The 144,179-nt window shown below is 37.5% G+C and overlaps 1 non-coding gene across 1 annotated transcript; it reads right to left on the bottom strand.

Moving 5' to 3' along the window:
- Positions 1-70,594: 70,594 nt before the first annotated feature.
- On the bottom strand, positions 70,595-70,701 carry LOC131621163 (small nucleolar RNA R71). The gene has a single exon (XR_009289491.1). It is a non-coding gene; the product is annotated as a small nucleolar RNA R71 (small nucleolar RNA).
- Positions 70,702-144,179: the final 73,478 nt, after the last annotated feature.

The raw sequence follows: 144,179 nt of genomic DNA, 5'->3' as shown, positions 1-144,179 counted from the left end.
GATTTGAAGTAGATGTTTAGGGCTTTCCAAATTATGCTCAACCTTCTCCAAATTCATTTTGAGCTAGGAGTTATGCTTGTTCAAAGTTGGTCTCATAAGGTGAAATTATAGGTCATGTACAAATTGGAACTTTGCAATTTTGTGCAATTAGCTTCACTAAGTGATGCTACACGACCTCTAATACATCTGCAAGCATGCCATACATCAATTTCCATCATTGCATAAGGATTGAAGAAGATTCCCAAAAACAAAGGCATGTGATTATGTAATGATTGCATTTTTGAATTTATGGCAAATGGTGAATCATCAAGGAATCTTGCTCTAAGCCAATTAGAACTCTCCTCTGCATCAAAAATGTTCCCTAAGATCATACAAGATCAATGGTTGGGGAAGCTAGCCCGAAAATGCATCATTGCATTAGGGATATTTTCAAAATTTCTTCATGGCTAAGAAACCAAACTCACTTCACTAAGCAAGCTTGCTATGTTCAATTGCTCTGAACCATTTGCCTATAAATAGAGGGGTCTTTCTCATTCAAAAACACACCAAAGCAACAGAGTTCTTGCTTTCTCTCTTCTTTCTTCATACTTAAGGTTTTCAAAGGTTCTTTGGCAAGAAGACTCGGATTCTTCAAACCAGAGCTCTTCCTTTGGAATTAAGTATTCAAACACCTTAGGGGAGTCATTTAGAGGTGATCCAAACCTCTGAAACACTTCTGTACGTGGGGAATCATCATCTTCACCTCTCACTTGGAGCTGTTGCAGTTGGGGTCGAGCAAGAGGTTCTGGGCACTTTCAGTCCAAGTTAAGCATCTCAACACCTTCCAGGAGGATCACTGAAGCTATCTGGATCGTTGCAACAACTCTGCAACACACTTTGATCAGAGCCAAATCTTCATTTTTCAGGTAAGTTTCAAAAGCTTCAAACTCTATGATTCACGCATGATAAATTTAAAATGAAGTTACCAGTTGGTTTCTGCACCTTCATAGATCATTAGCCCTCAATCAATTTCATCAAATCATGCATATATAGTATTTCATGTTTAATTTCAGTTTTAGGGTTCTTAGTGTTCATGCTTGTGAATTTTATGTTACACTTAGAATAAATGAAATTAAAGGACACCATCATGATCCTCGTCCAAAAACGAGCAAAATCCATCTTTACATCTTTGAATTTAGTTGAGAATTGAGGGAGATAGGATTTCCAGAAATTGAAATCATGAGGTTGAAGATGAAGTTGCTTTTCGCGCGTTTTTTTGAATTCTCAGAAGCAAGTTTAAAATATAATCAATTGGAAGCGTGTTTTGAACGACTAAAACGTTCAGCTCACTTGGTTACAAGCGCCTCTCACTTTCTCATGCCTTAGGTTTGGGGTTCGATCCCCCCCTCAGACCTTTTGTTTTTATTTTTCATTTTAAAGCGCGTGTTTTATATATAACCAATTGGAATCCCTCTTTAGTCACACTGAGCGTGTAGCTCAGCTGGCTTTGTTTTGTGTGGTGACCATGGGAGCGTGGGTTCAAGCCTTGGTGAGGCTTTGTACATACTTCTTCAAAGGCCTCCACTCCATCCAGGTTAGGCTTTACAAGCTTTCAATTTACAGTCTTTGTTTAAATTACTGTCAAATATAAACTGTGCATATATTTGTTTAGAACTACATCTGAGTGTAAACCTTAGGACAGTTAAACTATATATATATATATATATATATTATAGGAATATGGCCTAGGATTGAGAATGTCTTCCCGGTGAAGGCTCTTTCCTAATTAGAGATCTGTAGTTCAAAACCCCCAAGATGAATTATTCCCGGTGAAACATCTTGGCAAAAACCTTAGAATCCAAAAAAATAGGACACATCCACCCAAAGAGGAATTATTCCCGGTGAAACCTCTTACCCATTTGCTCAGAGCCAAAATAAGTTCAAAACTACATAGCTTTCTCTTGTGCTATAACAAGGACCCTCGATGACCATCGATTAGCCTCCTCTTGGGCTTTGTACAAGGACCCACAGGCTTCTTAAAAGCATTTCCAGCTTCCTCTTGAGCTTGTATACAAGGACCCATCAGGTTTCTTATAAACATAGGAACAGGTCTTTAGTCACCTTTTAACCTACCCTGGTGAGTTTCTTCCAATTTAAACCAGACTTTAAACAGGCTAAGTTTGTCTCAATTTTACATTGAGTACACCTTTTGGAATGAGAGACATGGACAGTCTCTGTCACCCTTATCTTCATCAATTTTCCTTAGTAGAGTCTAGGATCCATGTTTGCTTATCCTCAGCAAGAGTCAGCCTTCATCTTGGGCTTTAAACAAGAAGTCTCCACTAGATAATCTTTCTGCCAATCATTTTAACAAAACCCCTGGAAAGGGTTAGCCTCGAAAATCACTTCTTCAAAAACCAAAGATTCATTTCTCTTAGGAGATAATTTCCCCAAAAGAGTCAAAAACCCCTGGAAAGGGTTAGCCTCCAAAGTCAATTAATAAAAACCTGTTTAAAAGAATAAAATCCCTGGAAAGGGTTAGCTTCCAAAAATCATTCTTTTCAAAAGATAAATTCTCCAGCTGAGTCAAAATCCCTGGAAAGGGTTAGCTTCCAAAAAAAAATCAGTCTTTTAATAAATAAATCCTTCAGTGGGGTCAAAATCCAACAAAAATAGTTAGCCTCAACCTTGGGCTTCATACAAGGCACCAAAACAATAAAACTCCCTTGTTAATAGTCAGCCTCAACCTTGGGCATTGTACAAGGCAGATAATAGAGTCTCCCCAGTGAGTCCTTCATCATTCAGTTAGACACAACCTTGGGCTTTGTACAAGGCAGATAGACCATACTTCATGTGTCAAAGATTCCTAACATCTAGGATCTTTTCCCTATTAGAGTCATTCATACTCAGTCAGCCACAACCTTGGGCTTTGTACATGGCAGAAAAATAATATTTTTTCTAGCTAGAGTCAGCCTCAATTCTGGGCTTTGTACAGAATACAAAGATTCCTTGTAATTAACCCCTAGTGGAGTCATCTCCCAGAGTCAATAAATAATACATTAATCAAAAAGCCTCAAGCTTGGGCCTCATACAAGCCAGTTAAAAATCAAATCTTTTATACAGTAGATAGACATAGCTTATCTCTATAGAGAGATCTTTCCTCTATCTCACCACATTCAATCAAACAAACATTACATTTCATTTTAATTTTAATCAAGTCTCCCATTTAGGATTTTGAAAGGCATGAGCTGGCAGTAAAACCCAGACATGTGGTAACTTTCCCTAATTTGGATGAGCATCTTTCTTTCATTTAAGAGGCATTTGACTGGTATACTTGCACATACACAAGTAAGTGTCGCGGGCGAAAAATCGTTTTGTTCCTCTTTTTTGTGGGATGAGACACCTGATGCCTTCTTTGGGCTCGAGTGCTCAAAAAAAATGATTTTTCTTTGTTTCGACCAAACTTTTTATTATTTCCAAAGGAGGAAAAGGAAAAAAGTTGCAATAACCTAAAAGTGGGGGGAGAGATCTTGGGTAAGAGGGTTGGTTATACGAAGGGAAGGTATTAGCACCCAACGTATCTATAGTACTCTATAGGTTTCTTTATTGTTTTTCATTCCATGTTACGGTGGAGGTTCTGTTGTGAAATAGGTGGGACCTAAGGTGTTTGTTTGATTATGCTCGCAAAGATCATCGCGGTCCTCTGCATACATATCCCTTAGAGGGAATCAGAGCATCTGTAGCTCGGGGTCTACGGGTGCTAAGGTTTGAGTGGTTTTTTTGTTTTGTTTTGCTCGCCAAGGATACGACCTTGTGCCTACGTATTCTCAAAGGGATGTTGAGAAAGTCAGAGCAATCGTAGTTCCCACTTATGCTAGTGGAAGCAAAGGATAAGAGACAAATGTCATCTAAATGTTCGATGTATCTAATCTATATCATCACATACATCTGTTTGTTTTTGTTTGAAAATCTTTTCATTATAAGCCCTGGGCCATGCCACTTATGGCGCTTAGAATGATAAAGATGTTTTTGTTTGTTTAACCAGCCTTGTGGCAAAAACTTTCAATGAAGTCAGCCTTGTGACAAAAAGTTTTGATTAATCAGCCAGCCTTGTGGCAAAAGTTTCAATGAAGTCAGCCTTGTGACAAAAACTTTGATTAATCATCCAGTACGGTGGTAAAACAGTTTGATTGATTAGCCAGCCTTGTGGCAAAAAAGAGTTGAATTTGATTGATTGATTGTTTGTGATGATATAGAAGAGATACTCCTATCATAGAGATGATAAATGTCTAATCTCCTAGGGTATTTGATTTGGATATTGGGGGATGCTTATAAGAAGCCCGTGGGTCCTTGTACGAAGCCCAAGAGGAGGCTATCCGAGGGTCCTTGCATTGTAAGCCCAAGAGGAGGCTATGGGAGGGACAATCCAGGGTCCTTGCATTGTAAGCCCAAGAGGAGGCTATGGGAGGGTCACTCGTTTGTACAAAGCCCAAGGGGAGGCATGGTATAGTTGGTTTGAGCTCTTAGAGCGATTTCACCGGGAAACCATACTCTATGTCCTAACCTAAACTAGGGAGATTCTTTGCACGAAGCCCAATAGGAGGCTATGGGGAACCTAGTGTTGTACTAAGTTGAACAAGCACACATATCACACATATGAACAAACATGAACAAGTATGAACAAACATGAACAAACATGAACAGGTTATGAACAATTATATATATATGACAGAGTGTGTGTATATAATGGAGTTTATGAAGGAAATATACCTGTAAGCATGATCCATTTGCATACACGGGGCTCGGGACTCATACTCGGGGAAAGGCCCGTTGAGTTTATTCAAAGCTATGTAAACAAGTTTTTACAAGGGGCTTGGGACTTATACCTACATGGAGGCCCATGGTATATTTTTGGGAAGATTTAAAGAAACCTTCATTTTTGATTTGTTATTCAAGGTTAAAAAGTCAAACTGATCGAGGTATGTACAAAAAGGTGTATGTACAAAAAAGTGTATGTACAAAAAGGCGTACAATGAAATACCTAATTTCATGTACTAGAATGGGTATGTACAAAAGGGGCTCGGGACTTATACCTACATGGAGGCCCATGGTATATTTGAAAAGCTTTGAAATTGTTTTGTTAACAGACGCGTCGTTTGAAAAACGGTTTGAAAGTTTGTTTTGAAAGAAAGTTTATTTATTTTGAATAAAAAGACTGTGTAAAAAGAAAAAGGAGTGGGTCTTATACTCTCTAATATTCGAGAGGCCCCACATCGTTTTGAAAATCAATTGATCAATTAAAAAGATTTAATCAATAGTTTCAAAAAGAAATGGTTTATTGTTTCGAAAAGAATGATCGTTTGTTTTAAAACAATTTGAATTTGACAAAAGTCAACTTAATTAAGTTAAAATCACATTTTAATGCTTAATTAAGACCTAAGTGATTAGGGTTTGATCACAAAAATATTTACAAGTGATTAGGTTTGAAAATTAAATGAAAAAACAATATTTAAAGTATTTAAAAACACTTAAAAATGTATCATTTTAAACCTAATTAAAAGCACATTAAATAAATCTTTTTTGATGATTTTTTTTGGTATTCATAAAATATGTATATTATACAAAGAGTATGCAAAAAATGAAGTGAAAATAATGAATTTTGATTGGTTAAATTAATTGGTGAAGTTGTTAAAGAAAATGAAAGAAAATAGTGTCAAAAAAATGTTTTGGTCCTACCAGGGTTTGAACCCACGCCCTCTCTCTCACAACTCAAAATACTTGCCAACTGAGCTGCGCGCGCAGCTTGTTATTTACACGCTTCCATTTAATTATATTTGAAAACAAACATTTGAATTTTTCAAAACAAAAACGCGCCAAGAACACACCTTCAACTGATTTTTGAAAATCTTTGAAACTGGATTATTTTGATCAAGTAGATAGTCTATCTTGCTCGGTTTTGGACGAGGAACACAATGGTATCATTTAATTGTATTTATTTTCACTCTAAGATCATTGGTTTTCTGATGAACACGAAGAACCCTAATCTTATAAATCAATCTGAAATTGTGTATAATTGATGAATTGTGAAATTGATTGAGGGCTATTGATCAGTGATAGTGCAGAAACAAGATAGCAACTCAATTTTTCATTTATGATGCATGTATGTATGAGTTTGAAGTTCATAGCACTTACCTTAAAAAACGGCCAAGCTGGGATTCGAATTCTGCAATAGAGGTGTTACAGAAGTTGTTTGATGATCTGGATAGCTTCAATGGACCATATGGAAGGTGTCTGGATGCTTGGAATGGATTGAAAACATCTGGATCAGTTGGTGGAACCCGATCTGCAGTTGCTTCAAGTATGAATCGAGCTTGGTGATTCTGAAGTTTTTGATTGATGATGAGTGTTGGGATAGTTCATATGTGATATATATGTGGTGTTGGAAGTGTTAGTTTGGACAGATATAGCTTGGTATGGATTTTGGCATGATAAGGTTCAATATATGCAAATATGGAAGTGAGGTAGTGATTTTGAGTTTTGAGGTGTTTTTGGGTGTATGAGTGATTCAAACACATCCCATATGGTGTTTATGGTTTGCTAGAATCATCATTTTGGCCATAGCTTCAAGGATTTGGAGGTTGACATTTCTACCTCTTTGAAACTTAAGAAACTTGCATTCTAAGAAAGAAGAGAGAAAACCTATAATTGTGAGGTTTTGGTGTGTTTTGAAGAGTGATTTGCACCTCTATTTATAGGCCAAGAGTTCTGAACTCAGACCTTTGCAAGTTGATCAAGAATTGATGATTTGGCTTAAGAGATAAAAAGGAATCTTTTACATTTAATGCAAAATGGTTAAAGTGACCAAACCATGGTTAAAACTCAAGCTTCTTATCCTCTTCCATTCTGATCTCAAATCAGAAAAATATCTCCAATTATTGCCTCTATGTGTCATCAATTGGATCATTTGGCAAATTGGCTCATAACTTAGTGAAAATGGCATGAAATTTCAAGTGAAAAGTTCACTAATGTCAAAATTCAAAACCATAGCTACACTTCAAATTTTTTCATGCTCTTGGACATTTTGGAAAGCTCATATTAAACACTTCAAAACCCTAGTTGAAAGTTTCTTCAAGATCCTTAAGGAAGTGGGTGAAAAAGATCCATGAACTTTGAAGAAAGTGAGATTTTAAGTGCATTTTTCAAAAGATGCCAACTTTGAAGCTCCATTTCTCTTAAATGGTGGATCTTTTGGAAAAAAATTATATGTGTCAAAGTTGTTCATTGGATCAAAATCTACAACTTTCATGTTGGAAGTTTTTTTCAGTTTGTAGGTGAAATTTTGAGTTATTCCCTTCCAAAGATTGGAAAAAACCATGAAAAACACTTAGAAATTTTTCTAAGTATGAAAAGTCAAACTTTTGACTTTTTGATTCTTAATTGATTTTCTTGATTTTTCTTGATCAAATGACTTCATATATCACATATTGATGATTTAAAACTTCAAAAGTCATGGTTGACCAAAATTCCCCAAAAGTCAATGGTGATCTTGTACAGTTGACTTTTTCTGACGAATCGCGTTTCTGGAGATTTCAAGTGAACCAAGATATCCTCCTCAAAGTAATGGTATGAATGGATAATATTGAGGCATTAGAGGATATTGAACCATAGTTTGAGTTGTGGCCCCATGTCCTGATTAAAAAGTCAGTTGTTCAGATGAATTAGGTCAAAAACCCTAATTGTCGACCAGATGCAATTGATGACTGTAGATCTTGAATTGAGATGTAATTTCCATTGGATGTTGTCATAGGGATCATTTGAAGATGATTGAAACCTTTGATTGACTTCCTGGGGATTTTTAGGGTTTCCCAAATGTGATCCCTGATTTCAGTCCCTGATAGTTCAAAACCCTGATCTGAGGATTTGTCTGATCAATCTTTGTGTAGGAGATGTCTTGAGCCAATGGATTAGGTCAAAATGATGCACTTGGGGTCTTGAGGTCATGTCCCAAGTCATTAGGTCAAATTCTGAGCAAAAGTCAGGAGTGTGCTGCCTTCAGTCAAAACCCTAATTCAGTCGATTCAAAGCTGTTGAGTTTGTTGAAGTGGAATCTCTGAGGACCAAATGTTGATTATTGATGAAGATAGTTCTTTTGAGATGAAGGGAGAACAAAACCCTAATTGGTTGTTACTTGTACTGATGAGTGATTTCTTGATTAAACCCTGCTGAGCACAAGTAGCAAACACAAGCTATGCAATTTGTTAGAGATGCAAATGATGCATATGCAGATGATATGAGGTGGAATCTTAGGTCAAAAATTAGGGTATGACAGTAAGGTCCCCCTCTTGAATGAAATGAATTCAGTTATTCTGTCACTCTTTTAATGTTTGTGGTGGAATAGTAGAAATACCTCTCTATAAAGATGACTTCATGTCTCTTTACTGTAAACAGAGATTTAATTCAAGCTTCAACCTTGAGCTTCAAGAAAGGCACCCAAAAATAATTAATAATTAATTAGTTCCCCGAACTACATTAAGCTCTGACTTCCATTAGGGATATGTAGGCATGAGGTTCACAAGGAATCTCAGCGAGCTAATAAAATACCAAAAATAGTCAGTCAGTCTGTCTGTCTTTCTTTTATTCAATTTAATTCCTTCTCCCAATACAAAGGAGAAACTTTCCCAATAATCATTAGCAGCACAAACACATTTAGACACAGAGAAGGTTCCTGTAGAGTACTACAGATATGTAGGGTGCTTAAACTCTTCCCTATGTATAACCGACCTCCCAGACTCCAGAATTTCTAGTCTAGGTGAATCCCCACACTTAGCAAACTCCTAGGGTTTAGTTGAGATCTTTTTTTCCCTTTCCTACTTGTAGGACGATAAGAAAGTTCGTGTGATATCGTAGGAAGAACTGAAACAAAATTCATCCCACCACGGGCGCGTTCTCCTTCCAAATTTCGCGTGAAGGGTCTAGCGTGCCGTCCTCCCAAGTGAAACGGGGAGGTAAAAAAAAACGACACCACAGAAAAATGGCGACTCTGCTGGGGATATAAGTGTTAAAAACCTTGGTTTTTCATCCAAACCAATGGTTGACCTATTGCTGGTCCAGCCCCAATGAGGAATTAGGGATGCCAAATTCCCCCTCAAACAAGAGAGGTCCTGCCTAACCTCTGTGTCATTTCATGTGTTTGCTGCATTTATATTTGTTTATCTTGTTTATTCTGTATCGGGAAAGGGCTTGATTCCCCCTTGTGGTGAGAAATCCTATACCCGGATTTGAGTGCAACATAAGATAGGATGGAGGATGTCTTCCCGGTGAAGACCCTCAAATCTTGGTTCACAATTCTACTCTTGGGATTTGCCTGGCTGGTTGTGATTAACTGCGCCAATGCATTCCGAGACTGATTTGTGCTAGGAGGACCTAGAAACACATTAACCCCACTTAAAGCCTTTTTTAGGACGTAGAGCGGTGATTACGAAAGTAATTGTCACGCATATACTACACTCAGAGAAAACTCTTTTATAGATACCAGTCAACGTATCTTTAAGGTTGAGCAAAAACTCTGAGACCCCTAGAACCCGTTCTACAGGTACAAAAATCCTTATCCTTAGTTTACCATTGGGGCGAGGTTTGCGTTTTGACTTCATGACCACTATACCCTTCTACGCCATGTTTGTTTAAAAACTCTTGTGTGTGCATTCATGCATTCATGCATCATTCATCATAATAATTAAAACCAAAAAGAGTCTTTTTCGAGTCGTTTTTCAAGGAAACTAAATAACGAACGTCTTGATCTTTATAGAAAGAGAGAAACGGAGAAAGGACTTAAGGATCTATACCATGGATTATGGGAGAAAGAGGGCTAGGAAATACACCTTCAAGATTCCCCAGGTCGAGGAACTGGGAAAGCTCGGAAAACTGGTGGTCAACCCCCAGGCTTTCAAGGAGAAGTATGGAAAACTTCTGCCTTTGCTCAATACCAACATTGTGGATGGGATCCTTCCCACCTTGATACAATTTTACGATCCAACGTATCACTGCTTCACCTTTCCAGATTATCAGCTCATGCCTACGTTGGAGGAGTACTCTCGTCTGATTTGAATACCCGTGTACAAGCAAGATCCGTACTCCGGTTTGGAAAAGAATCCTGACGACATTATCATTGTTGCAACTACTCCTTTGAACATAGTCGACATCAGAACTCATATGGTGAGTAGAGGAGGAATTCAAGGATTGCCCTCCAAATTCCTGTTTGATCAAGCTCGGTACTTCGTCAGCATCCAAGATATGAGCGCTTTTGAGGAAGTCTTGGCTTTGCTTATCTACGGATTGTTTTTTTCCCCTAACATTAACGATTTCGTCGACATCAACGCAATTAAGATCTTCTTAAATGGAAATCCAGTTCCAACCTTGCTTGCGGATGCTTATCACTCTGTGCATTCAAGAAACCTGCAGCGAGGAGGATTAATCACATGCTGCGTACCATTGTTATACGAATGGTTCGTTTCGCACCTACCAAAGTCTAGTACTTTCTGGAATATGAGGGATGGCCTTTACTGGTCACAGAAAATCATGTCCCTCACTCATACGGACATTGAATGGTGTAGTCCTGACAACGACGAAACCAAGATCATCTTCAGTTGCGGAAGTTTTCCCAACATACCCCTTATTGGAACTAAGGGAGGAATCAGTTACAATCCAGCTTTAGCCCGTCGTCAATACGGCTATCCCATGAAAAATATACCAAGTAACATCCAATTGGAGGGTCTGTTCTTCAAGAACATCGACGATCATGGCAACATGCTAAAAAAGGAAATTGTCCAAGCCTGGCGTCTTGTTCACAGCAAAGGGAGAAGATTGTTAGGAAAACATCTTTGCATCTCCCTGGATCCTTACCTTCAATGGGTACGCGTCAGAGCATTCAAGCTCAGGATGCCATATCAACATCAAGAACCTATTCCCCTAAGGGAACCAATATACCTTTTCTCCACCAATGTTGAAAAACTACAAGCGGCATTAAACAAGGTATGCCAAGAAAGGAATGCTTGGAGGAACAAGTATCGAATCGTCAACACGGAAAATGTTGAGATTCAAAACATCCTAAGAAGGAAGGATGGGTTACTTGAAGTACTCGATCGACAAGTGACACAAACGTCACTTTCTAATCATATCCCTCCTGCTTCCTGGATCATCGATCAGCTCACGTCAGAAAACGCTCAGCTCAAGAAACATAAGAAGATGTTAGAACGTGAAGTCGGCTCTTCGTCAAAGTTTTAGAGTCCTTTCTCTCAGTTTCTCTGTATTTCTTTTTCAAAGTGTGTAAAAAATGGCGTTTTCGCTTAATTAATAAAAGTTTGATGTTTCATAACGTAATTATGGTGTTTCCTTGAAAAATATTAACTTAATTGCATATCATACATCGCTTTAGTCGTACGCACTGACACGAGAATTGTCGCGGATCTAATAGTCACTTTCCTTTCTCCAGAAAGAGAGGAGGAGAAGGAGGTGAACCAAGACTTTCAAGCTGTCTCATCCATACAACACTCGTTCAAGTCGCAAGAAAAGAATGGAAGACTTTGAGCAAGAGAATGGAGAACTCAGAGAAGAGATTAATACTCTCAAGGGTACTATTGAAAGGCTCAATAGCATGGTAGAAGCCCTGGTAGTTGCACAGAATCGACCAACGCCAGAAGAACCACAAAGGACTGTGGTTTCCGAGATTGTTTCTACTCCTATTCCTCAGTATGCCATGCCACCCAACCGACCTTGGGGCATGCCGTATAACTTTATTCCAGAAGGGTACATACCCCCAGTTTCTGAAGTTCCAAGAGCTACAATGGAGATGCAACCACCGGAGGGTTACAAACCTCTGGAAATTGAAGTTCCAAGAGCAACGGCAATGGGTTTCACACAACAGAATGCTGAGATTCCAAAATCTGCTGTCATGGCTTCTCCACAGCCCATTATGCATACTTTTCCTCCTCAGGGCGGACAAGTATATCATCACGCTCCCAGTGAGGACGCTGGCGTGTATGAAAGATTGGACGAGTTCCAGGAACAGTTTCTGCAAATGCAGAAGGAACTCAAGACTCTTCGAGGACAAGATCTATTTGGAAAGAATGCCGCAGACCTCTGTCTGGTTCCAAATGTTAAGATTCCTCACAAATTCAAAGTACCAGATTTCGAGAAGTACAAAGGGAATTCATGCCCACAAAGTCACCTCGTAATGTACGCTCGAAGAATGTCAACTCAGACTGATAATCAACAATTACTCATTCATTATTTTCAAGACAGCCTGACAGGTGATGCACTCAAATGGTACATGAACTTAGACAGTTCAGAGATTCGTACTTTTCGAGACCTCGGAGAGGCCTTCGTCAAACAGTATAAGTACAATCTGGATATGGCTCCCGACAGAGATCAACCCCGGGCCATGACTCAAAAGGATAGGGAAAGCTTCAAGGAATACGCTCAAAGATGGCGTGAAGTTGCTGCACAAATTTGTCCAATACTTGAAGAGAAAGAAATGACAAAAATCTATCTCAAAACTTTGAGTCCATTTTACTACGGACGAATGGTTGCAAGTGCACCAAGTGACTTTACCGAGATGGTAAACATGGGTGTACGTTTAGAAGAAGCAGTTCGAGAAGGACGCTTGAACAAAGAACCAGAATCTTCTATTGGTCCAAGAAAGTATGGAAGTTCTTTCCAGAAGAAAAAGGATCAAGATGTCAGCAATGTCTTGCACAAAACAAAGAAGAAATTTCAACCTCAAGTTGCAGCAATAACTCCGATTGTTAACTCAGCGCCAGCTTATCAACCTCAGGTTTCACAACAACCATTTCAACAAAGGTTGCAGCAACCTCAGCAACAGGTTCGACCTCCAAATTTCAACAACAATCGGATTCCAAGGTATCCTGCCTTTGACCCAGTACCAATGCCGTATGCGGAATTGTTTCCAACATTACTGGAAAAAGGACTTATTCAGACAAGGAGTCCTCCAAATCCTACAAACAGTTCCTCACCATGGTATAAGGCTGACCAATCTTGTCCCTATCATCAGGGGGCACCATGTCACAATATTGAGAACTGTTTCCCTTTCAAGATTGACGTCCAACGATTAGTGAAGAGCGGAATGCTATCCTTCAAAGATACTAGTCGAAACGTCCAAGCAAATCCTTTGCCGCAGCATAAAGAAGCTTCAGTAAATCTGATAGATCAACACCCTAACGTCATTCAAATCTACGACATTCGTCAGATAGGGGAAAATCTTGTCAAGATGCACGCTAAACAAGCTGGGTACGGCCATGTACCACCTCACAACTACTTCACATGCGATATTTGTCCAAAGGATAATCAAGGATGTGCCGTAGTTCAAGCTGCATTACAAGAACAAATGGACTTAGGATGGATTCAACATATCCGAGTCAGAACTGAACATGACATCAACATGGTTCAAGGATGTCCAGGAGAATACAAAATCTACAAAGTTGAAGACCTTGAAGGATCGGTAGTCAGGTTCCACAAAACTTTAAATGGACTTGCCTACTTTGGAACAGATTTCCACGCTTACAGTAGATGCAAAATCTGTCGAAGAAATTCACGAGGATGTTTGCGTGTTCGCAACGACATTCAAAAGCTGATGGATGACAATACCATTACTGTTCTTGCCAACAGAGAAGATGATGAAGTCTTTACCGTATCTCCTCAAATTAATCAAGATGAACCTATGCAAGTGAAGTATGATAGCAGGAAGACAGCAGTTGCACCGTTAGTCATCTACTTACCAGGTCCTGTACCGTATGAGTCCAGCAAGGCTATACCATACAAGTACAATGCTACATTCATTGAAAATGGTAAGGAAATACCATTACCGTCTGTTGTCAACATTGCTGATATTAGTCGAGTCACCAGAAGTGGACGAGTCTTCAACAGAACAACATAAAATGTGGAGAAATCTTCGGAGGAAGTACCACATAGGCAAGACAATCATCCGACCAATGTTGTTCAAGCGAAAGAAAATGATGAGATCTTGAAGTTAATCCAGAGGAGTGAATACAACATTGTAGATCAATTACTACATACTCCGTCTAGGATTTCTGTCCTTTCCCTGCTATTGAGTTCTGAAGCTCATAGGGAAGCTCTACAGAAAGTTTTGGAACAAGCTTTTGTAGAACCTAGCGTCACAATAAACCAATTTAACAACATCGTTGCCAACATCTCCGCCGGAACTAACCTAAGTTTCTGTAACAAAGATCTTCCTGAAGAAGGAGTAGACCACAATCTTCCACTTCACATCTCAGTTGGATGCATGGGTGATGTGCTCACAGGAGTCCTAATAGACAATGGATCCTCTCTCAACGTCATGCCTAAATAAACATTGTCAAGATTATCTTTCGAAGATTACCCTCTAAGAAAAAGTCATGTCATCGTCAAAGCATTTGATGGATCAAGAAAGTCAGTTTTCGGAGAAGTGGATCTTCCCATAACTATTGGACCTCAGACGTTCAAAATCACTTTCCAGGTCATGGACATTCCGGCACAATACAGTTGTTTGCTAGGTCGCCCATGGATTCATGAGGCTGGGGCAATTACTTCAACACTTCATCAGAAACTAAAGTTCATAAGAAATGACAAATTGATAATCGTATGTGGAGAACGAGCTCTGATCGTCAGCAACCTGTCATCATTCTCCGACATAGAACCAAAAGAAGTTGTTGGAACTAAATTCCAAGCATTTTCCTTGGACAAAGGAAAGGAGAAAGCAGCGTCTATTTCTTCCTATAGAGATGCAATCCAAGTTGTAAAGGATGGCACTACCAGTGGTTGGGGGCACATTAATATTCCTACCAACAACAAGAACAGAACAGGAGTTAGATTCTTTCCAACATCATCAAAGACTATTCCAGGAATTGAGGTAGTTCTTCCAATTCAAGAAACTTTCCGCAGCGGAGGTTTTCTTCAACCTGTTCAACAAATAGTCAATACCATCGGTACGGAAAACACCGATGAAGAGGAATGGCTATCCTATCTTAACAAAGCAGGATACATAGCCCTATCAGAGTCTGAATCACCTTGCTGTTATCCGACTAAGGGATCTGAAAGTAAGACTCAACCAAGCAATGACGAAGTTACAAATAGCTTCACCACCAGAAGTCATGGTTCATCAGAAGAAGTTCCTCCTATCCCCGAAGAAACCTGGGATACATTAGGAGAACCAAGCGGAAAATTCGACTACATGGTGAAATACTCCGCTCCTGAAAGTTCAAGAATCTCTCTTGAAGATATTGTTCCAACTGGATGGAACAGTGATTTTGAGTACCTCTCTCAGCCAAAAGAGATGTATAACCCTTGCTATTCATCATCATCGACTGGTGAAATCATCATTGAGGATTATATCCCCAAGTCACCTTCCGAGGCTACGCTCACACCGACATACTCCACTTGGAAATGGGTATGCTCACACCGCTTGGAAATGGGTATGCTCACACCGCTCAGTCTGCTGAAGTAGAAGAAGATCGTCTGAGTGTTGCAAAGACAGTGGTTGGTAAACCAAGACCTACCACAGGCCAGCTTAAGCCTAAGGTTCCAGATTACCTAGTGCACAATGGGGTTCGCCACTATTGGACAGCTGTTGAAGTTACAACTGTTGTTCGCACTCCTAAGTAGGAACTTTCACCGTTATTTTGTCCTCTCACCATAGCCCAGGGTGAAGAGATGTTTCATAGGGCTTTGCATTTTACTATTTCTTAGGAAAATGTCCCTCTTTGCTTCGCCCAAAGCAAAAGAGTTTTGTTTTATAGGGTCTTTGTTTCAAGAAATGACTGTCAATAAATAAAAATGTCATTTTGTTCCGTCGTTAGTTTTTCCTTTTCTTTTTTCGGAAATTGGTAATCCTGAAAAACACCCTTAAAAAAAAAACATCAAAAATTCCATTAACTGCATACACCGAGTCTTCCCTCGTTGTCTAAATAAAATTTATCACACATATGCAGATTAATCATAAAATACCCCGTTGAAACGTGCGACCGTATGACTTCTCCAAGCTTTGAGTTTCCTGTATTCGAGGCAGAGGAAGAAGAAGACGAAGAAATATCAAAGGAAATTTCACGATTACTTCAACAAAAGGAAGAGGCCATTCAGCCATACAATGAGCCTCTAGAGATCATTAACCTTGGTTCCGATGGAAACAGAAAAGAGGTTAAGATTGGAGCTTCGCTCAGTTCAGAGATCAGAGAGAGTTTGATACAACTGCTCAAAGAATTCTCAGATGTCTTCGCTTGGTCTTATCAAGATATGCCAGGGTTGGATACCAGTATAGTGGAGCATCACTTGCCATTAAAAGCAGAATGCCCTCCGGTCAAGCAAAAATTAAGAAGAACTCATCCGGAGATGGCCGTGAAAATCAAAGAGGAAGTTCAAAAGCAGATCAACGCAGGTTTCCTCGTCACTTCAGAATACCCTCAGTGGTTAGCTAACATTGTTCCCGTTCCTAAGAAAGACGGAAAAGTCCGCATGTGCGTCGACTACAGAGATTTGAACAAAGCTAGCCCTAAGGATGATTTTCCTTTACCACATATTGATATGTTGGTAGACAGTACAGCAAAATCCAAAGTTTTCTCGTTCATGGACGGATTTTCAGGATACAACCAAATCAAACTGAAGACATGGAGAAAACAGCTTTCATCACCCCCTGGGGCACGTTCTGCTATCGCGTTATGCCTTTTGGACTAAAGAACACAGGGGAAACTTATCAAAGAGCCATGACTACACTGTTCCACGACATGATGCATAAAGAAGTGGAAGTCTATGTGGACGACATGATTGCCAAATCAGAAAATGAAGAAGATCACATACAAAATCTGACAAAGTTTCAACGCTTACGGAAGTTTCAGCTTCGCCTGAACCCCAACAACTGCACCTTTGGTGTCTACTCAGGAAAACTCCTTGGTTTCATTGTCAGCAAACGAGGAATTGAAGTAGATCCAGACAAAGTCAAGGCAATTCAAGAAATGCCTTCACCCAGAACCGAGAAACAAGTTAGAGGATTTCTTGGACGTCTGAATTACATCTCGAGATTCATATATCTCATGACTACAACTTGCGCTCCTAATTTCAATCTTCTACGGAAAAATCAAAGTTGCGTCTGGACAGACGATTGTCAGAAAGCGTTCGACAGCATTAAAGAATATCTGCTCGAACCACCCATTTTGTCTCCTCCAGTGGAAGGAAGACCTTTGATAATGTACTTAACCGTCTTAGAAGATTCCATGGGTTGTGTCCTTGGACAGCAAGACGAGACGAGAAGAAAAGAGCATGCCATTTGTAGCAACCTGCCCTAAAAATTTGAAGGTTTTAGAGTCGCCACCTATTCTGAAGGGCGAATAGGAAACCCTACGCAGTTTAGAGATCGGGGTAAGTTATTATATTCAGGTCGAGGGAAGGTGTTAGGCACCCTCAACCCTTTCCTATTGGCTTTGAATCTAAGGCAAAGGTTTATGGCTAAAATATTAGGATTTAATGACTAAAGAATTGAATAGGGGAAAAATTGAGATTTTAAGGAGGGGGACTCGCCTTGTTGCCAAGTGCCTACGTACCTCCTTATGGAGGATCAGAGTCTACGTAGTTCGGGCACAGGATTGTATGCCTTAGAGTTTGATATGAAGGTGTTTGAAATTGATTAAAGGCTTTTTGAGTGGCCTATTCGCAGTTTTGAATTAGGATAAAAATCCGTAGTTTGATTTGAAGTGTTTTGGATGTTTTAAGTTTTGGGCGTACAACCCTGATTTGATATGGCACCGTTAGATGCGGTGACCAATAGATTTGGTCAGTATAGCTAACGGATTAAGGGGCATTGCTGGTTACTCAGATCGATAGATTGATCGTCGCGGGCAGCAAATTCAATGTGTTTTGATATGTAATTTTATCTCTCGTCTAATGCGACTAATAGATTTAGTCGGGTCGAGGAGAGAATTAATTGAGGATTAATTAAATTATTTTGTTGCTTTATTCAGATATTTGATCAGTACGACATAGAGAGTCGACTAATTCGAAGGCGGGATGAAATAGATATTCATCCGCCATTTATCCGTTAAAGGAGAAATTAAAACTAATAAAAAATTAGAGTTTGTAAATTAGATTCATGTATGTAATTTTATTATTTTTTCAATATTTTATACATAAAAAAATGTGTTAAACTTAAATCTAACCTAACCTAAAAACTAACGTGGCTACAAGAGACTAAAAAACTATACTAACCTAAATAACAAGAGTTTTTTCTTTTATATTATTGCTTAAGAGACTATTAACTAATTCATAATGATTAGTAATATCTAATTCTAACCAAAACTAAATAATGGTAAAAACAAATACATAATAATATTAGACTCAACTTAAGACAAAATTAAATAAATGAAAAAAAAAACGTGGCCATGAGTGCCAGCTTTCTTCCTCTCACGGTACCAATTAACAACAGGCTAATCTACTTCATCCCAATCTCAAAAATAACCCTTTCTTCAAAAATAAAGAAACAATATAATACCTCGATCAAACATGCTTACAAGTTCACACAAAAATGGTAAAAGGAAAATCAGATTTACCCTCGAAAGCCGACGGTGATGAGGTCAGATGCGATGCTGTTTGTGGATCGGCGGTGTGGTTGCTTGGCTGTTCACGGTCGGAGAAGGAGCGTTGGGTTCACCGGGTTCTCGTGGCGGAAGCGTGCATCGCGGCGGTCGTGCTGGTTCAGATCGGAAGCACGAGAAGCCTGTGTTCGCGGTGGTCTTCGGAGGTGTGTCGGTAAAGCTGTGTCGCAGCTGTTGTGCTTCGAGGATGGTCCGTGCGGTTACGGAAACGGCGTGGATTCGTTGTTATCCGCGTCGGCATTGGTGGAGGGTGTGGCCGGTAGCGGTGGAGTGATTGCCATTGATGGTGAGCGATTGATGTTGTCCGGTGCTGCGGCGGTTATTGAATGGTTGTGGTGGCGTTGATGGCTTCAATTCGTCGCCGGCGGTGATGTTGCCTTCATGCTGCGTGATGGTCTTCTTCCACCGCTTTTTCTGCATAAACAAAAGAATAGCACTATATACAGTATTGTGTTAATGAGTTTCAACCAATGTTTCTTTAAAATCATAAATATTGTCAATTTGGGTTGTTGTTGAATTTGATTTTCTTCTTTTTTTTCAGACTGCTGGCTTGCGATTTCGTTCCTTCTACTTATTTTCTCTAATTCACAACAACCACCGAAAATTTTACACAGGTCATGTTATACGGTGAATGGAATTGTGGTTATAGTTTGACTAGAGATTTGACCCTAAAAACAAATAAAAGATTTATGTACACAATAACAACCAAATAAAACGTTAGTGTATGAACATTTTGTGAGAGGGATCAAGATTAGCAAATTGTTCTCTGCAAGTTTTGTACCGTAAACAGGTGGTAAGGGTTAGTAGTTAGTGGATATCTACGTGGGAGAAGGGTTTTGTTAGTGCAAATTGGCCTCCTCAAAATAGGGTTGTTAGTTGTGTATTTATAATAAAAATTAGGGTAAGGAATGGGCTTGGATCTATTATATTTTCCCTATTTTACATCTAATAAAACTATAAATCTAATAAATTTACAAATAAATACAACTAGAACTAATATTAATATAAAACTTAAAAAATAAAAATATAAGGAACCATATTTTTTTGTGATTTTTCTTTAAATAAATAAATAAATGAAAAAGAGGTTAGAAACAAACATTATAAAAAAAGAAAAGTTAGAAGTGGGGTTCGAACCCGGGACCTCTCGATCGCATACTCTTATCCTCAAATTCTTAACGACTGCACCATATAAATTATTCGAAAAGATGACATCGACAATTATAAGAGGGCAAATTTTGGGGTATGACAGCTGCCCCTATTCAATCTTCTTAAACCTGAAGAATCAGATAGGCACGTCTGCCTATCGCGATCTAAAGGTAGAAGATGATTGGACACTGAGAATGCCCCGAAATTTGCATTTGTTGGGAAGAAGCTCTATGGGAGATGGGCTTACAGATGCCACCCAGAGTAAATACCCCTCTTCTGTAGGATGTGAACCAGATGCTTTTGGGGAGGAACCGGGTGCTTTGATTGTAGCATAGCCTAAAAAGGCAACCTGAATATTATGCAATGGTATGATGCATGCGATGTATGATGCAGTAAGCTTCTCAAAATAAATGAGAGCGATGTTTGTATATGCGTAATGTATGAATGAGGTTAGTTAGTTGAAATGATGCATGATTGTTAGTTACGTTAATCGAAGTATGTTAGTAATTCTGAAAAGAAAGATAAAACCTTTGATTGTTATTGATGATGTTTTGGAGAAGATCACTGCCGAGGGACTAACGTGATAAACCCAATTGAGAAACTTTTGTAAACCCCTTTGTAAACTCCTTTGTTGTGAAATTCTTTGTGAAACTCCGTTTGCTTGGAAAAGCTCCTAGAAAGGATGGAATACGTCTTAAAGAAGACTGCCCGGAAAGGCTCCTGAAAAGGAATAGCGAGGACCTTCTGTTGGTTGTGTAATTGGCTTGCTATGGTCAGCAAGCTTCCGCAGTTTGTGAACCCCCCACTTACTATAGTTCTAGTAAGTTTCCGTAGTTTGTGAACCCCCACTTACTATAGTTCTAGTAAGTTTCCGCAGTTTGTGGACCCCAATAGGATTGCTTGCTATAATTCTAGCAAGTTCACCTGCACCGACAGGGTTATCTGCGAATATCATCACAGAATTTACCTGTGTCACCAATAGGGTTATTCGCGAGTGTTATCGCGAAATTTACCTATGTCACCAGGTTTATCTGCGAGTGTTATCGCAGAATTTACCTGTACCACCAATAGGGTTATTCGCGAGTGTTATCGCGAAATTTACCTATGTCACCAGGGTTATCTGCGAGTGTTATCGCAGAATTTACCTGTACCACCAATAGGGTTATCCGCGAGTGTTATCGCGAAATTTACCTATGTAGAATTTTGTAAATGCGTATGCATCATGCTTATGCGTTATGCACATGCCCCTGTTGTTTGTATAATGCGTATGTGTGAATGCTTACGCATGCATATGTTGTATGATTTGAATTTTGATGTAACGGTCAGACGAGGACTGACTACCAGACGGGAACTGGACTTTGTAATGGTTTGGATTGCCAATAAAAATTGGGCTTTTGTGATATGTATATGCTAATGCTAATGCGTATGCATGTATGCTAATGCTGATGCAATCTCATGGTTTTATCTCCTCAAACCCTTTGAACTTGTTTATTCCATGCTTGCACTTATACCCTGACTATGCTTATGCTGGCTTTGTAATGTTTATGTATGCTTATGCATATGCGTATGCTTGGTTGACATAATGAGTGGAACGAAGTAATGTCTTCTGTAAGATTACCTGAAAAGGTCTTTTTGGAATGGAAGTGAATGTTTGTCTTAAAGAAGACTATCTGAAATGATTTATCGACATGGTAGCAATTTGTCTTAGAGAAGACCACCTGTAAAGGCTCTTAGCGTAGATAGAAATTTGTCTTAAAGAAGATCACTTGAAAAAGTTCTTAGCAAGGGATGAAGAATGTCTTTAAAGATGACTACCTGAAAAGGTTGAAAAATGTCTTAAAGAAGACTACCTGAAGAGGTTCTTGAGAGGGATGACGAATTGTTTTTTTTTTGAAAGGGACTACCTGAAAAGGTGCTTAGGACAAGAATGTCTCGAAGAAGGCTACCTGAAAAGGTGCTTAGAAAAGTAATGTCTTAAAGAAGACTACCTCAAAAGGTACTTAGAAAAAGAATGTCTTGAAGAAGACTACCTCAAAAGGTACTTAGAAAAGGGAACGTCTTGAAAAAGACTACCTGAAAAGGAACTTTAGAAAGAGGGATGTCTTAAAGAAGACTACCTGAAAAGGTACTTAGAAGAAGAATGTCCTGAAGAAGACTACCTGAAAAAGTTACTTAGAAAAAGAATGTCCTGAAGAAGACTACCTCAAAAGGTACTTAGAAAAGGGAACGTCTTGAAAAAGACTTCCTGAAAAGGAACTTTAGAAAAAGGGATATCTTGAAGAAGATTACCTGAAAAGGTACTTAGAAAAAAGGGAATGCCTTGAAAAAGACTACCTGAAAAGGAACTTTAGAAAAAGGAATGTCTTAAAGAAGACTACCTCAAAAGGTACTTAGAAAAGGAATGTCTTGGAAAAGACTACCTGAAGAGGTTCTTAGAAAAAGAAATGTCTTGAAGAAGACTACCTGAAAAGGTTCTTGGAAATGACGATGACTGTCTTAGAGAAGACTACCTAGAAAGGTTTTTAGAAAAGAATGTCTTGAAAAAGACTACCTGAAGAGATTCCAGAAAAGGATGACAATTCGTCTTGAATAAGACTGCTTGAGGAAACTCCTAGAAAGGATCGTGAGATTTGTCTTAAAGAAGACTACGTAAAAAGTTACGGTGTAATGTATCAACCAATGTATGTAATGCATGATTTGTATGTATTTGTATGATGCTCCAATGGTAGGTTATTAATAACCAAAGCGTATATAGTTCGCTAGAGTTGCAGGTTTGTTTGATAAGATGGGGTGTGATGCTAGCGCGATTCCCCGATACTGTTTTTGAACTTTGATGATCGTAGTTAGGAGAAATATTTATTTGATGTTGTAAAGTGTGAGAACGCCTTTATGTTGTGCGCCTTGCCCCAGTTTGGGCTTTTGAATTACTCCACGCCTTTAACCTTTTGAGGTTCTCCACACCTTTAACCTTTTGAGGTTCCCCACACCTTAAACCTTTTGAATTGTTTGCCTTATGGATTCGATATCCAATTCCCCAATGTTTAGTGGAAAAGATGCCTATGATCTCCAAGTCATGAGAGGAGTGCCCCGGGAAATAACCTTGTCATATTCTTTGACGTTTAGATTGAAGGGTATGCCCTTGATCTCCAGGGTATGGAGGACTATCCATAGTGTTCTATCCTTTAAAGTTTCTCCCATGTTTGACATGCCCCTGATTGAGATTGTTTCGAGATATGCCCCAAGTCGATTGAACCTTAGGAAGAATGCCCCTAGTTAATAGGATGTTTGATTGCATGCCCCTGTGATCCTTGAAATTTTTGCCCCTGTTTAGGAGAACCCCCTAGATGTGGTTATCCCTATTCCAGAGTCTTTATTAGGAAGGATCACCTTTGATTAACCCATTTTGAGATCTCCTCGATGCTAAGTGTATACTCGCAGATGACGTTGTACCTTTTGAGAAGTAACTCCAATGTGATGCGTATGCAAGTTTTGAAATCGAAGTCCGTTATGAATTAGGACAGGATGATTATAAGTGAATGCTTGAAGAAGCGTAGTGATTAGAAGTAGTTTTAACAAACTTTTAGGAGTCAGTATAACAAATCCTGCTTAATATGCTTTCATGGTTAACCTTGCCTCAATTAGGACTTTTGAATGTTGTAACTTGGCCTGGTTCACAGTTTTAAGAAACAATGGATATAAGGCTCAAAGTTTATTTACCCCACCCCTTTCTCCTTGACGTTCTCCAAATCCTAAAAGTTCGCTTAATCCAATGGATGTGCTTTGTTTGCAAGAGAATCATTTTAGCTTTGATGTTGAGCAGAAGCCTTAGTAGAGATCCAAGCATTGATGAAAATATTGTAAAGATCCAAGCATTGATGTGAAGCTTCGATGAATTAGCAGTCACAGGATTATCCTTTGCATTTCACCTTTGTTTTGTTTTTATCCCTTATTTTTGCATGAACCAATTCCTTTGAGTTTGATCCATCGGGATGCCCTAAATTTTGCCTAAGTCATTTTTGTTTTCTTTTATGAAATTTTCCGTTTTGACTTAGCGGGCGCTTTTCTCCTTTTTCTTTTGAATTCTCCTTTTGAGATTGATCCTTGGATATTGAATGTTGTGACTGCTATGTTGATTTTTATTTGCAAGCTTCGCCTTTGATACTTCCTCGATCTTGAATGATGTAATGAGGAAGAAGACTGTTATCTCCATTACTTCCTCATTCTTAGATGAATGCGAGGAAGAAGATGTGCTCGAACCTTTGCTTTGCTTGATCCTTATGCTTGAACCCTTGTATGGATTGACTGATTCTCTTGACAACCAAAATACACCATTGAATTAATTGAAGTCTACCCTGCCCCTGGTTAAAATCAAGGTTTATTTGAAAAGTAGAAACAAACTCCAACTCCTGGCTCGAGGGGGGTAACGAGGGATTAACATCCTTATATCTCCACTGTTTAGGAATTGAAGCAATGCCTGTACATCCTCGGCTCGGTCTTACCTTGAAAGCATATGTTTAGCTGGACTTAGTCATTTGTATTCGTCATTCTCCCTCAAGTTTGTTAATAATTCTAAAAATAGAAGTGTGCGACTAGAAAGTCGTAGTAGTGAGCGAATGAATCGACTCCAAAACCTGCATGGTCATCCCATTAGAATTGTTAATTCGAAGGTACAACTTTTATCTTGAGTGGCACTTAACGATCGTAGAGGTTGAAATTTTGAGCATGATAGACACCTATTGACCCTAGGGATAATCACCTTTGTAGATCCATCGACTTGGTTTTACTCCTTAGTTAATGAACTTGTAGAAGTGAGGGTAATCTCGGATTCTCCTTGGACATGTCAAACCTGTTGGGAATGAATCGTTAGCGGTGGGTTTTTGTCGTATCGGAACTTCATTAGTTTCCTTCGACTGAACCTCTTTTGCTTTTCTTAAGGATAGTATCACCTATGACCCTTTTTCCCTTTGGTGTGGGGTTGACATACGTCGCATTCCCTCCATCGTAGTCATGCATCTTTGTTCATGGTATTGCCCCAGTTGGACTGATCCTTGCCCCCAGGTTATCATTGAGCGTCCTTGAAAGTTTGATATGTTCTAAGATGAACCCCTTTATGACTAGATACATCTTGAGTGTATCTATGAGGGAACTTCTTTGTTGAACTAATCCTTGCTCGATGACAACCCGTTACGCAAAGGCATGGACATGCGGCTGGCGTGGTGAAAAACATCCCCTTTTTTTTTAGCTCCTTCCCAATGATTTATCCTCCTTTCTCCATAGTCTACGATCCCTTTTCTTTCTTCGGGAGTTTCGGGAAACCGGCTAGCACAGGAAGCGTGGATGCGGGCAAAGATGCAAATGTAAATGTATGAATGCATGGAAATGCAAATGCATGGGTATGCGGGACTCCTTGTATTGTAACTCCGTATATGCAATGCAGACGTGTAACATATAATCCTAGGGATAACTTTAGAGGTGACATTAGACCCTAGCGAAATCCTTGCGAGATAGATGTTATGACATGCCAATGGAAACCCTTTAGATCAGGGAGTATGTAGAAGGTGGCGGTTGGTGACCATTCAAGATAGTCACCAAGTCTCATGGCCATTGAGAGGCCAATCAACGTGTACCAATGAAGTTGCCCTTGGTAGGAAGGTTCTCTGTGCGGAACACAACCTATATAAGGACGATATCGGATGAAGTGAAATCCCTACAGGCTAGGGATGACAGATGTATAGATGGGGATCCAAACCCTACAAGTTAGAGGGTGCGCGGAAATAAGCATGGAGTGACCGTTCAGGACAGTCACTAGATCTCATAGCCATCGAGAGGCCAATCGAACGCATGCTAATGAAGTTGTCCTTCGGGGAGGGACGCGTCATATGGATGTAAAAGAAAATCCCTATAGGCTAGGGAGCACATAGGAGCAAGCACGGGGTGACCGTTCAAGACAGTCACTAGATCGTATGGCCATCGAGAGGCCAATTGATGTATGCTAACAAAGATGTCCTTCGTATGAAGGATGCGGTTTTAGAATTAGAATCCCTATAGGCTAGGGAATGCGTAGATGTAGGCACGAGGTGACCGTTCAAGATAGTCACTAGATCGCATGGCCATCGAGAGGCCAATTGACGTGCTTAAATGTAGATGCCCCTCGTGGGAAGGACATGGTCTTAGCAATAGAGTCCCTGCAGGCCAGGGAACGTGTAGGAGTACCTGCAAAAAACTTAAAATACAAGGCATTCGCAGTATATAAATTGCACATATATAATAAGCACGTAAGCACATAGGCCCTAGGTTCATAGGTTCGACGTAACGGCTTAGGGTGCCTACCCTTCCCATTGGTATGTTCTAGAAGGTCTCATGGGGTTGTTCGTAGCCGCCGAGACTTTTTGTCTCTTTGGATTTTAGAACAACTCATTTTATCCATGAGGTTCGAATTTTAGTGGTATGTTCCCAGAGAGATCAGCCAAATACCAAGTCCAGCTCTCAACAAGGTCGAGCCTCGTATCAGACTTTTCCGGATATTCAACCCACTCTGAGTGGAATTATAATAAGACTCGTAGGCGATGTAATTCCCCTCTGGTCATTATTATAATTCCCACGCTTAGGCTTAACAGCATTTTATATAAACCAAAAAGATGCAGTAAAATAACAAATATTCAGATAAACAAATATTCAATTAAATTACTGTAAATAAATAAAATGACTGTAAATAAATGCAATTGTGAATAAATAAATAAATAAATAAAAATTTAAATATTTATAAAACCCTAAACCCTAGAATGGCGAGTAAGCCAAACCCTAAAAAAATTCGCCAAAACCTAAAAAAGTTTGCCAAAACCTAAACCCTGCCAAAACCTAGGAGCATAATAATTCACCTATAGTGTATTTCCCCAGCAGAGTCGCCAGCTGTAGCAACCTGCCCTAAAAATTTGAAGGTTTTAGAGTCGCCACCTATTCTGAAGGGCGAATAGGAAACCCTACGCAGTTTAGAGATCGGGGTAAGTTATTATATTCAGGTCGAGGGAAGGTGTTAGGCACCCTCAACCCTTTCCTATTGGCTTTGAATCTAAGGCAAAGGTTTATGGCTAAAATATTAGGATTTAATGACTAAAGAATTGAATAGGGGAAAAATTGAGATTTTAAGGAGGGGGACTCGCCTTGTTGCCAAGTGCCTACGTACCTCCTTATGGAGGATCAGAGTCTACGTAGTTCGGGCACAGGATTGTATGCCTTAGAGTTTGATATGAAGGTGTTTGAAATTGATTAAAGGCTTTTTGAGTGGCCTATTCGCAGTTTTGAATTAGGATAAAAATCCGTAGTTTGATTTGAAGTGTTTTGGATGTTTTAAGTTTTGGGCGTACAACCCTGATTTGATATGGCACCGTTAGATGCGGTGACCAATAGATTTGGTCAGTATAGCTAACGGATTAAGGGGCATTGCTGGTTACTCAGATCGATAGATTGATCGTCGCGGGCAGCAAATTCAATGTGTTTTGATATGTAATTTTATCTCTCGTCTAATGCGACTAATAGATTTAGTCGGGTCGAGGAGAGAATTAATTGAGGATTAATTAAATTATTTTGTTGCTTTATTCAGATATTTGATCAGTACGACATAGAGAGTCGACTAATTCGAAGGCGGGATGAAATAGATATTCATCCGCCATTTATCCGTTAAAGGAGAAATTAAAACTAATAAAAAATTAGAGTTTGTAAATTAGATTCATGTATGTAATTTTATTATTTTTTCAATATTTTATACATAAAAAAATGTGTTAAACTTAAATCTAACCTAACCTAAAAACTAACGTGGCTACAAGAGACTAAAAAACTATACTAACCTAAATAACAAGAGTTTTTTCTTTTATATTATTGCTTAAGAGACTATTAACTAATTCATAATGATTAGTAATATCTAATTCTAACCAAAACTAAATAATGGTAAAAACAAATACATAATAATATTAGACTCAACTTAAGACAAAATTAAATAAATGAAAAAAAAAACGTGGCCATGAGTGCCAGCTTTCTTCCTCTCACGGTACCAATTAACAACAGGCTAATCTACTTCATCCCAATCTCAAAAATAACCCTTTCTTCAAAAATAAAGAAACAATATAATACCTCGATCAAACATGCTTACAAGTTCACACAAAAATGGTAAAAGGAAAATCAGATTTACCCTCGAAAGCCGACGGTGATGAGGTCAGATGCGATGCTGTTTGTGGATCGGCGGTGTGGTTGCTTGGCTGTTCACGGTCGGAGAAGGAGCGTTGGGTTCACCGGGTTCTCGTGGCGGAAGCGTGCATCGCGGCGGTCGTGCTGGTTCAGATCGGAAGCACGAGAAGCCTGTGTTCGCGGTGGTCTTCGGAGGTGTGTCGGTAAAGCTGTGTCGCAGCTGTTGTGCTTCGAGGATGGTCCGTGCGGTTACGGAAACGGCGTGGATTCGTTGTTATCCGCGTCGGCATTGGTGGAGGGTGTGGCCGGTAGCGGTGGAGTGATTGCCATTGATGGTGAGCGATTGATGTTGTCCGGTGCTGCGGCGGTTATTGAATGGTTGTTGTGGCGTTGATGGCTTCAATTCGTCGCCGGCGGTGATGTTGCCTTCATGCTGCGTGATGGTCTTCTTCCACCGCTTTTTCTGCATAAACAAAAGAATAGCACTATATACAGTATTGTGTTAATGAGTTTCAACCAATGTTTCTTTAAAATCATAAATATTGTCAATTTGGGTTGTTGTTGAATTTGATTTTCTTCTTTTTTTTCAGACTGCTGGCTTGCGATTTCGTTCCTTCTACTTATTTTCTCTAATTCACAACAACCACCGAAAATTTTACACAGGTCATGTTATACGGTGAATGGAATTGTGGTTATAGTTTGACTAGAGATTTGACCCTAAAAACAAATAAAAGATTTATGTACACAATAACAACCAAATAAAACGTTAGTGTATGAACATTTTGTGAGAGGGATCAAGATTAGCAAATTGTTCTCTGCAAGTTTTGTACCGTAAACAGGTGGTAAGGGTTAGTAGTTAGTGGATATCTACGTGGGAGAAGGGTTTTGTTAGTGCAAATTGGCCTCCTCAAAATAGGGTTGTTAGTTGTGTATTTATAATAAAAATTAGGGTAAGGAATGGGCTTGGATCTATTATATTTTCCCTATTTTACATCTAATAAAACTATAAATCTAATAAATTTACAAATAAATACAACTAGAACTAATATTAATATAAAACTTAAAAAATAAAAATATAAGGAACCATATTTTTTTGTGATTTTTCTTTAAATAAATAAATAAATGAAAAAGAGGTTAGAAACAAACATTATAAAAAAAGAAAAGTTAGAAGTGGGGTTCGAACCCGGGACCTCTCGATCGCATACTCTTATCCTCAAATTCTTACCGACTGCACCATATAAATTATTCGAAAAGATGACATCGACAATTATAAGAGGGCAAATTTTGGGGTATGACACCATTTACTACCTAAGCAAGAAATTCACTGACTGTGAATCCCGCTACTCCATGCTCGAGAAGACGTGTTGTGCTTTGGCCTGGGCTGCCAAGCGTCTCCGCCAGTACATGATTCGACATACTACTTGTTTGATCTCTCATATGGATCCAATCAAGTACATCTTTGAGAAGCCTGCCTTAACTGGGAGAATTGCCCGTTGGCAGATGTTGCTATCAGAATATGACATTGAGTATCACGCACAGAAAGCCGTGAAAGGAAGCATTCTAGCTGAGCACCTGGCTCACCATCCATTCAATGGTCATGAATCAACCAGTTTCGACTTTCCGGACGAGGACGTCATGTACCTCAAGATGAAAGATTACGACGAGCCACTACCAGACGAAGGACCTGAGATAGGATCCCAGTGGGGCTTAATCTTTGACGGAGCTGTCAACGCTTATGGACGAGGAATTGGGGCAATCATTGTTACACCTCAGGGTACCCATATTCCATTTACTGCCGGATTAACTTTCAAGTGCACGAACAATGAGGCCGAATATGAAGCTTGCATCATGGGTCTCGAAAGAAGCCGTGGATCTAAGAATTAAACACTTGGATGTATACGGGGATTCTGCTTTGGTCATCAATCAAATCAAAGGAGAATGGGAAACACGCCAACCAGGGCTAATTCCTTACAAAGACTACGCGAGGAGATTGTTACCATTCTTCGACAGGGTAGATTTTCATCACATTCCTCGTGAAGAAAATAACTTGGCTGATGCATTAGCCACACTCTCTTCCATGATTAGGATAAATCATTGGAATGACATTCCTCAGATCGATGTTATGCGCCTGGATAGGCCCGCTCATGTTTTCACAGTAGAAGCAATCATCGACGACAAACCGTGGTATCACGACATCAAGAACTTTCTTCAAAAGCAAGAATACCCTCTTGGGGCGGAAAAGAAAGATAGAAAGACTTTGAGAAAGTTAACTTGTAGATTCTTCCTGAATGAAGATGTTCTGTACAAGAGAAACTTCGACATGGTTCTGCTCAGATGCGTTGACAGAAAAGAAGCAGAAGTACTCATGAGAGAAATACATGAAGGTTCCTTTGGTACTCACACCAATGGACATACCATGACAAGGAAAATACTGAGAGCAGGATATTATTGGCTGACGATGGAGTCAGATTGCTACCAGTACGCAAAGAGGTGTCACAAATGTTAGATCTACGCCGATAGAATTCATGTGCCACCATCTCTTCTCAACATACTCTCTTCCCCTTGGCCTTTCTCCATGTGGGGAATCGACATGATTGGAATGATCGAGCCAAAAGCGTCCAACGGACATCGCTTCATCTTGGTAGCTATAGACTATTTCACCAAATGGGTTGAAGCAGCTTCATATGCAAACGTTACAAGACAAGTTGTCGTCAGGTTTATCAAGAATCACATCATCTGTCGCTACGGCATTCCTAGAAAGATAATCACTGACAATGGGTCAAATTTGAATAACAAAATGATGAAGGAACTTTGTGAAGAATTCAAGATTGAGCATCACAACTCATCTCCTTACAGACCAAAGATGAATGGAGCTGTAGAAGCAACTAACAAAAACATCAAGAAAATCGTTCAAAAGATGGTCATCACTTACAAAGATTGGCATGAAATGCTCCCGTATGCTCTTCATGGTTACTGTACATCAGTACGTACTTCGACTGGAGCAACTCCTTTCTCCCTTGTATATGGCATGGAAGCAGTCCTACCCATAGAGGTTGAGATCCCATCAATGAGAGTCTTGATGGAGGCGAAATTAACAGAGGCCGAGTGGTGTCAAAGCAGATTCGATGAATTGAACTTGATCGAAGAAAAGCGCATGACAGCTTTATGCCACGGTCAGCTATATCAACAAAGAATGAAGAAAGCTTTCGACAAAAAGGTTCGACCTAGCACAATCAAAGAAGGCGACCTTGTACTAAAAAAGATTCAATCTTTTCTCACAGATTCGAGGGGAAAATGGACTCCCAATTATGACGGCCCCTACGTGGTCAAGAGAGCTTTCTCAGGAGGAGCCTTAATACTCACGACTATGGATGGAGAAGAATTAACCCGTCCTGTAAACGTCGACCCAGTCAAGAAATACTTCGCCTAAATAATTAAAAGAACAGCTCGCTAAGTTGAAAACTCGCAAAGAGCGACTTAGGCAAAAAAGAGCGTCTTGGTGAATCGAAAACCCGAAAGGGCGATTCAGGCAAAAGTTAGAGACATAAAAAATAAATAATCAATCCCGGTAGACTTAAAACCCGAGAGGGGTAGTTTACGCAAAAGTTAGGGATATATGGCAAGTAACTGTGTTCAGGACAAACTTGATCATTCAAAAATCCATAGCAGAGTATTCATCAGCAGTAGGTCATCTTCTACGAAGCACGAATACAGCGCAACTCGGAGTGGAAGGGAAAGATAACGGTCGTCACGTTTCACCGTAGCCCTTTTCCCGAAAAATTACCAATTTCCAACTTTGTAAATACTCCATGGAATCAAGCATTTGGCTGATTACCATTTCGTAAATAATAATTTGAGCCTTGTGCCTTTCTTTGCAATCGAGTCTTATTCAGTTTCTTGAAATGCATTTTAAGTTTAAACAGTTATTTTCTTGAAACAAATGTTTTCATAAAATAAAATGAATTTACTTGCAAAAATAAAGGTGAAATTTTCTTTCTAAGGTTTACAAACAATAGGAAGAATGCAAACAGCTACTCCGAGAACGGTTGAGACTCTGGGAACCAAGATTTCCCCATGAGGTCGCTTTGCGAACATCTTCCGATGACGGATCTTTACTTCAATTCATATTACTCACTTCGGACAGCGGACAACTGATAACCAGGTATCCCCAACAGAGTTCGAACTACAAGAAGAAGACATCTTCTGATCAACAAGATTCGATTCGTATCATAGGATTTTACATCCGCGACAATTCTATTCACATTCACTTTGCATTTCATAATCATCGTAATATTCATGCATTTTGTCTCACACCATATTTGCGTAATTAGCATAGTCGAGCCAGGTTTTGATAGTGTTAATACCCAAATTACTTGGGCATATACTCAAGATTCCCCTGCAAAGTTGTGAAAGGGTTTTCTTCTTCATGAAGAAGGTTCATATACCCAAATTCCCCATGCAAGTCAACAAATGGTAGTCTCCCCCAAAGAGATAGTTTGTTCACTTTTGGAATTCCCCAATTGAGAATCTCCTGCAGAGCGACGCTCGACAATCTTCTTCAAATAAGATAGTTTGTTTCACATTTTGAATACCTCAGAAGTTTGGTATTTCCCCAGCGGATCGACAAAAGATCCCCAACGGAGTCAGTGAATGGTAGTCTTCGTCCAGAAGATAGTTCAGATTCCTCAGCATAAGTAGATGAATGGTAGTCTTCTTCCCGAAGACAGTTCATCCACTTTCGAGCAAAGTCATTAGCCCCTCAAAAGAGCGCGGGACCATATGACAATCCTTCAAAAACGTCAAGTTGAAAGGAGGGATGGTGAAGTTTCTTTATTTACCGTCAAATGGTATCTTACCTCCAAGTGCTGGTAAGAAGTTTGATGAGGAAACAAACCTTTGAAGTTTCTTTATTACCATCAAATGGTATCTTACCTCCAAGTGCTGGTAAGAAGTTTGATGAGGAAACAAACCTTTGAAGTTTCTTTATTTACCGTCAAATGGTATCTTACCTCCAAGTGCTGGTAAGAAGTTTGATGAGGAAACAAACCTTTGAAGTTTCTTTATTACCATCAAATGGTATCTCATCTCCAAGTGCTGATGAGAAGTTTGATGAGGAAACAAATCTTTGGAGAATTTCTCTTTATCTGAGATATTGTCTAAAATCACAACTTAGACCAGTTTCGAGATGCAGACATCCGAAACAAGGGGAGGTTGCTTGCCTTTTTCTAAGTGTCAACACTTAATTAAAGAAGATGGATTGCGCATCCTACATTGCCATCCATTCACCAGAATCCACATGATGTATTCCTACAGGAGTTTTTCTCCTCATCCCCCGCTAAGTGCGATAACGGGATCAGTTCATGTAAAGATTTTATCAATTACAACATCTCAGGAGCGCCCAAAATTCGGGCATTCTTTGATATTTAAGTCTCTTTCACGCAGGAGAGATCGAGATATCAATCTCTCTCCCTCCGGATAAAAGAAACTTAAATAGGGGCATCTGTCATACCCTAATTTTTGACCCCCCTGAGATGACATATCTTCAGGATTTTCATCAGGTCAAAGCAAGTACCCAGAGCAGTCACTTCTTCATCTGGCATTTAATCAAGGATGTTCAAAGACAAGAAAACTCAGGCAAAGGATCAATCAATAGAAGGATTGGTCTCTAACACAATCATAGGACTCAAAAGCTTCACTTTTATATTCACCTATGATTGATTAGACACTCAGTCATCTGAGTACAGGTTTACTCAAGTCACCAGACTAGGGTTTTTGAGCCTATCAAGGACTGAAATCAGGGATCACCTTTGGGAAACCCTAAAAAGCTCTAGGACATCTATTAAATACTTCAATCATCTTCAAATGATCCATACAATAAAATCCACTGGACATCACACCTCAATTCAAGATCCACAGTCACCAATTTCATCTGGTCAACAATTAGGGTTTTTAACCTAATTCATCTGGATAGTTGACTTTTAATCAGGGCATGGATCCAAAACTCAAGACATGATTCAAGAACCTCTACTACCTCAATATAACCCATTTACATCACTCATTTGAGGAGAAGATCTTAATTCCACACAAAAGTCCAAATTCTCACTTTATTTGGAAAAAGTCACCTGTATGGGATCACCTTTGACTTTTAAGATTTTTGGTCAAACCATGACTTTCAAAGATCAATATCATCAATATATGGATATTAAAGTCATTTGACCAAAGAAATTCAAGAAGAATCATCAAGGAGCGAAAAGTCGGGAATTAGGGTTTTTGAGGGCATTGTGGGAACTCAAAATTTCACCTACACAACTCAAAAAACTTCCAACATGAAAGTTGTAGATCTTGCAAAATAAAACAACATCTTACATAGGAACTTTTTTCAAAAGATCAACCATTTAAGAGATTTGGAATTTTCAAGCTTTAGGTTATAAAAACTTAGAAATTTTTCTAAGTGTTTTTAACCTAGTTTTCATCCAACTTTGGGCTCATTTTTCACAATTTTCCCAAATGATTCTGAAGAAACCCCAAACTAATGATTTGAAGTAGATGTTTAGGGATTTCCAAATTGTACTCAACCTTCTCCAAATTCATTTTGAGCTAGGAGTTATGCTTGTTCAAAGTTGGCCTCATAAGGTGAAATTATAGGTCATGTACAAATTGGAACTTTGCAATTTTGTGCAATTAGCTTCACTAAGTGATGCTACACGACCTCTAATACATCTGCAAGCATGCCATACATCAATTTCCATCATTGCATAAGGATTGAAGAAGATTCCCAAAAACAAAGGCATGTGATTATGTAATGATTGCATTTTTGAATTTATGGCAAATGGTGAATCATCAAGGAATCTTGCTCTAAGCCAATTAAAACTCTCCTCTGCATCAGAAATGTTCCCTAAGATCATACAAGATCAATGGTTGGGGAAGCTAGCCCGAAAATGCATCATTGCATTTGGGATATTTTCAAAATTTCTTCATGGCTAAGAAACCAAACTCACTTCACTAAGCAAGCTTGCTATGTTCAATTGCTCTGAACCATTTGCCTATAAATAGAGGGGTCTTTCTCATTCAAAAACACACCAAAGCAACCAAGTTCTTGCTTTCTCTCTTCTTTCTTCATACTTAAGGTTTTCAAAGGTTCTTTGGCAAGAAGACTCGGATTCTTCAAACCAGAGCTCTTCCTTTGGAATTAAGTATTCAAACACCTTAGGGGAGTCATTTAGAGGTGATCCAAACCTCTGAAACACTTCTGTACATGGGGAATCATCATCTTCACCTCTCACTTGGAGCTGTTGCAGTTGGGGTCGAGCAAGAGGTTCTGGGCACTTTTAGTCCAAGTTAAGCATCTCAACACCTTCCAAGAGGATCACTGAAGCTATCTGGATCGTTGCAACAACTCTACAACACACTTTGATCAGAGCCAAATCTTCATTTTTCAGGTAAGTTTCAAAAGCTTCAAATTCTATGATTCACGCATGATAAATTTAAAATGAAGTTAGCAGTTGGTTTCTGCACCTTCATAGATCATTAGCCCTCAATCAATTGCATCAAATCATGCATATATAGTATTTCATGTTTAATTTCAGTTTTAGGGTTCTTAGTGTTCATGCTTGCGAATTTTATGTTACACTTAGAATAAATGAAATTAAAGGACACCATCATGATCCTCGTCCAAAAACGAGCAAAATCCATCTTTACATCTTTGAATTTAGTTGAGAATTGAGGGAGATAGGATTTCCAGAAATTGAAATCATGAGGTTGAAGATGAAGTTGCTTTGCGCGCGTTTTTTTGAATTCTCAGAAGCAAGTTTAAAATATAATCAATTGGAAGCGTGTTTTGAACGACTAAAACGTTCAGCTCACTTGGTTACAAGCGCCTCTCACTTTCTCATGCCTTAGGTCTGGGGTTCGATCCCCCCCTCAGACCTTTTGTTTTTATTTTTCATTTTAACGCGCGTGTTTTATATATAACCAATTGGAATCCCTCTTTAGTCACACTGAGCGTGTAGCTCAGTTGGCTTTGTTTTGTGTGGTGACCATGGGAGCGTGGGTTCAAGCCTTGGTAGTGACAAAATAATATTTTTTATCACTTTTTCCATTTGATTTCTTTACAACTTTAAACAATTATTTAACCTATCAAATTAATTCATTTTAATTTCATTTTTTACACACTTGTCATTTAATATATCTATTTTGTGAATAATCAAAAAAATCATAAAAATATTATTTATTTCATATATTCTTATTAGGTTTAAAATAGTATGTTTTAAGTGTTTTCTTAAATACTTTGAAAATATATTTTTTCATTTTGTTTTAACCTAATTACTTTGTTAATAATTTTATGATAAAACCCTAATTATTTAGGTCTTAATTAGGTATAGATTTCATCTTTGCCTTAATTAAGTTGACTTTTGTCTATGCTCAAAACTGTTTTCAGTCTCCAATTAAACGGATGATTAAGGTTTTCAAACAACAAAACCTTATATCATTTCAATCATTTTCAACTGTTTCTCATAAACAGTAAATCATTTTTTAAGTGGGCCTCTAATAGAGTGTAAGTCCCAACTCCTTTTTCTTTTCTTAGTTTGTTTTCAAAAACTGTATTTACAAAATCTTCTTTCTGTTTTCAAAATATTCTTCTGGTATTTGAAGGGCATTATTCCCGGTGAAACTCTTCAGATACCTATGTGACCTATGTCCATCTTCACTTCTTCTGTTTTCAAAAACCATTAACTGTTTATCATATATATATTCAACTGTTATCCATCAACTGTTGGTGAGGCTTTGTACATACTTCTTCAAAGGCCTCCACTCCATCCAGGTTAGGCTTTACAAGCTTTCAATTTACAGTCTTTGTTTAAATTACTGTCAAATATAAACTGTGCATATATTTGTTTAGAACTACGTCTGAGTGTAAACCTTAGGACAGTTAAACTATATATATATTATAGGAATATGGCCTAGGATTGAGAATGTCTTCCCGGTGAAGGCTCTTTCCTAATTAGAGATCTGTAGTTCAAAACCCCCAAGATGAATTATTCCCGGTGAAACATCTTGGCAAAAACCTTAGAATCCAAAAAAATAGGACACATCCACCCAAAGAGGAATTATTCCAGGTGAAACCTCTTACCCATTTGCTTAGAGCCAAAATAAGTTCAAAACTACATAGCTTTCTGTTGTGCTATAACAAGGACCCTCGATTAGCCTCCTCTTGGGCTTTGTACAAGGACCCACAGGCTTCTTAAAAGCATTTCCAGCTTCCTCTTGAGCTTGTATACAAGGACCCATCAGGTTTCTTATAAACATAGGAACAGGTCTTTAGTCACCTTTTAACCTACCCTGGTGAGTTTCTTCCAATTTAAACCAGACTTTAAACAAGCTAAGTTTGTCTCAATTTTACATTGAGTACACCTTTTGGAATGAGAGACATGGACAGTCTCTGTCACCCTTATCTTCATCAATTTTCCTTAGCAGAGTCTAGGATCCATGTTTGCTTATCCTCAGCAAGAGTCAGCCTTCATCTTGGGCTTTAAACAAGAAGTCTCCACTAGATAATCTTTCTGCCAATCATTTTAACAAAACCCCTGGAAAGGGTTAGCCTCGAAAATCACTTCTTCAAAAACCAAAGATTCATTTCTCTTAGGAGATAATTTCCCCAAAAGAGTCAAAAACCCCTGGAAAGGGTTAGCCTCCAAAGTCAATTAATAAAAACCTGTTTAAAAGAATAAAATCCCTGGAAAGGGTTAGCTTCCAAAAATCATTCTTTTCAAAAGATAAATTCTCCAGCTGAGTCAAAATCCCTGGAAAGGGTTAGCTTCCAAAAAAAAATCAGTCTTTTAATAAATAAATCCTTCAGTGGGGTCAAAATCCAACAAAAATAGTTAGCCTCAACCTTGGGCTTCATACAAGGCACCAAAACAATAAAACTCCCTTGTTAATAGTCAGCCTCAACCTTGGGCATTGTACAAGGCAGATAATAGAGTCTCCCCAGTGAGTCCTTCATCATTCAGTTAGCCACAACCTTGGGCTTTGTACAAGGCAGATAGACCATACTTCATGTGTCAAAGATTCCTACCATCTAGGATCTTTTCCCTATTAGAGTCATTCATACTCAGTCAGCCACAACCTTGGGCTTTGTACAAGGCAGAAAAATAATATTTTTTCTAGCTAGAGTCAGCCTCAATTCTGGGCTTTGTACATAATACAAAGATTCCTTGTAATTAACCCCCAGTGGAGTCATCTCCAAGAGTCAATAAATAATACATTAATCAAAAAGCCTCAAGCTTGGGCCTCATACAAGCCAGTTAAAAATCAAATATTTTATACAGTAGATAGACATAGCTTATCTCTATAAGATCTTTCCTCTATCTCACCACATTCAAACAAACAAACATTACATTTCATTTTAATTTTAATCAAGTCTCCCATTTAGGATTTTGAAAGGCATGAGTCAGCAGTAAAACCCAGACATGTGGTAACTTTCCCTAATTTGGATGAGCATCTTTCTTTCATTTAAGAGGCATTTGACTGGTATACTTGCACATACACAAGTAAGGTCCCCCTCTTGAATGAAATGAATTCAGTTATTCTGTCACTCTTTTAATGTTTGTGGTGGAATAGTAGAAATACCTCTCTATAAAGATGACTTCATGTCTCTTTACTGTAAACAGAGATTTAATTCAAGCTTCAACCTTGAGCTTCAATCAAGGCACCCAAAAATAATTAATAATTAATTAGTTCCCCAAACAACATTAAGCTCTGACTTCCATTAGGGATATGTAGGCATGAGGTTCACAAGGAATCTCAGCGAGCTAATAAAATACCAAAAATAGTCAGTCAGTCAGTCTGTCTTTCTTTTATTCAATTTAATTCCTTCTCCTAATACAAAGGAGAAACTTTCCCAATAATCATTAGCAGCACAAACACATTTAGACACAGAGAAGGTTCCTGTAGAGTACTACAGATATGTAGGGTGCTTAAACTCTTCCCTATGTATAACCGACCTCCCGGACTCCAGAATTTCTAGTCTAGGTGAATCCCCACACTTAGCAAACTCCTAGGGTTTAGTTGAGATCTTTTTTTCCCTTTCCTACTTGTAGGACGATAAGAAAGTTCGTGTGATATCGTAGGAAGAACTGAAACAAAATTCATCCCACCACGGCGCATTCTCCTTCCAAATTTCGCGTGAAGGGTCTAGCGTGCCGTCCTCCCAAGTGAAACGGGGAGGTAAAAAAAACGACACCACATATACCAAGAGATAAGATTTCTTCCCAGAAACTAACAGCTTTCAGAAGTACTTTTTCTTTCAACTCTATCTCCAACGTAATCAGCATCATAATAACCTACTAAGTTGAATTCTTTAGATCTTCTGTAAGACAAACCAACGTTAGTAGTACCTTTCAGATACCTAAGAGTTCTCTTAACAACAGTAAAGTGAGATTCTCTAGGCTCTGAATTGAATCTAGCACACAAACATAAGAGAGTTGGGTCTACTTTTCCTCTTGTGAAACCATTATCTAGAAGGAAAGAACTTAGTCTTTCATACCAAGCTCTGGGAGCTTGCTTCAGACTATATAAGGATTTCTTAAGTTTAAAAACATGTTCTAGAGACTTAGAGTCTTCAAAACCAGGAGGTTTGTGAACATAAACTTCTTCCTCTATATAACCATTTAAAAAAGCACTCTTAACATCCATATGATACAGAGTGATGTTATTCTGAGTGGCAAAAGAAATTAATAATCTAATAGACTCTAACCTGACAACTGGTGCAAAAGTTTCATTATAATCAATACCTTTTTGTTGACTATAACCTTGAGCAACCAATCTGGCCTTGTTTCTAACTACTTCACCTTTTTCATTTAGCTTGTTTCTGAACACCCACTTTGTTCCAATAATGTTAAATCCTTTAGGTCTTGGAACTAAATCCCACACATCATTTCTTGTAAACAGATTTAACTCTTCTTGCATTGCAATAATCCAATCAGTATCTTCCAGAGCTTCATCAACAGAAGTTGGCTCAATTAAATACACTAATCCAAATAGAGATTCTGCATTGTTCTTTAGAAATGATCTTGTACTGATGGAATCATCTTTCTTTCCAATAATGACATCCTTTAGATGAGCTGAGATGATTCTTGGGGATCTTCTGACTGTTGGTTCTTCAGATATTCTGAGATTCTCTAAAGAAGCAGCAACTTGATCTTCTGAATCATCCTTTCCTCTGGGTTCTTCATGATCTGGATTAGAAGTGTCTATATCTTTAAAATTCTCATTCTGCTTTGGCTTTTTAATGCCAAGCTTATCATCAAATCTGACATGAATTGATTCCTCAACTATCAGAGTTTCAGTATTGTATACTCTGTAGCCCTTAGAGCGTTCAGAATATCCAAGAAGAAAACACTTCTGAGCTTTGGAATCAAACTTATTCAGATGATCCTTAGTATTCAGAATATAACAAATACCTCCAAAATGATGGAAATATGAAATGTTGGGTTTTCTGTTATTCCACAATTCATAAGGAGTCTTATTTAGAATCGGTCTTATGGAGATTCTATTCTGAATATAACATGCTGTGTTAATTGCTTCTGCCCAGAAATGCTTAACCATATTAGTCTCATTGATCATGGTTCTGGCCATTTCTTGGAGAGTCCTATTCTTTCGTTCTACAACTCCATTTTGTTGTGGAGTTCTAGGACAAGAGAAATCATGGGAAATACCATTTTCTTTGAATTAAATTTCAAAGAATCTGTTCTCAAATTCACCACCATGATCACTTCTGACTTTTATGATTTTACATTCCTTTTCAGGTTGATCTGTTTGCTGAAGTCAAAGAACACAAAATGTGACTCATCCTTGTGTTTTAATAACTTTACCCATGTCCATCTGCTGTAATCATCTACAATGACCAATCTATATTTCTTGCCTCTGATTGATGCTGTTTTGATTGGACCAAACAGATCAATATGCAGAAGTTCTAAATGCCTTGAAGAAGAAACAACATTTTTAGACTTAAAAGAATATTTTGAAAACTTCCCTTTCTGACATGCTTCACAAAGCGCATCTGATTTATATTTTAGATTAGGGAGTCCTCTGACCAGATTGAGTTTGTCAATCTGAGAAATTTTTCTCATGCTAACATGACCCAATCTTCTGTGCCAAACCCACTGTTCTTCATTAACAGAAAGAAGGCAAGTAACCCGCTGGTTTTTAAGATCTGAAAGATCAATCTTATAAATTTTGTTCTTTCTTTTGCATGTAAATAGGATTGAGCCATCCTTTTGACTAACAGCTCTACAAGACTTTTGATTAAAGATTATGTCATAACCATTTTCACTTAATTGACTTATGGACAATAAGTTATGATCTAATCCATCTACTAGCAGAACATTAGTTATAGAGGGAGAGTTACCAATACCAATGGTTCCAGAGCCTATGATCTCGCCCTTCTGGTTCCCTCTAAACTTTACGTCTCCTCCATTTTTAACTTCTAGACTTTTGAATATAAACCTTTTCCCTGTCATGTGTCGTGAGGATCCAGAGTCCAGGTACCATGACATGTTTGTCTTTTGTGCTGTTAAGGAGATCTGCAACATGGATAATTTTATCCTTAGGTACCCACATTCTTTTGGGTCCTTTGAGGTTAGTTTTTCTCATGTTCTGATTGAACTGAGATTTAGCATGGGGAGTATCAGAATGAACAACATGATATTTCATAGTGTGCGTGACATGGAAATTCTTAGGATGTGATGTGTATTTAATATCATGTGAATGACCATACTGGAATTGTTTATACAGAGGTTTATATTCAATAACCATCTTGTAAATAGGTTCCAGTTTATATGGGATATATCCCTCATATCCTATACCTATTCTCTTGTTTCCACTAACTCCATATATCATAGACGCCATCTGGCTTCTACCTATACTTCTAGATAGGAATTTTCTGAAACTCAAGTCATATTCTTTAAGAATATTGTTTGTGGTTGGAATAGAAGCATCTGGACCAGAAGATGTTTGTAGACTTTCAACATCTTTTGTTAGTTTTAAAACTTTTTCTTTAAGTCCAGAGTTTTCTATCTCAAGTTTCTTAGTTTCAGATGCAAAGGTCTTTTTGAGACTTTTGTATTTAATACTAAGTTTACTTTTGATTTCCAGAAGTTCTGAGAGACTAGAAACAAGCTCTTCTCTAGATAGTTCAGAAAATACCTCTTCAGAGTCTGAGTCAGAGACAGATTCTTCTTCACCATCTACAGTTTCCATGAATGCTATATTTGCTTGCTCATCTTCAGAGTCTGACTCTTGATCAGAGGAATCTGATTCATCCCAAGTGGCCATCATACCTTTCTTCTTCTTAAATATTTTCTTGGGCTTTTCTCTCTGAAGCCTAGGACATTCATTCTTGAAGTGTCCTGGTTCTTTGCATTCATAACAGACTATGCCTTTCTTACCAGATCTTCTGGGTCCGGAAGATTCTCCCTTTTCAGGTTTCTGGAAGCTCTTCTCTGGTTACTTTTCCAGAGTTGACTTACTCTTCTAGAAATAAGAGATAACTCATCTTCTTCTTCAGACTCTGAGTCATCAGATCTTTCTTCTTTTGCCTGAAAAGTGTTAGTACAGCTTTTATTATTAGACTTTAAATCTATAGATTTACCTTTCTTCTGAGGTTCATTTGCGTCCAGCTCAATTTCATGACTCCTCAAAGCACTTATAAGCTCTTCAAGAGAAACTTCATTCAGATTCTTGGCTATCTTGAAATCTGTAACCATTGGTCCCCATCTTCTGGGTAAACTTCTAATTATCTTCTTGACATGACCAGCTTTAGTATAACCTTTGTCAGAACTCTCAGTCCAGCTGTCAGAGTCTGGAATCTAGAAAACATTGCTTCAATATTTTCAACATTGCTTTGGTCTCCTTGACTTGAGCATTCCCTTCATGAGTCATTTTCAAAGATAAAAAAAATATCGTGAGTTGTTTCCCTGTTAGTTATCTTCTCATACTCAGCATGAGATATAGCATTTAACAATATGGTTCTTGCTTTATGATGATTTTTGAAATCTTTCTTTTGAGCATTAGCTTGTCTACCAATTTTGACTCCACTAGTTTCTGGATGTTTGTAACCATCCAACACCGAGTCCCATAGGTCACCATCTTGACATAGAAAGTAGCTCTCTAGCCTATCTTTCCAATATTCAAAATTTTCACCATCAAAGACCGGTGGTCTGTTGTATCCATTGAAACTGTTACTACCATTGTTGTTTTGTTCATTAGGAGGTGGCCATACTTCCAACGTTCCTTTTGTCAGACACACAGACTAGAATTTCTAGCTTTTCATCATTTGCTTTTGTACTGGATTCATACTTTGCAAGTCTCTTTGAATATCCGAGTTTCCAGCGTTTGGTGCAGTGTTAGAACTTCAGCGCTTCAGCCTTTGGAAGTTCTTCAGAGCGTGATACCTTTAGAGCTTCAGAACTAGCTTCTGCTTGTTAAGATCTAATATGGCCATCCAGAACATTTGGGTCAGAGCATTTGAAGGATGAAATGTTGCATACTCTTTTATACTTTTCCTGAAATGGAAAACATAATCTATTAGAGTACCACATTGTCTTATACAAAATTCATATCACATGTTATCATCAAAACTAGAAAATATGATCAGAACATTTCATGTTCTAACAACTCTCTTTGGATCATGGAGAAAAAAGTGCTTAAAGTTAAGAAAAAACTAGGTGAAAACACTTAGAATTTTTCTATGTTTTTTAGACATAAAGCTTCTTAATCCAAAATCTCTCAAAATAATCACTTTTAGCCAAAAGTTGCATTGTGATAAGTTGTTTGTTTTGTCAATATTTACAACTTTCATGTTTGGATATTTTTGAGTTTGTAGGCAAAATTTGAAGTTCCCAAAATTAGGTCAAAATTCACTTAAAACCCTAATTTTGACTTTTGTTGACTTTTTGGTTCTTGATGAATTCTTTGAATTTTCTTTGATAAAATATCTTCAATATCCATATGATGATGATTTGGATCCTTAAAAGTCCATGGTTGACCCATTTCCTTAAAAGTCAAAGGTTGACTTGCACAGTTGACTTTTTCCAAATGAACTGCAATTTTGTGATTTCCAAATGAATCAAGCTCTTCTCTTCAAATGAATGATATGAATGGACTATAATGTTGATTTGGATGCCTTTGAATCATGGTTTGATTCTTGGAACCATGTCCTGATTAAAAGTCAACCCTCTAGTGGAATTAAGTCAAAAACCCTAATTGGAGCCTCTGGTGAATTTGAAGTTGATTGATCTTGTATTGAGCCATCGTTGGACTTTGATATTTGATTAGAGAATCCTTAGAATCATAGAATAATGTTAAATTCCCTTTTGGGCCCAAAACCCTAATTTGCTCCTAATAAGACAAGCAACAAACAACAATTTTTTTTGTACTTTTGTTAACAAATGATAAATGCACGATGATTATAATGATAATGATGATCATAATATTTGAAATATGGTGGGATCTCAGTGGTCAAAAATTGGGGTACAATAGTAGTTTAGTTTGGTTATGTCTGCTCTGTCATATTGTATCAGTGGTTTCTAGTTTTTATGTTGTTTGATTGTGTCTGAATTGTGTTCTCTTCAATGAATGAATTAAAATTTTTGTTTAGAAGTAATTCAAAAACGCTCCTATTTCTAACAAATATAAGCATTTAAAATGTTTAGAAGCCATAAATCCTTCTGAAGAAATAATGGTTATCCTTCGTGTCCTCTATACTTTCTTCTGACACTAGCATTAACTCCTCTGCTATGTTTTTTTTAGTATATCTCTTGCGTGATACGCTCCTTGAGTTACGTTATTTTCTCAGTTAGTCACATCCTTTTCTTATTTAGTCACATCCTCTTCTCGTTATGTGTTACTCTTGTTTCTCTGTGTCATAATGTTTGTTCACACTCTTTACTATTAAATAATCAAAAACAGACATAGGTATAAGAAAGAAACTTAATACTCTGGAAGGACAATAAAAATCATGATAATATTTGTCTATGAAAATAATTATTATTTGAAAGACCTTCTGAAGAATAATAAATCCGGATTATAATTCTGACATTATCTCAGAAGTTCTAAACCTTCTGAAGGGATAATATTTGTGACAAAAGCATGTTAGTTTTCCTAACCTTAGCAACATCGATTCTGAGCAATGAAATCGTTCAATAATAGGTAAAACCTAAATCTCTAATATCCCTTGTCATTGAAGAAAATATATTAATTGGTCAACCTCTTGTCTATCACTTGATGCTTGTGAGAAATCTTTCTTTGATCCTTCTGCACGATCTTTTGCATTCCTAATCATTATAGTGTTCTGATACTTTTATTACATATGTCTCAGAAATGACAACAGAGACTTTTCATCACCCCTATCTAATGTGACATTAATGATGATGATAATCTCGAGCCAGATTTTCTAGTATCTTATTGTTCTTAATAATTACTCTTTTTCTTTAAAAACTTGTTTGTTCACAATTGAGTCTTTTCTTCATGGAAAATACATAAAATTCTGCATCCATGGATATCACGAACTCTTATTGCTAATCGGGTTCTGAAAGTTATGAACAACGTTTGTGTCTAAATTTTAGAATCAAACTCAGAGAAAATGTTTTGACAATCAGACTCTAAAAAGATGTTATCCATAATCAGACGCTAACTCCTTCAAATATCTCGTTTAACCATCAGGCTCTGAATTCAATATCCAGGTTTTGAAAGACTTCATTCAGGCTCCGAGTTTTCAATAATGGAAATCAGGCTCTGGAAATGATATTGGAAATCAGGTTGTATTTATTAAGACTCTAATGAAAGTCATGAGTTTGTGTCTTTTTAGCATGTTGAGATTATCTTACGAATTGATCGAAAATTGTGGCTTTGATTTGGATGACTTTGTTAATATGTGAAATTGAGTAATTGTGCCGATGTGCCGAAACATGATGATAATTATAATAATCTTGATGATATGTGAATTGTATATTTGTGACGATTTTGTTAATACACGAAGTTGTATATTTGTTGCGATATGCCGAAGCATGAGGGTATATATATATATATATATATATATATATATATATATATATATATATGTAATGACTTGTTTATATGGGAAGTTGTATAATTGCGATGATTTGTCGAAACATGACGTTGTTTTGTGATGATTTGTAATACATGATGTTGTATATATTTGTGATTATGATTTTGTGACTAAGTGAAGATGAAATATTATGGTGACGTGAATTACCTCGTATAGATGGTAATTGATTGTGATATAGGCTTATGCCTCGTGACGATAGGTAATTGTGATGAGTATGTTGTATTGTCTTGTTTGTCGAGTCACATTTCATATGCATACTCTGTGACGGCCTGGATTGGCAAATTAGTGACGAAGGCTTATGCCTTGTGCCTCTGAATTGGGCAATTGGTGACGGGGGCTGAAGCTCCGATTGGTACCACATGCATATACATGAGTCATGTCCCATGTGTCTTATGTGGTTCATATTTGTGACTAATGATTGTATTTTTGTGACTTATTAAATGATGAAATTATGTGAAGATGTGAATTTGTGATTTAATGAATAGAGTGATGATATTAATACTTGTGAATGCGATTAACCGAATATGCCTAATTTCTGATATATAATAAAGATGCATATGTGTTGACTTGTTGATGATGCTTATATGATGACCTGTCGAATATGTTTATATGTTGATATCATGACTATTCATTGATGATGTTCTTTGTGTTGTTTAAGTTGATGTTGTGTGAGGCGATGATTCATTTATATTCTTTACTTAATATATGATTTATCATGATCCTATTTATATAGTTTGATATCTCACCCTTGCTGCTGATGTTTCCCCTACCATGGGAAATGGGCAGGTACTCAAGTATAGCTTTGGAAATTGTCGCTTCATCGAGTCCTGTTGGTGTGTCGCTCTGATACGTAGCACTCGGGGGGTTGTTTACATTGTTGTTCTATGTTGTTAATGCTTTAGTTGTTGTTATTATAACCGTTGAATCTAAGTTGAATAATATGAAGTACTTGTTATACTTCCAAGTTGTTTGAGTTGAATAAAGATGATAGTTGACTGTTATTCGAATGCTATGTATCATTGTTAAATGCCATACAAGTTGAAGTTTTAAGTTGATATGTCATACTCCAATGTGTTGTTTGAAAATTTTAAATACTCTGATATTTTATGCATTATAATTTTCGGGTAGAATTTGGGGTGTTACATAAGTGGTATCAGAGCAGGTCGGTCTTGTCCGGCCAATGTTGTCTAATTGTTGTCTATCCCTTGGTACGCGACGAGTGTGTGAACACTGTCGGTACTTGTTTGTTTTGGTTTTAGGAATTGGTTTGATGTTAAGTGGGGGAGAAGCCTTACTTCTTGAAGAGGTTCTGTTGTAAGAGATAGCCTGGTATGCTGTCGATAAGCGACGATGCAAGTGTTGTTGAGAGTTTTGGATGTTAACCGGATTCGAAGACGACGTGAAGTTAAGAATGATTTTGGGAAGCAGAATTTAGATAGTTGCGATGTTCAGCACGTTTGAGGACTGTGAAGTTGTCGGTGCGAATAAGCTTTGTGTGAGATGCTGATGATTGAAAAGTGATAGAGTAATGAAGTTGCAGTGGGCTTTATGTTGGACTCACATAAGTAACTGTCGGATGTGGTCGATGCTTGGAGTTATGAATCGTGAGTTCGAGTTGGAAACTCGAGGACGCGCGTAACTTGTAAAAAGAATTGTTGTCTCCATGATATCAAGACTGGAATTTCGATGAAAGAATGCATCTCTCGAGTTATAAGGAGTTATGCTAGAGGTTGTTTGGGATGTGTTTGAGTCGAAGAAAAGTGAGTTTCAGAGTGGGATCTTCGTAAATGAGTCGCAGGAAATTCAGAATCATTGTGAAACTTTAAAAATTCATAACTTGAGTTCCAGATATCCGATTTGAGCTTCGTTTGAAGCGTCGGAAAGATAATGAGATGAATTGTGAAGTACGAGTATAGAAGTAATTTTGGAGATGGAAAGACGTTTGGCGATTGTGTGATGTTAAGTGACTACGAAGCAGATTTTGTAATATGCTTGGACGTTGGTGTCTCATCGACAAGATAAAAAGTAGGAAGTTGTGGGTATTGTAAAAATCCAAGGTGAATCATTGGATTATGACGTGTTAATGGATTTGAGTGAAAATTCGGAGATGACGCTATTACGAAGTAACGATGGTTTATACTCCACTATGGTTGTCGAATACTAATTGACAAATTGGGGAACTGATCACCCTCAATCCATTGTTAATGGTAGATGACAATTGTACTGAATGTTATAGATCTGTCTTGCTATCTTAATAGTAGAGAAAGAGTATTGATGTTACGTCGCGAAGGTAGTCGCTCACCAGTTTGTGTAACTTGATGAGAGGAGTGGTTGAGTAAGAGTTTGACTAAATGAACAATTCGGAGTAGTGAGTATTGTACTAGCGAATGTCGCAAGGCAAAGATTTGGAAGTAACAGTGAAACAACGATGTGAAAATGAGTACTAAGGAAAGTTTGCGTTGGATTGAAAATTTGTGAACCATACAGTTGACGGAGTTTTAACAAGGCAGTGACTTAAAGAAGAATTATCAGAGTTGCGCAGCGGAAGCATTGCGTTGCACTGCTATTATACGACTTGTAAGAAGTGAATGACGGTATATCAGAAGACTGTGAAGTGGAGTTATCTTGATGTTTGGATTGATAGACTGTTGGAATGAGTGCGATGGGCCAGGATGCTGCATTGGGTCGTATATTATTGGGAATCTGGTAAGAATAGTAATGTGTTTGTGTTCTTGTGGAATCGTTGTTGCGCAGAAGAAGTAGTGATTGAAGTGTTACCAAACGCGATTTGGATATTAGAGAATTGGATATGAGACTTGGTTGCAGTGATGTTGTCAAGTAGATTTTCGAGGACGAAAATATTCTAAGTGGGGGAGAGTTGTAACGCCCGGAAATTCAATTATTTGCTTAATCTAGACGTTCGGAGTGTTTAGTGAAGTTTTCGTATTTTGAGATGATTTAGTCGGTATTAGTTCGGGATAGCGGATCGATATTTAATCAAGAGTTTTGATATTTTCAGTATTAGAAATATTATTGGAATAATATTTGAAGTTTTGGGAATTTTCTGAGTAATTAAGATTAGACCGGAAATATGATATATTGGTTGAATTTGGATTGTCGGTGTTATTTTTAAGAAGCGTGTTTGAATTTATTAAGTTAAAAGTCGGATTTTAGTCGGACGGTCGAAGAATAATATTAAGAATAATATTATTTACAAGTTGGAATTATTATATCGACGGAATATTATTAAAAGTGATATATTGGTTATTTAGATTAATTATCTTATTGGGCCTAAAATTGGTTGTGAAGAGGAAGTGTTAGTTAAGCCCAATTGAATAATAAAATTAGGGTTTTAGAGATATGAAGTGTAGAGTTGTCATTTTGGAGAAAACAAGAATAGAAGAGAAAGAGGCAAGTTTTGGAGAAGATGAACAAAGCTTGAAGATTTCCATCTATGGTGCCCAATCCGAAGTGTGAATCGGAGATCCATTGAGTTGCTTCAATTGATAAGGTAAGGGGGGATTCTTTCTACCTAAATGGGAATATGATGAATTTTATGTGGGTTTAGGGTGTAGATTGATCATTGTGTTGTGTTAATTTTGTTTCTATTACAATTTTCAATTTGAAGTGGCTGGCGTGGTTATTCATTCTTAAGCTTTTATTTTCCTACTGCTAATTGTACTCACACCCACTGTAAAGAGAAAAGTAAGCAAAATGAGTTTTTAAAAATTGTAGTCTGCTACACGAAAGTTTGTTGGTGTAGTTAAACTTGTGTGTGGCACTTGCATAGCCACCCATTTGATAACACGTTCAGACCAATACATAAATTCAGTCCACATTTTTATGTTTGGCTTGCTGTTGGATATGTTATAGTATTCTATTACTCATGATATATATAAATAATAGTAATATAAAAGAATTATATAAAGGTTACTAGGGTGGAAATGAAAAATTAAGAATTGAACATAGTGGAAATAGTAGAAATTATACTGTATTGTGTAATGTATCACTAACACAGCGGAAGCGCTAGCTTGTTTCCAATCCGCATGTTCTGAGATTGATATTTAGATGGGTCTCTCTTAGTCTATGTGTTCATTGCTTATTGTTTAGTCACTTTATAGTCACTTTATAGTATTCTATTAATTTTAAATATATATATATATATAAAATAGTTATGTAATATATATATATATAGGAGACATGATTAATTTTGAAATGAAAATAGAATTGAAATATAATAGTTGAATTGAAATTTATATAGTGTGATATTAATTGGTTGATTAAATTAATAGTTGAATAAATTTCACTAAGTCTATTTAATTGGAAGATATTTAGACTTGGATAAATTATTCGGTTTATCGGTAAATTACGGTATCTTGAGAATTTGATCGTAATCGTTATTTGATTGAATATTTATGTTGAGAATAATATATTACTATGCCAATGATGTTGTCTTGATAAATAATATTATGTCTAATGGAATTAGTTGATAAATGGAAGTTGATTCAGTTTACTTGATAAATTAGCATGTTGAGATTATCTTACGAATTGATCGAAAATTGTGGCTTTGATTTGGATGACTTTGTTAATATGTGAAATTGAGTAATTGTGCCGATGTGCCGAAACATGATGATAATTATAATAATCTTGATGATATGTGAATTGTATATTTGTGACGATTTTGTTAATACACGAAGTTGTATATTTGTTGCGATATGCCGAAGCATGAGGGTATATATATATATATATATATATATATATATATATATATATATATATATATATATATATATATATATATATATGTATATATATATATATATATATATATATATATATATATATATATGTAATGACTTGTTTATATGGGAAGTTGTATAATTGCGATGATTTGTCGAAACATGACGTTGTTTTGTGATGATTTGTAATACATGATGTTGTATATATTTGTGATTATGATTTTGTGACTAAGTGAAGATGAAATATTATGGTGACGTGAATTACCTCGTATAGATGGTAATTGATTGTGATATAGGCTTATGCCTCGTGACGATAGGTAATTGTGATGAGTATGTTGTATTGTCTTGTTTGTCGAGTCACATTTCATATGCATACTCTGTGACGGCCTGGATTGGCAAATTAGTGACGAAGGCTTATGCCTTGTGCCTCTGAATTGGGCAATTGGTGACGGGGGCTGAAGCTCCGATTGGTACCACATGCATATACATGAGTCATGTCCCATGTGTCTTATGTGGTTCATATTTGTGACTAATGATTGTATTTTTGTGACTTATTAAATGATGAAATTATGTGAAGATGTGAATTTGTGATTTAATGAATAGAGTGATGATATTAATACTTGTGAATGCGATTAACCGAATATGCCTAATTTCTGATATATAATAAAGATGCATATGTGTTGACTTGTTGATGATGCTTATATGATGACCTGTCGAATATGTTTATATGTTGATATCATGACTATTCATTGATGATGTTCTTTGTGCTGTTTAAGTTGATGTTGTGTGAGGCGATGATTCATTTATATTCTTTACTTAATATATGATTTATCATGATCCTATTTATATAGTTTGATATCTCACCCTTGCTGCTGATGTTTCCCCTACCATGGGAAATGGGCAGGTACTCAAGTATAGCTTTGGAAATTGTCGCTTCATCGAGTCCTGTTGGTGTGTCGCTCTGATACGTAGCACTCGGGGGGTTGTTTACATTGTTGTTCTATGTTGTTAATGCTTTAGTTGTTGTTATTATAACCGTTGAATCTAAGTTGAATAATATGAAGTACTTGTTATACTTCCAAGTTGTTTGAGTTGAATAAAGATGATAGTTGACTGTTATTCGAATGCTATGTATCATTGTTAAATGCCATACAAGTTGAAGTTTTAAGTTGATATGTCATACTCCAATGTGTTGTTTGAAAATTTTAAATACTCTGATATTTTATGCATTATAATTTTCGGGTAGAATTTGGGGTGTTACATAAGTGGTATCAGAGCAGGTCGGTCTTGTCCGGCCAATGTTGTCTAATTGTTGTCTATCCCTTGGTACGCGACGAGTGTGTGAACACTGTCGGTACTTGTTTGTTTTGGTTTTAGGAATTGGTTTGATGTTAAGTGGGGGAGAAGCCTTACTTCTTGAAGAGGTTCTGTTGTAAGAGATAGCCTGGTATGCTGTCGATAAGCGACGATGCAAGTGTTGTTGAGAGTTTTGGATGTTAACCGGATTCGAAGACGACGTGAAGTTAAGAATGATTTTGGGAAGCAGAATTTAGATAGTTGCGATGTTCAGCACGTTTGAGGACTGTGAAGTTGTCGGTGCGAATAAGCTTTGTGTGAGATGCTGATGATTGAAAAGTGATAGAGTAATGAAGTTGCAGTGGGCTTTATGTTGGACTCACATAAGTAACTGTCGGATGTGGTCGATGCTTGGAGTTATGAATCGTGAGTTCGAGTTGGAAACTCGAGGACGCGCGTAACTTGTAAAAAGAATTGTTGTCTCCATGATATCAAGACTGGAATTTCGATGAAAGAATGCATCTCTCGAGTTATAAGGAGTTATGCTAGAGGTTGTTTGGGATGTGTTTGAGTCGAAGAAAAGTGAGTTTCAGAGTGGGATCTTCGTAAATGAGTCGCAGGAAATTCAGAATCATTGTGAAACTTTAAAAATTCATAACTTGAGTTCCAGATATCCGATTTGAGCTTCGTTTGAAGCGTCGGAAAGATAATGAGATGAATTGTGAAGTACGAGTATAGAAGTAATTTTGGAGATGGAAAGACGTTTGGCGATTGTGTGATGTTAAGTGACTACGAAGCAGATTTTGTAATATGCTTGGACGTTGGTGTCTCATCGACAAGATAAAAAGTAGGAAGTTGTGGGTATTGTAAAAATCCAAGGTGAATCATTGGATTATGACGTGTTAATGGATTTGAGTGAAAATTCGGAGATGACGCTATTACGAAGTAACGATGGTTTATACTCCACTATGGTTGTCGAATACTAATTGACAAATTGGGGAACTGATCACCCTCAATCCATTGTTAATGGTAGATGACAATTGTACTGAATGTTATAGATCTGTCTTGCTATCTTAATAGTAGAGAAAGAGTATTGATGTTACGTCGCGAAGGTAGTCGCTCACCAGTTTGTGTAACTTGATGAGAGGAGTGGTTGAGTAAGAGTTTGACTAAATGAACAATTCGGAGTAGTGAGTATTGTACTAGCGAATGTCGCAAGGCAAAGATTTGGAAGTAACAGTGAAACAACGATGTGAAAATGAGTACTAAGGAAAGTTTGCGTTGGATTGAAAATTTGTGAACCATACAGTTGACGGAGTTTTAACAAGGCAGTGACTTAAAGAAGAATTATCAGAGTTGCGCAGCGGAAGCATTGCGTTGCACTGCTGTTATACGACTTGTAAGAAGTGAATGACGGTATATCAGAAGACTGTGAAGTGGAGTTATCTTGATGTTTGGATTGATAGACTGTTGGAATGAGTGCGATGGGCCAGGATGCTGCATTGGGTCGTATATTATTGGGAATCTGGTAAGAATAGTAATGTGTTTGTGTTCTTGTGGAATCGTTGTTGCGCAGAAGAAGTAGTGATTGAAGTGTTACCAAACGCGATTTGGATATTAGAGAATTGGATATGAGACTTGGTTGCAGTGATGTTGTCAAGTAGATTTTCGAGGACGAAAATATTCTAAGTGGGGGAGAGTTGTAACGCCCGGAAATTCAATTATTTGCTTAATCTAGACGTTCGGAGTGTTTAGTGAAGTTTTCGTATTTTGAGATGATTTAGTCGGTATTAGTTCGGGATAGCGGATCGATATTTAATCAAGAGTTTTGATATTTTCAGTATTAGAAATATTATTGGAATAATATTTGAAGTTTTGGGAATTTTCTGAGTAATTAAGATTAGACCGGAAATATGATATATTGGTTGAATTTGGATTGTCGGTGTTATTTTTAAGAAGCGTGTTTGAATTTATTAAGTTAAAAGTCGGATTTTAGTCGGACGGTCGAAGAATAATATTAAGAATAATATTATTTACAAGTTGGAATTATTATATCGACGGAATATTATTAAAAGTGATATATTGGTTATTTAGATTAATTATCTTATTGGGCCTAAAATTGGTTGTGAAGAGGAAGTGTTAGTTAAGCCCAATTGAATAATAAAATTAGGGTTTTAGAGATATGAAGTGTAGAGTTGTCATTTTGGAGAAAACAAGAATAGAAGAGAAAGAGGCAAGTTTTGGAGAAGATGAACAAAGCTTGAAGATTTCCATCTATGGTGCCCAATCCGAAGTGTGAATCGGAGATCCATTGAGTTGCTTCAATTGATAAGGTAAGGGGGGATTCTTTCTACCTAAATGGGAATATGATGAATTTTATGTGGGTTTAGGGTGTAGATTGATCATTGTGTTGTGTTAATTTTGTTTCTATTACAATTTTCAATTTGAAGTGGCTGGCGTGGTTATTCATTCTTAAGCTTTTATTTTCCTACTGCTAATTGTACTCACACCCACTGTAAAGAGAAAAGTAAGCAAAATGAGTTTTTAAAAATTGTAGTCTGCTACACGAAAGTTTGTTGGTGTAGTTAAACTTGTGTGTGGCACTTGCATAGCCACCCATTTGATAACACGTTCAGACCAATACATAAATTCAGTCCACATTTTTATGTTTGGCTTGCTGTTGGATATGTTATAGTATTCTATTACTCATGATATATATAAATAATAGTAATATAAAAGAATTATATAAAGGTTACTAGGGTGGAAATGAAAAATTAAGAATTGAACATAGTGGAAATAGTAGAAATTATACTGTATTGTGTAATGTATCACTAACACAGCGGAAGCGCTAGCTTGTTTCCAATCCGCATGTTCTGAGATTGATATTTAGATGGGTCTCTCTTAGTCTATGTGTTCATTGCTTATTGTTTAGTCACTTTATAGTCACTTTATAGTATTCTATTAATTTTAAATATATATATATATATAAAATAGTTATGTAATATATATATATATAGGAGACATGATTAATTTTGAAATGAAAATAGAATTGAAATATAATAGTTGAATTGAAATTTATATAGTGTGATATTAATTGGTTGATTAAATTAATAGTTGAATAAATTTCACTAAGTCTATTTAATTGGAAGATATTTAGACTTGGATAAATTATTCGGTTTATCGGTAAATTACGGTATCTTGAGAATTTGATCGTAATCGTTATTTGATTGAATATTTATGTTGAGAATAATATATTACTATGCCAATGATGTTGTCTTGATAAATAATATTATGTCTAATGGAATTAGTTGATAAATGGAAGTTGATTCAGTTTACTTGATAAATTAGCATGTTGAGATTATCTTACGAATTGATCGAAAATTGTGGCTTTGATTTGGATGACTTTGTTAATATGTGAAATTGAGTAATTGTGCCGATGTGCCGAAACATGATGATAATTATAATAATCTTGATGATATGTGAATTGTATATTTGTGACGATTTTGTTAATACACGAAGTTGTATATTTGTTGCGATATGCCGAAGCATGAGGGTATATATATATATATATATATATATATATATATATATATATATATATATATATATATATATATATGTAATGACTTGTTTATATGGGAAGTTGTATAATTGCGATGATTTGTCGAAACATGACGTTGTTTTGTGATGATTTGTAATACATGATGTTGTATATATTTGTGATTATGATTTTGTGACTAAGTGAAGATGAAATATTATGGTGACGTGAATTACCTCGTATAGATGGTAATTGATTGTGATATAGGCTTATGCCTCGTGACGATAGGTAATTGTGATGAGTATGTTGTATTGTCTTGTTTGTCGAGTCACATTTCATATGCATACTCTGTGACGGCCTGGATTGGCAAATTAGTGACGAAGGCTTATGCCTTGTGCCTCTGAATTGGGCAATTGGTGACGGGGGCTGAAGCTCCGATTGGTACCACATGCATATACATGAGTCATGTCCCATGTGTCTTATGTGGTTCATATTTGTGACTAATGATTGTATTTTTGTGACTTATTAAATGATGAAATTATGTGAAGATGTGAATTTGTGATTTAATGAATAGAGTGATGATATTAATACTTGTGAATGCGATTAACCGAATATGCCTAATTTCTGATATATAATAAAGATGCATATGTGTTGACTTGTTGATGATGCTTATATGATGACCTGTCGAATATGTTTATATGTTGATATCATGACTATTCATTGATGATGTTCTTTGTGCTGTTTAAGTTGATGTTGTGTGAGGCGATGATTCATTTATATTCTTTACTTAATATATGATTTATCATGATCCTATTTATATAGTTTGATATCTCACCCTTGCTGCTGATGTTTCCCCTACCATGGGAAATGGGCAGGTACTCAAGTATAGCTTTGGAAATTGTCGCTTCATCGAGTCCTGTTGGTGTGTCGCTCTGATACGTAGCACTCGGGGGGTTGTTTACATTGTTGTTCTATGTTGTTAATGCTTTAGTTGTTGTTATTATAACCGTTGAATCTAAGTTGAATAATATGAAGTACTTGTTATACTTCCAAGTTGTTTGAGTTGAATAAAGATGATAGTTGACTGTTATTCGAATGCTATGTATCATTGTTAAATGCCATACAAGTTGAAGTTTTAAGTTGATATGTCATACTCCAATGTGTTGTTTGAAAATTTTAAATACTCTGATATTTTATGCATTATAATTTTCGGGTAGAATTTGGGGTGTTACACTTAAAGTTAAGAAAAAACTAGGTGAAAACACTTAGAATTTTTCTATGTTTTTTAGACATAAAGCTTCTTAATCCAAAATCTCTTAAAATAATCACTTTTAGCCAAAAGTTGCATTGTGATAAGTTGTTTGTTTTGTCAATATTTACAACTTTCATGTTTGGATATTTTTGAGTTTGTAGGCAAAATTTGAAGTTCCCAAAATTAGGTCAAAATTCACTTAAAACCCTAATTTTGACTTTTGTTGACTTTTTGGTTCTTGATGAATTCTTTGAATTTTCTTTGATAAAATATCTTCAATATCCATATGATGATGATTTGGATCCTTAAAAGTCCATGGTTGACCCATTTCCTTAAAAGTCAAAGGTTGACTTGCACAGTTGACTTTTTCCAAATGAACTGCAATTTTGTGATTTCCAAATGAATCAAGCTCTTCTCTTCAAATGAATGATATGAATGGACTATAATGTTGATTTGGATGCCTTTGAATCATGGTTTGATTCTTGGAACCATGTCCTGATTAAAAGTCAACCCTCTAGTGGAATTAAGTCAAAAACCCTAATTGGAGCCTCTGGTGAATTTGAAGTTGATTGATCTTGTATTGAGCCATCGTTGGACTTTGATATTTGATTAGAGAATCCTTAGAATCATAGAATAATGTTAAATTCCCTTTTGGGCCCAAAACCCTAATTTGCTCCTAATAAGACAAGCAACAAACAACAATTTTTTTTGTACTTTTGTTAACAAATGATAAATGCACGATGATTATAATGATAATGATGATCATAATATTTGAAATATGGTGGGATCTCAGTGGTCAAAAATTGGGGTACAATAGTAGTTTAGTTTGGTTATGTCTGCTCTGTCATATTGTATCAGTGGTTTCTAGTTTTTATGTTGTTTGATTGTGTCTGAATTGTGTTCTCTTCAATGAATGAATTAAAATTTTTGTTTAGAAGTAATTCAAAAACGCTCCTATTTCTAACAAATATAAGCATTTAAAATGTTTAGAAGCCATAAATCCTTCTGAAGAAATAATGGTTATCCTTCGTGTCCTCTATACTTTCTTCTGACACTAGCATTAACTCCTCTGCTATGTTTTTTTTAGTATATCTCTTGCGTGATACGCTCCTTGAGTTACGTTATTTTCTCAGTTAGTCACATCCTTTTCTTATTTAGTCACATCCTCTTCTCGTTATGTGTTACTCTTGTTTCTCTGTGTCATAATGTTTGTTCACACTCTTTACTATTAAATAATCAAAAACAGACATAGGTATAAGAAAGAAACTTAATACTCTGGAAGGACAATAAAAATCATGATAATATTTGTCTATGAAAATAATTATTATTTGAAAGACCTTCTGAAGAATAATAAATCCGGATTATAATTCTGACATTATCTCAGAAGTTCTAAACCTTCTGAAGGGATAATATTTGTGACAAAAGCATGTTAGTTTTCCTAACCTTAGCAACATCGATTCTGAGCAATGAAATCGTTCAATAATAGGTAAAACCTAAATCTCTAATATCCCTTGTCATTGAAGAAAATATATTAATTGGTCAACCTCTTGTCTATCACTTGATGCTTGTGAGAAATCTTTCTTTGATCCTTCTGCACGATCTTTTGCATTCCTAATCATTATAGTGTTCTGATACTTTTATTACATATGTCTCAGAAATGACAACAGAGACTTTTCATCACCCCTATCTAATGTGACATTAATGATGATGATAATCTCGAGCCAGATTTTCTAGTATCTTATTGTTCTTAATAATTACTCTTTTTCTTTAAAAACTTGTTTGTTCACAATTGAGTCTTTTCTTCATGGAAAATACATAAAATTCTGCATCCATGGATATCACGAACTCTTATTGCTAATCGGGTTCTGAAAGTTATGAACAACGTTTGTGTCTAAATTTTAGAATCAAACTCAGAGAAAATGTTTTGACAATCAGACTCTAAAAAGATGTTATCCATAATCAGACGCTAACTCCTTCAAATATCTCGTTTAACCATCAGGCTCTGAATTCAATATCCAGGTTTTGAAAGACTTCATTCAGGCTCCGAGTTTTCAATAATGGAAATCAGGCTCTGGAAATGATATTGGAAATCAGGTTGTATTTATTAAGACTCTAATGAAAGTCATGAGTTTGTGTCTTTTTAGAATATCATGTTTCTGATTCTTCTTTAACTATCAATTTTTATATTCTTTTTTATATTATTTTTTATTATAACAAAAAGGGGGAGAAGAGATAATGATTTTGATATACCTGATTCTCAAATAAACACCTAATTCTCAAATAAATCATTACTTACGTTCTAACATACCTGAAAAGGTTTAGAATATGTTTGTTGATAATTAGTGCAGGTACCTGTCATACCCAAATTTTGACCCCCCTAATATATCACATCATATAGCATCTCACATGTTTCATCAACTCAAGGCAGTTTACCTAGAGCAGTCACTTGTTCACCAAGTCCTCAGAGTATGGTTTCAAGCCAAGAAATTTAGTCAAAGGATCAATCAATGACTGAATTCGTCCTCAGCATATCATGGAGATAAAGATGATTCATTCATCCCCACATGATCTCAAGTCCTAAGGCATTAAGCCTCAAGCTACGAAATTAGTGTTTTGGATTCATTAGGGACGGCAGTTAAGATTTTCATCTGAAAGGGGCTTCATGGTTCAAAAACATGATTCAAAAAGCTCAAGTATCTTCATATGATTCTCCTCATTAAAGTCTAAATCAAGGTGTGCTTCAATTTAATATCAACAATGTCCAAATTCATCTGGACCCCAATTAGAGTTTTTGAACTAATTCACCTAGAAGGTTGACCTTTAGTCAAGACATGATTCCATGGCTCAAATCATGGTTCAACAATATCCAATGCATCATTATAATCCACTCACATCATTCATTTGATTGTAGGAGTTTGATTCATTAGATACTTAGAAGATTTCAATTCATTTGGAAAAAGTCAACTATTAAAGATCACCTTTGACATTTGGGAAATTTGGTCTACTATGGACTTTTAAGGATCAAAATCATGAATATATGGTTATTAGAGTCATTTGACCAAAAAAAATCAAAAAAATTAATAAAGAAATAAAAAAGTCAACATTTTAGGGTTTTGACTTTTTAATGAAGAATTACATATTCTTCATTCAAACTTTGAAAAGTTATAACTTCTTCATCGCTTGGCCAAATTTTTTCTTCCAATGCTCATTTTGAAGAGAAAATCAAGATCTACAACTTTTCCATGGTGAACATTTTCTCAAAAAGTGAATGATTTTTATGTTAGAAGCTTGTGAACATTTTTCCATCACTTTAAAAAAATTTCTAAGTCTTTTTTATCAACTTTTTCACCAACTTCCAAGCCATTTTTCACTTTCATCCAAGATGAATTCATTAAATCCATAAACAAGAGAATTTAAGTACATCCTCCAAGATTTCCAAGAAGTCCTAAATCATCATTTGATTTTACTTGAGCAAGAAGTTATGAATTTTCAAAGAAGGCTCCATAAAACTAGTTTCAAGCTTAACTATTCTTGCTCTTCACCAATTTTTCACAAGTTCTACATTCAATTAGCACATGTTTAGGCATTGTCATCAACCAAGAGCAAGTGGATCATTTTGGAATCATTTCACAAGAATATCAAAGTACCATTTTTTTCACTTATCATGTGAAAAAGTAATCATTACCAATTTGAAATCATTGCAAAATTTGGTGATTCATCAAGTTTATATCCAAATGCCAAATTGATCCTTTATAAAATCATATTTGAACTTGTAATTAGAGGAATGAGAAGTTTGTAGAATTGAATCATAACCAAGCCAAAAAATCATCATTACATGAAAGGAATATTCCATAACTTATTCACTAAGTTATTTAACTTTAAGCTCATTAGCCCTCAATCACTAAAATGAATTCATAAATATACACCATTTCAGATTGAATTTTCATTTTAGGGTTCTTAGTTGTTCATGCGTGAAATTTTAAAATACACTTAAAATAAATGAAATTAAATGTTACCATCATGTTCCTTGTGAAAAAACGAGTGAGTTCCATGTTTGGATCATCTCATTTGGTTGGGAAATGAGGAAGCTCAAATTCAAAATCATGGAAGCTTGAGGTTGAAGATGGTGGCGCGCCATTTTTGAATTCTCAGAGCTTAGTTTATAATATATTGAGTGGTACGCATTTTAAAAATGAATTCATCGTTTTTCCTAGTGGCTCAGCATGCGCCTTTAGTCCTCTTTCAATGCCCAAGGCTTGGGGTTCGATTCCCCCTCAGACCTTTTGTTTGTTTTATTTTTCAAACTATTTTCAAACACTTGTTTCAATATTTTTCCAAATGGAGTCAATCTACTATCAAGCCATGCGCGTGGCTTAGTTGGTTATATTTAGAGTTGTGAACCATAAGGGCGTGGGTTCAACACCTTGGAGGACCAAAACCTTTTTTTTACCACTATTTTTCATCATTTCTTTTCAAACTTCACTTAATTAATTCACCAATCAAATTTAATCATTTTCAAATGACTTTTTGCACACTACTCATTTATCATATATATTTCATGATTATACAAAAATCACAAAAAAATGTTATTTATTTAATATATTTTTATTAGGTTTAAAATTGATCCTTTTTAGTATGTTTTAAATACTTAAAAAAATGATTTTCCTTAGATTTTTCAAAACCTAATCATTTTCAAATAATCATGGGAATAAAACCTAACTTCCTAAGTCTTAATTAAGTGTAGATAATATTTCTTATCTTAACTTAGTCTATCTTTGTCAAATAAACTGTTTTACAAAACTCTCGATTAAATAGACACTTCGGGTTTTCAGTCAATAAAACTCTTCAAATCTTCAAATTAGAAAACACTTTATTTCATTCAAATAAACCTTGGGCTTCTCCTCAAGTAGTAAGTCCCAAAACCTTTTTCTGTAAATCCCTTTCTTGGGCATCTCCCTGAGCTGTAAGCCCCACCTATTTTCAAAACCCTTTTGTTTTCAACAAAATCATTCATATATTTTCAATTCAAAATCATCGGCTTCTCCTTGAGCTGTAAGTCCCAATCATCTTTCAATATCCTGGGCTTTTCCTTTAGTTTTAAGTCCCAACCATCCTTCATCTATTTTTTTTCATAAACAGTTATTCTTGGGCTTCAACCAGAGTGTAAGACCCAACACCTTTTCAATTACAGTTTTTCTTGGGCCTCGATCAGAGTGTAAGACCCAACACCTTTCATTTCATTTCATAATTCATAAAACATTAAAAAACAACAAAAATCATTTCCTTGCATGCATTCATTCATAATAAATATTTCATCATATCTGTTATACCTGTTGCATCTATCATATTTTGTCATCATACGTGTTAAAACTATCATATTTCATCATATTTGTTATACCTGTCATATATATTTTTCATATATATATTTGTCATATATATCTGTCAAATATAAACTGTATATATACCCTACTTAGATCTCCGTCAGAGAAAACCCTAAGAATGTATATACACCCCTAGATATGAGATCCCCTTCTCACTTCTCTCAATCACACCCATGTGATTGTTAAGAACAAAAATAATTGATAGAAGACATACTTTCAATTACACATATTAAACTCTTGCTTAAAAGCTCATGAGTGAATCACAATGAACAATGAACAACCAGTCAAACTTTATGCATCAAGAGATACATGAGTGACATACACAAAACAATACTAAAAAAAGACTCCCAAAACCTTAAGACTCTTGCACTAATTATTATCCTTATTTTCTTCGTATGTTGCCTTATGTTTAGTCTTCTGCTTTTATAAGCCAATACAACTCTCGGGCTTGGATATTCAATTTGGCTATAACCTTTTGGAAATTAGATTAGATCATATCAAATCTAATCAAATATTAAAATTCAAGGCACAGGGTTTTAACATCCAATCAAGCAAATAAAATATTTTGTTATCTCTTCAGCTTTGAAACAAATCTTTAGAGAATTAAATCTTCAATGCGTTGCTTGATTCAAAAATAACAAAATAAATCTTCTGGAATAGTAGTAACTGATTTTCTAGAAATAGAAACAACATAGGATACATTGTCATAGCAACATGTTTACGACATCCTATCCAACATCTTGCTGTACATATTGTTTTAGCAAAAACCAACCAACAAACCAAAACCTAACAATCTCCCCCGTTGGAAATATTTTGGTTAAAACAATCTTTGCACAAAACATCCAAAAATACAACTAGGAGAGATACACAATCAACATTATTTCCAAATTTCATATGCATAATAATAATGCACAATAAAAAAATGAACTACATCAGTTCACACAATCAAAGGAAAACAAAACATTCAAAGTTATACGCATCAACCTCTTATAGAGAGACCCGTCCTCACACACAAATCACCTGAGAATACAAATCCTTCAAACTCAAGAAATTTACAGAGACAAGATATCATGACACCCTGTGTGACATCATCGAACCAGCAACATAGTACAGAAGCATTATGCCCCCCCTGTCTCAAGGAACCAAAACCCAAAACTCCCCCTCAAGGGTACAAATTATGAACTCACAAATTTAGCTATAGCAGCAGTATCTGTTCCACTAAGCACGTCATAGATCAAGTAGACAGATCAAGCATGACAGACAATCATCCTCCCCCTAAATAGTTGCATACACAGCAAGCATCCTCATCACGCAACAACAAAAACTACTCTTCCTAAGTAGTAGTACACTCCTATCATTCATCAACATGTTAAAACATTTTTTCATGACAACACTCTTTACTCCTAAAAGACTAACACTTCACTCCCCCTTTTTAGCCAAATATTTACAATAAATAGAGTAAATGTACACAAAAAGTTGGAAGCACAAAACATTTGGAAACAAACACTAAATTAGTTGGAAGCACAGACTTGCATGGAACCTATGGTTCCTCAAAAAGGCATATACCCAGCTCACCCCTAAGATTTTGAAACTGATTTGCATCCAAGGCTTTGGTGAAAATATCAGCCAGTTGTTTTTCAGTAGCCAAATGCACTAGAGTAACAACTTTGTCCACGACAAGATCCCTAATAAAATGGTGACAGATGTCAATATGCTTTGTCCTGCTATGTTGAATAGGATTTTTGGATATGCTGGTAGCACTAAGATTATCACAATACAATGTCATGACATCTTGTACGATATTATACTATTTTAGCATTTATTTAATCCAAATCATCTAGGAATAACTACTCCATGCTACAATATACTCTACTTCAACAATAGATAGAGACACGCAATTTTTCTTCTTGATGAACCAGGATATAAGATTATTTCCTAAGAAGAATCAAACTCTTGAAGTGCTTTTTCTATCATCAGCACTACCTGCCCAATCTGCATCACAATACCCTACCAATACTGAGTTAGAACCATGAGAATATAACATGCCATAGTCACTATTACCATTAATTTACTTTATAATCCTCTTTACTTGGTTGATATGACTTATTTTAGGCTCATCTTGATATCTTGCCCAAACACCTACAACAAATGTGATGTTAGGTCTACTGGTTGTAAGACTTTGATCCATATTGTTGTACCCCAATTTTTTACCACTGAGATCCCACCATATTCCAAATATTAGGATCATCATTATCATCATTATAATCATGTAATATCATTTGTTAATCCAAAAATACAAAAAAATTGTTGTTTGTTGCATGTGTTCTAAGACAGGAGACTGATAAAAAGGAGATTGAGCAAATTAGGGTTTTGAGGCCCACAAGGAAGCTCAACATTCTCCCATGATTCAAAGGGTTCTATCATCAATATCTAAGTCCAAGGATAGCACAATTCAAGATCAACAACTCTAAGGATCACCTGAGGCCCCAAATTAGGGTTTTGACCTAATTCCACTAGAGGGTTGACTTTTAATCAAGACATGGCTCCAAGACTCAAACCATGATTCAAGGAAACCCAAATCAACATTATAGTCAATTCATATCATTCATTTGAAGAGGAGAGCTTGATTCATATGAAATCCACAAAACTGTAGTTAATTTGAAAAAAGTCAACTGTGTGGGTCAACCTTTGACTTTTGGGAAAAATGGTCAACCATGATCTTTTAAGGTTTTAAATCATCATCATATGATTATAGAAGACAATTGGCCAAGAGAAATCAATAAAATTCATCAAGAATAAAAAAAGTCAACAAAAGTTAAAATTAGGGTTTTAAGTGATTTTAACCTAATTTTGGGAACTTCAAATTTTTCCTACACAATCAAAAATCTCCCAACATGAAAGTTGTAGATCTTAATCAAAAAAACAACTTTGTCTCCGCTCTAGTTTTCATCAAAAATGATTATTTTGAGAGATATGGAATTTTGAAGATTATGTTCAAAAAACTTAGAGAAAATCTAAGTGTTTTCACTTAGATTTGTCTTAAGTTTGTGGCCATTTTTTTCCATGATCCCAAAGGAGTTTGAGAAAACTTTTAACAAGTGACTTGAAGTATGTAGAAAGGGCTTTCTAATGAGATCAATAGCATGAAAATACATTTCTTGAGCTAAGAGATATGATTTTGTGAAGAAGGCTCCATGAACACTTGAAAAACTCCATGAACATGAAGAAATAAAGAACCAAAACTACTTCAAATGCAAAGATTCCTTTCTTGCAGCTCCTCTAACTTGTTTGAGGCACCAAAATCAGAAGATTATACTTGGTTTTGAGCTATAATCCAAGTGCTTAAGCCATTAACCATTGAATCATTCCATTAAGGGCATAAAGATCATACTTCCATTCTAATAAGTGTCTTAAATCACCAATAACTCTTGTCTTGAGCCACTACAATGCTTCTTCTGCACCAAAAGAATTACAAACTCCACAAGCAAGCTACTAATGTTTAGAATAAAGTCTCACAAGCATGCTTGAGCCTTGTACCTTCCATTGAAAATCCATTTTTCTCATTTCTTCACAAACAAGTAAAGAGGTACAAGTATCACATATGAACTTAAACTTATGAGTTTTTCCCTCCATAAACCCTAAATTGTGCCTATAAATAGAGGCCATTGCCTCTTGGATCAAACACACCAGAATTCTCCAAGTCACCTCTCACTTGAAATTCTCCAAATTCCTATCTTTGCATTTTTCTAGTGATTTTGAGTTCAAGAAATTCTAAGTGTCAACCAAGGTTTCAAACAACTTCTAAATACCATTTAGAAGTTGTCTACCACTTCCACAACCTCTCAAAACCCCTCTAACCAAAAAACACCATTTTCACTTCCATTTTCATGTCATAAAGGTCTTAACTTGCCAAAACACAAACTAAACACAAACCTACCAAATAATTACTTCAGATAGCTTCTATACATCAAATAGAAGCTATCCAAACCATTACTTAGGACCTATAACTCCATTTTCACAAAGTTCCACTTTTACATACTTCACTTGCACTTGAACTTGTGTAGAACCCTACAGGCCATTTCAAACCAAACCAAACACTCAAACACCTCATATATTAGTTATAGAAGCTATCCAGATCATTAGATGGCATATGTAATATCATCTACATCATTTTCCATTGTTGCTTGCTCAAGAAGAAGGAAGTATCGGGTATGGAGTTGCAAGCACCCTCAGTTCATTCTAAGCACTTCATTAGCTTCAGGGAGGTCAAGGCAAGCTATCCAAATCATCAAATCAGTTTTGAAGCTCCTCTAAAGCAGCTTTAAATTTCCAGTTTTGCAAGGTAAGAGTTCAAACTCAAACTCCTAGATAGAGGTACCATTTGCATTAATACTTGATACCATTATGTTTATAATTGTCTAAGGATTAAAAGCCCTCTGGTTTCATTCATTTATTCAAAATGTAGACCATTTAATTTGATTTTTAAAAATTAGGGTTCATGCGTATTTTCTAGAAATTCATGAGTGTTAGTTTGAATCAATTTGCAAAAGCGATATGGTTAGACTCGTGTCTTCATGCTGATCATGTTAGGGTTTTAGTTTGTCAAAATTGATTGAGTTTAAGAGAAGTTTGAATTTGGCACCATGGGTGATTGATGTTGTTCTTCACATTGTTGAGTGAAGAAGATGAAGTTTCAAAAAATTCCATTAAGCGCTTGTTTTAAAATCTAATGAATTGAAGGCGTTTACTAAATGACTACATCGTTACAGCACACTTGGTTGCCAGCGCGCCCTTAGTTCTCTTCCCCCTAGTGCGTGGGTTTGAGCCCTACCTTTTGCAAGAAATCTCATTTTTTGTGTTTTCTTCATTTATGCACTTGTTTTGATATTTTACCACATGGTTGCATCCAATGACTGGACCAAGCGCATGGCCCAGTGGCTAATCCTTTGAATTGCAATCTAAGGGGCCTGAGTTCAAACCCCTTTGATGACAAAACCTTCTTTTTTATCACCATTTATTTTAATTTTTTTTAAACTTTGATAATTATTTAAAATAGCAAACTTAATTATTTTAACTTCAAATTTTGTGTGCTATTTATTTATGTTGTCTATTTTAATATCATAAATTAAAAATCCAAAACATATTTATTTTTTATCATTTAAAAATTAATCAAAAACATGTCCTTTTATGTATGAAAAATCAACCAAAAATCATTTTATTTTGAATATCTTTTCAAAGTAGCTTTGTATATATATTTTTTTAATATGTTTTAGGGTTAGGATAAATTTCTTTGACTTTCTCATGTACCCCTGGACCAATTCTCTTTCAGAATTTGGTATTTAATGATTAAAATTAATTAGGTTTAGGTGTTAATTGCAAAACCCTAATTTCAAACCCAAATTTCGAAAACCATGGGTTTAAAACCCTAATCCAAAAAGAAACATGTTGATCTTTGTTTATCCATGAACTTGTTAACTTTGTACATATACTTGTTGATTTCAATCCTTGTGTTTTGTACTTATTTGTTTATCTTAACCATTATCCTTTGTACACACTTGTTGATTTTCATCATTGTGTTTTTATCATCCATTGTATTATCATTTGTATATACTTTGTTTATCTAACCCATATGCATGAGTTTCATATTAATCATCCATCATTCATTCATAAATGAATCCATCCAAAGGTATAAACATCCTTGCTCATTATCATTGATGATTGTTATACTTACTTGTTTGTCCTTTTGTGACACATATCATTACACACACACTTGAGATATCCATTGATTGATTGCTTAAGTTGTTTGTTGAAAATCAAAAGGAATGGGAATGGTATTGACTAAAATTGTCAAGGTACTCAAACTCTTTACCAAATCTCTCTTACTTTAGTGTTAAAGTATTGTTAAAGCTTTTTGATAACACGATTTTATATCGTATATTTAGCTCGAAATCCATAAATATTTATAGCATTTTCCGTTTATTATATTGTTTTATTATGATATTATGCGAGTATTTGCTTTGTTTCAGGTTTTATCATCTTATTGAGACTATTTGTGAAAAGGAGAGGAAATGGAGCTAAAATGACCACTATTTGTGCCTAAAAGATGAAAAATGGGTGCTGAAGTGAAAAGGAGGTGCAAATAAGGCCCAAATGTGCAAAGTACAAGCCAAGCCCACGAAGAGACAAATCTGCACGTGGCCCAAATCATCCAAGCAAGAGGAGACGCACGTCTCCAACAACTCCCTCCCACGTCACCAAGTGGAGACGCTCATCTCCAATCCTCCTAAATCTTCTCCACTTGAGACGCACGTCTCAAGTCGTTCAAAGGAGTCCCTCAAAAAGTGGAGACGCACGTCTCCAAGTCCCAGTCAAGAAACGTCCCTCATTTCACGGATTCCAACTGCAAAGGCTCGCCTATAAATAGAGGCAGCCACTTCACTTCAACCTGTCCGATTTTCTGCTAACGAAGTGCTGCCGAAATTGTTCCGCGACCGCTATTTTCTTCCTGCTTTCAATTAAACTGTTTTATTTTCTCACAGCAATTTCTACACCGGAAATTGTTGTGAACCTTTTATAAATCTAGCCTTACGTTAGATTTATCCTTTTTATTCCTTGTTTTAAATTTCTATCCGTTTAATTCCGAAGAACGATCCAGCCAACCTGTGGTGGAAGTTCGGTACTTCAAGATTTAATTCAGATTTATTTTAATTCAGGTTTATCATTTTCGGCTTTATTTATTATTGTTATTGCATGATATATTGTATGCCATTTAACATGCCTTTTATTATAAACCAAATTAATTTATGCATGCTTAACCGTATTAATATGTCTAGCTAATTAACTAAGATATCGGTATGTAAAGTAAGTTAACCGTGGGATCCGAAATAAATTGGCTTAATTATATTTTATTAAATATCACTTGTTTTTAGTTTGTATGTTTAATTTAATTAGTAAGTCTTAGAACCAATAGAGCGAAAGTTTGAGGGGTTAAGACGGTCAAAGGTTAAAATCAATAGAGCGAAAGTTTGAGATCTTTAACTAGATAGTAGACATAGGATATTAGTTTTAAGGATGGCGAAAGCGTATTAAAACTAATTAGAACTTATTTATTTTCAAAAAATGTTTTTACACCCGAGCGGGATGGCGAAAGCGTACGTTAGGGATATTAGCATGTTCCGAGTCAACAGAGCGAAAGTTTGAGATTAGGGGATTTAAATAGATAACAACTTCATAAAACGAGCATTTTATTAATTACGTTGTTTTCAAAAAGCTTTTCTAAAATCTAATGGGATGGCAAAAGCGTACATTACGAGTTAGGATAGTAGTCTAAATCAACAGAGCGAAAGTTTGAGAGGAGGACTTTTAATCAATTGAATTAATAAAGATTTTTAATCGAATTATGCATTAACCAATGGACCTTCGGATCACCTAAAGTTAAACGAAATACATACTGATATCCGTCTATTATTATATTTCTTAGTATTCACAGTCACTTTCCTTTAGAAACAATCAAAATATTAGTAGCCTTAGCTTTACATAGTAACCTTAGAAAACGGTAGATCGATTCATAGTCCCTGTGGATTCGATATCTTTTTAAAACTACACGACACGACTGTGCACTTGCAGTCATAAGATTAATAGACACGTAAAGTCGCGATCAAGTTTTTGGCACCGTTGCCGGGGACTATTTAAGTCGATATCGTAACTCACTGTTACACCGTAGAGACTAGGGCAATTCTTTCCTTTCTTTCTGAACGATTGTATGCCAAATACTCGTTCACAAGGAGGAGACTTAATACAACTAATTAACGAGATCGAACGTTTCATTAACGTCAAACGTCGAGCTCGCAACCTTCCCGAAGTAGCACCAATTCCGATTAATCAGGAATTGATCTTTACTGATCAAATCAATCAAATTACCCCGAAGTTAGAGATGGCTGCTATTCGTCCTCTTAGAGACTATGCCGCTCCTTCACGCGCTGAACCACACTCAAGTATCGCACCACCTGCGATTGAGGCGAACAATTTCGAACTGAAACCTTCGTTGGTACAAGCTGTCCAACAGAACCAATTCTCTGGAAGCCCTACAGACGATCCCAACCTCCACTTATCTGTGTTCGTGCAATATGCCGACACTGTCAAAGCTAATAACGTTAGTTCCGAAGCTATTCGATTACGTCTTTTTCCCTTCTCCTTGAGAGATAGAGCTAGAGCGTGGCTTCAATCCCTACCTTCTAATTCCATAACTACATGGGACGAATTGAAGAGAGTTTTCTTAGCTAGATACTTTCCGCCTAGCAAAACCGCTATGCTAAGAGGTCAAATCAACGGATCTACCCAGAAAGATAACGAATCACTCTTCGAAGCTTGGGAACGATACAAGGACATGCTTAGACTATGCCCTCATCATGGACTCGAACCATGGCTGATCATCCATACTTTATATGGTGGTCTCCTTTATAACACTAAAATGACTATAGATGCCGCTGCTGGCGGAGCATTAATGAACAAACCCCATGATGAAGCATATAACCTCATAGAGAACATGGCACAAAACCATTACCAATGGGGTGGAGAACGAGCCGCTCTAGAGAAAACCCAAACCAAAGGAGGAATGTACGAAGTAAGTGGTATAGACCGCGTTAACGCTAAAGTAGACGCTTTAACTCAAAAGATCGAAAACTTAACCATCACTCCTTCAGCCACCGCTGCTGCCGTAGCACCTAACTGCGAGATTTGTGGATTAACTGGACACACAGTTGCCGAATGTCAACTCTTGACTGGTATCCCGTCTGATCAAGTAAACTATGCTCAAGGAAACCCTTATTCTAACACGTACAACCCTGGATGGAAAAACCATCCAAACTTTTCGTATAAGAACAATAACACATTGTACGCGCCTGGACAAGCACCTGCTGTCCCACCTGGCTATCAAAAAGCGTCTGTAGCTGCTCAAAACACCCCTAGGAAGTCGAATCTAGAAATCATGATGGAAAACTTTATAGCTTCCCAACAACAAACCAATAAGGACTTCCTAAATCAAAACATCCACAATAGCGAGCAACTAAAACAATTATCGAACAAAGTAGATGCCTTGGCTACGCATAACAAAATGTTAGAAACTCAAATTTCACAAGTAGCTCAACAACAAGCGCCTACTGCTGGCACGTTTCCTGCTCAACCACAACCTAATCCTAAAGGACATGCGAACGCGATAACACTACGAAGTGGAACGAACTATGATGGACCTATCGATCCTAGAACTCAAAACGCACCCATGTCACAACAAGAGCCAAAGGAAACCGAAAAGACATCAACTGATGATCAAACTGCTAAGGCCAATGAGAATAACAACGAAGTGGAACCTGAAAAAGAAAAACCTTACGTTCCACCACCACCTTATAAGCCACCAATTCCTTACCCTCAGAGATTAGCCAAATCCAAAACCGAAGCGCAATTTAAAAAATTTGTAGAACTTCTGAAACAATTAAACATAACCATACCGTTCACGGAAGCCATAACTGAAATGCCTTTGTACGCTAAATTCTTGAAAGAAATTCTATCGAACAAAAAGAAACTCGAGGATAACGAAACTGTAACACTTACCGCTGAATGTAGCGCTATCATCCAAAATAACATGCCTCCCAAACTGAAAGATCCTGGTAGCTTTTCTATACCCTGCGTAATAGGAAAGACTATTATAGAAAAAGCCTTGTGCGACTTAGGAGCCAGTGTCAGTTTGATGCCTCTTTCAACCTGTAAGAAGCTAAATCTGTGTGAGCTTAAGGCAACGAGAATGTCTCTTAAACTAGCTGACTGTTCCGTTAAATACCCTGTAGGAATGTTAGAAAATATCCCTGTGCGTGTAAGCCAATTCTACATCCCAACTGACTTCATCATAATGGATATCCAAGAAGATTCTAACATCCCGATCATATTAGGAAGACCATTCTTAGCAACCGCTGGTGCAATTATAGACGTTAAGCGAGGAAAGCTTACCTTCGAAGTAGGAGAAGAGAAAATCAAATTTATTCTTTCCAAATTCCTAAAAGCACCTTCTATAGTTGACACATGCTGCTCTGCCGACATAATCGACGAGTGTGTAAATGAAATAAAATCCGAACCACATAAGGAAAACGAGATCTTAAGAATTCCTATACCACCAATTTTTGAAGATGACAACTGGCGTGGGGAATATCAAGATAACCACCTGAGTGAATGTTTGGCATTAACTCCCGATCCTATACCTGGGCCTAAGAAACCTTCTACAGAACTTAAAACACTACCTACTGACCTTAGGTACGAATTCCAAAACGAAGAACATAACCGACCGGTTATAGTTAACGCCAATTTAGGACAAACCGAGACTGAAAAATTACTCACCGTCCTAAGAAAATACCCAACCGCTCTAGGATATAACATATCAGATCTGAAAGGAATAAGTCCTTCCCTCTGTATGCATCGCATTATGCTCGAAGAAGATTGTAAAACCTCTAGGGAACATCAAAGACGAATAAATCCCATTATGAGCGATGTGGTTAAAAAGGAAATCCAAAAACTGCTAGAAGCCGGAATCATATATCCAATATCCGACAGTAAATGGGTTAGTCCTGTTCATGTCGTACCAAAGAAAGGAGGAGTTACTGTAATCACTAACACAAAAGGCGAATCTGTAGCACAACGTACCCAAACTGGATGGAGAATGTGCATTGACTATAGGAAGCTAAACAAAGCCACCCGAAAAGATCATTTCCCTTTGCCATTCAAAGATCAAATGCTCGAACGACTAGCTAAACACTCACATTTCTGTTATCTAGACGGATACTCCGGATTTTTCCAAATTCCTATCCACCCTGACGACCAAGAAAAGACCACGTTTACCTGTCCTTATGGTACGTTCGCTTATAGACGAATGCCTTTTGGACTTTGCAATGCACCCGCAACCTTCCAGAGATGCATGATGGCAATATTTGCCGACATCCTGGATGGAATAATGGAGGTCTTTATGGACGACTTCTCTGTCTGTGGAGGAAGTTTTGAAACATGTTTAGAAAACCTTGAATTGGTACTTAAACGATGCGTAAGCGTTAACCTAGTCCTTAATTGGGAAAAATGCCATTTCATGGTTCGACAAGGAATCGTACTTGGACACATCGTATCCGATAGGGGGATCGAAGTGGATAAAGCTAAAATCGAAATTACCGAAAACCTTCAACCTCCCAAAACAGTTAGAGAAATAAGGAGTTTTCTAGGACACGCTGGTTTTTACCGACGTTTCATTAAGGATTTCTCTAAAATAACCAAACCCTTAACCGAATTACTGATGAAAGACGCTGAATTCATTTTTAACGATAAATGCACTAAAGCATTTTGTACGCTTAAACAAGCATTAATCTCTGCGCCGATTATGCAACCTCCCGACTGGAATGAGCCTTTCAAAATAATGTGCGACGCAAGCGATTATGCTGTAGGAGCCGTTCTAGGGCAAAGAAAAGATAAGAAACTACATGTCATATACTATGCGAGTAGAACCCTAGACGAAGCTCAAATGAATTACGCCACGACAGAAAAAGAACTATTAGCTGTCGTGTTCGCGTTAGATAAGTTCTGTTCCTACTTGGTAGGAGCCAAAATAATCATATACACTGACCACGCCGCTATTAGGTACCTCTTAACCAAGAAGGACGCCAAACCTAGACTGTTAAGATGGATCCTTTTATTACAAGAATTCGACTTGGAAATTAAAGATAAAAAGGGAACTGAAATTGTCGTAGCAGATCACCTCTCTCGACTGGAAAATCTGAAACCCGAACAAGTACCAATTGACGATGATTTCCCTTACGAAAGACTCATCGCTCAGTTGGAAGCTAACGAATTAGAACCATACCATCCAATCATTGAAACCAATAACTTCGCAGAAGTAGCTTTAGTCTGCTCTGACACACCTTGGTATGCAGATTTCGTAAATTACCTAGCTGCTGGTCTACTTCCTCCTGATCTAAGTTACCAACAGGAGAAGAAATTCTTCCATGACCTAAAACATTACTATTGGGACGACCCCCTACTTTTCAAAAGAGGCCCCGATGGAATCTTTAGACGTTGTGTACCCGAGGAAGAAATAGGAAGCATAATAACACATTGTCATTCTGCACCATGTGGAGGACACCATAGCACATCTAGAACCTGCGCCAAAATTCTTCAATCTGGACTCTTCTGGCCCAACCTGTGGAAAGACGTTTATTTTGCTGTATTAAACTGTGATAGATGCCAACGAACCGGAAATATCTCGAGACGTGACGAAATGCCTCAAAAGAGCATTCTAGAAGTAGAAATATTTGACGTATGGGGAATAGACTTTATGGGTCCGTTTCCATCATCATTCAGAAATCAATATATACTCGTAGTTGTCGATTACGTTTCGAAATGGATAGAAGCTATCGCTTCTCCTACAAACGATACACGAGTAGTTATCAAACTCTTCAAAAACGTAATTTTTCCTAGGTTCGGTGTGCCAAGACTGGTAATTAGCGATGGTGGGTCTCATTTCATTTCAAGAATCCTTGAAAAACTCCTTCGAAAATATGGAGTAAATCATCGAATAGCTACACCATACCATCCACAAACAAGCGGACAAGTGGAAGTATCTAACCGCGAAATAAAGCAAATATTGGAGAAAACTGTTGCTATATCTAGAAAGGAGTGGTCATCCAAGTTAAATGAAGCTTTATGGGCTTATAGAACAGCTTTCAAAACTCCAATTGGAACTACCCCATTCAAACTCGTTTATGGAAAATCATGCCACCTTCCGGTAGAGTTAGAACATAAAGCCTATTGGGCCATTAAGAATTTAAATTTAAACTACACTACCGCTGGTAAGAAACGACTTCTAGACATAAACGAATTAGACGAACTTAGACAAGACGCTTACGAAAACGCCAAAATCTACAAAGAGAGAACGAAAAAATGGCATGACAAGCGTATATCTAGGAAAATTTTTAGCATAGGCGATAAAGTACTTCTATTTAATTCTAGACTAAAATTATTTCCTGGAAAGTTACGATCTAGGTGGTCTGGTCCTTTCGAAATCACTAACATATTTCCGAGCGGAGCGATAGAAATCAAGGGAGAGACCGTCAAACCTTTTGTCGTAAATGGGCAACGTCTTAAGTATTACCACCATCTCGAACACGATGAAAACATTCAAATTTTTAAACTTGACGAGCTGCCCACTCATCCAGAAAAATGATTTTCTATTTTTAAAATCGTCGAGCTTACGACATAAAACAAAGCGCTTGGTGGGAGACAACCCACAGTTATTTTTATTTTTAATTTTATTTTTATTTAAATATTCTATTCTATTTTTTGAATTATTTTAATTTCTTTATATTTTTATGTTCTTCCTACATTTTATAATAATTACTATAATTATAACCGCTATCTTTAAATCGTGAAAATCTTTCCTTTTTATAATTATAATTATTATTATAACTTGTTACACTTTACATTTTATTTTTCTCTTTATTTTTCCCTTTTAAACAACACTAGCCTAGCTCTAACTTATTTTAATATTTTCAACTTATAGGCTTTCTTAACTACTAACTCATCAAGATGCAAGAAGTTGACAATATGGAAGTTGTGTTCCGTGGTAGAGGGCAAGAAGCGAGATATGCTAAGCTGGCTGAGAGGCAAATGGATTTGACTCGCTATCCTCACCATCCAACTATGGAAAGGCTAGGTATCGAAGAAAGCGTCATGCACTTGCTGAACCAAATCGGTTGGACCGGTTCTCACCTGTTCTGCAAGTTTAGTACTTATCGAAAGCTCACTCTGGAATTCTTGAGCTCTTTGACTTATCTTCCAAACTGCGGACAAGGATTGAGGACAGGAGTTATCCTCTTTCGACTCTTAGGTTTAGAATATCAGTTTTGCATCCGAGATTTTGCTGAAATGTTAGAACTACCTAATGGATCAGATGCATACACCACAGTCGCTGAAGAAAGTCTTGCATACGGGGAGTTGGAAAGATTTTGGGGTAAGATCACTGGAAACGATAACCCTGAAGAGAACGAGTTTCAATCCGAGAACATCCATAACCCTGCTTTCAGATACTTGCATAAGATCATCGCTCACTACATCTTCGGTAAACCCGATAATATCAATGAAGTTTCTAGAGAAGAGTTATTCATCATGTTCTGCACCTCTCAGAATCGTCCGGTCAACGCCATCGCCTTTATGCTAACAAACTTTGAGCGCATCACGCAAGACCAAGTTTCACCTATTCTGATCGGCGGATTTGTCACTATGATTGCAAATGCCATAGGTCTGAGAACACCACTACTTAGATTGACACCTTTTGGTTCCTACAACTCTATGGACATTCGTTTCTTCTTTAATCGAGGTATCATTGGTAACCTTGGACCTGATCAGTTTGATTTACTCATTGATAATAAAGTATTGGATCAGTTCACCTTACCGAGTCCAAGGACGAGTGTACACAACCCTGCTAACTGGCTTTACTATGGTCAAATCCCCAAAAGAGAGTCATCTCCAGAGACACCACAAGCTTATGAACATTTGGATGATGACATGTATGTAGCAGAACAATATTATGACCCCGACACTCCTCTTGGATACTATGAAAATGGAAATATACCCGTAGATTACCTTGAACCTGAATACGAACCTATGCCTGAGGATGATCATGTGCCTGAATATGAGCCTCTACCTGAAGATGAACCCATTCCTGAGTATGAGCCTGAAACTCCTACTGGTTCACAAGAAATTCAATCTGAAGACATGACTAACGTCGAGGTCGAGCAACAACAACCTGCTGCATCTGCTGAATCAGTGGCCCCAAGAAATGCTCCTCCGAGGATCGAGCTTGCTCCTAATCAGAACACACATGGGCAAGCCATCGATGCACTGCAACACGAAGTACAACATGTGCGCAACGAGCTACACACTCTGCAAATGCACTTCTTCGATTTCATCGACACCGTCAATGCTCAATTCGACGAAGTTTTCAAACATATTTATTCTAATGTGCACAACAATAGACGTGGCTAGATGTTAATGCTTAGATTATTAGATTTTATTTCTAGTTTTAGCAATTTCCAATTTCTAGTCTAGAATTTTATTCTCTGCACTTTTACATTCTGTTTCTATCAACACTCAGTACCAGTATTAATTTCAAATGCATTATTTCATTTCATTACTGCTACTGTGTTATACTGCACTGCTATTAACTGCTATATATTCCTGAACGCATATAATATATTCAGCTCTGATTACCATTCTTTTTGCTGTTTATAGTATAAAAATGTGACACTCTTCTGAACAATCTATCAAACTGTATAATGCCTGTCAGAACTGTCTTGACCAAAGCATGCGTGGAGATCACTCCCCTAGGCTAGGAGACGCACGTCTCCACCTCTGTGGGACCACCCTTCTGCATGTGAAGGACAGGAGACGCCCGTCTCCATACTCTGTCCCCCAGCAGACTGACTGCCTGAGACGCGCGTCTCCCAAGGGCAGCAGGCTGTTTGACCATGCAGACCACATTCTCCCTCTTTGAATTTTGAATTTTGAATTTCAAAATTCATCATTCAATATTCTTCATTCTCCCCATTATTTCTTCCATTTAAACACCATAAACCTCATTCATCCTCCATCATCACCTCTTTAACTCTACATCATTTCCCATTTCTCCATTCCATTCAAACTTCAAACACCACCATAACTTCATTTTAATTCTATATTAACTCCACCATTTTCAAACCTCACTATAAAACCACACCACCACCACTCTTTTTCTTCACAACCTCCAAACCATTTTCTATTCTTCTACTCTCCACACTATCTTTTTCCAAACACATCATGCCTTCACGTTCAATCATCCGAAGTGTGTGTCCTGAGAGGCCACCTCCCGACCTTTCACATATTATCTTTCGAGAGGAAGAGAACGATGCTCAAAGAACCAAATACCTCGCATTTTATGAATGTTCGATTGTTCCCACACAATTCGTGAACATCGAATGTCTAGAAACTCTGGGTCTCATAGATGGTGTCACCCGTTTGCTCACAAAATCTAGCCTCCATCATCTCTGTACCGAACCCGTACCAACTTATGAGCCGCTCGTCTTAGAGTTCTTAAGCTCTTTCAATTACGACACTCCTTCTCATCAACCACTTTTAACCGGTAGCATCCAATTTCGGATGTTTAACCGTGAATTTACTCTGGACCAAGAAGCAGTCGCTACGTATTTGCATTTTAATAATGCACCAAATGCTCACCGCACAATCTTTCAAGAACTCAATGGCCGATCTTGGGAAGAACTCGCTTTCGAATTTTGGTTTAATCTTACTGGCGAAATTCCTACCGGTTGGAGATCTCTACATGCTTCTCATATTCAAAACCCCGCTATACGTTATTTTCAACGTGTTTTGGGGCACACTATTTTTGCAAGATCCAACAACCACAAGGTAAACCAAAATGAATTATTTTTCTTATACTGTGCGCTAAATAATATCCGTTTCAATGCCGCACCTTTTATGCTCCAACACATCCAAGGCTGCATCAACGCCCCCGCTACAAACCCCTTCCTGTTTGGCGGCATTATTACCTCCTTGGCCTATGCCTTAGGTCTCGGTGATGACCTCATCTCCCTCTCCCATCTTATGATGCCTGCTCAATCCCTCGATCTCACTTACTGCCGTGAATCTCACTTGGTTTCACCCCGCCATGATGGCCACTACACTTTGGTCGTCAACAAAGTTCTAATTCCTTATGTCATCCTGCCATGCCCAGAGCAAATCAACATCCGTTATGTTCAGCGTTGGAGGCTTATTAATGATAATCCTCAAGATAACCAACCTGAACATCATAATGAGCCTGTGGATGCAATGGAAGAGGAACTCAACCAAGAACAAGCTGATGTCAACCAACCTCCTCCAAACAACCCTCCGCCTATTACTCTTGATGCCATGTATGCTGCAATTCAACGCCAAGACCAACTCTTTCAAGCTATGCAGACAAATCAAAACGAAACACTAAGGCTCATTCGAGAGATGCAACAAGAGCACCGTGACTACGCTATTAGGAACGAAGGTCAATACACCGAAATTGCTACACAATTGCATGATCTTAACATTCGTGTAAATGGCTCTCCTACTGATAGACGTCACCGTGTTAGTACAAGAGGCGCAAGCAGTTCCCGCAACCGCAACAATGAGGAGTAGTTCACATGCATTGAGGACACTGCATCATTTAAGTCTGGGGGAGTCGTATTACTTGCTTTATTATTTCCTTTTAGTTTATTTCCTTTCCTTGTATTTCCCTTCCTTGTAATGTTCCTTTTCAAATTCAATAAAGCATATTTATAGAATTTCAAGTCTTATATGTATAATTCCGTGGCTATTACAATTTCTTCCATTTTCTTGAACCATAACAAATTTTTTTACTCCAAAACGATAAACGCATAACCCCACACGTTCGAGAAGTACGAAGCTACTCAAATACTCAACGCATAGAAATCAATAAAGATTCAAGACAATACCCTTATTGTCCCGACACTCTAAAACCCCCTAGTGTGCTTAACTGATTTGAATACCCTTTATACCAAAACCATCGACTTTAATTTTTGATGTAACCCCTATTAGTTTATTCTAGCAGTCGGCACCGTCTTAGACACCAACTACGCAGAGAGTCGATGAATATAAGTGTATGATCGTTATAATAATAATTACGTGCTTAACCGCTAATAGAAATGTGCCTACTAAGTAAGGTGATCCTCACAAGATCATTTAACCTAACGGTCACAAATCTCATATACAAGAATTTAAAAACTCATTGTTGATTGGTTCAGAAGTTATCTGGTACTGAACTCGGTAGGAAGGACTATTGTCCGATTCCCCACAATCTACAAATGAGCGCTAAGGAGTATACCACATAAATGTGCCAGAACTCCATAAGAAGGATCATAGTCACTAACCGGCTACTCAGCTATGTGCGTGTCAAGATAATGGGCTTAATGTGATTGCGCGCGAATGAAAAGGGTAAAACATGATGACGAGTCAAGGCCAAGCTATAATGGCATGATTCGGATTGGTATGCACGCTGGGAGTTGTCTAGTGTCGCTACTATAAGTTTATTGCTAGGATCCGCATCATTATTTTCAAACAAGAACACTCTGTAGCTGAGTATGACCGAACGACGTGGTGGAAGCGTATTTCATTTCTCTGTCCTCCTGTCTTTATCTTATTATTTGCTTGAGGACAAGCAAAGGTTCAAGTCTGGGGGAATTTGATAACACGATTTTATATCGTATATTTAGCTTGAAATCCATAAATATTTATAGCATTTTCCGTTTATTATATTGTTTTATTATGATATTATGCGAGTATTTGCTTTGTTTCAGGTTTTATCATCTTATTGAGACTATTTGTGAAAAGGAGAGGAAATGGAGCTAAAATGACCACTATTTGTGCCTAAAAGATGAAAAATGGGTGCTGAAGTGAAAAGGAGGTGCAAATAAGGCTCAAATGTGCAAAGTACAAGCCAAGCCCACGAAGAGACAAATCTGCACGTGGCCCAAATCATCCAAGCAAGAGGAGACGCACGTCTCCAACAACTCCCTGCCACGTCACCAAGTGGAGACGCACGTCTCCAATCCTCCTAAATCTTCTCCACTTGAGACGCACGTCTCAAGTCTTTCAAAGGAGTCCCTCAAAAAGTGGAGACGCACGTCTCCAAGTCCCAGTCAAGAAACGTCCCTCATTTCACGGATTCCAACTGCAAAGGCTCGCCTATAAATAGAGGCAGCCACTTCACTTCAGCCTGTCCAATTTTCTGCTAACGAAGTGCTGCCGAAATTGTTCCGCGACCGCTATTTTCTTCCTGCTTTCAATTAAACTGTTTTATTTTCTCACAGCAATTTCTACACCGGAAATTGTTGTGAACCTTTTATAAATCTAGCCTTACTTTAGATTTATCCTTTTTATTCCTTGTTTTAAATTTTTGTCCGTTTAATTCTGAAGAACGATCCAGCCAACCTGTGGTGGAAGTTCGGTACTTCAAGATTTAATTCAGATTTATTTTAGTTCAGGTTTATCATTTACCGCTTTATTTATTATTGTTATTGCATGATATATTGTATGCCATTTAACATGCCTTTTATTATAAACCAAATTAATTTATGCATGCTTAACCCTATTAATATGTCTAGCTAATTAACTAAGATATCGGTATGTAAAGTAAGTTAACCGTGGGATCCGAAATAAATTGGCTTAATTATATTTTATTAAATATCACTTGTTTTTGGTTTGTATGTCTAATTTAATTAGTAAGTCTTAGAACCAATAGAGCGAAAGTTTGAGGGGTTAAGATGGTCAAAGGTGTCATACCCCAAATTTGTCCTACCCTATTTATCTGGCTTATAATTCATGTACATACATCATTTAGGTCATAATCCAACTCATGCATTCATATCATTGGTACCATCCAAAGACTAGCAAGAAAGAGCTTTTAGGGCAAAGAATCCTTGATCAGAAAACAAGGGGGCTGAGGTGTAATCATGTGGCTTTATTGAAATCTTCCTGATTAGGGTTTTCTAATTCTCAAGTCAAGGCATTGGTGGGAGTGTACAAGCTTGTAATTCATCTGGTCATTCTGAATTAGGGTTTTCTGGACCAAAGTCAACGCAGTTGACTTTCTGGTCAACATTTAATCAAGAGCTGATCTTATGAAGAGAAGTGGCATGATGCTTGTGTGGAAGTGTTCAGTCGATTTCCATTGGTCAGAAGTGGATTAATCGGGAATTTCATTGAAACCGGGGAAAAATCAGAACAGTTGATTTTTGGGTCAAAATCAGAAGAATTATTCAAATATTGACTTTTGGTGGAAAATCGGTCAAGAAAAATCAAAGGATGAATAAAATCGGGAGTTTGACAAAAAGTTGCCAAAAATAGAAAATAATTAAAAAGGGGAAGTTTTCATAATTAGAAAATTTTTGGCATTGGAAATCTTGTTGAGCAGTCCACTTCACAGCATATTTACACGTGGCATTTGGCATCTTTTCAAAAAATGGTCAACACCAATGTTGTTCATCTCATGGAGATGAACAACTTTGTAGTTGGACATTTCTTCATTTGAAACTTGTATGAAGAGGTAAAATGATTTGAAGTTGCTGAAAAGTCATTTGAGCCAAGTCACAATTCAGGTCATGGGCCAGGTCATGACCAGACATTTCATCAGACACTCGGTATGCCAAATGTCAAGCCAGTTATTGAGCTCCACAAAAAAGCTATGAATGCAAACTTGGTATGCATCTCTTCTCTTCCATGCCCTCTACGCAATGAACCAGGAATTGAGTCATTTGGGTAAAAATTGGATCATTTATGAAGCTCCAAAGTGGCACCTTCACACTGGCCAGAATGCAGCATCAGGCAGGCCAAGATCCAGGTCACGCGCAAGGCATTTTTACAAACACATGGTGGGCTGAATTCAAGCTCAATTTTCTCCCTCCACAAGTCCCCATTTTGAACAATCTTGGTATCAAATTCCTCCTTGCTACGTCATCTTTCCAATGAGCCATGGATCACACCAATTGGTCAAGTGATGGGCAAGTTATAAGGTCCCAAAGCCATGCCTCGACCCAGTCACGGTTATTGCCAAAAGAATGAGCCACAATCTAGGTCACGAGCGTGCAGGCCCAACAGTTGGGGCATGGTGTTTTCATTGCAAGTTATGAGTGACCTCCAGCCTCTATTCCAACAAACCTCCAACACAAAACCCCTTGTCCTCCATGCCCTCTTTAATTTGAGTACAAGTTTGAAACGAATGGTGGCTTAGGGAAAGAAATATGGGAATGCGAAGTTGACTTCATGGATGATAACTAGGGAATGAGGTATCATGATTATCCCCCATATTTTGCAGCATGTCTCATAGTTAGCCACGCCAATTTTGAACAATGCAAAAGCTCAGTTACTAAGTTTGGAAGAGGAAAGAATATCAGCTACGAGCTCCACACTCATGATACAATCCCCATGCAATCTCATCACCACAATATAAACTAACATTACCTCACTCTCATGACACTTCCATTTCCTCTCTCCATTTTCAGTTTCAAATCACACACTTCATTGCTTTCACTTTCTAGATTCTCTCTTCAATCCTTCTCTCTTTCTCATCACTCTCTCCACTCCTCTCTCTTCTCCTTTGCTCCACCTCTAACCACCACTAACCACCATAACAAACTCTTGTAACTACCTACAACCACCCTAACAAACCTTCTTCTTCTTCCTCCTTTAACCACATTCAACCACCATCATCTCCACCACGCAATCACCACCACCATTCTTAGTTTCCATTCACCCTCACCATCATCACTTTGCAACAACTATCATCATCTTCACCAAACGTCAACAATCATAACAGTCATCATCATCATCGCTTTCACCTGTAACGCACGCTGCCATCACTGCATTCAAGCTTCAAAAGGCACAGCTGGAGTCCTCTTTTTCTTGTAATTCAAGAATCCGCTTCTGGTAAGCTACTAGACTTCTCAGCATGTGTAGTATGTTGCATTACCTCCATTCATAGATGGCTTAGAAACTTGTTTCGATGTTGATGAATTGATGCGTGTTTGGACGTTTGAATAGCATATTTGGCTACTGTACATCATGAGGCTCGTTTTGATGAAAGAGTTGTGCATTTTGACTCGGATCTTGCCGATTAGGGTTTAGTATGTGGCCACGGTTAGGGCTTTAGAGGAAGAGTTAGAGGAAATTAATGGTGGATTTGAATTCTGGACGGAAAACCGAGTGGACCGGTGGTCTTTTCATAAATTTCTGGGCGTTTGGTGGCGGTCCGGTGAGTGTGTGCGCCGGAGAGGACGACCGGAGGTAGTTCTCCGGCATCGGTGCTTGAATTCACGTTCACACTCAGTTCTGCTTAGGTGGCGCTGTGTAATTGGTTCATGTTCCCACCCTTTTGGCATTTTGTCTTTATTCATATCATTGGCAAGCGATGTGTTGAGTTTTGATTGGCTGAAGCGTTGTTTTGTCTTTTTATCACTTAAATGACCATGGACCAATTGATATTATATTTGCATGTTACATTCTTCACGTTACTAAAAAAAACCATATAATATAAGATAATAAAATGAAATAGAATAATGAAATGAACGAAAAAAAACAACAAGTGGAATAAGCTTGCGTTGGGCCTCTGCGCTTCTGGGCCCTATTATCTTTCTGGATTGCACACCCTATCTATTAACACACCACCCTCTTATGACTGGGCCTCTACGCGCCCTTGCTACTTTCGCCACCCCCCTTTTCCTGGCCCAGTTTTGCCTTTAACTATTTTTAGTTCATTAGAAAAATACTTTTGCACCCTCCTGTTAATAATAAAAACAAATAATAAAATTGATTTTCTTTAATTCTTTTTGCAATTAATTGAGTTTCCTTGTAAATAAAATGACAAAAACGCTTTTCATCCAATTAGGTTTTTTTAGAATATTATTTTCTTTTAATTGAAATTTTAATTGGTGTTTTCTTTGATTTTTAATTGGTTGATAAACCATAAAAAATGAATAGTTTTAGTTTTTTAATCCAAAATAGTTTCTAACATAAAAAAAAATGCAATTGCTTGTGAATATTTTCATGAATAGTTTAGATTTTATTTCTTTTTGTTTTGTGAATATTTTCTTATATTGTAAAATACCAGAAACACCCCTAGTTATTAAAATTGATTTTAGATAGCTTTTTCCCCCATTCCTTTAGGAATTACATAACTATTAGGCTTAGAGATTAGGCTAGTCCCCCACTTTTTTCATTCTTTTTTTTTTACAACATAAAACATCTAACAAATATTCAAATAAAATCCCCTTTAAAAAATACAAAGAAAACACTTAAAAACATTAATAAAAAAGTGAAAATCATTAAAAAGGGAATGGAAGCTTGAATCTCCCTTGCTTTAGGGAATCATTCGAGTGCTTGGATCTCCCTTGCTTTAGGGAACCATTCGGGCGTAAGTTCCCAAATTCTAAAAGACACAAACCAAAGAGTAACTCGAGTTTCCCTTGCCTTAGGGATTTCCTCGAAACACTCAAACTCTCTCTCTTCTCTCCTTTCTTAAGGGCATTGTTATCTCCGCTCTATTGCATCCTAGGCTGTCCCCTTATGCAAGAGCGCGAGCGTTAACTGCGCCCAACTAAAAAACACAAAAATAAACAGAAACATGTGAGCCGAACTACGGCGCTCTGATTCATGAAAAGGATACGTAGGCATCAAGTCGCGGGGCTTGAACGACCACAATTGTAAATATTCCTTCTTTTCCCCGTATTTCTTTTGCATTCATTCGCATGTAGGCATAGACATAGATACACCCCTTAGATTGAAACAAACATAGGTGGATACCATCGAGTACGATGGGCGCGAGGGGTGCTAGCACCTTCCCCTTGCGTAACCGACTCCCGTACCTTGATTCTCTGGTCGCAAGACCCTGTTCTTTTCTTTGCTAGGTTTCCTGATATTCCTTTCCCTTATGGGATAAGTATATTGGTGGCGACTCTGTTCCTTTTTCGCAAGCGTGCGACAAAAGGTTAAAATCAATAGGGCGAAAGTTTGAGATCTTTAACTGGATAGTAGACATAGGACATTAGTTTTAAGGATGGCGAAAGCGTATTATAACTAATTAGAACTTATTTATTTTCAAAAAATGTTTTTACACCCGAGCGGGATGGCGAAGGCGTACGTTAGGGATATTAGCATGTTCCGAGTCAACAGAGCGAAAGTTTGAGATTAGGGGATTTAAATAGATAACAACTTCATAAAACGAGCATTTTATTAATTACGTTGTTTTCAAAAAGCTTTTCTAAAATCTAATGGGATGGCAAAAGCGTACATTACGAGTTAGGATAGTAGTCTAAATCAACAGAGCGAAAGTTTGAGAGGAGGACTTTTAATCAATTGAATTAATAAAGATTTTTTATCGAATTATGCATTAACCAATGGACCTTCGGATCACCTAAAGTTAAACGAAATACATACTGATATCCGTCTATTATTATATTTCTTAGTATTCACAATCATTTTCCTTTAGAAACAATCAAAATATTAGTAGCCTTAGCTTTACATAGTAACCTTAGAAAACGGTAGATCGATTCATAGTCCCTGTGGATTCGATATCTTTTAAAACTACACGACAGGACTGTGCACTTGCAGTCATAAGATTAATAGACACGTAAAGTCGCGATCACTTTTCACTTGTTTTATGGTTTTGTATTGTTAAAGCTTAACCAAACCCTTGTGTTTTTAAACCTTGGTACTAAGAGAAGAATTATTCCCGGTGAAACTACTCTTAGTCCATTGACCTTGTATTGTTAAAGCTTGGTCCCTTTTATTTGGTTTTATATTGTTAAAGCTCAACCACCCTCTTTGTTTTAAAACCTTGGTATTAAGAGAAGAATTATTCTCGGTGAAACTAGTCTTAATCCATTGACCCTGTATTGTTAAAGCTTGGTCCCTTTTTATTAAAAACTTGCTAAGTATTGTTAAAGCTTAACACCCAAAAATATTTTTGCCACTTTGGCGCTTTTATTTTTCCTTTTAAGAGGAACTACAAAAGCTCTGACTTCCCTTTTCTTTAAAAGGGGTATGTAGGCCTAAGATGCGATGTCTTATCGAGCTCACTTTCAAAAAATTCTTTTCCCATCCCCACCCTCTATTTTAAATAAATTCACATATGCTTTTCAAATAGATGTACACAAAAATAATAATATTTTCAAAGAGGTTCCCATTGAGTACCATGGATATGTGGGGTGCTTAAAACCTTCTCCTTGAATAACAAATCCCCTTACCCAAATCTCTGATAAGTTTATTAGTTTTGATTTTAAAATTTTCTGTGGGTTTTATTCTCTCTTTCTCCCATTCCTTTTTGGAAACAATAAAGCGCGGTGGCGACTCTGTTTAAAACAAATGAGTTAAGTTTTTCCCATGGCTTTAGTCGCACCAATTTCACCGCTACATGTATTAACACCTTTTTCATCCTTAGATAATTTCAAATGAGTAGGTGCAGGTGTCCTTTTATGACTAGCATTTTTCATACCAAACTTTCTCACAATGTTCTTGGCATACTTGATTTGAGAGATGAAGATATAACCATCCATGTGTTTTAATTGAAGTCCCAAAAAGTATGTTAATTCACCCAAATGACTCGTCTCAAATTCAGATTTCATCTGCTTGACAAAATATTGAACCGTCTGGTCTAACATTCCTCCAAACACAATTTAATCCATATATATTTGTGCAATTTTCCTATCATTCTTCTTAACAAATAAAGTCTTGTCTATTTCTCCTTTCTTGTATCCATTATTGACAAGAAATACTAACAGCCTTTCATGCCAAGACCCCTGAGCTTGCTTTAGTCCATAAAGAGCCTGTTCTAGTTTGAATACATGATCTGGAAAAGTAGGATCAATACACCCTTTTGGTTGTTGAACATACACTTCTTCATGTAAATACCCATTTAGAAAGGAACTCTTTACATCCATTTGAAACAATTTGAACTTTAGTAAACACGCCACTCCTAATAGTAGTCTAATGGATTCAAGTGTAGAAACTGGTGTAAAACTCTCATCAAAATCTACTCCTTCAATTTGAGTGTATCCTTGAGCCACAAGTCAAGCCTTGTTTCTGATGACAACTCCATTTTCATCAAATTTATTCTTGTACACCCATTTCGTTCCAATGACATTTGTTCCATTAGGCATAGGTACCAACTCCTGCACTTCATTCCTCTTGAATTGACTCAGTTCTTCTTGCATTTCACTGGTCCATAATTTATTAGTTAAGGCTTTCATAACATTCTCATGTTCAATCGTAGAGACAAAACATGAATTTGAAAGTACCTGTCTTGATCTAGTAGTAGTCCCTTATTTAATATTTCCTATAATGAGTTCTTCAGGATGATCTTTTTGAATTATGATTGAGGGACCTTTGTTGACTTGATTTTCATCAGACTCAACATTTGTAGTGTCAGCATCAGTGTCATTGTTCACCTTATTTTCTGGCTCATCATCCATCTGGAATGATATTCCAACCTGTGCTACGACATCAAGTCCACTCTCCATGATTGAGTCTTCAACCACAACATTTATGGATTCCATCATAACTTTGGTTCTTTAATTAAAAACTTTATAAGCTCTACTGTTTGTAGATCAACCCATAAATATCCCTTCATCACTCTAGGGATCCATTTTATTTTTTGCTCACGATCAACCACGATGTAATACTTACTTCCAAAGACATGAAACTATTTGACAATATGATTTCTTCCTTTCCACAACTCGTAGAGTGTAGATGAAGTACCAGTCCTTAAGGTGACTCATTATGAATATAACAGGAAGTACTCACAACTTCAACCCAAAAATAATATGGCGGCTGCTTAGCATGAAGCATGACACTAGTTGATTCTTGTAGAGTCTTATTCTTGCATTCAACAACACCATTTTGCTGAGGGGTGATGGGAAAGGAGAATTCATGGCTAATACCTTCAGAGGAGCAAAATTCAGTAAATTTTCTATTTTCAAATTCCTTACCATGATCACTTCTAATCCTGACAATAACATTTTCCTTCTCTCTTTAAATTTTTTGACATAACTCTTTGAAGACTTCAAACACACATGACTTTTGTTTGATAAAAGTCACCCAAGTGAATTTTGAAAAATCATCTAGAACAACATAAACATACCTTTTTCCACCAAGTCTTTCAACTTGCATAGGCCCTATTAAGTCCATATGAAGTAGTTCCAAAACTTTTGGGGTGATCAGATGTTGAATCTTCTGGTGTGACATCTTTGTTTGCTTTCCAATTTGACAATCACCACAGCTTCTTCCTTCTTCGATTTTAAGCTTAGGAATACCTCGGATTACTTCTCTAGGATAATTTTCTTCATACCCATTAGGTGTAAGTGACCAAGTTTCGGATGCCACAACTTGGCATCATCTTCCTTGGACATCATACATGTTGAAGAAAAAATAACTTATTGAGGTGTCCATATGTAGCAATTATCCTTATGCATACATCCTCTCATTAAAACTTCATTCTTCTCATTAGTCACTGTAACACCCCAAAATTTTTGGATAAATATTTAATCGATTATTAGTAATAATTTGTGATTATATGTGAAATTAAGATAATTGTTTTTATGAGTTGTGATATTTTGGTGGTGCTATGTGTGGGGCATTGAGAAGTAGTGAAAATTTTAAATAATTTAGAGAGAATAATTTAGATTTAATAGTTATTATTAAGAACTATTTTAATAATTTAAAATAGAGTAAAAGTATAGAGATATTGGAGGCAAAATAGTAATATTGTGTAGAGTAAGTGAGGGTAGTTGGAGAATACCATAATAAGGGTCCAATGGGTAATAATGACAAAAGGAGAGAATTGGAAGTCATTCTATATGATTGTGTTTGGGAGGATACGCTATGGAGGAGAACTAGGGCACTGAGGATCAAGGGGATTATGTAGAAACGCAAATAGAAGATCAAAGCTAGGAAAATCCAAGGTAAGTGGTGATTATTTCATGGGTTAATAGTAGTTTACCCCCTGTAATAAGAGCGTGTTTTGGTTTACCCCCCTACCGTTGCCAAAGGCAGGTTTTGGCAATGGTTTTTTTGAAAAAACCGTTGCCAAAAGGTAAGGAGGGGGAAAAGCAAAATTCGCTAACATTACAGGGGGGTGAATTACTATTAACCCTTATTTCATTATAATTGATATACAGATTAGAGATATGTAGGGTTTAATGGAGTTTATGTGAGATTTTATGAACATGATGAATTGTGATGAAATTCATGATTTGTGATTGTTTGATTTTAATTCGTGAAGTTATCTTTTGTAGTCATGTTGGATTGTAACATATGTGATGTAGTGATGATGGAATATAAATTTTATAGTTTAGATATGAACAATTGGGGTTTTGGTTTTAAAATATTTAAAAATTCATATTTTGAAAATAACAGATTTTTCCACTCTGTACTGGTTCCCAGATTAAAATTTAGTGTAAATTGGCATTTGGGGAGTGGAACCGGTTCCCATATCAAGATAGAGGAGTGTGTTTTTGGTTACAAGGGGTGTAACCAGTTCCCGCTCTGGAGGGAACCCGTTTCCACTGTGCTGGACAGAGTTTTGAAAAACTTTAAAAAATCATAACTCGAGCTAGGAACGTCCGATTGACGTGTGGTTTGAATCGTTGGAAAGTTGTTTTAATGTACTTTATTTTAGAAATATTTTTGATACCACAATTCCAATTATTCGACGCGGATATGGATTTTTGTACATTTCAAGTTATGTTGTTTTGTGAAAAATGTTTGTAATGATGATTTGATGTGAAATATGTTGTTTGCAAATATGATGTTGTGATGAGTTCATGAATGATGATGCACTTTGACCAGCTGAGGTGGTATTATTTTAAATTGTGCGTATCACGCATTCATAGCATAAGTTAGGACTTTATTCCGGTGAAGATTTAGTGGGATTTGGGTCCGGTGATGACTAGTGGGAATTCGGTCCGGTGTTAGCATCAATCTCATGGTGTGGATTGAGTGTGTTGTGTGATGTGCTTTTATTCCAAGTAGGAATAGGTCCTATTAGTTTGGATCTTTGGAGGTAGATAACCCAGTCATCGGTGATGTTTTGGTACCACATGCATGAGTCAAACGTTCGGAGGTTCTAAGTTCGTAAGTCGATTAAATAAAGAGAAGTTATTAGGCACCCTTTAATTCCCTTGTACTCAAGGGGACCCCCTTTAGATTTAGGTTTTAATGAGTTTTAATTTTAATAATCAAATGATAGGTGTTAAGTCGATTAATCAATTTTTCGAGGATATGGTGGATGTAAAATCCACCTATATCAAATATTTGAAAAAAAGGCGTTGAGTCCTTAATATTTTGATCTTTATTATGTTTGTTCCGTGCATATGTAAGATGGTTTTAGTTTTCTGATTATGGGACTCACCTTGGTTTTCCGACCGTGTGCCTACGTATCTCCTTATGAAGAATCATAGTCCATTTTGTAGTTCGTATTTGTTTGGTTAGTTTTTTTTATAGGGTTGTGCAAGTACTATTGAATGATTTGTGTTTGAAAATTGTGTGGTTGTAGACGTAGTTCGAAGTTTTTATATGAAATAGATCCACAATCCTCATTTTGGAAATAATATAGAATTTAGAATTATGTTAGTAGAAAAGTAAATTTGATTCGTTAGCTATTTTAGACGCATAATGTAATTTAATAAAAATATTTAAATGATGTTAGTAAAATATTAAGGAAATAGATAGTAGAAACTAGTAAAAGGAGTTACAACTATATCGTTTATCCTCAAAGAAAATAAACTATATATTTAAGAATAAAGGGAAATTATCTTTAATGTAAAAACATGTAGAAAATATGCCATAATAAATGAGTCAAACAAATTAAGTTGATTAAATAATAAAAATGAAAAAAAGGGAATTAAATAAATAATTAAATTTAATAATATAATTATTGTAAAAAATATTAAATTAGAAGAAAATAAAGGAAATTAAGTAAACTTTATTAATATTGGGGGTGGCTGGATCAAAAGGGAGTGTGGGTTTGCAAAAAGATTTAGGCCCAGATATCAATCTAAGCCCAAATGCGAAGGGGTGTGGAATCTAGTTGGAGAAGATAACATGGGTTTGTGGGTAACAATGGGCTAGGCCCAAACTTAAGATTTAGGGTTCATTCGGCCACTGTGCAAGAAGGCACGTGGTGTAAAGGTGTACAGGCGAGGTTACAATTGTTTGATTCTGATCATGTGGCCTCTTGAGGTTAACTCGGGGGCATTGATCAAGGGTAGACACACTGAAAGTTTGAGATTTAAGGTTGATTGAGGGAGTATGGTGGGTGTACACCCATGGGATTAGACGAGGGAAGTATATCCCCTCATTTCCCATTTTCTCTCATTTTCTTTCTCTCTCTTCTTATTCTCACTCTCTCCTCTCTCTAAAAGCTCTCCCTTCTCTTTGCAAAAAAATGCCTCACCAGAAATCATTTCCACCGGCCTATAATCGCCTTGGCCGGTGGCTCCGCCCCCAACCAACCTTAAAAAACCATTCCCGCCCAGTTCCCTGTTGATCTTCAACCGGAGAACTCAACCAAAACCCAAAAATCTATAAAACCTTAGAACCCTAGGATGAAACCTAAGAACCGTAACCCTAATCTTCATCAAACCCGGATGAAGATGATGAACCCCAGGAACCCTAACCCTAACTTCTAAGAACCCCAACCCTAACTTTGCAGAAACTCAACCACAATAAACAACAACATCAATCATAGTTATGCAAAAAGCTAAGTGGTCACCTCTCTTTGCCGTGAATCTTTTTGTAGCTCTTCTTCTTTGTCCACTCTCTGATTTATATCTTTCCGTCTGTTTGCAAGTAGAAGGATGCAAGGAGGCTAAGCTCTGAAGGAATTAGGGTTTCAATTGTGAAACCTTAATCTTCAAAAAATAAAGAGCTTTGGTAAGGGGTAAGGATTCGCAGCAATTGGATGCAAGGGTTCTACTCCAAATATTTTCATCCTCCATTCATTAGTTTATAGTTTCAATTTATAGGAAATGTAATATACTAACCAAAATACAAAAAGATGTTTTTCTCTTTTCAAGACTGTGTGCACTGTTGGTGATTGAATCAAGTGCATCCACACCTCTTTTGAAACTAGGGTTTGGAGTATCGGCCATCAATCAATTGATCATTCTTGGAAGCCAAATGGTTAAAACTTCAAGAGATACATATGTATAATCAAATTTCGTGTTATAAGCATCTCTCAACTTCATTTGATCAAGTCTATCTCAAAATCACGTGGCTTGATTCATCAAGGAACTTCATAGGTTCATGTGTTTATTTCCATGCCTTCTTCAATAGGTTTCCTCAAGTTATGAGCCTAAAAATAAAGTGTACTTCAAGAGAATATCATTTCAAGGTCTTATATTCCTTCTCATGCTTTGTCATGCAAGAATGGTTTAAGAGATTCAAAGATGATTCAAGAAGTTTGATAAGTTCTTGATCCTATGATCAAAAGGCTATAACTAATTCCATTTTCAACATTTTTTAGTGCTTCCTTTTGCAAATTGTTCTCCTTGAAATCATTAACAACTTCTCTTCACAAGTAAAAGGAAATTTTGTGATAAGAATCATTAAAAGTTAGAAGCATTATAGGTCCTCATTTGAAAGTTCAAGGAATTGTGTGTCCACTTCAAAGGATCATAACTTGGTCAATTTTTATCATCTTGAGCCCGTTATTTTTGAATAGTGATATTGAGTGAGTCTACTATAATCCATCTTTTAAGACCAAGAGAAAAATGGGAGTGCAAGTCCAAGTATGAACAAGAAACATTATAGGTCATGGTAAGATGCCTAGGGTTTAAGGCATGCCATGGGTGCAAGACTGACCTTAAGGCCAAATGGCTTAATTCTCATTTTCTCTCGCATAAATTTTTCCCCTAATCTTATTTTTCCATTCTATACAACTTTCATGTTGGGACTTTTGGCCAATTCAAGCTCTAAGGCACTCCTTTAACATATGCATCAAGGTGTTTGATTTTATCAATCCTCTATTGGAACATTAAGATGAAATCCCATTAAAATAAAAGGAATTTATCTATACACTTGGTTTTGTTGTATTTTGATTCATTCCCCTCCCTATTCATCTCAATCCCATTTTGGTATTGTTTGGTTTTTTCTTTCTCCCATATCGGAAAATGATCATTCGTGGCCTAAAACTATGTTTATAAGCCCAATTATGGTTGATGATTTGACAATTGGTTCAAGCCCTTGGAAAAATTGTTTTGTAGAGGTTTTGATTCTATCAATCCTCTGATCAGTTTTCCTTAACTTTGACCTAAGTTCATTATTCAATCATTATTGATCATTAACTTTGAGAATTAACTTTTAACTACTAATTATTAACTTCTAACTTGTCATTATAGGCCACTTTATCTCCTTTATGCTTTATCTCCATTATGTCTCATTCATTATCATGTTTATGCTTATGCACTTTTCCTTTGCCCATTCGGACCTTTTATCTTGTTCTTAAAACATTAATAATCAACTAGAACCATAAAAAACATAATATGGACTTGGACTTTGGACTATTGGACTAAGACCTTGACTCTGATTGTATTCTATTTGTATTCTGGAAGTCCTTGGAGTTCACTCCAAGGTATTGGGTTGTTTCTTCTTTGTGTGTGCAGGCTATTTTGTATAACGACCTTGAGGTTTAATTCCAAGGCATTGTGATGGGGAATTCATCTGTACACAGATGTAGGCACATGATGTTATGTCTTTCCGAGCAAAATTTTAAACCAAAACCTTTCTTTTACACACAATTCTTTTTCTTTTAACACACAAATTTACAAAAAGGTTCCTGTGGACTACCACAAAAGTGAGGGGGCACCTTCCCCTTGCATAATCAACCCCTGTACCTAAGATCTATGCTTTTTATTAGTTTTAATTTAAAAACTTCTTTGGGTTTATTTCACTCTTTTCCCTTTTCCTTTGGAAATGATGAAGCGCTGTGGCGACTTTCACTAAAATAATGAGTCAAGTCAATCAATGGCTTTGGTCTTAATTTTTCCCTGTTACAGAAAACTGGCAAATCCATTAGGGATTAGTCCTATAAGTAGATTGAGCCTATTTTTTTATCTGTGTGTCATACCCTAATTTTTGACCCCCCTGAGATGACATATCTTCAGGATTTTTCATCAGGTCAAGACAAGTACCCAGAGCAGTCATTTCTCCATCTGGTACCTAATCGAGGATGCTCAAAGACAAGAAAGCTCAGGCAAAGGATCAATCAATACAAAGACTAGTCTCTAATACAATCATGGGGCTCAAAAACTTCACTTTTCTCATCTATGATTGATTAGACATCCAGTCATATGAGTACAGGTTTACTCAGGTCACCAGACTAGGGTTTTGAGCCTATCAAGGACTGAAATCAGGGATCACATTTGGGAAACCCTAAAAAACCTCAGAGGGTCATTCAAAGACATCAATCATCTTCAAATAACTCATATTACAAGGTCTACTGGACACCACACTTCAATTCAAAGTCTACAGTCATTACTTTCACATGGTCGACAAATTAGGGTTTTGACCTAATTCACCAAGATAGTTGACTTCTGATCAGGGCATGAATCCAAAACTCAAGACATGATTCAAGGATCTCTACTACCTCCATATAATCCATTTATATCATCCATTTGGGGAGAAGATCTTATTTCTACACAAAAGCCCAAAAATTCACTTTGTCAGGAAAAAGTCAACTGTGAAGGATCATCATTGACTTTTAAGGTTTTTGGTCAAAAAATGACTTTCAAAGATCAATATCATCAATATATGGATGTCAAAGTCATTTGGCCAAAGAAATTCAAAGAAATTCATCAAGGAGCGAAAAGTCGGGAATTAGGGTTTTTAAAGGCATGGTGAGATCTCAAAATTTCACCTACACAACTCAAAAAACTTCCAACATGAAAGTTGTAGATCTTGCCAAATAAAACAACATCTTACAAGGGAACTTTTTTCAAAAGATCAACCATTTATGAAGTTTTGGAGATTTTGAAGTTTAGGTCATAAACACTTAGAAATTTTTCTAAGTGTTTTAACCTAGTTTTCTTCCAACTTTGGCCTCATTTTTCACAAATTTCCCAAAGGATTCTGAAGAAGACATAAACTAATGATTTAAAGTAGACGTTTAGGGCTTTCCAAATTGTGTTCAACCTTCTCAAAATTCAATTTGAGCTAAGAGTTATGCTTGTTCAAAGTTGGCCTCATGAAGTAAAATTATAGGTCATGCATCATTTTGGAACTTTGAAATTTTGTGCACATGACCTCAAATACAGATGCTACATGACCCATAATACATCTGCAAACATGCCATGCATTCATTTTCACCATGCCATAAGAATTGAAGAAGATTCTAAAAACAAGAACATGTGATTATGTAATGATTACATTTGTGAATTTATGGCAAATTGATGAATCACCCAAGGAATCTTCTCACCAACCAATTAGAGCTCATTTCTGGCTCAGAATTGTCCCCTAAGATCAAGCAAAATCGAGGGCTAGGGGATTGATCAAATGGAATCAAAATTCTCATCATTGCATAAGAGATATTTGCAAATTTCCTTCATGGCTAAGAAAGCAAATCAACTTCACTAAGGAAGCTCACTCCTCTGCAGCTATACTGATCCATTTGCCTATAAATACAGATGCATTCCTCATTCAAAAACACACCAAAGCAACCATATTACTTGCTTTCTCTTTCTCTTCTCTTGTTCATTGTTTTTCAAAGTTCTTTGGCAAGAAGAATCGATTTCTTCAAACCAGAGCTTATCTTTGGGAAGTGAGCATTCTAACATCTCAAGGGAGGTCATTTGAGGTGATCCAAGCACCTGGATCACTTCTGTAGGTGGAGGAACACCATTGTTGCTCTCACTTTGGAGCATCTGCAGTTGGAGGTCCATGGAGTGATTCAGAAGGTTTCAAGGCAAGCCAATCATCCAGACACACTCCTCAGGTCATAGTGAAGCTAACCAGATAGCTGCAGCTCATCTGTAACTCGAGAATCAACACCCTCCATGTTCACTTGAAGCTGAAATCGAGGGAGGTCCATAGAACAATTCAGGAGGTTTGAGGTCATTACAAGCATTCAGTTAGCATCACTGAGCCACAAGGAAGCTTTTGGGATCATTCATACAAGCCCAGTTGCTCTCTATCATCCTCACGATCTCCATTTTCAGAGGTAAGTTTCTGAACTCCCTCTCTTTAATTTAAGTACTCTTTGTGAAATAGCTCGATTCTATCTTGTTCAGCATCATCAGAGGATTGAAAACCCTCTATCATCATCCATTTATCTTTCAGTATAGTCATTTAATTTAATTTTGAAATTTTAGGGTTCTTCACGATTTCTGGTAAATTAGTTAGATGTAGTTAATGATAGTTCATGTTAGTTACATATTTAGAATCGTGAGTGAATTTAGAGCAAGTTTCATGTTTACATCGTTGCAAATGGTTGAGAAACGAGTAAGTTCAGAAATTCAAAAATGGAGAGCTTGAGGTTGAAGATGAAGATGGTGGTGGCGCGCAAATTTGAATTCTCAGGGGAGAGTTTATTTTATTTTGAATGGTGTGCGTTTTATTAACGACTGAATAACTTGCCCTAGTGGCCACACATGCGCTCTTAGTCTCCTCATGCCCAAAGTCTGGGGTTCGAATCCCCCTCGCCCCAGACTTTTTGATTCTTTTATTTTTCAAAGATTTACAACTTGTTTTGAAACATAACCAAATGAAGGCAAGTCACTAACACTGAGCGCGCGTTGGCTCAGTGGTGTTGTTTTGGACTGGTGACCTCAAGGGCGTGTGTTCAAACCCTCCAAGGGCCAAAACTTATTTTTTTAAACACTATTTTTTTCATTTCTCTTCACAACTTCACATATTTATTTAACCCATCAAAATAAATCATTTTCACTTCATTTTTCATACACCTATTATTTAATATACCTATTTTGTGAATAGTCAAAAAAATCATAAAAATATTATTTATTTCTTGAATTTTAATTAGGTTTAAAATAGTATGTTTTTAAGTGTTTTATTAAATACTTTAATACATATTTTCACTTTGATTTAACCTAATCATCTTTGTAAATAATTTTATGATAAAACCCTAATTGTTTAGGTCTTAATTAAGTAAAAATCTTTATTTTTACTTTGATTAAGTTGACTTTTGTCAATATTCAAAACTGTTTTCAATCTCTGACTAAACGGATGATTAAGGTTTTCAAACAACAAAACCTTGTATCATTCCAAATCATTTTCAAATTGCTTTTACACCAGTACTGTAAAGTACTGGGCCTCTAATAGAGTGTAAGTCCCAAAAACCTTCTCTTCTTAGCTTGTTTTCAAAACTGTATTTTCAAAATCTTCTTTCTGTTTTCAAAAACATTCTTCTGGTATTTGAAGGGCATTATTCCCGGTGAAACTCTTCAGATACCTATGTGACCTTTGTCCATCTTCACTTCTTCTGTTTTCAAAAACCATTAACTGTTTATCATATATATATTCACCTGTTATCAACAAAACAACAAAAATTACTGTTGAGGCTCTGTACATACTTCTTCAATGGCCTCCACTCCATCCAGGTTAGGCTTTACAAGCTTTCAATTTACAGTCTTTATTTAAATTACTGTCAAATATAAACTGTGCATATATTAGTTTAGAGCTACGTTTGAGTGTAAACCCTAGGACAGTTAAACTATATATATATTATAGGAATATGACCTAGGATTGAGAATGTCTTCCCGGTGAAGGCTCTTTCCTAATTAGAGATCTGTAGTTCAAACCCCCAAGATGAATTATTCCCGGTGAAACATCTTGGCAAAAACCTTAGAATCCAAATAATAGGACACATCCACCCAAAGAGGAATTATTCCCGGTGAAACCTCTTACCCATTTGCTTAGAGCCAAAATAAGTTCAAAACTACATAGCTTTCTCTTGTGCTATAACAAGGACCCTCGATTAGCCTCCTCTTGGGCTTTGTACAAGGACCCACAGGCTTCTTAAAAGCATTTCCAGCTTCCTCTTGAGCTTGTATACAAGGACCCATCAGGTTTCTTATAAACATAGGAACAGGTCTTTAGTCACCTTTTAGCCTACCCTGGTGAGTTTCTTCCAATTTAAAACCAGACTTTAAACAAGCTAAGTTTGTCTCAATTTCACATTGAGTACATTTTTGGAATGAGAGACATGGACAGTCTCTGTCACCCTTATCTTCATCAATCTTCCTTAGCAGAGTCTAGGATCCATGTTTGGTCATCCTCAGCATTGAGTCAGCCTTCATCTTGGGCTTTAAACAAGAAGTCTCCACTAGATAATCTTTCTGCCAATCCTTTCATCCTTTAATAATTAATGGAGAGCTACCCAAATCATTTCAATAAAAACCCCTGGAAAGGGTTAGCCTCCAACATCTGTCTAAAATGTCAAAATCCCTGGAAAGGGTTAGCTTCCACACATTCCTTCATTTTAATAAAAACCCCTGGAAAGGGTTAGCCTCCAAAGTCAATTAATAAAAATGTCAAAATAAATAAAGATTCATTTCTCTTAGGAGATAATTTCCCCAAAAGAGTCAAAACCCCTGGAAAGGGTCAGCCTCCAAAAAACATGATAAAGTCAGTCTTTTAACAGACAAATTCACCAGCTGAGTCAAAATCCCTGGAAAGGGTTAGCTTCCAAAGAAAAACAGTCTTTTAATAAATAAAACCTCCTCAGTAGAGTCAAAACCAACAAAAACAGTTAGCCTCAACCTTGGGCTTCATACAAGGCACCCAAACAATAAAACTCCCCTGTCAAGAGTCAGCCTCAACCTTGGGCATTGTACAAGGCAGATAATAGAGTCTCCCCAGTGAGTCCTTCATCACTCAGTAGCCACAACCTTGGGCTTTGTACAAGGCAGATAAACCATATCTTTCATGTGTCAAAGATTCCTAACACTTAGGATCTTTCCCCATATAGTCATCCATACTTAATTCATTTAAGAGTCCGCCACAACCTTGGGCTTTGTACAAGGCAGAAAATAATGTTTTCCCCTAGCTAGAGTTAGCCACAACCTTGGGCTTTGTACAAGGCACATAAAATAGAGTCATTCAATTATCCTCAACAGTTAGCCACAACCTTGGGCTTTGTACAAGGCACACAAATAGAGTCTCCCTAAGTAGAGTCAGCCTCAATTCTGGGCTTTGTACAGAACACAAAAATACCCTGTAATTAATCCCCAGTGGAGTCATCTCCCAGAGTCAATAATATTAATTAATCAATCAAAAAGCCTCAAGCTTGGGCCTCATACAAGCCAGCTAAAAGTCAAATCTTTTATACAGTAGATAGACATAGCTTATCTCCATAGAGAGATATTTTTACTACTCTACCACATTCAAACAAACAAACATTTCATTTCAATTTTAATCAAGTCTCCCATTTAGGATTTTGAAAGGCATGAGCTGGCAGTAAAACCCAGACATGTGGTAACTTTCCCTAATTTGGATGAGCATCTTTCTTTCATTTAAGAGGCATTTGACTGGTATACTTGCACATACACAAGTAAGGTCCCCCTCTTGAATGAAATGAATTCAGTTATTCTGTCACTCCTTTAAATGTTTGTGGTAGAATAGTACAAATACCTCTCTGTAGAGATAATTTCATGTCTCTTTACTGTAAACAGAGATTTAATTCCAAGCTTCAACCTTGAGCTTCAAGCAAGGCACCAAAAAAACATTTAATCTCCCTAGTTAGTTCCCCGAACTACATTAAGCTCTGACTTCCACTAGGGATATGTAGGCATGAGGTTCACAAGGAATCTCAGCGAGCTAATAAAATACCAAAAATAGTCAGTCTGTCTATCTGTCTGTCTTTCTTTAATCAATTCAATTCCCTCTCCTAATACAAAGGAGAAACTTTCCCAATCATTAGCAATAAACACAAACACAAATGACACAGAGAAGGTTCCTGTAGAGTACTACAGATATGTAGGGTGTTTAAACACTTCCCTATGTATAACCGACCTCCCGGACTCCAGAATTTCTAGTCTAGGTGTAAATCCCCACACTTAGCAAACTCCTAGGGTTTAGTTGAGATCTTTTTTTCCCTTTCCTACTCGTAGGACAAATAAGAAAGTTCGTGTGATATCGTAGGAAGAACTGAAACAAAATTCATCCCACCACGGGCGCATTCTCCTTCCAAATTTCGCGTGAAGGGTTTAGCGTGCCGTCCTCCCAAGTGAAACGGGGAGGTAAAAGAAAACGACCACCACAGAAAAATGGCGACTCTGCTGGGGATATAAGTGTTCAAAACCTTGGTTTTTCATCCAAACCAATGGTTGACCTGTTGCTGGTCCAGCCCCAATGAGGAATTAGGGATGCCAAATTCCCCCTCAAACAAGAGAGGTCCTGCCTAACCTCTGTGTCATATCATGTGTTTGTTGCATTTATATTTGTTTATTTTGTTTATTCTGTATCGGGAAAGGGCTTGATTCCCCCTTGTGGTGAGAAATCCTATACCCGGATTTGAGTGCAACATAAGATAGGATGGAGGATGTCTTCCCGGTGAAGGCCCTCTAATCTTGGTTCACAATTCTACTCTTGGGATTTGCCTGGCTGGTTGTGATTAACTGCGCCACTGCATTCCGAGACTGATTTGTACCAGGAGGACCTAGAAACACATTAACCCCACTTAAAGCCTTTTTAGGACGTAGAGCGGTGATTACGGAAGTAATTGTCACGCAGATACTACACTCAGAGAAAACTCTCTTATAGATACCAATCAACGTATCTTTAAGGTTGAGCAAAAACTCTGAGACCCCTAGAACCCGTTCTACAGGTACAAAAATCCTTAACCTTAGTTTACCATTGGGGCGGGGATTGCGTTTTGACTTCATGACCACTATACCCTTCAACGCCATGTTTGTTTAAAACTCTTGTGTGTGCATTCATGCATTCATGCATCATTCATTAATAAACAACTAAAAACAAAAAAAGTCTTTTTCGAGTCATTTTTCAAGGAAACTAAATAACGAACGTTTTGAACTTCATAGAAAGAGAGAAACGGAGAAAGGACTTAAGGATCTATACCATGGATTACGGAAGAAAGAGAGCTAGGAAATACACCTTCAAGATTCCCCAGGTCGAGGAACTGGGAAAGCTCGGAAAACTGGTGGTCAACCCCCAGGCTTTCAAGGAGAAGTATGGAAAACTTCTGCCTTTGCTCAATACCAACATGGTGGATGGGATCCTTCCCACCTTGGTACAGTTTTACGATCCAACGTATCACTGCTTCACCTTTCCAGATTATCAGCTCATGCCTACGTTAGAGGAGTACTCTCGTCTGATTGGAATACCCGTGTACGCGCAAGATCCGTACTCCGGTTTGGAAAAGAATCCTGACGACGTTATCATTGCTGCAACTACTCCTTTGAACGTAGTCGACATCAGAACTCATATGGTGAGTAGAGGAGGAATTCAAGGATTGCCCTCCAAATTCCTGTTTGATCAAGCTCGGTACTTCGTCAGCATCCAAGATATGAGCGCTTTTGAGGAAGTCTTGGCTTTGCTTATCTACGGATTGTTTTTGTTCCCTAACATTAACGATTTCGTCGACATCAACGCAATTAAGATCTTCTTAATTGGAAATCCAGTTCCAACCTTGCTTGCGGATGCTTATCACTCTGTGCATTCAAGAAACCTGCAGCGAGGAGGATTAATCACATGCTGCGTACCGTTGTTATACGAATGGTTCGTTTCACACCTGCCGAAGTCTAGCACTTTCTGGAATATGAGGGATGGCCTTTACTGGTCACAGAAAATCATGTCTCTCACTCATACAGACATTGAGTGGTGTAGTCCTGACAACGACGAAACCAAGATCATCTTCAGTTGCGGAAGTTTTCCCAACGTACCCCTTATTGGAACTAAGGGAGGAATTAGTTACAATCCAGCTTTAGCCCGTCGTCAATACGGCTATCCCATGAAAAATATACCAAGTAATATTCAATTGGAGGGTCTGTTCTTTAAGAACATCGACGATCATGGCAACATGCTGAAGAAGGAAATTGTCCAAGCCTGGCGTCTTGTTCACAGCAAAGGGAGAAGATTGTTAGGAAAACATCTTTGCATCTCCCTGGATCCTTACCTTCAATGGGTACGCGTCAGAGCATTCAAGCTCAGGATGCCATATCAACATCAAGAACCTATTCCCCTAAGGGAACCAATTTACCTTTTCTCCACCGATGTTGAAAAACTGCAAGCGGCATTAAACAAGGTATGCCAAGAAAGGAATGCTTGGAGGAACAAGTATCGAATTGTCAACACGGAAAATGTTGAGATTCAAAACATCCTAAGAAGGAAGGATGAGTTACTTGAAGTACTCGATCGACAAGTGACACAATCGTCACTTTCTCATCATATCCCTCCTGCTTCCTGGATCATCGATCAGCTCACGTCAGAGAACGCTCAGCTCAAGAAACAGAAGAAGATGTTAGAACGTGAAGTCGGCTCATCATCAAAGTTTTAGAGTCCTTTCTCTCAGTTTCTCTGTATTTCCATTTTCAAAGTGTGTAAAAACGGCGTTTTCGCTTAATTAATAAAAGTTTGATGTTTCATAACGTAATTATGGTGTTTCCTTGAAAAATAATAACTTAATTGCATATCATGCATCGCTTTAGTTGTACGCACTGACACGAGAATTGTCGCGGATCTAATAGTCACTTTCCTTTCTCCAGAAAGAGAGGAGGAGAAAGAGGTGAACCAAGACTTTCAAGCTGTCTCATCCATACAACACTCGTTCAAGTCGCAAGAAAAGAATGGAAGACTTTGAGCAAGAGAATGAAGAACTCAGGGAAGAGATTAATACTCTCAAAGGTACTGTTGAAAGACTCAATAGTATGGTAGAAGCCCTGGTAGTTGCGCAGAATCGACCAACGCCAGAAGAACCACAAAGGACTGTGGTTTCCGAGATTGTTTCTACTCCTGTTCCTCAGTATACCATGCCGCCTGATCGACCTTGGGGCATGCCGTATAACTTTACTCCAGAAGGGTACATACCTCCAGCTTCTGAAGCTCCAAAAGTCACCATGGATATGCGTCCACCGGAGGGTTACAAACCTCTGGAAATTGAAGTTCCAAGAGCAACGGCAATGGGTTTCGCACAACAGAATACTGAGATACCAAGATCTGCTGTCATGGCTTCTCCACGACCAATTATGCATACTTTTCCCCCGCAGGGCGGACAAGTATATCATCACGCTCCCAGTGAGGACGCTGGCGTGTATGAAAGATTGGACGAGTTCCAAGAACAGTTTCTGCAAATGCAGAAGGAACTCAAGACTCTCCGAGGACAAGATCTATTTGGAAAGAATGCTGCAGACCTCTGTCTGGTTCCAAATGTTAAGATTCCTCACAAATTCAAAGTACCAGAATTCGAGAAGTACAAAGGGAATTCATGCCCACAAAGTCATCTTGTGATGTACGCTCGAAGAATGTCAACTCAGACTGATAATCAACAATTGCTCATTCATTATTTTCAAGACAGCCTAACTGGTGCTGCACTCAAATGGTACATGAACTTGGACAGTTCAGAGATTCGTACTTTTCGAGACCTCGGAGAGGCCTTCGTCAAACAGTATAAGTACAATCTGGATATGGCTCCCGACAGAGATCAACTCCGAGCCATGACTCAAAAGGATAGAGAAAGCTTCAAGGAATACGCTCAGAGATGGCGTGAAGTTGCTGCTCAAATTTGTCCACCACTTGAAGAGAAAGAAATGACAAAAATCTATCTCAAAACTTTGAGTCCATTTTACTACGGACGAATGGTTGCAAGTGCACCAAGTGATTTTACTGAGATGGTAAACATGGGTGTGCGTTTAGAAGAAGCAGTTCGAGAAGGACGCTTGAACAAAGAACCAGAATCTTCTATTGGTCCAAGGAAGTATGGAAATTCTTTCCAGAAGAAAAAGGATCAAGATGTCAGCAATGTCTTGCACAAAATCAAGAAGAAATTCCAACCTCAAGTTGCAACAATAACTCCGGTTGTTAACTCAGCGCCAGCTTATCAACCTCAGGTCTCGCAACAACAAATTCAACAAAGGTCGCAGCAACCTCAGCAGCAGGTTCGACCTCCAAACTACAACAATCGGGCTCCAAGGTATCCTGCCTTTGACCCCGTACCAATGCCGTATGCAGAATTGTTTCCAACATTACTGGCAAAAGGACTCATTCAGACAAGAAGTCCTCCAAATCCTACAAACAGTTCCTCACCATGGTATAAGGCTGACCAATCTTGTCCCTATCATCAGGGGGCACCAGGTCACAATATTGAGAACTGTTTCCCTTTCAAGATTGACGTCCAACGATTAGTGAAGAGCGGAATGCTATCCTTCAAAGATACTAATCCAAACGTCCAAGCAAATCCTTTGCCGCAGCACAAAGAAGCTTCAGTAAATCTGGTAGACCAACACCCCAATGTCATTCAAATCTACGACATTCGTCAGATAGGGGAAAATCTTGTCAAGATGCACGCTAAACAAGCTGGGTACGGTCATGTACCACCTCACAACTACTTCACATGCGAAATTTGTCCAAAGAATAATCAAGGATGTGCCGTAGTTCAAGCTGCATTACAAGAACAAATGGACTTGGGATGGATTCAACATATCCGAGTCAGAACTGAACATGACATCAACATGGTTCAAGGATGTCCAGGAGAATACAAAATCTACAAAGTTGAAGACCTTGAAGGATCGGTAGTCAGGTTCCACAAAACTTTAAATGGACTTGCCTACTTTGGAACAGATTTCCACGCTTACAGTAGATGCAGAATCTGTCGAAGAGATTCACAAGGATGTTTGCGTGTTCGCAACGACATTCAAAAGTTGATGGATGACAATACCATTACTGTTCTTGCCAACAGAGAAGATGATGAAGTCTTTACCGTATCTCCTCAAATTAATCAAGTTGAACCTATGCAAGTTAAGTATGACAGCAGGAAGACAGCAGTTGCACCGCTAGTCATCTACTTACCAGGTCCTGTACCGTATGAGTCCAGCAAGGCTATACCATACAAGTACAACGCTACATTCATTGAAAATGGTAAGGAAATACCATTACCGTCTGTTGTCAACATTGCTGATGTTAGTCGAGTCACCAGAAGTGGACGAGTCTTCAACAGAACGACAGAAAATGTGGAGAAACCTTCGGAGGAAGTACCACATAAGCAAGACAATCTTCCGACCAATGCTGTTCAAGCGAAAGAAAATGATGAGATCTTGAAGTTAATCCAGAGGAGTGAATACAATATTGTAGATCAATTACTACATACTCCGTCTAGGATTTCTGTTCTTTCCCTGCTATTGAGTTCTGAAGCTCATAGGGAAGCTCTACAGAAAGTTTTGGAACAAGCTTTTGTAGAACCTAGCGTCACTATAAGCCAATTCAACAACATCGTTGCCAACATCTCCGCCGGAACTAGCCTAAGTTTCTGTGACGAAGATCTTCCTGAAGAAGGAGTGGACCACAATCTTCCACTTCACATCTCAGTTGGCTGCATGGGTGATACACTCACAGGAGTCCTAATAGACAATGGATCCTCTCTCAACGTCATGCCTAAATCAACATTATCAAGATTATCTTTCGAAGATTACCCTCTAAGAAAAAGTCATGTCATCGTCAAAGCATTTGATGGATCAAGGAAGTCAGTTTTCGGAGAAGTGGATCTTCCCATAACTATTGGACCTCAGACGTTCAAAATCACTTTCCAAGTTATGGATATTCCAGCACAATACAGTTGTTTGCTAGGTCGCCCATGGATTCATGAGGCTGGGGCAATTACTTCAACACTTCATCAGAAACTGAAGTTCATAAGGAATGACAAATTGGTAACCGTATGCGGAGAACGAGCTCTGATCGTCAGTAACCTATCATCATTCTCCGACATAGAACCAAAAGAAGTTGTTGGAACTAAATTCCAAGCACTTTCCTTAGACAAAGGAAAGGAGAAAGCAGCGTCTATTTATTCATACAAAGATGCAATCCAAGTTATAAAGGATGGCACTACCAGTGGTTGGGGGCACATTAATATTCCTACCAACAACAAGAACAGAACAGGAATTGGATTCTTTCCGACATCATCAAAAGCTATCCCAGGGATTGAGGTAGTTCTCCCAATTCAAGAAACTTTCTGCAGTGGAGGTTTTCTTCAACCTGTTCAACAAACAGTCAATACCATCGGTACGGAAAACACCGATGAAGAGGAATGGTTATCCTATCTTAACAGAGCAGGATATATCTCCCTACCAGAATCTGAACCACTTTGCTGTTATCCAAATGGAGAAGCTGAAAATAAGACTCAACCAAGCAGTGATGAAGTTACTGACAGCTTCACCACCAGAAGTCATGGTTCATCAGAAGAAGTTCCTCCTATCCCCAAAGAGACTTGGGATACATTAGGAGAACCAAGCGGAAAATTCGACTACATGGTGAAATACTCCGCTCCTGAAAGTTCAAAAATCTCTCTTGAAGATATTGTTCCAACTGGATGGAACAGTGATTTTGAGTACCTCTCTCAGCCAAAAGAGATGTATAACCCTTGCTATTCAGCATCACCTACTGGTGAAGTCATCATTGAGGATTATATCCCCAAGTCACCTTCCGAGGCTAAGGATCTAGAGTTCACATATCTAGTCAATGCCATCTTGGGAGAAGAGCAAGACCAAAATACAGAAGAGGATGATCTCGAAAGTGTCTCCGACAACGAGTCTCTCCATTCAGAAGATTGGAAGTTCCCTCAAAAGAAAGTCCGACATACTCCACTTGGAAAGGGGTATGCTCACACCGCTCAGTCTGCTGAAGTAGAAGAAGATCGTCTGAGTGTTGCAAAGACAGTGGTTGGTAAATCAAGACCTACCATAGGCCAGCTTAAGCCTAAGGTTCCAGATTACTTAGTGCACAATGGGGTTCGCCACTACTGGACAGCTGTTGAAGTTTCAACTGTTGTTCGCACTCCTAAGTAGGAACTTTCACCGTTATTTTGTCCTCTCACCATAGCCCAGGGTGAAGAGATGTTTCATAGGGCTTTGCATTTTACTATTTCTTAGTTAAATGTCCCTCTTTGCTTCGCCCAAAGCAATAGAGTTTTGTTTTATAGGGTCTTTGTTTCAAGAAATGACTGTCCATAAATAAAAATGTCATTCTGTTCCTTCGTTTAGTTTTCCTTTTCTCTTTTTCGGAAATTGGTAATCCTAAAAAACACCCTTAAAAAACATCAAAAAAAATTATTAACTGCATACACCGAGTCTTCCCTCGTTGTCTAAATAAAACTTATCACACATATGCAGATTAATCATAAAATACCCCGTTGAAGCGTACGACCGTATGACTTCTCCAAGCTTTGAGTTTCCTGTATTCGAGGCAGAGGAAGAAGAAGACGAAGAAATATCAAAGGAAATTTCACGGTTACTTCAACAAAAGGAAGAGGCCATTCAGCCATACAATGAGCCTCTAGAGATCATTAACCTTGGTTCCGATGGAAACAGAAAGGAGGTTAAGATTGGAGCTTCGCTCAGTTCAGAGATCAGAGAGAGTTTGATACAGCTACTCAAAGGATTCTCAGATGTCTTCGCTTGGTCTTATCAAGATATGCCAGGGTTGGATACCAGTATAGTGGAGCATCACTTGCCATTAAAAGCAGAATGCCCTCCGGTCAAGCAAAAATTAAGAAGAACTCATCCGGAGATGGCCATGAAAATCAAAGAGGAAGTTCAAAAGCAGATCAACGCAGGTTTCCTCGTCACTTCAGAATACCCTCAGTGGTTAGCTAACATTGTTCCCGTTCCTAAGAAAGACGGAAAAGTCCGCATGTGCGTCGACTACAGAGATTTGAACAAAGCTAGCCCTAAGGATGATTTTCCTTTACCACATATTGATATGTTGGTAGACAGTACAGCAAAATCCAAAGTTTTCTCATTCATGGACGGATTTTCAGGATACAACCAAATCAAAATGGCACCTGAAGACATGGAAAAAACAGCTTTCATCACCCCCTGGGGCACGTTCTGCTATCGAGTTATGCCTTTTGGACTAAAGAACGCAGGGGCAACTTATCAAAGGGCCATGACTACGCTTTTCCACGATGTAGCAACCTGCCCTAAAATTTTAGATTTAGAGTCGCCACCTATTCTACCAAGGCGAATAGGAAACCTTACGTAGTTGAGAGCTCGGGGTAAGATACTATATTCAGGTCGAGGGAAGGTGTTAGGCACCCTCAACCCTTTCCTATTGGCTTTGGTAGAATAGGTGGCGACTCTAAATCTAAAATTTTAGGGCAGGTTGCTACAGCTGGCGACTCTGCTGGGGACAACTATAATGGTGAATACTATGCTCCTATAGGTTTTAGGTTTTTGGCAGACTATCTAGGTTTTCGACAACTTTTTAGGGTTTGGCTAATTCGCCTTTTTTAGGGTTTGTAATAATCTTTTTATTAAAATTTTTTATTTGTTTTTTATCTAAAAAAAATATCTAATTGTTTATAATATATTTATATTTAATTGTCTAATTGTTATATTTTTTTATATACATTGCTGGCATTATGTATTGTTAAAACCCTAAGTCTGGGAGTTAACTTTGAGATCAATAGGGGAGTACGAATCTCCTACGAGTCTCATTGATAACTCCACTCGGAGTGGGTTGAGTATTCGGAAATGTCCAAAACGAGGCTTGACTTTGTTGAGGGCAGGACTGGATACTTGGCTGATCTCTCCGAGAACCTACCCCAAAAATTCGAACCTCATGGATAAAATGAGTTGTTCTAAAACCCAAAGAGACAAAAAGTCTTGAAGGCTACGAACAACCCCATGAGACCTTCTAGAACCCCCCTATAAAAAGGTTGGCTCCCAAGAGCCGCTACGTCGAACCTATGAACTTATGTGATTATGTGCTATATGTATATATATGTGTTGATTTTTTTTTTATTTATTATTTCTTTTTCCATTCATCATACATCAGGGGCATTCTTGCGTCATATTTTTATTCAAAAAAAAAGAAAAAAGAAAAAAGGATATCATACGCATCATGCATGGCATACACATCATTTTCATGACATTAAGAGAAGATTCCTCTTCTATCTCCAGAGCAAGGAACCATTGGGAAGGATAATCTAACATCCCGACCATACTATCAAACAAGATTTCAGCAAAAGAGATCAATGGATCAGCTGGAACAGAATCAAGCCGCTCTTCGTGAGGAGGTGGATCAACTAAAGGTTAGTATGGAAGAAGTTAAAGGAGGTATGACTCAGATGCTAGGATTCATGAAGGCCCTCCTGGATAAACAAGAAAAAGCAAAAGAGGTTCAGTCTGGGGATACCCTAGTTCAGGATGAGATCCCTAACGACGAAAACCCGCTGCTAGGATTTGTTTCAGGCTTTGGCCCAGCTAAGGATAAATCTCAGGCCCGATCTGTCAGGAGAGCTATTCAGTTCCAAGAGAAAGGAGAGACCTCCCGAGAAGGATTTGTCCCCACTCCACAAACAAAAGGGACAACCCGCACAGTGCGCATTCCTGCTAGCAATGTCCCTAAGGACGATGATTACCTGGATCTACAATACGGAGTGCAAGAGGTGGACAACTCAGACCAAGTACCTCAAACACAACAGTCGATTCCTAACTCTAGGGAAGACTCCAAGGGTAGTGAACAAATCAAGGCACTGGAGGAGAGACTAAAAGTGATAGAAGGATACGATGTCTTTGATGTGGATGCCTTCGAAATGAGTTTGGTCTCAGACTTGACTATCCCTCGCAAATTCAAGATTCCCGACTTCGAGAAATACAAAGGGCTCACATGTCCGAGGAATCACTTGCGCATGTATGTGCGGAAAATGGCTGCTTACGCCCACGATCAAAAGCTAATGATACATTTCTTTCAAGAAAGTTTAAGCGGAGCGTCTATTGACTGGTACATGCAATTAGAGAAGTCCTCTATCCGAAGCTGGAATGATCTGGCCAACACCTTCTTAAAGCATTACAAGTACAACCTGGACATGGCACCCGATCGGATGCAATTGCAAAATATGTCACAGAAGAAGGATGAATCATTCAAGGAGTATGCCCAAAGGTGGAGGGAGATGGCTTCTCGAGTCCAACCTCCCCTAATGGACAAAGAACTGGTGGACATATTTATGAGCACTTTGCAAGGACCATACTACGACAAGATGGTCGGAAGCATATCTTCAGGGTTCTCGGACTTGGTAGTCATTGGCGAAAGAATTGAAGATGGGATCAAAAATGGAAAGATACAAGGGGCACCCTCAGGTTCCTATCACACAAAGAAGTCATATGACGGAAAAAGGGAATCTAACACTGTGGGGGCAATCATGGGTAATCAGGCCCCAATATCACAGCAAAGGGATCAGCAAAAGCAACAGGGTGGCCAACGCACCTGGAGGTCCAAGCCAAAACGATCATTCACCCCATTGCACATGCCGCTGTCTCAAGCTCTACAACATTTGCTCAGTCAGAACTTGGTAACTCTGCTGCCTCCATACTCAGCTCCGGCTAACCCCGCTCCCGGGTACAAGCATCATGCTAGGTGCGCTTATCATTCAGATAGTCCTGGTCATGACACAGAGGATTGTGGTCCATTGAAGCACAAGATCCAAGATTTGATTGAAGAAGGGCTCATTGAGTTCGAAGATCCTAGCAAGTCTAACACCATAGATGGCTAAAAGGAGGATTTCTTAGATCATTATTTTTGTTTCCATTCGCAATTTCTTCCCGTTTGTTTAAACATTAGTCTTATGACATATGCTATGTACTTTTCAAAAAATCATTAATGCATTGCTTACGTTTGTCTTGATTCATTCCTAGTGTTCTCACTATATTTAAAACTGGGTTTTTACTCGATTTTCTCATTTGTGATATTCAACTCTAGTGGGAAGTTTTACACCTTTTGAGGGAGAATGACGAAAACGATGCCACAATTTCATACATTATGCTTTCGAATAGACCGTGTTGACGATGTACAGGCATTGTTTCAATTCCTAAAATAATGGAGATATAAGGATGTTAATCCCTCGTCAACCCCTTTGAGCCCAAAGAAGTAGGAGTTTTCCTTCATACAAAATAAAACCCGTAATATATAACCTGGGGTAGGGTAGCCGCTCAGTTAACTTAATTATTCCAAACTGTTCCTTTGAACATAACCACCGATGGTTCTCCGTCATGATTAAGCCTGGCAGTCAATATCCGCAAAGAAAAAAAAGAGAAAGCAATGCAAAAGCCTGCTGAGTCAAAACCTATTAAGGAGACTTAGGCAACATTGGGGCATCCCGCTGACTGCAGTTTTAAAACAAACAGTTCAGGCAAAAGTTAGGGATAACAAAGTCGAAAAAAGGTTACTATGTACCTTCGACAAAAGGAAAAATTACAAAAAAGGAGAATGACTGCCTTTGCAAAATAAACTTCTGGTTTTTGAACCATCATAAATGTCAACGTCATAATTCCCAAATTCTTTTGGAGACAAAATGCATAGTTAACTGAGCATAGGACTGGAGAACATCACGAAGATTGGGATGGGTACAAATAAACTTTGAGCCTTTATCTTTTGTTTCTTTAAACCGTGAACCAGGCCACGTTACAACCTTTAAAAGTCCTAACTGAAGCATGGTTAGTTCGAAAGCATAGCGTTACTAAAGGTATCCTGACTCCTTAAGGTCTACTATAACTCTTGAGTTGATATTACTTTCTTACAAAAAAAAACTTTGTTTTACTCAAAAAATGTTTTCAAACTTTCAAGACAGACGTATGCATTTGCATTTCATTATAAAGTACACTTGTCTATATAGATTTAAATGTTAACATCAGGGAGAAGTTGCATGGGGCATGGTTAAATGTCTAAAAATCCTACTGACTGACGAAGTAGCTTTTAAAAGCTTGTCAAAAAGAAGAAGCATCTCTCACGCATGACTGGGATAGCTGAAATGCACACGGGGCATAACTCGTCATTTATCCCATTTACATGGGGCAATCAAATCAAGATCCATGGAATCTCTCAAGGACACTGAATAGCCCATGGGGCAAGTCCATTACCTGGGGGCACGTTGCAAAGGTCACTCAGTATCAGATGGTGTCAATGCCAGTCTCACATCCTTTCCAGGAACCTTTATAGGATACTTCTCAATCTGTCCATATAGTCTTCTTTAAGACATGTTCAAACACTTCTCACCCTTTCTAGGAACATTTTTCAAATAGTCTTTTAAGACACATTTTCCTATCCCTTCTATTTTCAAACTCTTTCAGATAGTCGTTTTAAAGACCAGACTCCTTATCCTTTCTATTTTCAAACCCTTGCAAATAGTCTTCTCTAAGACACATTCCTCACTAAGAGCCTTTTCTAGGTAGTCTTTTGTAAGACATCTCTTGACTTTTTCAGTTAGTCTTTTAAGACATATTCAAACTTCTCTTACGCTTCCAAAAAAAAACCTTGTCAAACTTTGTTTAAAGTACAAAGTCTTTTCTAAGACAATTCACCGTCCTTTCTAGGGGTAATCTTCTCCAAGATGTCTTTTCCTAAGTTTTGTTTAAAACACCACAAAAACAGTCCTTGTCCTCTATAGGAATATTTTTGACACCCCTCACAAACATATCCCTTTGAGCTTTGTTTAAAGCGCAGTCTTGTTTAAGACAATTTCTCATTCTTTCCAAGGACCTCTTCAGGTAATCTTATAGCAGACATCATCTCATTCATGAGTACTCAGCAAATCACTATCCGTCAGGCGCGACTGAAACGCATGACTCAGCATCTGCTTCATATTCAAACCAACACTTAGCATCAAGGAGACCTCTAAATTGGTTTAATCAAAGATGATCATTCCTGATAAAAACCCTTAGATGGGGAAACCACGTTCAGAGGGTTTTCCTAGAACAGGGGCATACAATCCAGAATCCTATTGACTGGGGGGCATATCTTTCAAGAATTCAAACCCTGGGGCAATGCATATCAGGCAAGACATGGTGAAATTCGAGTTCCCTCGAAAGGTCCCTCCTTCAGATTAAGGGGCACGTCTCTCAAAATTTCCAATATTCGGGAAGTCACATTGGCATCATACAAAAAGCATTGTTGCATATTTGATATTCTCACGCCTGTACCATTCACATCCCGCAGTGTGGGATAGGCATACATGCATAATTCTCATTGAGAATCTCATTACATGACACATGCATCATGACATTGCATAAAACTAACGCTACCTTTTCAGGTCACTTCACTTCAAAAAGATGTTATCATCAAATTACCACGCAAACATGATCGTATCAACGGTTCAATCTTAACAGATACAATTCCAATACTTCATTCCAAGTCTTTCTTCAAAGGCAATCCAGAAGCAATCAAACAGTTTCTTACCTTTCCAGGTAGTCTTGTCCAAGACAATTATCCTAATCTTTCCAAGCAGTCTTATTTAAGACATATCCTAACCTTTCTAGGTAGTTTTGTTTAAAATGCTTCGTATCCTTTATAGGAACCTTTCTAGGTAGTTTTGTTTAAAACATCCCACGACCTTTATAGGAACCTCTCTAGGTAGTTTTGTTTAAAACATTTCATGTCCTTTATAGGAACCTTTCTAGGTAGTTTTGTTTAAAACATTCCACGCCCTCTATAGGAATCTTTCTAGATAGTTTTGTTTAAAACGTATCGTATCCTTTATAAGAATCTTTCTAGATAGTTTTGTTTAAAACGTATCGTATCCTTTATAGGAATCTTTCTAGATAGTTTTGTTTAAAATGTATCATTCCCTTTATAGGAACCTCTATAGGTAGTTTTGTTTAAAACGTTTCATATCCTTTATAGGAACCTTTCTAGGCAGTTTTGTTTAAAATATCTCACATCCTCTATAGGAACCTTTCTAGGCAGTTTTGTTTAAAACGCTTTCAAATCCTTTATAGAAACCTTTTTAGATAGTTTTGTCTAAAACATACTATGTCCTTTCTAGGAGCCTTCCCAGGTAAATCTTGTTTAAGATATCCCGTATCCTGTCTAAGAGCCTCTCCAGGTCAGTCTTGTCTAAGACGTATCACACCCTTTCCAAGTACTTTTATAGGTTAGTCTTGTTTAAGATGTATCATACCTTTTTAGGTAATCTTTTCAAAACATGTATCCAATCCCTCCTCATCCTCTCTAGGAGCCTTTTCCAGGTCGGTCTTGTTTAAGACGTATAATAATCTCTCTAGGCAATCTTGTTTAAGACATGTTATAACCTGTATAGGTAATCTTGTTCAAAAGTTTGCAAATCCTCTCTAGAAACCTCTTCAGGTAGTCTTTTTTAAGACATTCTTTTTCCAAAAGAAACCTCTTCAGGTAGTCTTATGTAAGACATTACTTCTTCTCTCCTCAAATACAATCAAATGATCAAGGTCAGAAAAGCATATGCTTTAGACAAGTATCCTGCCAGACAAATGGGTGGCATCTATAAGCCCATCTCCCGCGAAACTCCTTCCCTACGCAAGCAAATTTCAGGGCATTTCAGTGTCCAATCATCTTCTACCTCTTCAGGTTCAAGAAGATTGAACAGGGGCAGCTGTCATACCCCAAAATTTGCCTTCCATATTCCATTCAAAATGATTCAAAGTTCAAGATTCAGTCCCAAAGATTACTCATTCAAAAGTCCAGATGATCTACAGTCAACTGGTTTGACCTAAAAGTCAAACATAATCAGAGCATAGTCAAAGCCTCCCAATTTTGGTCAACATCAAGTATGTGAAGTATAACCATCATTTGATCAAGGATTGATCATGATTCCATTAATAGAAACTCAGAGATGAACAAATACAAAAAGGTTCAAATTAGGGTTTCTTAGGAGAAAGTCAACCCAACTTTGACTGGGCATAACTTTCACATGGAACATCAAAAATTCCCCACTCAAAGCCTATTTTGAAGGAAATTAGATTCCCTACAACTTTGCCTCTCACAAGCCAAGGCTAGAAATGCTTCATTTGAGAGGTAGAGTGCAAAAGATTACAGGTTATTTTCAAGCATCCTTCAAAAGCAGTTTTCTGGCAAAGAGGATATGATCAAGATAAAAGCTCCAAATGGAAAATATATTCCAAAGTGGCTTATAGAGGACATCCTGAGGTTTCCAAAAAGTCCTAGAACTCCCTCATAGCTTAAAAATTGAGTGAGATATGCTTGATCAAAGTTGAGCAAATTTTTGGAGGCGAGATGTGAAATAAGTGGTTCAAATTGGATATTTTTGCAAATGGGCCTATCTTGTTAGGATCCAAACTTGATTATTAGGTTACTGAGAAGTTCCAAACTCGGTCCCACGATTATTTGACTTTTATTATATTTTTAGTGAATTTTTATTCATTTAAAATGCTATTAAAATCAAAATAATCAAAAGAAATGTGAGGGATTTGGTTTAGTGTTGGTTCTCAATCAAATCTAATCATTAAAACACTACAATCTTGAGTCAAATTCGCAGCAAGAAAGGATTAGAAAGATATGGAGGATATTTGAACTAAATTTGGAAAGTTTCTATATCACTTCCAAATCAAATTTCAATCATGCAATTTATGAAGATTTGGTGCAAATATGTTGACCTAATACACTCCTTATAAGTATCCAAACGTTTTCAGATGCAAGGGGTTCGGATCTTGGCCTCCAAGAACAAAAAAAAACGAATTGAAAATTCAAGAAAAAACTTGAATTCGGATTCAAAGTTTAAGGCTAGTTCCGAGGGTTTGAAGAGTTCCAACGTGATGCTGGGAGTATTCCGAAGCTAGGGACATCATCACCTTCAATTGCCGCGCCCAGAATCATGGCATAAGGATCACGGTTTTGTTGATTTTTCTTGTGTGTCGATTTCCGTAATTCTTGCATGATTGGTATAATTTGATGGCATATATTGGTTCACAATGATGTTATGAAGCTTTTCATATAGGTTTATTGAAGTTTGGTTGCAGATGTGAAGAAACACCATTGCTAGGTCTTTGAAACTTCAAATTGGGGACTGTGGATAGAAGCAAAATCGATCCGAACCAATAGCCTCACCGTGTTCAGGGGGTAGCTTTTAATTGATTTAGGTGTTTAATTGGAATTTATCTGGGCTTTATAACGAGTTTGAGTGTCACAGGTGTATGGCTACACATGCTAACCGTTGCCAAAAGTCTCTGCAGATTTTTCCAGAAAAAAAAAAAAACAAGTGAGAACGATGAACAGTATGGCGCGGTTTGATGCGTTTTGAATTTCGTTGTCATTTATATTCATATATATTGACACGAGCGCGTGTTTCTATCAAGTACAATCCGCAGCTCAAGTGGAAACGAACAGGCACGGGCGAAGGGGATAACGTGGGATCGAGCCTTGTCCACGACGTTCTTTTTCTTTATTAAACATGTTAATCGCTAGAGGATCCAACGCGCCTCATGTCCAAGTGGCCACCATGTACTCTCACATCCAGGCCATAGGATCTTCCCCAGCAGAGTCGCCAGCTGTAGCAACCTGCCCTAAAAATTTAACTTAGAGAGTCGCCACCTATTCTGAAGGGCGAATAGGAAACCCTACGCAGATGTGAGATTCAGGGTAAGTTACTATATTCAGGTCGAGGGATGGTGTTAGGCACCCTCAACCCTTTCCTATTGGCTTTGAATCTAAGGCAAAGGTTTGATGGCTAAGAGTATTAAGGTAAGGTTTATGCTGAAGAATTGAATAAGGGGGAAAAATTGAGATTTTGAGGAAGGGGACTCGCCTTGTTGCCAAGTGCCTACGTACCTCCTTATGGAGGATCAGAGTCAACGTAGTTCGGGGACAGGGTTGTACGCCTTGGAGTTTGGAATTTGATATGGTTGGAAATTGCTTCAAAGGCTTTTTGAATGGCCTATCGTAGTTTTGAATAAGGATGAAAATCCGTAGCTTGATTTGAAGTATTTTGAATGTTTTAGAATTGGGCGTACAACCCTGATTTTAATTTGTACCATTAATCGCGATGATCAATAGGTTTGATCACCATAATTAACAGATTAACAAAAGCATTGCTAATTATTCTAATCGATTGATTCGATTATCACCGTTAGCAAATTGATGTGTTTTAATTATTTTAATTATTTAATTTTACCGTTATCCCTCATAATCAATAGCTTTGATTAAAAATAATAACGAATTTTTAAAGGGAAAATGTTAATCGCGCCATACTGTTCATCGTTCTCACTTGTTTTTTTTTTTCTGGAAAAATCTGCAGAGACTTTTGGCAACGGTTAGCATGTGTAGCCATACACCTGTGACACTCAAACTCGTTATAAAGCCCAGATAAATTCCAATTAAACACCTAAATCAATTAAAAGCTACCCCCTGAACACGGTGAGGCTATTGGTTCGGATCGATTTTGCTTCTATCCACAGTCCCCAATTTGAAGTTTCAAAGACCTAGCAATGGTGTTTCTTCACATCTGCAACCAAACTTCAATAAACCTATATGAAAAGCTTCATAACATCATTGTGAACCAATATATGCCATCAAATTATACCAATCATGCAAGAATTACGGAAATCGACACACAAGAAAAATCAACAAAACCGTGATCCTTATGCCATGATTCTGGGCGCGGCAATTGAAGGTGATGATGTCCCTAGCTTCGGAATACTCCCAGCATCACGTTGGAACTCTTCAAACCCTCGGAACTAGCCTTAAACTTTGAATCCGAATTCAAGTTTTTTCTTGAATTTTCAATTCGTTTTTTTTTGTTCTTGGAGGCCAAGATCCGAACCCCTTGCATCTGAAAACGTTTGGATACTTATAAGGAGTGTATTAGGTCAACATATTTGCACCAAATCTTCATAAATTGCATGATTGAAATTTGATTTGGAAGTGATATAGAAACTTTCCAAATTTAGTTCAAATATCCTCCATATCTTTCTAATCCTTTCTTGCTGCGAATTTGACTCAAGATTGTAGTGTTTTAATGATTAGATTTGATTGAGAACCAACACTAAACCAAATCCCTCACATTTCTTTTGATTATTTTGATTTTAATAGCATTTTAAATGAATAAAAATTCACTAAAAATATAATAAAAGTCAAATAATCGTGGGACCGAGTTTGGAACTTCTCAGTAACCTAATAATCAAGTTTGGATCCTAACAAGATAGGCCCATTTGCAAAAATATCCAATTTGAACCACTTATTTCACATCTCGCCTCCAAAAATTTGCTCAACTTTGATCAAGCATATCTCACTCAATTTTTAAGCTATGAGGGAGTTCTAGGACTTTTTGGAAACCTCAGGATGTCCTCTATAAGCCACTTTGGAATATATTTTCCATTTGGAGCTTTTATCTTGATCATATCCTCTTTGCCAGAAAACTGCTTTTGAAGGATGCTTGAAAATAACCTGTAATCTTTTGCACTCTACCTCTCAAATGAAGCATTTCTAGCCTTGGCTTGTGACAGGCAAAGTTGTAGGGAATCTAATTTCCTTCAAAATAGGCTTTGAGTGGGGAATTTTTGATGTTCCATGTGAAAGTTATGCCCAGTCAAAGTTGGGTTGACTTTCTCCTAAGAAACCCTAATTTGAACCTTTTTGTATTTGTTCATCTCTGAGTTTCTATTAATGGAATCATGATCAATCCTTGATCAAATGATGGTTATACTTCACATACTTGATGTTGACCAAAATTGGGAGGCTTTGACTATGCTCTGATTATGTTTGACTTTTAGGTCAAACCAGTTGACTGTAGATCATCTGGACTTTTGAATGAGTAATCTTTGGGACTGAATCTTGAACTTTGAATCATTTTGAATGGAATATGGAAGGCAAATTTTGGGGTATGACACACGACATGATGCATAAAGAAGTGGAAGTCTATGTGGACGACATGATTGCTAAATCAGAAAATGAAGAAGATCACGTACAGGATTTGACAAAGTTATTTCAACGCTTACGGAAGTTTCAGCTTCGCCTGAACCCCAACAAGTGCACCTTTGGTGTCTACTCAAGAAAACTCCTTGGCTTCATCGTCAGCAAACGAGGAATTGAAGTAGATCCAGACAAAGTCAAGGCAATTCAAGAAATGCCTTCGCCCAGAACCGAGAAACAAGTTAGAGGATTTCTTGGACGTCTGAATTACATCTCGAGATTCATATATCTCATGACTGCAACTTGTGCTCCTATTTTCAAACTTCTACGGAAAAATCAAAGTTGCGTCTGGACAGACGATTGTCAGAAAGCGTTCGACAGCATTAAGGAATATCTGCTCGAACCACCCATCTTGTCTCCTCCAGTGGAAGGAAGACCTTTGATAATGTACTTAACCGTCTTAGAAGATTCCATGGGTTGTGTCCTTGGACAGCAAGACGAGACAAAAAGAAAAGAGCATGCCATTTACTACCTGAGCAAGAAATTCACTGACTGTGAATCCCGCTACTCCATGCTCGAGAAGACGTGTTGTGCTTTGGCCTGGGCTGCCAAGCGTCTCCGCCAGTACATGATTCGACATACTACTTGTTTGATCTCTCATATGGATCCAATCAAGTACATCTTTGAGAAGCCTGCTTTAACCGGGAGAATTGCCCGTTGGCAGATGTTGTTATCAGAATATGACATTGAGTATCACGCACAGAAAGCCGTGAAAGGAAGCATTCTAGCTGAGCACCTGGCTCACCACCCACTCAATGGTCATGAATCAACCAGTTTCGACTTTCCGGACGAAGACGTCATGTACCTCAAAATGAAAGATTACGACGAGCCGCTACCAGACGAAGGACCTGAGATAGGATCCCAGTGGGGCTTAATCTTTGACGGAGCTGTCAATGCTTATGGACGAGGAATTGGGGCAATCATTGTTACACCTCAGGGTACCCATATTCCATTTACTGCCAGATTAACTTTCAAATGCACAAACAATGAGGCCGAATATGAAGCTTGCATCATGGGTCTCGAAGAAGCCATGGATCTAAGAATCAAACACTTGGATGTATATGGAGATTCTGCTTGGTCATCAATCAAATCAAAGGAGAATGGGAAACACGCCAACCAGGGCTAATTCCTTACAAAGACTACGCAAGAAGATTGTTACCATTCTTCGACAGGGTAGATTTTCATCACATTCCTCGTGAAGAAAACAACTTGGCTGATGCATTAGCCACACTCTCTTCCATGATTAGGATAAATCATTGGAATGACATTCCTCGGATCGATGTTATGCGCCTGGATAGGCCCGCTCATGTTTTCACAATAGAAGCAATCATCGACGACAAACCGTGGTACTACGACATCAAGAACTTTCTTCAAAAGCAAGAGTACCCTCTTGGGGCGTCAAAGAAAGATAGAAAGACTTTGAGAAAGTTAGCTTGTAGATTCTTCCTGAATGAAGATGTTCTGTACAAGAGAAACTTCGACATGGTTCTGCTCAGATGCGTTGATAGAAAAGAAGCAGAAATGCTCATGAGAGAAATACATGAAGGTTCCTTTGGTACTCACACCAATGGACATACCATGACAAGGAAAATACTGAGAGCAGGATATTATTGGCTGACGATGGAGTCAGATTGCTACCAGTACGCAAAGAGGTGTCACAAATGCCAGATCTACGCCGATAGAATCCATGTGCCACCATCTCTGCTCAACATACTCTCTTCCCCTTGGCCTTTCTCCATGTGGGGAATCGACATGATTGGAATGATCGAACCAAAAGCGTCCAACGGACATCGCTTCATCTTGGTAGCCATAGACTATTTTACCAAATGGGTTGAAGCAGCTTCATATGCAAACGTCACAAGACAAGTTGTCGTCAGGTTTATCAAGAATCACATCATCTGTCGCTATGGCATTCCTAGCAAGATAATCACTGACAATGGGTCAAACTTGAATAACAAAATGATGAAGGAGCTTTGTGAAGAATTCAAGATCGAACATCACAACTCATCTCCTTACAGACCAAAGATGAATGGAGCTGTAGAAGCAGCTAACAAAAACATCAAGAAAATCATTCAGAAGATGGTCATCACTTACAAAGATTGGCATGAAATGCTCCCGTATGCTCTTCATGGTTACCATACATCAGTACGTACTTCGACTGGAGCAACTCCTTTCTCCCTTGTATATGGCATGGAGGCAGTCCTACCAATAGAGGTTGAGATTCCATCAATAAGAGTTTTGATGGAGGCAAAATTAACAGAAGCCGAGTGGTGTCAAAGCAGATTCGATGAATTGAACTTAATCGAAGAAAAGCGCATGGCAGCTTTATGCCACGGACAGCTATATCAACAAAGAATGAAGAAAGCTTTCGACAAAAAGGTTCGACCTCGCATAATCAAAGAAGGCGACCTTGTACTCAAAAAGATTCAATCTTTTCTCACAGATTCGAGAGGGAAATGGACTCCCAATTATGACGGCCCCTACGTGGTCAAGAGAGCTTTCTCAGGAGGAGCCTTAATACTCACGACTATGGATGGAGAAGAATTCACCCGTCCTGTGAACGTCGACGCAGTCAAGAAATACTTCGCCTAAATAAACAAAAAGAACAGCTCGCTAAGTTGAAAACTCGCAAAGAGCGACTTAGGCAAAAAAGAGCGTCTCGGTGAATCGAAAACCCGAAAGGGCGATTCAGGCAAAAGTTAGAGACATAAAAAAAAAAAAAAATAATAAATAATCAATCCCGGTAAACTTAAAACCCGAAAGGGGTAGTTTACGCAAAAGTTAGGGATATATGGCAAGTAACTGTGTTCAGGACACACTTGATCATTCAAAATCCATAGCGGAGTATTCATCAGCAGTAGGTCATCTTCTACGAAGCACGAGTACAGCGCAACTCGGAGTGGAAGGGAGAGATAACGGTCGTCACGTTTCATCGTAGCCCTTTTCCCGAAAATTACCAATTTCCAACTTTGTAAATACTCCATGGAATCAAGCATTTGGCTGATTACCATTCCATATATAATAATTTGAGCCTTGTGCTTTTCCTTTGCAATCTAGTCTTATTCAGTTTCTTGAAATGCATTTTAAATTTTAACAGTCACTTTCTTGAAACAAATGTTTTCATAAAATAAAATGAATTTACTTGCAAAAATAAAGGTGAAATTTCTTTCTGAGGTTTACGAACAATAGGAAGAATGCAAATAGTTGCTCCGGGAACGGTTGAGACTCCGGGAACCAAGATTTCCCCATGAGGTCGCTTTGCGAACATCTCCCTATGACGAGTCTTTACTTCAATTCATATTATTTACTTCGGACAGCGGACAACTGATAGCCAGATATTCCAAACAGAGTTCGAATTACAAGAAGAGGACATCTTCTGATCAACAAGAATTCAAGTCGTATCATTAGGATTTTACATCCGCGACAATTCTATTCACATTCACTTTACATTTTATAATTGTCATAATATTCATGCATACATTACATCACAACTGCATAGTCAAATTAGGCTTTTAATCATGAGAATGCCCGAGTCATGAGGGCATGAACTCAAGTTTCCCCTGCAAGTCCTGGAGAAACTTTTTCCTGCAAGACAACGATCCATGTAGAGAGATTTCCCCAAGCAAGTCAACAGATGGTAGTCTCCCTCAAGGAGATAGTTTGTTCACTTTTGGAATTCCTTTGCCGAGATTCTCCTGCAAAGCAACATTCAACAGTCTTTTTCAGATAAGATAGTCTGCTTCGCATTTTGGGCTTCCCCAAAAGTTTGGCATTTCCCCAGCAAGGTCGAGAGATGCCACCTTCTTTTTCGTCAAAGAAAATAATTCAGAATCTCCCGGCAGATCGACAAATGATTCCCCAGCAGAATCAGTGAATGGTAGTCTTCATCCAGAAGATAGTTCATGATCCCCAGCGGAGTCAACAAATGGTAGTCTTTCCCCAAGGAAAGACAGTTTGTCTGTTAAATACTCAAGAGATCGACAAATGGCAGTTTCTTCAAACAGTTTGTCTGTTTCAGGGATGTTTAGTTCCCCACAGAGTCAATAAATGGTAGTTTTCCTCTTAGGAAAACAGTTTGTTGATTCCCCAGGCACTAATCGACGAATGGCAGTTTTCACCCCGAAAACAGTTCGTCTGTCTTCAAAACAAAGTCATTAGCCCCTCAAAAGAGCATGGGCCCATATGACAATCTTTCAAAGATGCCAGGTCAAAAGGGAAGATGGTGAAGTTTCTTTATTACCATCAAATGGTATCTTACCTCCAAGTGCTGGTAAGAAGTTTGATGAGGAAACAAACCTTTGAAGTTTCTTTATTACCGTCAAATGGTATCTCATCTCCAAGTGCTGATGAGAAGTTTGATGAGGAAACAAACCCTTGAAGTTTCTTTATTACCATCAAATGGTATCTTACCTCCAAGTGCTGGTAAGAAGTTTGATGAGGAAACAAACCTTTGAAGTTTCTTTATTACCATCAAATGGTATCTTACCTCCAAGTGCTGGTAAGAAGTTTGATGAGGAAACAAACCTTTGAAGTTTCTTTATTACCGTCAAATGGTATCTCATCTCCAAGTGCTGATGAGAAGTTTGATGAGGAAACAAACCCTTGAAGTTTCTTTATTACCATCAAATGGTATCTTACCTCCAAGTGCTGGTAAGAAGTTTGATGAGGAAACAAACCTTTGAAGTTTCTTTATTACCGTCAAATGGTATCTCATCTCCAAGTGCTGATGAGAAGTTTGATGAGGAAACAAACCCTTGAAGTTTCTTTATTACCATCAAATGGTATCTTACCTCCAAGTGCTGGTAAGAAGTTTGATGAGGAAACAAACCTTTGAAGTTTCTTTATTACCGTCAAATGGTATCTCATCTCCAAGTGCTGATGAGAAGTTTGATGAGGAAACAAACCCTTGAAGTTTCTTTATTACCATCAAATGGTATCTTACCTCCAAGTGCTGGTAAGAAGTTTGATGAGGAAACAAACCTTTGAAGTTTCTTTATTACCGTCAAATGGTATCTCATCTCCAAGTGCTGATGAGAAGTTTGATGAGGAAACAAACCCTTGAAGTTTCTTTATTACCATCAAATGGTATCTTACCTCCAAGTGCTGGTAAGAAGTTTGACGAGGGAACAAACCTTTGGAAATTTTCTCTTTATCTGAGATATTGTCCAAACGCAACTAAGACCAGTTTCGAGATTTGGACATCCGGAACGAGAGGAGGTTGTTTACCTTTCTCTAAGTATCAACACTTAGTTAAAGAAGATGGATTGCGCATCCTACATTGCCATCCATTCACCGGAATCCACATCAAGTATTTCTGCAGGAGTTTGTCTCCTCATCCCCCGCCAAGTGCGACAACGGGATCAAATCATGCAAAGATTTTATCAATTACAACATCTCAGGAGCGCCCAAAATTCGGGCATTCTTTGATATTTAAGTCCCTTTTACGCAGGAGAGATCGAGATCTCAATCTCTCTCCCTCCAGATAAAAGAAACTTAAATAGGGGCATCTGTCATACCCTAATTTTTGACCCCCCTGAGATGACATATCTTCAGGATTTTTCATCAGGTCAAGACAAGTACCCAGAGCAGTCATTTCTCCATCTGGTACCTAATCGAGGATGCTCAAAGACAAGAAAGCTCAGGCAAAGGATCAATCAATACAAAGACTAGTCTCTAATACAATCATGGGGCTCAAAAACTTCACTTTTCTCATCTATGATTGATTAGACATCCAGTCATATGAGTACAGGTTTACTCAGGTCACCAGACTAGGGTTTTGAGCCTATCAAGGACTGAAATCAGGGATCACATTTGGGAAACCCTAAAAAACCTCAGAGGGTCATTCAAAGACATCAATCATCTTCAAATAACTCATATTACAAGGTCTACTGGACACCACACTTCAATTCAAAGTCTACAGTCATTACTTTCACATGGTCGACAAATTAGGGTTTTGACCTAATTCACCAAGATAGTTGACTTCTGATCAGGGCATGAATCCAAAACTCAAGACATGATTCAAGGATCTCTACTACCTCCATATAATCCATTTATATCATCCATTTGGGGAGAAGATCTTATTTCTACACAAAAGCCCAAAAATTCACTTTGTCAGGAAAAAGTCAACTGTGAAGGATCATCATTGACTTTTAAGGTTTTTGGTCAAAAAATGACTTTCAAAGATCAATATCATCAATATATGGATGTCAAAGTCATTTGGCCAAAGAAATTCAAAGAAATTCATCAAGGAGCGAAAAGTCGGGAATTAGGGTTTTTAAAGGCATGGTGAGATCTCAAAATTTCACCTACACAACTCAAAAAACTTCCAACATGAAAGTTGTAGATCTTGCCAAATAAAACAACATCTTACAAGGGAACTTTTTTCAAAAGATCAACCATTTATGAAGTTTTGGAGATTTTGAAGTTTAGGTCATAAACACTTAGAAATTTTTCTAAGTGTTTTAACCTAGTTTTCTTCCAACTTTGGCCTCATTTTTCACAAATTTCCCAAAGGATTCTGAAGAAGACATAAACTAATGATTTAAAGTAGACGTTTAGGGCTTTCCAAATTGTGTTCAACCTTCTCAAAATTCAATTTGAGCTAAGAGTTATGCTTGTTCAAAGTTGGCCTCATGAAGTAAAATTATAGGTCATGCATCATTTTGGAACTTTGAAATTTTGTGCACATGACCTCAAATACAGATGCTACATGACCCATAATACATCTGCAAACATGCCATGCATTCATTTTCACCATGCCATAAGAATTGAAGAAGATTCTAAAAACAAGAACATGTGATTATGTAATGATTACATTTGTGAATTTATGGCAAATTGATGAATCACCCAAGGAATCTTCTCACCAACCAATTAGAGCTCATTTCTGGCTCAGAATTGTCCCCTAAGATCAAGCAAAATCGAGGGCTAGGGGATTGATCAAATGGAATCAAAATTCTCATCATTGCATAAGAGATATTTGCAAATTTCCTTCATGGCTAAGAAAGCAAATCAACTTCACTAAGGAAGCTCACTCCTCTGCAGCTATACTGATCCATTTGCCTATAAATACAGATGCATTCCTCATTCAAAAACACACCAAAGCAACCATATTACTTGCTTTCTCTTTCTCTTCTCTTGTTCATTGTTTTTCAAAGTTCTTTGGCAAGAAGAATCGATTTCTTCAAACCAGAGCTTATCTTTGGGAAGTGAGCATTCTAACATCTCAAGGGAGGTCATTTGAGGTGATCCAAGCACCTGGATCACTTCTGTAGGTGGAGGAACACCATTGTTGCTCTCACTTTGGAGCATCTGCAGTTGGAGGTCCATGGAGTGATTCAGAAGGTTTCAAGGCAAGCCAATCATCCAGACACACTCCTCAGGTCATAGTGAAGCTAACCAGATAGCTGCAGCTCATCTGTAACTCGAGAATCAACACCCTCCATGTTCACTTGAAGCTAAAATCGAGGGAGGTCCATAGAACAATTCAGGAGGTTTGAGGTCATTACAAGCATTCAGTTAGCATCACTGAGCCACAAGGAAGCTTTTGGGATCATTCATACAAGCCCAGTTGCTCTCTATCATCCTCACGATCTCCATTTTCAGAGGTAAGTTTCTGAACTCCCTCTCTTTAATTTAAGTACTCTTTGTGAAATAGCTCGATTCTATCTTGTTCAGCATCATCAGAGGATTGAAAACCCTCTATCATCATCCATTTATCTTTCAGTATAGTCATTTAATTTAATTTTGAAATTTTAGGGTTCTTCACGATTTCTGGTAAATTAGTTAGATGTAGTTAATGATAGTTCATGTTAGTTACATATTTAGAATCGTGAGTGAATTTAGAGCAAGTTTCATGTTTACATCGTTGCAAATGGTTGAGAAACGAGTAAGTTCAGAAATTCAAAAATGGAGAGCTTGAGGTTGAAGATGAAGATGGTGGTGGCGCGCAAATTTGAATTCTCAGGGGAGAGTTTATTTTATTTTGAATGGTGTGCGTTTTATTAACGACTGAATAACTTGCCCTAGTGGCCACACATGCGCTCTTAGTCTCCTCATGCCCAAAGTCTGGGGTTCGAATCCCCCTCGCCCCAGACTTTTTGATTCTTTTATTTTTCAAAGATTTACAACTTGTTTTGAAACATAACCAAATGAAGGAGAGTCACTAACACTGAGCGCGCGTTGGCTCAGTGGTGTTGTTTTGGACTGGTGACCTCAAGGGCGTGGGTTCAAACCCTCCAAGGGCCAAAACTTATTTTTTTTAAACACTATTTTTTTCATTTCTCTTCACAACTTCACATATTTATTTAACCCATCAAAATAAATCATTTTCACTTCATTTTTCATACACCTATTATTTAATATACCTATTTTGTGAATAGTCAAAAAAATCATAAAAATATTATTTATTTCTTGAATTTTAATTAGGTTTAAAATAGTATGTTTTTAAGTGTTTTATTAAATACTTTAATACATATTTTCACTTTGATTTAACCTAATCATCTTTGTAAATAATTTTATGATAAAACCCTAATTGTTTAGGTCTTAATTAAGTAAAAATCTTTATTTTTACTTTGATTAAGTTGACTTTTGTCAATATTCAAAACTGTTTTCAATCTCTGACTAAACGGATGATTAAGGTTTTCAAACAACAAAACCTTGTATCATTCCAAATCATTTTCAAATTGCTTTTACACCAGTACTGTAAAGTACTGGGCCTCTAATAGAGTGTAAGTCCCAAAAACCTTCTCTTCTTAGCTTGTTTTCAAAACTGTATTTTCAAAATCTTCCTTCTGTTTTCAAAAACATTCTTCTGGTATTTGAAGGGCATTATTCCCGGTGAAACTCTTCAGATACCTATGTGACCTTTGTCCATCTTCACTTCTTCTGTTTTCAAAAACCATTAACTGTTTATCATATATATATTCACCTGTTATCAACAAAACAACAAAAATTACTGTTGAGGCTCTGTACATACTTCTTCAATGGCCTCCACTCCATCCAGGTTAGGCTTTACAAGCTTTCAATTTACATTCTTTATTTAAATTACTGTCAAATATAAACTGTGCATATATTAGTTTAGAGCTACGTTTGAGTGTAAACCCTAGGACAGTTAAACTATATATATATTATAGGAATATGACCTAGGATTGAGAATGTCTTCCCGGTGAAGGCTCTTTCCTAATTAGAGATCTGTAGTTCAAACCCCCAAGATGAATTATTCCCGGTGAAACATCTTGGCAAAAACCTTAGAATCCAAATAATAGGACACATCCACCCAAAGAGGAATTATTCCCGGTGAAACCTCTTACCCATTTGCTTAGAGCCAAAATAAGTTCAAAACTACATAGCTTTCTCTTGTGCTATAACAAGGACCCTCGATTAGCCTCCTCTTGGGCTTTGTACAAGGACCCACAGGCTTCTTAAAAGCATTTCCAGCTTCCTCTTGAGCTTGTATACAAGGACCCATCAGGTTTCTTATAAACATAGGAACAGGTCTTTAGTCACCTTTTAGCCTGCCCTGGTGAGTTTCTTCCATTTTTAAAACCAGACTTTAAACAAGCTAAGTTTGTCTCAAATTCACATTGAGTACATTTTTGGAATGAGAGACATGGACAGTCTCTGTCACCCTTATCTTCATCAATCTTCCTTAGCAGAGTCTAGGATCCATGTTTGGTCATCCTCAGCATTGAGTCAGCCTTCATCTTGGGCTTTAAACAAGAAGTCTCCACTAGATAATCTTTCTGCCAATCCTTTCATCCTTTAATAATTAATGGAGAGCTACCCAAATCATTTCAATAAAAACCCCTGGAAAGGGTTAGCCTCCAACATCTGTCTAAAATGTCAAAATCCCTGGAAAGGGTTAGCTTCCACACATTCCTTCATTTTAATAAAAACCCCTGGAAAGGGTTAGCCTCCAAAGTCAATTAATAAAAATGTCAAAATAAATAAAGATTCATTTCTCTTAGGAGATAATTTCCCCAAAAGAGTCAAAACCCCTGGAAAGGGTCAGCCTCCAAAAAACATGATAAAGTCAGTCTTTTAACAGACAAATTCACCAGCTGAGTCAAAATCCCTGGAAAGGGTTAGCTTCCAAAGAAAAACAGTCTTTTAATAAATAAAACCTCCTCAGTAGAGTCAAAACCAACAAAAACAGTTAGCCTCAACCTTGGGCTTCATACAAGGCACCCAAACAATAAAACTCCCCTGTCAAGTGTCAGCCTCAACCTTGGGCATTGTACAAGGCAGATAATAGAGTCTCCCCAGTGAGTCCTTCATCACTCAGTAGCCACAACCTTGGGCTTTGTACAAGGCAGATAACCCATATCTTTCATGTGTCAAAGATTCCTAACACTTAGGATCTTTCCCCATATAGTCATCCATACTTAATTCATTTAAGAGTCCGCCACAACCTTGGGCTTTGTACAAGGCAGAAAATAATGTTTTCCCCTAGCTAGAGTTAGCCACAACCTTGGGCTTTGTACAAGGCACATAAAATAGAGTCATTCAATTATCCTCAACAGTTAGCCACAACCTTGGGCTTTGTACAAGGCACATAAATAGAGTCTCCCTAAATAGAGTCAGCCTCAATTCTGGGCTTTGTACAGAACACTAAAATACCCTGTAATTAATCCCCAGTGGAGTCATCTCCCAGAGTCAATAATATTAATTAATCAATCAAAAAGCCTCAAGCTTGGGCCTCATACAAGCCAGCTAAAAGTCAAATCTTTTATACAGTAGATAGACATAGCTTATCTCCATAGAGAGATATTTTTACTACTCTACCACATTCAAACAAACAAACATTTCATTTCAATTTTAATCAAGTCTCCCATTTAGGATTTTGAAAGGCATGAGCTGGCAGTAAAACCCAGACATGTGGTAACTTTCCCTAATTTGGATGAGCATCTTTCTTTCATTTAAGAGGCATTTGACTGGTATACTTGCACATACACAAGTAAGGTCCCCCTCTTGAATGAAATGAATTCAGTTATTCTGTCACTCCTTTAAATGTTTGTGGTAGAATAGTACTAATACCTCTCTGTAGAGATAATTTCATGTCTCTTTACTGTAAACAGAGATTTAATTCCAAGCTTCAACCTTGAGCTTCAAGCAAGGCACCAAAAAAACATTTAATCTCCCTAGTTAGTTCCCCGAACTACATTAAGCTCTGACTTCCACTAGGGATATGTAGGCATGAGGTTCACAAGGAATCTCAGCGAGCTAATAAAATACCAAAAATAGTCAGTCTGTCTATCTGTCTGTCTTTCTTTAATCAATTCAATTCCCTCTCCTAATACAAAGGAGAAACTTTCCCAATCATTAGCAATAAACACAAACACAAATGACACAGAGAAGGTTCCTGTAGAGTACTACAGATATGTAGGGTGTTTAAACACTTCCCTATGTATAACCGACCTCCCGGACTCCAGAATTTCTAGTCTAGGTGTAAATCCCCACACTTAGCAAACTCCTAGGGTTTAGTTGAGATCTTTTTTTCCCTTTCCTACTCGTAGGACAAATAAGAAAGTTCGTGTGATATCGTAGGAAGAACTGAAACAAAATTCATCCCACCACGGGCGCATTCTCCTTCCAAATTTCGCGTGAAGGGTTTAGCGTGCCGTCCTCCCAAGTGAAACGGGGAGGTAAAAGAAAACGACCACCACACTGTGTATGTTATTATTTGCTATTTTTATATTATGGTGTTCTTTTCCTATTTTTAAGATAGGATGGTGTTATAGTCATTTTGGCTTATGTGGAGTTAATCATTAATAAGCTGACTTGAAATCCTCCAACTCAGTGGATGTCTCCTTGAAAATGGTGATGTTAAACAAGTCCATTATGAAAGCATTATCGTTTTCAACCTGAGAACAAGAGAAAATGAGGACCTAAAACCCCTTTACTCCTCTTGGCCTTATTAGGACGTAGTGCGGAGAATATTTAGGTGTAGACCTAATTAGTTATTACGCGATACTACACTCAGACGAGTTTCTCTTGAGAATATTATTGGTTGGCAAGTAGTTGTTTAAACCGATAATATCTGAAAGATGGAATGTAGACATTGGGAACTTTGTTAGAACCTGTTATACAGGTACAAAAACACCTTAGTAAACATCTTGTGGTTGGTTAGACCCATGGATCCATGCTCGTGACGTCGAATCTTTGCACCTTGATTATGATCTTGTGTTTGATCTTGATTGTGATTGTTGAACTCATGCATTCTTGCATTCATGAAAGATAAAAAGAGATCTTTTCTATTTGAGTTTCAAGGAACTAAGGATTTATATTTGCAAACTTCACAGATTTAAAGACTATGGAACCTGGAAGAAGGAATACTCAAAAGTATAGCTTCAAAAACCCTAATCTAGAAGAACTAAGAAAGCTAGCCACTTTGGTCACTAATGTTGATGGCTTTGCAAAGCGTCACAGAAGACTTATTTATATTCTACCCACCAGAGTTAAATAGGGACTTCTCAACACTTTAGTCTAGTTTTATGATCACTTTTCCTGATTATCAGTTGGTACCTACCTTAGAGGAGTATGCCCACTTAATTGGAATTCATGTTTCCATTAAAAGCCCGCTTAGTGGTTTGGAAGATATTCCTAAGCCTCAAGTGATTGCTATTGTTTTTCATTTGAAGAAATCTAATATAAAGGCTAATTTCATCGACAAGGGATGCATCAAGGGGATTACTGTTGAGTTTCTAATGAAGAATGCTAATAATTTTGCTAGTGCTAGAAGCATGACTACTTTTGAGGATATTCTGGCCTTATTGATTTATGGTTTGGTTCTATTCCCTAACATTGACAACTTTTTTGATGTTAATGCTATTCGCATTTTCTTTATTGGGAACCCCCGTTCCAACTCTGCTAGATGATACTTATCTTTCCATTCACCTTATAACTGATAAACACAAAAGTGAAAATTCTAGGAACTCAGGCTTGATGTCGTACTGGATGTTATGACATCCACAATTACACAGCACAAATAATTAAAACAGAAACGCATAAAAACAATAAAGAACACACAAAGTTGTTTACCCAGTTCGGTTCAAACAACCTACTCTGGGGTATACCATGCCAGGGAGGGAATCCAATATAAGCAGAATTAATTCGGAGTTAAACTTCCTCGTTTACAACTCCTCACTTAAAACCTACCCAATGCAATTCCAATCTATTCCTAGATCCGAGTATCTCCACTCACTCCCCCTCAATCACAGTAGTGATCACAAATAAACATTAAACAAATTCAGAGAGAAGACACACTTCAAAAACACACCTTGATATGCTTAAAAGCTTCAATCTAGAGACACACACTCGTGATTAAAAGCTTTGAGTGACAATTAACACAAACAACCTATTCCAACGCAATCATCAAAGACAATTGCTTGGAGTACAAGATACATCTACAGAACTATGGTTCTTCACAATTAACAATCTTTCTCTCTACGTTCCATATTAGGATTGCAGACTTTTTATATGCAGCTCTTGGGCCTTGGGCTTTTTTAGAAACAAATTAGGGTTAACCAAGTTAACCTAATTTACACGCCATATGGTTGTTACAGAATGTGTTGTCAGCAAAATCTTCTAGAAGAAATATTCAGCACACAATAAAAGGTTTCCTAAATTGTAGATTGGGAGAAATCAGGAAACACAATTAATAAAATATAACAGCTCCTGCTGTCACACAAGGATGTCATGACATCAGTCATGACATTCACTACAGAACCTGTATTAGCTTAACACATATGCAGCCTACATAACACAATATCAAACATGTCATGACATCCTTGTGTGACAGAAAACTGGCGAATCCATTAGGGTTTAGTCCTATAAGTAGGTTGAGCCTATTTTTTTATCTGTGTATGTTATTATTTGCTATTTTTATATTATGGTGTTCTTTTCCTATTTTTAAGATAGGATGGTGTTATAGTCATTTTGGCTTATGTGGAGTTAATCATTAATAAGCTGACTTGAAATCCTCCAACTCAGTGGATGTCTCCTTGAAAATGGTGATGTTAAACAAGTCCATTATGAAAGCATTATCGTTTTCAACCTGAGAACAAGAGAAGATGAGGACCTAAAACCCCTTTACTCCTCTTGGCCTTATTAGGACGTAGTGCGGAGAATATTTAGGTGTAGACCTAATTAGTTATTACGCGATACTACACTCAGACGAGTTTCTCTTGAGAATATTATTAGTTGGCAAGTAGTTGTTTAAACCGATAATATCTGAAAGATGGAATGTAGACATTGGGAACTTTGTTAGAACCTGTTATACAGGTACAAAAACACCTTAGTAAACATCTTGTGGTTGGTTAGACCCATGGATCCATGCTCGTGACGTCGAATCTTTGCACTTGATTATGATCTTGTGTTTGATCTTGATTGTGATTGTTGAACTCATGCATTCTTGCATTCATGAAAGATAAAAAGAGATCTTTTCTATTTGAGTTTCAAGGAACTAAGGATTTATATTTGCAAACTTCACAGATTTAAAGACTATGGAACCTGGAAGAAGGAATACTCAAAAGTATAGCTTCAAAAACCCTAATCTAGAAGAACTAAGAAAGCTAGCCACTTTGGTCACTAATGTTGATGGCTTTGCAAAGCGTCACAAAAGACTTATTTATATTCTACCCACCAGAGTTAAATAGGGACTTCTCAACACTTTAGTCTAGTTTTATGATCACTTTTCCTGATTATCAGTTGGTACCTACCTTAGAGGAGTATGCCCACTTAATTGGAATTCATGTTTCCATTAAAAGCCCGCTTAGTGGTTTGGAAGATATTCCTAAGCCTCAAGTGATTGCTATTGTTTTTCATTTGAAGAAATCTAATATAAAGGCTAATTTCATCGACAAGGGATGTATCAAGGGGATTACTGTTGAGTTTCTAATGAAGAATGCTAATAATTTTGCTAGCGCTAGAAGCATGACTACTTTTGAGGATATTCTGGCCTTATTGATTTATGGTTTGGTTCTATTCCCTAACATTGACAACTTTTTTGATGTTAATGCTATTCGCATTTTCTTTATTGGGAACCCCCGTTCCAACTCTGCTAGATGATACTTATCTTTCCATTCACCTTATAACTGATAAACACAAAAGTGAAAATTCTAGGAACTCAGGCTTGATGTCGTACTGGATGTTATGACATCCACAATTACACAGCACAAATAATTAAAACAGAAACGCATAAAAACAATAAAGAACACACAAAGTTGTTTACCCAGTTCGGTTCAAACAACCTACTCTGGGGTATACCATGCCAGGGAGGGAATCCAATATAAGCAGAATTAATTCGGAGTTAAACTCCCTCGTTTACAACTCCTCACTTAAAACCTACCCAATGCAATTCCAATCTATTCCTAGATCCGAGTATCTCCACTCACTCCCCCTCAATCACAGTAGTGATCACAAATAAACATTAAACAAATTCAGAGAGAAGACACACTTCAAAAACACACCTTGATATGCTTAAAAGCTTCAATCTAGAGACACACACTCGTGCTTAAAAGCTTTGAGTGACAATTAACACAAACAACCTATTCCAACGCAATCATCAAAGACAATTGCTTGGAGTACAAGATACAGCTACAGAACTATGGTTCTTCACAATTAACAATCTTTCTCTCTACGTTCCATATTAGGATTGCAGACTTTTTATATGCAGCTCTTGGGCCTTGGGCTTTTTTAGAAACAAATTAGGGTTAACCAAGTTAACCTAATTTACACGCCATATGGTTGTTACAGAATGTGTTGTCAGCAAAATCTTCTAGAAGAAATATTCAGCACACAATACAAGGTTTCCTAAATTGTAGATTGGGAGAAATCAGGAAACACAATTAATAAAATATAACAGCTCCTGCTGTCACACAAGGATGTCATGACATCAGTCATGACATTCACTACAGAACCTGTATTAGCTTAACACATATGCAGCCTACATAACACAATATCAAACATGTCATGACAACCGTCAAGACATTAAACACTCAGGTATGTTTTACCACAAATGCAGCCAACATGAAAAACATCTTCAATCTCCCCCTTTGGCAAATTTTTAGCTAAAACAAATAGATTACATCTTAGCATACAACAGCAAAAACAAGGTAACATCTACTACTAGAAGTACAATAGATCTCAACAACTGTGCAGTAGACTTCAGCAATTGGTCCACATATTTGCATAGTAACAAGTCTAGCATTCTGCATGATCTCCATTGCAGCATAGACCTTAACACCAACGATTTTGTGTATATGAGGAAGAAGATGGGTTACACTCCCCCTCAACCCAAGAACCAATTCTTCTCACAGAACACCAATTATTGGTGCAATGTACTGCTTAAGGAACAGTGCAAGTATTGTTGGAGCTGTTGACATGGAATTAAGATTTTGGTTGTTAATTAAGTTGGAGCATCTTGGAAGTAAGAATTATGTATGTGTTTGGTGTTACTAAGGATGATGAGGTGAGATTGTATATCAACATATAAGCGAGTGGTAGTTGTTACTACCTTGTAAGTTGATGTTTAAGATATTGTTGAGCGGTTAGTAAGTTACTAACGGTTATGCCGCAAAAGTTTTTCCCGACTAGCTTGTATGTATTGATTTTGAATGTTGTTGAGTTGTTATTACTACGATGGAATAGTAGTCGAGATGTTGCCAAATGCGATTTGAAGATCAAAGACTAGATGTGGACCAAAGTTGAGGATGGCATTGGCAGATAGAATTTTAGAGGACGAAAATGTTCTAAGTGGGGGAGAGTTGTAACGCCCGAAAATTAGGAGAGCATAGCAGTGAACGTGAGGAAGAGGAATCTTCGGGATTTTCGGTTGCGGCGACTTAAAGAAACCTTCGATCCAAAGGTAAGGGTGGGGTTCTTGCTCTATAAATAGGGACATAATGGATTGCATGTGGATTTGGGGAATTTTATAGTCTCTATGTGTCGATTGAATTTTCTGTTATGTGTATATGCTTTGTGTGATATTGTGTTGAAACCTTGTTGTGAAATTGTTGTTTGGTGTTGTGAATCCTAATTACAACTTTGTGATTATTTTGGAGTATTTAATCTGTGAACGACGATGTTCTTAAATTAATTATATGATGGTGATGAATTTTTTTTGGATGAAACTGGGATTAAAACGTAAAATTGGAAACTGGAAGAAGAAGGAACCGTAGGGACGGGGGCCACTTGGGGCTCGGACGGACGTCCCTTGTGCAACACAGTGGAGAACGACTATGAGGGAAAGGGAGACGGGCGGCCCTAGAGTAGGGAGGCGGGCGCCCTTGTGTTGAATTGTGAGGTCCCATAGTGGGACGGTCGGTATATGAAGGAGACGATGTCTCTAAGCTTAATTTTGTTTACCCAATTTCTTGTAGTAACTCTGTGCCCCATAGTTAGAATTAGTAAGTGCTAGCTTAAATTAATTCAAGGGCTTAACTCAAGTAAGTTAATATTAGGAACCATTAAATTAATAATTATAGGTTTAGTTGTTTAAATAAACTCAGGAACATCAAAACTTAATTGGAGACGTGAGCCACACAATTGGAGATGGGGGTCTCAATGAAAATATAGTACTAGGCACATGGAAAACTAAGATTTTTATATTCCATATCACTTAAATTAATTTGTTTATTAGAAATATACTACCAGAGTATAAGCTAGCTGAATGACCTATGAAATTGGGATGAATTAGTAGATATTAAAACCAAAATAAATTGCATATAGTAGTACGTATTAGTATGAATCAGTTCCAGTAGAGGATATGAGTATAACATGAAATAGCAGTTAGTAATATAAATTAATATAGCAGGTATAAATAGTAACAATGAAAACAACAGAGTAGTATTAATAACAGACTTTGTAGTCTTTGCATAATTGTAACAGTATCCTTGTAAATTAGCAGAATTACTTCCAACGATATAACAGTAGCAGACTAAGTCCTTTTTAGTATAGCAGCGACTGAGTTGGATTTAACAGCAGGCCCTAAATTAATTTAATGACTAGTATAATTTAGGCGAGTCCGGAATTGATTCGGTAATCATAAATTAGCGACATTTTGGTGATGTTTTGACATGTTGCATATTTTGAAATATTGCGAACTTTATGATGTTGCAGGAAATTAAAGTGACGAGTAATTATCAATAATGATTGATATATTTTGGCGACGTAGATGAATGCCTTATGCGATGCTGTTTTGTGATTGATTGTGATTCCTTGCATTTCATAGTGTCTCATGAATTGCATGTTGTAGCGACGGCTTGGATTGGAAAAACAGTGACGAAGGCTTATGCCTTTTTTTATGCCTCTATTCATTGGCAATTGGCGATGGGGGATGAAGCCTTGTGTACCACTGCATGATGCATTAGTCGTGTCTCATTCATTTGTTTTATTGCGACGTTGTGCGTGATTATGTGATTTTGATTTTGAATTGGTTAATTGGAATTGAAACTTGAGATATATATTATGACTTGAACCGTAATATACTTTTTATCATGACTTTATTTATATTGTTTGATATCTCACCCTTTGCTTGTTTTCCCCGTTGCCTTTATATTGGTAACGTGCATGTGATGCTACTGAGTGATGATTTAGCCGCCGTGAGTCGAGGGTTGTCGCTCTTATACGTAGCACTCGGGGGGATAAAACGATTGTTTTAATTATTTTTTCTTTTTCTGAATTTTTGTATGGTTTTGGTTTAAATTGTAACTTAAAGTTACCGTGCAAAGATGCTACGACTTGATTTGAATATTTGTGAAGTTTGATGAGTCCGTTGCGAGTTAAAATGTTTATTTAGAAATAAAGTGATTATTTGAGGATTAATTAAATTGTCGTCTATGTTATGTGCTATATATCAATATGAAGGCAAGTGAGCCGTAAATGTTTTTGAATGACGAAATATGATACTCCAATGTGTTGTTTGAAATTTTAAAATACTCTGAATTTTTTTGTATTATAAATTCGGGTAGAAATTGGGGAGTTACAAGTAGCAAACCTTTTCTCCCCCTTTTTGACCAAAAATTGACAAAGTAGGCCTTTACAAAACCAAACCCAGGCACAACATACCCAAATCCGAAAGAACCCCATTCTTAAATGTAACACCCCAATTCTACCCCGCAAGTATAAGCGAAAATCATAGTGCATTTAAAAAATATTCTTCAAAAGATGGGATGTCACATTTAGACTTAACCAAAAAAACATACTTATGTTTCATTTAACAAAGATACATAGCATTCGGAAACAAAACTTTATCCAACAAGTTCTAATTTCAACTTATAAACATCTTTCAATTCAACTTAAAACAAATCTCATCATGGAATACAACAATTAAATTATAACGACTAATCCCTCCGAGTGCTACGTATCAGAGCAATAGACACCAACACGACTCGCCATAAAGCAACATAAAGACTTCATGAAGTCACTCCGAACATCCACAACTAATCTTGAGTACCTGCCCGTTTCCTATGGTAGGGGAAATATCAGCAAAGGGGTGAGATATCTTACAATATAAAGGAATGCATGATAAATATTATAGGAGATATAGATCATACATAATTTCACCACTTCGCATCACATATCATCTTACAACAATTTTCATCGCAAAATAACTTATCAATATAATACAACTTTCAAAACGGCAACAATGTCATTAATCAATTAAGACAACATATTCAAATTCGCAATTATACTATCATCACGTCACAACAAACATATCATCGTCTCAACAATTCAAATCACATAATCAACTTATGAAATGGCAACAATGTCAACAATCAACCATGACGATATATGCAATTCACAAGTAAGATTCCAACACATCACGACAAACATCTCATCATCAAGTCATCACATCACAACAAACATATCTTTATCAAGTAACAACAACATATTCAAATAAGACTCAAATGCAATTCACATGTGACTCGACTTATGCAAATGGATGTGGTACCATTTGGATTATAACTCCCACGTCTCTAATTTGCCATTGGGCACACGTCGCTATTTGCCATTAAGGCCTCATCGCATTTGCCATTAAGACCATGTCTCTTTAATGAAATGGATGTGACTCAATGAATGCAACATTCACACAAACACAACATTTACAACTCAACATCGTCTAAATCACCATCGAACATTATCACTTAAATGTCGAACTTCAACAACAAAATCATCATCATTCATAAGAATGCATCACTTCACAACCACGTCGCTATGTTGCACACATCATACAACAATACATCACTTCGCAGTCACGTCGCTATGTCATATCATCATACAAAATTAATTCACTTCACAAACACTCACAATACAACTTATCAACATTGATCATAGGGTTTACGACAACAATAACAATTTCCGCATACTAGTGTTAGCTGGAGATTTCGACTAATGATTATGTTCTTCGAAGATATAGGTCTCGAAGAAAGAATGGCTTTTGAATGGCTATTTTTAAGATTGTTATGTATCAGGATGATTTCTTAAATCGAAGTTAGATACGAATGAGTTACCTTCGAAGAGTGTTTGAGCAGGAAGATTTGAAATTCAAAATGTTTCGTTTGAATCAAGGAGGACACGTGGAACCCCAGGAATTCGAAGCACATGCAAACGAGCAACGTGGAATCTCGTTAGAGAAGGACCGTTAGGGTCGAATTAGTATAAATAAGGGTCTTGCTGGTAGGATCCAGGGGTGTTCATTTTGTACAAATCACTCACAAATCACTCAAGTATCAAGCGTAAGAGAAAGAGTTTTTGATAAGAAATGTACGTGTAACACCATTATCTTTTCAATATTTTTCTTTCTTTTTTATAAGAACAAAGTCTTTTTAATTCCCTTACATTTCTCGTCGAATCGTTTATGTTTTAATTCCTTTACATTTCTTGTTGAACCATTTATGTTTACAGCTTAATCATTTCGATTTACTCTTTGCAATTTCTTACGCTGCATTGTATTTAGTATTACATTACAACCAGTCATACATTAGGATTATTTCTTTAAAAGTCAAAACTCAGAAAATATGAATTCAATCATCATAAAAGATACCTTTTCGAAACATGTCCTAAGATCAATCTAGTTGATCCTGCGAGTAACCAAAGTATATTCATAGTTTGGAGGACTAGCGGTTGTTTACCAGAAATCACCGTAAACAAATTGGCATACCCGGTGGGACGGTGTCAAAAGTTGTCATTTAAGTGTTTTTAGTTTGTCTCATAGGTTTAGAGTACATTAAAACCTTGTATGAACTTTGGGAGTGGTAAATCTACGAATAATTCACAACCAGTTCCTAAACAAAAATACAATAAAAAACGGTTAATTCGACCAGCGAATGTGGAGGGCAAGATCCCCCACAAGGGTCAGGCACAGTTGCTGCAAATACAACAAATGTCTCGATTTCTGTGCCAGAATCACATGCTATGCCTACATCGACAGGATCTATAGCCGTAAATAGTTCTCAGGTCATACCCGTGTCTACATTTATTTCATTGTCCACAGGGACAATGCCTACAGTTAGTTCGACCACGAAGCCTCCCTTTGCGAGTACAACAGAAATCCCGCCAAGCACGCAGGCCGCCCTTTTTTCGACGAATTTTACAAGTCAGGTGCCACCATTCACCCCCAGACCAACAGGATTTGAAAGTTTTAGACCTTGGAGGAAACAATCTTATGGAATTCCATCATCTTATATGACAGGTTTACAGAGTGGCGCACCTACATACACATAACCCGCTATGGCGACCTTTTCGCCAAATGCCGGTTCGATTGGTCGAAGTGCACAAAATCAGGGTCCGTCGAACCAAATGCCAACACTAACTACCAACAATCAAGCGGCATTTAGGAAAGAAATGGATGCAAGCAACCATGATATGGTTGTTGTACTTGCTCAAGAAATGAGCACAATTTTTACTCCCTTGATCCAAAATATTAATAGGACTAACCAGGACAATACTGAGTCTTACCAACAATTGTCAGCGCAAATGGCGCGAATAGCGGATTTCTTCAGGGGCCCTCAGTCAACGGGCCAACGTAGGCGAAACCGTGTCGAAACCTTAGAGGAACCGACTATTAACCAAGTACAGCCACCCAGACAAAATATTATCGAAAGAGACATGGGGGCAGGGTAAGAACAACAAAGAATTCGACAACAAGTCCCTGAAGAATAGCCTAGGGTAGTCGTGGTTAATAGGGAGCAAAATACAAACGAAGTTATTAATAGGGTTAGGCAAGATAACATGGCGGCGAAGAATAATTTAACAACCCTGATCGAAAGGATCATGGCCAATAATTGCCTTAACACAGGACTTCGACGTCCCAATTATACCTCCCTTGTGGTAGACTTTATCCTACAAACAGAACTACCATGAGGCTCTAAAGTGCCTAAGTTTACAAAATTTTCAGGGGACACTAGTGAATTGACTGTGGAACACATAGCCCGATACTTAACTAAGGCAGGGGATTTAGCAAATAGAGAAAATCTAAGAATCAAATACTTCCCTAGTTCACTAACAAAAAATTCATTCACTTGGTTCACCACCTTGCCACGAAATTCCATAGATACTTGGTCTCATCTAGAGAGAATGTTCCATGAGCAGTTTTACATGGGACAAACGAAGATTAGTTTGAGAGAATTGGCTAGCATTAAGAGGAAATTCACAAAACATATAGACGATTATTTGAATAGGTTCCATTTATTGAAATCAAGGTGTTTCACAGTGGTGCCTGAACATGAATTGGTCAAAATGGCCGCAGGTGGCCTAGACTATTCAATTCGAGAGAAGTTAGATACTCAGTATTTGAGAGATATGGCCCAGTTGGCAGATAGAGTTCGACAAGTTGAATGGTTGAAAGTTGAAAAGGCCAGAGCAAATAAAAACTACAAGAAAGAAAGAGTAGCCTATATCAAACCGAAGATGTCGAAATTGAAACTTTTGGTGGCTCATAAGGCATTGATGAGGTCGAAATAGATTTGGCTGAATTAAAAGAGGAACCCCCATATTCTTGTAAACTACTCACTCCTTCGAATGGAAAAAACCTTGTCGAAGTAGACAAGAATGACAAATTCCCTAAGAAAACATATACTTTTGACGTCACCAAGTGTGATGAAATTTTTGATCTATTAGTAAAAGATGGCCAGATGATAGTACCTCCTCATTCTAAGATTCTTCCGTTAGAACAATGGAAGAAAAAAGGTTTCTGTAAATATCATGGTTTTCTAGGCCATAAAACCTCACAATGTTTTCTTTTCAGGGATCAAATTTAGAATGCTATCAAGGACGATCATTTAAAGTTTGCTGACAAGGGAAGAAACAACATGAAAGTCGATGTTGAACCTTTCAATGTCACTTACACCAACTATGCTGACCTTGTTGATATCAACATGGTGGACGTGACTGAGGCTGATTCCAAGGAGTGGGAGAAAATTTCGACAGGAAAGTAGGCCACTGAAAGCCTAAGTAACAGTGTGATCTTCAATACTGAAGTTGGAGGTTCGTTCGAATCAAAGACTAATGAAGGTCTTTTGGAGAAAACAAGTGAGGCTACTAACAACCTTTGGGCAAAGCTCCAGAAAATAAGGATTTCGGAAACTTCTCCAGCAGGAGTCAACATGGTGAATGTTGGACAGCCCATATCTGAGAACAAAGAAGTGGAAAGATGTCTGATAAGGGAGAAGGAGAAAGTGAACTATGGATATCAAAAGGCGAATGAGAGTCTGAAGGATTACCTCTGGAGATGCCATGAGCAGAATGCCGGAAGAATGCTGATGTGTCCAAGATACTCAATCATGCTGAGTCGAAGGGTTCAAGAGAACTATGAAAAGGCCTAGCAGATCAGGATATAAAGGCATTGGAGGAAGGAGAGGCAGTTGTTGAAGGTTTACCCAAGGCCTGGTGAAAGGTCTGGTTCACTGTCACAAGGCGGAATTTGAAATTATCATGTGTCCCAGGTGTGGGGCAGTTTATGATAGCCAAGTGCCAGAAATATTCGAAAGAGTGTCATTCTCCACTGGTTGGGACATGTAAGTAACCAATCCCAGTATGTATGTTTTCGATAAGCGAGGAGCATAAAAAAGTCCTGACAGCCCTCACCCAAAGGCCCGAAGGGTCACATTTAAGCTCCCGACAGAAGTGCCCGTCGACATATGGATTTAGGCTGGCACAGGGAATAATAAGTTGCGAAACTTCGATCAGGGCGGAAGAACAGCCATGGCATACAAGAGGCAATTTCAAACTTCCAATCGAGAGATGTATAGGCTCGAAAACTATAAGGGAAAAAATCCAATGTCTAGGTCTCAATGGGGGAGACATCAAAGGAAGAAGAAAGTTAAAAAAGAGTCGAGGTCGAAGGAAGTCAGAGAGTCCAACAGTAGCAAAATTCCACT

This window comes from Vicia villosa, linkage group LG7 (assembly GCF_029867415.1).
Source record: "Vicia villosa cultivar HV-30 ecotype Madison, WI linkage group LG7, Vvil1.0, whole genome shotgun sequence".
NCBI classification, from domain to species: Eukaryota; Viridiplantae; Streptophyta; class Magnoliopsida; order Fabales; family Fabaceae; genus Vicia; species Vicia villosa.
This window is presented reverse-complemented; position numbering and strand designations above follow the sequence as displayed.